Genomic DNA, 131,095 nt, shown 5'->3' on the forward strand with positions numbered 1-131,095 from the left:
TTCTCTGTTATTTCTAATGCACTCATTATTTTTCTGCTAGAGCACCTATGAATAAAAACAAATGTATGCACACACAAACATAGTTGCATGCATGCATAACACATGTGCACAAAGACAAATATATTCATTCAGCACTGGTACACAAGTATACCTTCCGCATTCAAAGCCTTTGACACTGTCTCCCACAGCATTCTCCTGCAGAAGCTGGCAGCCAGAGGCTTGGATGGGTACACTCTTGGCTGGGTAAGGAGCTGGCTGGAGGGCCGGGCACAGAGAGTGGTGGTGAATGGAGTCAAATCCAGCTGGCGACCAGTCGTGAGTGGTGTTCCGCAGGGGTCGGTGCTGGGGCCTGTCCTCTTCAATATCTTTATTGATGACCTCGATGAGGGCATCGAGTGCACCCTCAGTAAATTCGCAGATGACACCAAATTGGCTGGAAGTGTGGATCTGCCTGGGGGTAGCGAGGCCCTACAGAGGGATCTGGACAGGCTGGAGAGCTGGGCTGGAGCCAATGGGATGAGTTTCAACAAGGCCAAATGCCGGGTCCTGCACTTCGGCCACAACAACCCCAGGCGACGCTACAGGCTTGGGGCGGTGTGGCTGGAGGACTGTGTAGAGGAAATGGACCTGGGGGTATTGATTGATGCTCGGCTGAACATGAGCCGACAGTGTGCCCAGGTGGCCAAGAAGGCCAATGGCATCCTGGCTTGCATCAGAAACAGTGTTGCAAGCAGGAGAAGAGAGGTGATTGTTCCCCTATATTCAGCACTGGTGAGGCCGCACCTCGAGTACTGTGTCCAGTTTTGGGCCCCTCACTGCAAGAAAGATATTGAGGCCCTGGAACGTGTTCAAAGGAGGGCAACAAAGCTGGTGAGGGGTCTGGAACACAGGCCATATGAGGAGAGGCTGAAGGAGCTGGGAATGTTCAGCCTGGAGAAGAGGAGGCTCAGGGGAGACCTTATTGCTCTCTATAACTTCCTGAAGGGAGGTTGTAGGGAGCTGGGGGTCGGCCTCTTCTCTCGTGTCATTAGTGATAGGACCAGGGGGAATGGTTTCAAGCTACGGCAGGGGAGATTCAGGCTGGACATGAGGAAGTATTACTTTTCAGAAAGGGTGGTCAGGCACTGGAATGGACTGCCCAGGGAGGTGGTGGAATCACCGACCCTGGGAGTGTTCAAGGAAAGACTGGATGTTGTGTTGAGGGACATGGTTTAGTAGGAGCTATTGGGAATAGGTGAACGGTTGGACTGGGTGATCTTTTAGGTCTTTTCCAACCTTAGTGATTCTATGATTCTATGATTCTATGATTAAAACAACTGGGGAGTCTAAGCATTTTAAAGATCATTCAAAAGTGTCATTTGTCAAAGCAAAGTCTCATCATCGCTTTATGCTGAATTGATACAATAGGATGCAGCACTGGGCTTACACACAAGCACTCCACAACTTGGTTTCACAACTGGCTTTGGCTTACTTTCCTCAATCACAGTTTGGTCTTACTCTTGCTCTCAAAATTGAGGAAGTAGCTATTCAGGTTTTCACTGAAGAGCTCATAATTTGCCGCGTTTCAGGACCTGCCTGATCCTTTGAGCCTGTGCTTGCACTCTGAACTGTCTGGATGCAATCAAGGTCTCATCCACACACAGCACAGCTTCATTAGGCAACACTATGCTCTAAGCAAGGCTTACTCAAAGCATGGTGCCTTCAGTTTAAAGCTGGCTGGTATCTTTTGGCTTAAAGAACAGGCAGAATGAGTAAAAATATGTGAAAGAATATATAGACACATTTATAGCCTAACAAGGTAAGTCAGGATGTCAGGCTGCAGGCTTTCACTGATATTTTAAAACTTCCCTTGGGCTCAAGATTAATGCTAAAGCTGTCATGCAGAGTTTTACATGTGCAAATGTAGACTTGCATTGCAGTCAAGTTTCCTAAGAAAAAAAAAAAATAAATTGTATCTGCTTAGTATGAATCCTAGTCAAATACAGCAGTTGTCTCTACAGCAGTGGGTAAGAAGTATTCTAAGGCCAGGCTGATGTCCATATTTGCATTCATCCATCTTCCTTACCCACAGAACCATTCTTGCAGAACATTTCTCAGGAGCCAGCAGAATTTGTGAAATGTGGTACAGATTTATTTAGCACATGGATGGAACTTGTGACTCTTGACTCCACCTTTGATTTATTTTGTCTGCTCTTCCTGTTATATAACATTACTGACATGCTTGTCAGGGAGATAAGCTGGCCCTTCCTACAAGAGCTTCATCTTTACCTGATACAAAACTGAACCATATTCAAGCAGGAAAATTATGGGAAAATGGAGTATCATTGTATCATAGTACTCCTGAAACCATCAGCTGAGGCATAACGTAAATGTATCTAAGTTATTCTGAGGAATTTTCTGTGCTGGCTTCAAGTTGAGGCTAAAAGATTAGAAAATAAATGGGATTAGGCATGCAGACATGAAATGTTATACAGTCCTGAAAAGTTATACATGAAGCCACACATTTATACTTAAACATCCATTAAATACAAAATTCCACGTTAAAGTTCAGCAAGTAAAGGTATATATTTTAAAGAGGATTAAAAAGCGTGGATGGGAAGTAAAGGAAGGCTTTTTTTGAGGCATTTTTTTTCCCCTTGGACTATTTTCATGTCTCACTGAAGTCCCCAGTGTAAGTAAGCCAATGGACTAAGTAGTCAATTTACTGATCTGGTCAAGTATGTTAACTTCCGTGCTCTACCATGTAAATCCTGTATTCATATCAGATATTTATATTACAGCATGATACATCTTGGCTGAAAGAAGAAAGAGCAACTGCAGGCTTTCTTATATTTTGCTATACATTAATTTCTATTATGGAATTTTTTGTGGAACTTCTTTGTAGATACAAACATCTGCATTGGAAACAATCTGCTGCCATATTAATGGAATAGTTACGCACAACATACGCATAAATTTGTGATATGGGTCAAAGTTTTAGTGGATCTTTTTAATATCTATTTGTAGATATCAAAAGCAACTGTATTTTACTAGAAAGAAGACAGAAAAAACAATTTTACCACAACTTTTAGGTCTTTGTAATCATAAAATTCCTCACTGTTGTATTGAATCACATTATTTTAAAATATATCAGAACCTCACTGATGAAATATACGAAGTTACTGCATATCTAAGGGTGTAAATACTGCTTTTGATCATTTTCTCCCTTTTTTCACTTATTTTTTAATAACTGGTTTGGCTGGATTGAATATGAAGATGGTTATGTAAATGACACCCATAAATCATCTTAAAGCCTTAAAAATCTTTGAAGCTTTCTTTCTTTTTCTTGGTATATCAGAACACATCATGACCTGAATGACTGACTTTTAGTCTGATTACTTCTATGGGCTTCCAACACTAATGTCACTAAAACTTTAGGCCTTACCATGCCAAAGTGTAATCTCTTTACGCATTGCACTCTGATCTAGACACAAGAAAAAAAAGCCTTCAAAGAATAAGAAGTCCCATCACTTACAGTCATGTCAAACAGTCATGTTTTTAAATCTTTTCCTTTTCTCATCAGGCCATGACAAGTATTGTGTCTTTGCTAAAAGAGAATAAAGACACAGACAGAAGACAGAACTGCCTTTGGACACATGATGCTTTCAAGTGAACCTGCCATGACTTCTAATTGTGTCTTAATGAAATCAACCTCAGCCTTTCCTGCTTATGAAGCTCTCCACTTAGCTAACAAAATATTTAAACATGCTCAGCATGTTACAGGTTTTTTTAGCCATTTGTCTTTTCACTCAAAACACACAACTTGTTATTGCAGTAAAGTTTCTTCTGAAATCAACCACAGTTCTACAAAGAAAGTTCTTTCATCTTAGTATCTCTACTTCTAAAACAACCTTAACTCAACTTTCGGAATTTACCCATATATGTGGCCTGGAATAAGGCAATAAAGTCAGCAGATTATTCAAGAGGAACTTCATGCTACTGTAATTTTCACTGATTGGAATTCATAAATAAATAACAGATACTATGTTACATCAAAATTCTCAATCTATCTGTTATGTATTTGGCTAGTTTAAAAAGTTCATCTAAGATTTAATAATATTCATTATTCAACTAATAATCATTGCATAACTCATTATTACAAAAGGTGAAACAATTATAACATGAAGTGATTGCATCAAGATGTTCTTGCTTTTTCCAGCTTTTTAACCTAAGTGTATTGCAGTGTGAGATACACTGGCCACATTCTGAAGAGACAACAAGGTTAGAGATCGTGCCCGTATATGTAAATAAATTATAAATACAGCTATTAATCTGTTCTTTAGGGGTCAGTTTCTCTGTTGTGATACTGTGTGTTTTTACCAGTGCAGTAATGTTGTTAGCACTAGATTAAAAATGATATGTGTCTCACACTTCTAATTATTTTAATTGCAACTGACTAAATAAATGTGAAGTTAAATATTACTGTTTGTATAAAGGTATCTGTATGAAATTTAAACTTCTGATAAGGAGCTCATAATTTGCACATGTAATTCTTTCTCCCTTGGTTCTGTATGTGCATGAATATCACATATTACATGTCCTATCTCATGTTTGCAGTTTTTTGTAACTCACATCATCCAATAAAAGTAGATTGTATCTTGAAATAATTGTTTGAGATAATGGCATATTAGTCTGTTTGATATTTTTGTCAAGAGCACAGAAACAGAATCTGAGCAGTCCTGAAATTTCTCAGAATGATTCATGGCAATGTCAAAGTAATTATATTCTCCTCATTTATAGAAATGGGGGTAGGGTAGTGATATTTACATGTCTGTTATTGTTTATGAAGAGTTTTGGAGATGAAAAATGCTGTCTTATGCTGACTCTTTCTGTGATGCCATAGAAGTATTTTACATTTTCTCTCTGTGGCATATCATGTCCCCTACAGATGAGGTTTTGAGTGCCAGTGCTGTTCATGCAGTCAATGTAGCTGTTAATGTTATTATTAGGTTAATAAATGTGCAATGCTTCTATTTCAAATTAGAACACATGCTTTGGCAACAATATTATCCTGAGTGCCACTGCATACGTATTTTTTCTTAGTATTAATATTGTCTTCCTCTGTGATTTAATTCTGCTATTGTGACTTTGTTTAAATTTTTAAGGAGCATCAAAGAAAGGGTACAAAAAATCTGCATCAAGAACATATAATGAATACAATTCTGGCTTTCAGTTCCCAAAACAGAAGTCTTCAAAACCACTTGAAGTGCAAAACTTTCTGTAATTGTATGTAAAAGCTATCTCTTATCCTATCTGTGGAAAAGCCACCAGAAGGCAATACAGCATTTTCAAGTGCATACTCTTAATTGCAAAACATTATACAGCATAAGACACAGTTGCTGTACTGGCAGTAGCTGTGCTGTCTTCTCAGAAATTATGTAGGCTGTCTCTTCATCCCAGCAGATGGTATTTTTATGACCTGCGGTTCCTGCATTCAGGAAGCCTGGAAGACAAAATAGAAACCAAGCAAAATTAGGAGTACAATACTTGAACTAAAGTTTCCAAAAGACTGCAACAATAGTTTTATTTTAATATTAGATTTAACATCAGGAATTATTAGGAACTAAGTGTCCTGGTTTTCAGAGATACTCAGTTATGGTAGTTGTCCTCCCTCAAGGTCCAACTCTACCTAGTAATCCTGCCAGTCATGTAGATGCTTTAGTGAGTATTAGAGAACTCAGGCAAAGCAGTGTGAAGTTAGTGTTACTCCACAAGAGCTTGTATACGAGCCTGAAAAAGCACATTGCTTTCTGCTGCTCACTTACGATATGGCTGGGTTCCAGGAAGTGTTTTCGGCGTTACATGTCAACTCCAAATAGGTTTCAGGGCTTTTCAGTGTTTGAAAGCCAGATCATATAGGATTATTTCACCATCGCAAGTATGGATTTAATTGACCAAGAATACCAAAACACGACACCTACCCTCATTGTTTTGCTTGTCTCAACCTATATGCTTAATCACATTTCATTTTTAAGCGATAGTTTGAAAATATGATATACCAAAAAAAAATCTTTTTTTTCCAGTATTCAGAGATGAGAAACCAAACTGTGCTGCGAGCTGAGCTGTGATAAACAGTAAAAGACCTAAAAGTAGTAAGAGCTCCACATCTGTTAGTTCATTCTATGCTGGTTGATAGTATAATCCATATGACAAATGCATTAACATAAATGTACAATTACAGATGCATCCTACCCCTCAGCTCTCTTTGTACTCTCTTTGTACTGCTGTAAATCTACAGCAACTCCTCAGACTGCAATCTCTTCAGATTTGTATCAGTATAACTAAAGGATAAATGTAGCACCCTAAATTAACCTTTGATATAGTCCTCCAAAAATTCATTCAGAAGATTGTGGACAGCCTCTGCCTTTTAATCAGCTTGTGATAAATGGAATTAGGTGAACAAATTATCCCCAAATGCAAGGACTCCTATAGAAGCCATCATTCTGAATAATCCCAAACTACTTTTTGAGTAAACAAGTGTTTATATTTAAAAGTCACAAAGTTATTTCAAAGAATTCTTATCATTGATAGTTAGGGGCAATTAGAACACATTCTCACTCAAATGATGATTAAGAAGTGGCATTATTTTTTCAACATAACATTATTTTGTGCAACATGTAAAGGCAGCATGTAAATCAGTGGCTTTAGAAGCTTAGAATTTCAGAATATAGAATAATTAAAATGGTTAAAAGCAAAGGAGGGGGCGCACAAAGTGCTTATTTAAACAGTAAAAGCTGAGAGCTAGGAGAGTTTGGGACCACAACAGTAAGTAAAATAATTAATTATTGGTCTAATCTAAGTAAAGTTATTGATTTTCTATGAAGATTTGGTCTATCATTCTTGTTAGTTGCCAACGTAAAAAAAATGAAACTTTTTTGACAGGAAAGCATTGAATGTGGAGCGGAGACTGCACAACACAGAGTTGAAAAAGAGAATTTCACTTTAAATTTTTATATCCTTAACTCAATTCTATAGCCAGACACTTTGTATTCATACATTCAGAATTGTTTAGGGGTTGTTATTTCATTCTTTCTTTTTTTTTTTTTTGACTTGAAACCAAGAATATCTATACAAAGTTTAGCTTTCTTGCCCAGCACTGTACCTCCTTTCATGCTGTCAGCACAAAAAATGATGATCTTCTTATGAATTTGAATAGATGTCTTCATGAGCTATTCAACGGATAATGAATAATACCATTCACATAGCTACTTCCATATACTGCAACCAAACAGAGGAAAAAAAAAATGCTCCAAAGATATGTCCAAGGAAAAGATACAATAGAGAAAAATGCAAGTTTTGAATAGAAAAAATGTGAAGACAACTGTACTAAGGTAGAACTTCAAGGATAATGTATTATTTCTAGCTACCTCTAGAAAATAACGGTCCTCTCTGGCCTTGGATTTCACAGTTATAGAAAGTAGAACAATTTCATATCCAAACCTGGAATTTCAGTTTCCAGTATCAAGAGAGTTTAAGAGTACTGAGCTATATCACATAGATTTGAGTTTGGATTTTCTGTATATCTTATTCACCCTTCTGTATATCTTGTTCAGGTTCATGTAGATGTCTGAGAAAGGTGAGAGTAACAACATGTTGCCTCAGAGGGACAATCAGTGTTGTACATCTTTACATTTCTGCTTCAGGGTTTTGGAAAAGTGTATATCCAATTCTTTTCTGTCTTATCTTGTATGCAGTTATCCAAATTTCACCTGTGTGGAACATTATGCAAGTGTCCTTATTTGCAGAGAACAGATGAAATGTAGCATTTGTGCATATATATATAAAACAAGTCAAAGAGCAGGAGGAAGTTGTATAAATTCTCAGATACTGTGTTATAGACCTTTCAAAATCTGTTCATTCATTTTGATTAGATCAAAGTTAATGATTAGGTTCCTGCTGCTACTGCATTAATTTTCAATTTTTTTTTTTTGGGGGGGGGGGGTGGCAGGAAAAGTCCAAACATGCAAGGTGTTGATGAGTGAATGAATGTTGAAAAATATCAGTGATAGCTGGTGGGCTCAGAGTAGTTATTGTAGTGCAGATACTCTTGTCATAAACAAATTCCTACAGCAACTAAATCACAGTGACAATTGAAAACAAAAGAAACTAGTTTTTCTTCTTAACCCCAGAAGCAATCTGTTTTCCGAAGCTAAGGCATGGTGAGAGGCCAGCAGCCAGGATCTTACGTACATCTGTGTTGGGTAAGGCCCACTTGGAATTAAATCTGCTCAGAGAGGTCAAGAACAGCAAAAGGGGCTTCTTTAAAGAGAAAAAATAGGGAGAATGAGAGCCTGCTGCTTAATGAGGTGGGTGCCCTGGTAATAGAGAAAACAGAATTACTGAAAGACTTCTTTGCTTCAGCCTCTACTGCTAAGACCGGCTCTCAGAAATTCCAGACCCTGGAGATAAGAGAGAGAGTATGAGGAGAGAAGACTTCCCTTTGGTAGAGTAGGGTGTGGTTAGAGACCACTTAGGCAAACTTAGTGTACACAAATTTATGGACCCCAATGGGATGCACTACTAGTGCTGAGGGAGCTGGCAGAACTGATTGCTGAACTACTCTCTATTATCACTGAAGGGTCATGGAGATTGAGAGAGGTGTCTGAGGACTGGAGGAAAGCTAATGTCACTTCAGTCTTCAAGAAGGGCAAGGAGGAGCTGGGAAACTACAGGCTAGCTAGCCTCACCTCTGTCTGTTCGAAAGTGATGGAGCAGCATATACTGGGTGATATATCCAAGCAAGTGGAAGAGAAGAATGTTATTAGAAGTATTAAATATGCATTCACCAAGGGGAAGTCATGCTTGATCAGTATAGTAGCTTTCTTTGATGTAATCATTGGCTGAGCAGATGAAGGAAAAGCAGTGGATGTTGTGTACCTTGACTTCAACTAGGCTTTTGATACCACCTCCTACAACCACCTCCTTGCAATGAAGCTTGGAAAGTATGTGTTAGATGCGGAATGTTCATATTCAGTAAATTCATGTTCAATTCATAAACTGTGGATAGTGAGGTGAACTTAGAACTGGCTGACTGGCAGAGCTTAGGGACTTGTGATCAGTGGCATAGAGTCTTATTGGAGGCCTGTAGCTAGTGATGTTCCACACAGGTCTGTGCTGGGTCCAGTCTTGTTTAACATTGCCACTGATGACCTGGATGAAGGGATAGAATTAACCCTCAGCAAGTTTACTGATGATACAAAGCTGGGAGGAGTAGTTGACACACCAGAAGGCTGTGCTCCCATTCAACAAGACCTGGACAGGCTGAAGAGTTGGGCAAAAAGGAAGCTGATCAGATTCAACAAGGACAAGTTCGGAGTCGTACACCTGGGAAGGAATAACAGCATGCATCAGTACAGGTTAGAGGATGACCTTCTGGGAGGAGCTCTGTGGAGAAGGACCTGGGTATCCATCCTATTAGGTAACAGGTTGGTCATGAGCCAGCACTGTGCCTTTGTGGCCAAGAAGTCCAATGGCATCCCGGGGTTCATTAAAAAGAATGTGGCCAGTAGGTCGAGAGAGGTCATCCTATACTTCTACTCCTCCCTGGTGTCATGGTTTTATGATTTTTGGTTATCGCTATTCCACATCATAACATCATGTAGTGCACTGGGAGTTTAACTGTTAATGCTCAGGTCCTGGGTACGTGTCTGGAAGAGAAGTACATTCCCCAAGGGGCTTTGCAGTCAGAGAGGAGATAGAACTCCTGGCAAGGTCACCTGCTGTGCTCTTCTTCATCAGCTCTTCTTCATCTGCTCTCCTCCTGTCTCCCTGCTACTCAACCAGATTGCACATCTCACCTCAGTGTTATGGTGAGGCCTATCCACCTTTCGGACACACTCTCTCATTGTATTTGATTTATTAGCTTCAATTCTAATTATATTGTATTATGGCGTGTTATCTTGCATTCTGATACCATACTTAGTAAATTAGTTTGCTTTCTCCTCAGATCGTTGCCACTGTTTTTTTAAATTATTTCGGGGTCCCCTGTTTCCCTTTTCTAGAAGCGTGGATTTTGCGAAATCCCTCCACCCCGCTAATCACGGAACCAGACTGAACCAGCCCGTAAACCACTGATACCTGGTGAGGCCACATCTGGAGTAATTTGTTCAGATCTGGGCTCCTCAATTCAGGACAGATCAGGAACTACATGGGAGAGTTCAGCATAGGACTGCAAAGATGATGATGTCCTGGAACATCTCCTTTATAAGGGAAGGCCTGGAGAAGTCTGAAAAGGGATCTTATCAATGCTCCTAAATATCTAAATGGCAAGTGTTGAGTGGATGGGGCCAGGTTCTTTTAGATGGTGCTCAGTGATAGAACAAGGAGCAACAGGAACAAAATGGAACACAGGGTTCTCTTCCTACAACCAGACACCCAGAAATACTGACAATCCACAGAACTGGTGCATTAACTTTTTAATTTCCAGTGTACTACATGATGCTATAATGCCAATAACAAAAACTCATAAAAACATGACAACTGCCTAGACATTATCCCGTACAACCTAGGGAACCTGCTTTAGCAGGGTTGTTGGACTAGGCAGTCTTTAGAAGTTCCCTCCAACCCCCACAGTTCTGTGATTCTGTGCCCTGGGCTGCTGAGAATGCTGGGTTGAATGTGGCTCACCACTCACAATAACTGCTGCAGTACCCTAAAAAATTCACTTGTTTTCCTGCTGCCATGTATGGAATATGAAAGCCAGTTCTTGGTGCACTGATCTCTTGTAAAAGCTTTGAGTCCTGTGCTCTATCTTTTCCATCCTTCTTGTCACAACTAGAATGGCAAGCCAGTTACACCAAGACTTCTTCCTTAGCTCTTTCCCTCTTTGTCTCTTGTTTTCTGCTCCCATTGTTCCTTCACCAGGAGTTGCCTTGGGCCAGCGAAAACATGAACCTCCTTTTTAGTGCAGCATATTCATTTTTGCCAACAGTGATGAAAATTTCTGTTCTACCTCTGAGAAAATGTAAGCAAATGGCCATGAATTACCTCTGTGTAACAGAGTGGTGAATTGTGCCCTGACCGTAAGGCATTTTCTAAACCTCCTGTCTTCCAGCAGATGAGCTGGGTTTGAGTATATATTTAATTGCTCTCTTTGATTGAGCTAGATCAAACCTCTATCTCTGTCAAAAAAGAATTTTTTTAACAAGAATATGAAAAAAAAGAATCATAAAGAGAGACAGACTGTGAAATTCTGTCTTGTGTATATAGAAAGTGAACTAGGTCATTCAGCATTCAGTGGCTTTTTTCTTACACGTTTTACCACACACAGAGATTACTACTCTAGATTTAGATCACAGTCACAGGAGGTTTAGTAATTTAATATTTTAAAATTAAAGTGGCAATTCAAATTAAAAAGGCACAAATACTATTTAAATACAGTAAATACTGATTGTATAATTACATGGTAATTAATTTCCGTGTGGTATCCATGTGATTATGAGATGAATATATGACTTTTCTTTCTTCAAAGCAGATCTGCAGCTTACTAGTTAATTACTTCTAGATCTCCTTATTTTAATTACACTATAATCCACAAAAGTCTTTACATATTCTGCCATTACTTCATGTTTACTTCCAAACGGCCTTCAGTCAGATCTAGTCCATTCCTTGTTAGCATCCTGACATCTTAGTGTACATACATTTATTTTACAGAGGAAAAGGAATGCAGGAGTTTATGAGGATTTCTTGTGGCTCTACATCTTATCTGCAATGTACAGTATACTCTATTTCTACTGGGATTTCTTGCTCTGCAATGTAATGAGATCTCCAAGCTCATTGTCATAATTTGAATTTTCTAATTTTGTATATAGAACAAAAAGAGGGGCTGAAAGATTTTGCATTCATCCAAAAATATTTTTTGTCTGACTTGCTTATGTTTAAATAGAACAATATTTAATATCCTTTGTGCTTCCTCTAGGCTTCACACATCACCAGCTCATGCAAGTATTCCAGTGACTCAGACAAAGCAGTTGAAAAAAAAAAATGTTCCAAATCTCACCAAGCAACATCTTTGTATCCAACAGAAAGGTCCTCCCACCTGCAGCTGAAAAAGCAGTGAGAGAAGGGCAAGAATGTACATTTTGTTGTTCTCTGATCCTGCTGGCGTTCAAAATTAGCAGGCTGGTGTTTCAGTGTGAGGGATGACAATGATATGCATTATCCCACATACAATATAAAAGGAGAAAAGACATTACATATCCATAGTATGTAACACTTGTGCCCTGTGGTTTCAACAGTTGCTTAGGGCTCAGTCAGTGTGCATTGTTCTAATTGCATAAATGCAGTATTTTCCAAGGTGGAGAAAATGCTGCAAGACACTGCAAGACATTTACATTTCTAGTTGTTTATCAGATATTCTACTACACAGACAAGTTCAGATGTGCAACATAAGGTCCTCCCAGTTAGCTACAACTTATCTAGACTGTATGACAATATTTTCAAAATATTGCTTAAACATGGTATGAGAAATACGGGCTAAAAGAATGCATAGATGCTGGTATGTACATATATATATATATATATGTATATATATATATAAATTAAATCAATTAAAGAGAATTTAGGAGGTTTTAGGTAAAAATTTTGGGGCCATTGAGAAACCTTTCCGAGGAAAGCAAATGCCAAGGAGTCTGGCTTCCAGCAAGCTGTGTGAGAGAAATATTTTCTTCAAGTCATGATTCATAAATCATCTTCAAGGCAAATCGTGACTTGTCTGTGATGGCAGCTTCAGTATCATAAGCCATACATCATTTTAAAACAAATGGCATCTTGCTAAGTCCTTGTTAATGGCACATTAATGCTATATTTTTCCTCAGATAATGAATTTTCAACATATCCAAATTTACCGTATCCGATTTCTGTGAATCCTTGTTATTATGTTTCACTTGTTAAAGTCAACAGTGTTTTTAAAAAGTCTTTAAAAATGTTAATTTATGCACTGGAAGTAAGACATGATTCACCATCTGTCACAGAAGGTCATTGGCTATATTTGGATACATTAATAAATTCATAGGTTGCGAACAAGTAGAGTTGAGCCACCCCCTGCAGAAGAAACTGGCCCAAATCTTTTTTCTTATCACTGGACCAAACTAATAAAATTCATTTTGACTCAGATAAACTAGATTTGGAAATAGATTGGGTTTGGAAAAGAGAAGCTAGTTACTGCCTGCAATACAACCCGCTAGTATGGACTGTTGTTTGATGCCAGGTCTGGAAGAGACATGCCAAGTAAGGATCATTGACACCTGACCTCTGTCTGTGAAGTTTAGCATGAACTTCAGAATATCGACAGAACACAAAACCACCTCAGCACCTTAGAGTACATCTCTTCGCTTTTTAAATTTTAAGCATGTGCTTACAATGTTTGAAGGTAGTAGCAGTTGAATCTATATCAAGGTACAGACAGCACTTATGTCTCTCACTGTCCTTACTGTATTGCAGAGCTGCTATGTAGTTTTGCTTCTTTCTGTGATTACTGACTGCTTTTCTAGCATTGCCGGGCAAGTGCAAGATGCCTCAGAATTTACACTGTTATCTTTTAAGCAACAGTTTTTAAGGTGCTCTCTGTGAACTTTCTGACTTTTAAAAGATAGAAGTAAGCTGGAAGCTACAGAATAGAGCTAACAGAAGGTACAGAATCTGCTAAAAGCCTTATCAGTTCTCCTCCATGAGGAAATTGCCAGAAAGAAAACTAGTTGGGGAAAGATAAGGATGGTCTATGTTAGCATTACAGCGTAGATTAAGAGAATATTTTTGAAGCACCTCTCCAGATTGTCCCCTACTTACCATACTTCGGTTCAAAGAGCACTCAAAATAAAGGAACTAGACTGATGATTCTAAATTGGGACATGAGCTCCATGAGTGTAGGGCATGTGCTCCTGCTTACAGGATGGTTAATCCATTTAAAGCTAGTTTTGTAAAATGCCTTGTTACAAAAATAGCTCAAACACCAGTTTCTGAGCAGCAGCTCTTCAGATCTGGTCCTAATAAGATGAACAGTCCTCCAGAGTAAATACATAGGAAGTGTATGAATGTATGTATCATTGCCAGAAGCAACTCCGTAGCCTCTATCGTAAACAGTGTGATTGAGAAGCTTAAGACTCTCCCCTCACTAGAACAATGCTTAAGAAGCAAAACTAATGAATACATTTTTAGGTCAATAATGCAGTGAAAGAGATTTCATTTTCCTTTCAGAAGAGTCATAATTCTGTACAAGATTTCTAAGAACTCAGGGCCTGCAGTAAGCTAACAGCACACTAAAGGCACAGATGGCCTTTTTGTCTATGATCAGCCTCACTTGACACCTCTCCCCACTCATAGGCCCAGTATCCTCATTTTTGCTCCACCTAGAACCATCACCCTTGGCCATAGCAAAGTCATGCAAGTATCAGACTCCAGGCTTGTGTCTGGCCCTGCACTCTGGATAATCACAGGCCAGATGGTGTAGGTAAATTGCTTCTAGAATGGATCCTTCGGCCATACAGTGTACCTCTGTCACCAGTCCTATCTATTGCCTCATCTCCTGTTCCCATTTGGACTTTCTCAGTGCACCTTGGAGCTTCTTCTTTGCTTGTTATGTTGAGAGCTCTCAATAGACTCTGTTAGCAGCATCCAACCCTGACACACCTTGCTCAAACACAGTAGGACAGTGTTCCATCAGTGAGAGTGACATCCGTGCTGAGTTCATTCTTGGCTCCCTACCCTCTACCATCTCTAACTGTGCCTTGACACCAGCAAGATAAAATGGAAGTTTATGCATTTATTCCTTTTTATGTTAACATGTTTTTTATTTGTTTGTTTGTTTGTTTCTTTTTTTCACTGTATGTCAGTAGGGAAATAAAATAGGGATTTCTAAATTTTTAGAGTTGTAAATAGATAAGCCTTCATCAGACAGAGAAGAACTCAGTATAGTTGAGGAAAAAAAACCAAACAAACAAAAAAACAAAACAAAAAAAAATAAGCACAAATGAAGATTTACGTATATTTCAAATAGCTTTTTTTTTTTTTTTTCTCTTATTGGAAAGAAAGTCATAATTTGTTGCAAAAAAAGTAATAGATAGCTTCAGAGAAATCCATTTTTTCAGAGAAATCCATTTTTTGGAGTAGTCCATTTTCCTTGGACTAGAATCTACCAGTGAATACCTCATTGTGCCATGTAAGTAACTTAGCAACAACTTGCAAATTTCCAGGTGAAAGCCATTTGTCAGGAATGACTCTTTAAACCTATACCACAGTTTCCTCTGAACTTCAGTTGAAAGAATAATTCAAAAAACATTTAGGCTTTACTGTATCAGTGAGTGTTAAAAAAAAAAAAAAAAAAAGAATGAAAAAAGAAAGAAAAAAAGGTTTGTATCTGATTCTTGTGTTCTTGTGTTGAACTAGCTCTTTTTTCTGACTGTTTAGTACAAACTTAAGAAGCCGACATCTCACTAAACCCATAATCCAGCAGTAAAGCATAATTTCTGGGTCAGAAGAGGTAAGAGGAGACTCTGAATTGAACACCAAGGGGGAATGACCTTACTGCCTGACAGAAAAAAGAAAGAAAAAGCAGACAGAAGAGAGAACCACCTAGTATAACTAGAATAACACTTCTGTATGAAGAATAGCATGTGCTAAGATTGTATATAATATTTTAAATGTTTAATTCTAGTTTAAATTGAATCATCACATTGTGAAGCTTAAAAATTTACACTTTTCTGACCCTTGAGTTACAGATATTCATCTGTATAAATGCCTTGAAAGCTGTTTTCAACAAAACATAAACAGAATCCAGATGAAAGCATATAACTTGAGAATTTATTAGGGATAAGGATACATCTCATTGCTCACAATTCTGCTTCCTCTGACCATGAATGGCAAATCAAATTTTGTTCCTTGCTCCTAATTTTACATGATTGAAAATCAGAATTTTTAGATCAAACTTTGCCTGGAAATACAATGAGAGGATCACTAGTGTATGTTCTTAAGCACTTCAATATTAAATGCAGAGCTATTAGGAATGTTAAATTCAACAGAAAGACAAATCATAAATTTTCAAAATGTCAAATATTAGACTAAAAGAGAATAAGACCATATGTTGTTTGCTGCTCTTAATCATAATTTCATACACGGCACAGAAAAACATGCCATGTTTGTACATAAGTCTGTGCACATGCACATTTCAGCATGCATATGCCAATAGCTCTTCCCCCAAATACACACAGTATTCTATATCTGCTTTTAGATGCACATAGACACTAGTAACCTGCGGTGTTTTGATTAGGCTCTAGATAGTATCTTCATTTTCTTTCCAAGAAAGAAAGAGTGGAAGACATCCAACCTCAAAAGTTTTTCTATGTTTTAGCTTTCCATGTAGGTCTGGTGAAGAATGAATTAAATTATACTTTTCTTCACTTCTCATATGCCTTTTTCTTGCTGCATGCTTTGACACCAGGCCTAATCCAGCCTCAAATCTCTCCTCTTTAGGCCGGTACTGTGAGTTCCTGTCATAGTTTTCTGTTAATCATTACGTTGCTATTAGGATTTTTTCACTCCTAACAACCAGACCCTGAGTTGAGGTTCTTCCTTTGCATGAAGATTCAACCAGTCTTCAGTTTCTTCTTCAAAGGAAAAGAGGCTTATGTTATATTGTCTGTTTGTATTAAACTATGTATCTATACATGAAAATATTTGAACTCAGAGGGAAGTTTGCGCCCAACCTCTTGGAGGGTAAAAGCTCAAATACATCACATCTCACATGTTTGGAGGAGGTCCTGGCCAAGTAGAGGAGACACGTCCCATTTGTGACTCCACTGCATTGAACATCACCATTTATTAGATGTCAAAACAAAGAATTACATCCATTACATCCAAGCATGAGTGCTTTCATGAGGGATTCTTCTATTACCAGCAAAGAAAACTAATGTTACTCACTGTGGAGCCATGATTGGGGTAATTTAGCACAAAAGAGATAGAAGAGACTGTATCCTTTCACTGTGCAACAGTAAAAACTTTGTTTATACTTGCCACTCTCTGCAACAGTAATCTTAATGCGTGTATTCTGTACTAACCACGGACTCCACAGTAAAATTCAAGTTCAGCTTGCTTTAGAGTAGGAAGGATTCTGCATTGTGGAGATACAGAAGATGAAAAATAAAGAAGTATCTGGGAAATGCATATATGAGTTCACTGCTTATTCCTTCAGTACTACCCTTCCTGGGTAGTATTAATAAATGCCCACCCCACAACCCCCTTCACCCGCCTCCCCCTTTGTCGTTGTATCCCTCACCCCCCCCCCCCCCAAAAAAAAAAAAAAAGTTACTTATCTCATGAAATAGGAATAAAACTTTGTTTGCATTGCATTACAGTTTATTTCAAAATGCATATAAGCAATGGCTTAGATATCAAGTGCAGTATAGGCTTTGCAAGAGGACTATGGAATACGGTTGGCTGGTAAAGCAGAAAGGCAAGGAAGGGAAAGGCATGAAAAGAAAAGGTCAGAACTGGAGAGAAACAAGACCTACTTCATTCTTATACCAGCAGACAGTGACAGTTTGTAAGAACCACTGTGATTGTCTTTATATCATAAGTCAATCTCCCTGTCTGCTCAGTCTTTTCGGATGTCAAACTCTTATTGTTTCATGACATACAGCTGAACGTGACTTTAAAGGATATGTGAGTGCAATTCCTGCTGATTTCAATCAGCAAGCTGCAGCACCTGTTCTCTTGTCTTGTCTTCCTGGCCCTTACACTGGCATTTATGAAACCAAGGAGCCAGTTCAGTGCACTGATCTTACTTAGACTATGTTTATGTAAGATGTTATCATGGGGAAAGTCAGCTACATAATGTTGTTTTACATGCAGCTTCCAAGAACCAATGGCACCACATGGGAATGAGGGAGCTACACGATTGGATCAAAAAATGGGGCTCTGGCATCCTCTCCATGGCCAGTTTAAATACTGATTTAAACAGTTCCTGAAAGCATGCTCAAGCACAGCTAAATGCAGCAGAGGAAAAGAATATACAACATGCAAAGACATTATTCAGGTACACAAGCAGTTACGCTAAAAAGTGTTCATGTCTACTGACCATGCTTGCAGAATAATTGTTCTCCATCATAGGTTTTTTATTGAAGAGTGTTTTGTTCTTTTTCTGTAATTATCATAGCCTTGTTCCTGGTCATACAACTGAAGTCTTCCCCTAAGAAATCCCTGAAATAGCTATGCTTGTTCCTTTGTGCTTTATCTGCACAGTTAAAAGGTCCACTGAAAAAAGTGGCACACTTTGATTGCCAGTCACATTTACAGTTACAGTGGAAAAGATTTTTCTTACATTTAAATTGAATTTCCTATATTTCAGGTTGTGCCCATTGCCTCTTGCTTTGCCCATGGGCATTATAATAAGAACAGTCTGTCTTTATCTGCTTCCATCAGTGATTTATACACCTTGATCAGATCTCTCCTGAGTCTCCTCCAGGATGAACAGTTTTTCCTCTCTCAGCTTTTCCTCACAGGCGATGTTCTCCAAACTCTTAATCCTCTTTCTGGCCCTTTGCTGGATTCTCTCTTGTTCATTTATACTGGGAAGACAAGACCAGTTGGATCAGCACCTCACAGGTATTTCAGCAGTGCTGAGTAGATGAGAAGGGTCACCTAATTCTACCTTCTGGCAGTGCAGAAGCTGTTGGGTCTCTATGCTTTGTTCAACTTGTTGTTCAGAAGGATCCCTAACATCTTAACAGGGATCTCTTGGAAAGAGTCCAGCGGAGGGCCACAAACATGGTGAAGGGCCTGGAGCATCTCTCCTATGAAGAAAGGCTGAGTGAACTGGGTCTGTTCAGCCTTGAGAAAAGAAGACTGAGGGGGGACCTGATCCAGGTCTATAAATATCTGAGGTGTGGGGGGCAGAATGGTGAGGCCGGACTCTTTTCAGTAGTGAAAAGGACAGGAGACAGGACAAGGGGAAACGGCCGGAAACTGCAGCATAGGAAGTTCCGCACAAATGTGCACAAGAACTTCTTTACAGTGAGGTGACAGAGCACTGGAACAGGCTGCCCAGGGAGGTGGTGGAGTCTCCTTCTCTGGAGATGTTCAAGACCTGCCTGGATGCCTACCTGTGCGACCTGCTGTAGGGAACCTGCTTTGGCAGGGGGGTTGGACTCGATGATCTCTGGAGGTCCCTTCCAACCCCTACAATTCTGTGATCCTGTGATCTTCTCTGGAGAGCAACTTTCCAGCAGGTCAGACCCAGAGTGCCTTGGAGTGTGTAGCTTTTTCACCCTAGATGCAGACCTTGCATTTCCCATCAAAGCATTAACATTAAAAAAAAAAAAAAAAAAAAAAAAAAAAAAGCAAAAAAAAAAAAAAAAAAAAAAACCCCACAAGGCTGCTTTATATAACTTAGACTATTAAATACTTAGGAGTGCATCCACCACCTCACTATGTGCAGAGAATTTTCACACTCTTTTATGTGTGTGGACTTACCTGGCAAGAGGAAAAAAAAAAAAAATGTCTAACTCTGCAAATACCTCCTCTCTTACTGAAAATGCCAAAAAGGACAGGAAATTAGAAAAATGAGCTAAAACATTTACTATCCAGACTATAAAGAAAATCTGAGCTCTATTACTTCTTTAATGTAAACCTGAAGTGGGAAAAAAGTAACAATAACAACAACAACAACAATAATTTGCCAAAAATCTAGGTCAGCTACACAGGTAAAAAATGTGAAAATAAGTGCAATTCTATTTAAAAACAATAACAACATACCACATTTATTGATATTTCAAAGGCTTCCCTTCTAATGGAAGCAAATAAAAAGATTCAATTATGTTCTTGTTGCCCTTTGCCAGGGTAAAAGGCAAAAGCAGAATCAAGGATCTGATTTACTGAGTGCTATTAATCCAAACTAAAATGAGTTTTTTACTAGATGGAGTCCTGGTTGCTTTACATATAATAACAGAGAGGGAAACAGAATATGTCTTGATTTCCATACAGGAAGGCACAAACAGGAGAGTGGAAGAAATTGACATAGAGGATTTTGTGCATTTCTCTCATTCCTTGTGGATAGGATCTGCAGATGGCTGTTTCTTTAGAAAAGGGACTCTAATTTTGATCCTATTCCCATCTGTGGTGCTTGATACAGGAATGATATACCTGTAGCTCACTGTTATAGAGATGTGTTTTCCGTGAAGACAAGAGAATAAAGCACCTCAGAGGGTTTTTCTTTTACATTGATGCTTTTACAATGAGCCTCAGAAATGCTTTAACCCCAAGATCCTGAGACCATAGCAGATAAGCAGCTGCCATCCTCTTGGGCAGCTGGTGTGAAAGGAGAGCCAGTGCCAAGCAGCGATTTACCTCCTTCTTTACAGTAAAATTAACATGAAAATCATTAGCTAGGTGAGGTTAAAAGTTATCGAGTTTAATCAGCCTTTTTGACACTCATGAGAAAACTGTGAGACCTTGCAGTGGAGTGCACTTGCTGTCACAACCTGCTTCCCTCTCTCCTTCCCCAGGTTATGCCCTGCCACTGACAAGACATGCAGCGCAACACTTCCTGCCCCACTCCTTGGCTTTGGAGAACCGTGCAAAGCAAACTAAGATAACTTCATATGACAAGCTTCTAAGTGCTGTCCCAGAAACCAGAGTCCATCTTTACATCTCTTTATAGGACCAGCATGAGGCCTGATCTCAGTATATATGCACACAGTAGTATTTCATGGCTCTGTACCCAGTTCTTAGATAAGACATGTAATGAAAGCGTGAATTTTAAAAAAAAGCTTTATGTGGTTAATTCCTTCCTCATGCATATCCTTTGGTGTCTTTGACAAATATCCTTCATCATCTTTTTTTCAGTGAAGAACTACTTTGGTGCACATTCTGCTTGTTTCTCTGCATGACATTGGTAGTTAATTACTATATTTCAGACTTGAAATTGTTTGTTGAATTTAGTTACAGTTACCTACAGAGGGATGAAAGGGGTGGCCAAGAGAAGCTGGCAAATAACATTTTTTTTGAACAGAATCTGGATAAAAACATTTAAAATTACAGGCATTAAATGACGGAATCAACAGATTTCTAATTATTTACTGGGATTAAAGGTAAATTTTCTCCTACATTCCATACCAAGTTTCTTTTATGTGATACCTAAAACTTTTGAGTGAAACCACAATAGTTATGATTTTAGAGATTTTTTCCTCCTTTCTTAAACCAAAACATAGAAAGCTACACAGAAAGGTCAGAAACCTTAATCCCTTTAAATTAAGATCTGGCCTGACAGCCAAAACTTCAAATTGCAGTCCAGTTGGAAAAACAGAACTATACGCTGTACAAGTGCAAGTGTTGAGCATTTTTATCTCTGCAGAGTAGCACTCTTGTTCATGTTACCATTCATTAAACAGGAGCTATTAGTGTTATTTGCTGACAGCAATAGTTATCATTATTTGACAGTGATTATCCTACAGCAGACCTTTTTGGGCCCTTTCTCTGTGATTATGCTGTTCTAATTTATTTATTTATTTATTTATTTGCAGTAGCTCATTTATCATTTTGATTAGGAGTTACTGCAGAAGTTCAGTATCCCACTAAGAGTTATTGGTTAGCAAGCAAAAGAAAAATAGAAGCTTTTAATTGTTTGGTCCTTCATATCTTTCAAATAGGAAAAAATACATATTCTCCATCCATACTGGTAATTTCCTGTAATAGTGTTTCAAATGTGGCTGTTACTTTCAGAGTATACAGACCAAATTTTTGTTTGTTGAAGGGGTACAGGGAAAGGATAAAGGCATAACTATTGACACTTGCAAAATTCTGCACTTAAATAGTAGCAGGAAGATAAAGAAAAAGAATGCTGAGTTAATGGAGGAGGAAATAAGATGATCTAAAGGATTCTGTGAGCCAGGTTGCCCTTTCACGATTATTTTATAATCCTTGGAGAATCATGTTATACTGCCAGAATACTATAAGCAAAAATTTGAATTTCTAATCCCTTAGAAAAGCATATTTTCATTCCAAATCAATGCCAAAATACTGAGGTTTTGCTCATCAAAAGTTCAGAAAAACTGATTCAGAAATAGCTAACTATTTTGTTACGAGTTAGTTGGACATCAAATTGGATTATTTGCCATCCCACACGGTCTCACAGGAGCTGTATCATAATCTACTTCTTCATAAGCAGTGCTCAGTGTCAGAATTTCAGCTTTCACAATGTACTGATGCCAATGGATCTTCACATGTTTCAGTCAAAAAACTACTACACGACATCATGAGAGTTATAATCCATCTGGTCAACATAGATTACAGCAGAATTCTAAGCAACTAATCTGCAGATGTTATAAAACTCTTCAGTGACAGAAAGAGATTCAGGTTAATACGGAACTGAAGATAACACTTCAAGTTTGGCTAACAGGGGTATTTAAGTATTCCTAAAGGATTTAAGAAAGAAGAAGTATAAAAACATGGTTTTATATAAGATGTTGGTGTCTCTGAATAAAATAAACAAAATAAAAATTGCCTGGCCAGCTGTGAGTCAGGGCACTGCAACGGACTGCCCAGGGAGGTATTTGAGTCACTGTACCTAAAGGTGCTCAAGAAATGTTTAGATATTGTACTAAGGGACATGGTTTAGTGGGGAAATATTAGTGGTAGATTAACAGTTGGACTGGATGATCTTCAAGATGTTTTCTAACCTTGGTGATTCTATGATTCTATGATTCTATAAATAGAAAATAGCTATGAAAAATGAAAGAACTTGTTTCCTTCTGTTCTTAGAGGAAATAATTTTGTAGAGTCTCTGCTTGAGGCACTGCCTCTGAAAGGCAAAGGAAGAAAAAACAGAAGTCATTAGCTGGAAAGTTAAATAAAGTCAGATGGCACAGAGTAGAGCAACAGGGATGGAGTATTCTGATGCTTGATAACCGAAACTGCAATGATCTATTTCAGGCTAGGTTATTGACTGATTTAAAGTAGATAATTTACCTGAGCAGTCAGTTCATTTGAGCCATGCTGAATCACATCAGCAAAGAACTATTATGTATCAAAACATAGTAAAATTGAGTGTATGTCATCAAGGGTCACTGAGGTATTCCTTTATGTTTTTCCCTGGCTAAGAAAAAAAGACAAGAAAGCGGATTGTCTTATCAATGCAATATGAATATTAGAGATTAGAAGGCTTTTTATGCTATTTCATACATCTATTATGTATTTGTATTTTCAACATCAGAGATCCATCTAAAAAATGAGATGATCCCTGGAAAAAGAATATTAGCTATCTCTTAATTATAAAATAGCATATTTTCTTTTTTATGGTTTTTGCTTATTTGTTTTTTGTCTTTTTTTTTTTTTTTTTCCTTTGCTTTCATATTGGAAAACATGCAGGAGAACATAAAAAAAAGTCATGTCTCTCATTACAGTTTCTGTTCGTAGGAACTTTATCCCCCACTGCATCATGATCTGTGTATGACATCATAAAGTAACTCATTTTAATCACCTCTTCTGTTCTTAGGAAAAGGTTGAAACAAGATGCAGCTAAGAAAGTGTAAGCATACAATTGGTGTCACTTGGTGTAGCTAGAAAAATAGGTCAAGATTAAATTTTGGCTGATATTACAAGCTTGGTTGAGAAAGACAACTACAAAGTATAATAGAATAGTTAAGAACTGAGTGCTAAAATTCTGATTTAAAAATTAGCAGTCTGTATTATCAGTGAATTAAGATTCATCCAACTGACTGCCCCCAGAAAGTCTTCATCAGTGGAGATCATCATCAAGTAGAAGAGTAGAAAAAAGCTTTCTCTAAAATAGCCGTCTCTGAAAATAGCAATTTAAAAAGCACAATCATAGAAATTGTTACAAAATGAGAACTTCCCACCAGAGAAATATTCCTCCCTCTTACCCAGTGAATATTTGACTGGATATATAAAGCAAAGAGGGGGTACTGAGACCTGTTTAAGAATGAATATAGTATAGTAAGAAATTTCATTTGGAAGATAAGTAATCTGGGTTCAAATCCAGCTCCTCTTTCATTCAGGTGAGGTAGAATTACTTTTCTTCATAGGGGCTTGCATGGTAGTATGCTTTGGATTTGAATGAAAACTCTTGATAAGATAGCAATGTTTCAATTGTTGAAGAGTAACTCTGCTCTACTTGCACATCAAGGGCTTTCTGTTTCTCAGACAGCCTTGCCAGCAAGGAGCTTGGGGGCACGAGAAATAGGAAAGGGACAAAGCCAAGACAGCTGACTCAGACTGATCAAAAGGATATCCCATAAATTACGGTGTCATGCTCAGCAATAAAAGCTGGGTAAAGAATGGTGAGAGGGGAACAATCAGAGAGATGGCATTTATCTTCCAAAGAAGCAGTTACATGTGATGAACCCTTCTTTACTGGACGTGGCTGAACATCTGCCTGCAATGGGAAGTAGCAAATGAATTTTTTGTTTTGCTTTGCTTGCTAGCAAAGCTTTTGCTTTCTCTAGTATACTGTCTTTATCTCAGCACAAAATTTCCTGCACTTCTACCTTTCCAGTTCTCTCCTGCATCTCACTGTGAGAGGAATGAATGAGAAGTTTCAATATAAGCTGAGGTAGCTGGCACACACATTTCAAAGAATTTTTTGTTTTGAGATATCAGAATTTTCAATTCTGAAGAAATCTGAGTAAAAGGTTTTCCTAAACTCCAGCAGATTTTACTTATTTTTTAATTATAGAATTTCTTATTTGTATCTTTCTTTGCCCATAGAACAGTGCCTTATAAATAGCAACACCACTTCATTACATTTTTCTAAGTATACATCACAACTTATTGTTGTGGCTGAGATGATGCTCCAGCTGGCTGAACAATCCAGCCAGAGTCTAACTGATCACTGGGCTGGCCTTAAATATATCAGTGGAATTGCTGGCAGCAAAGCCTGTATGCTAAGAACCTGAAGATCTGCTAGACATAGATATATTTCTCAGTATTGTAAAGCTCTGCTTTTTCAGTTGGTGTACTGGGGCTACCTGCAAGTGAGGAGTTTACTTGGATTTGTTTACCTCTCCCCCAATGATAGCCAAAAGGCCAGTCCTTCTTCCTGAGGTTTTGCTGCTTTTTCCAACACATTAATATATGAGGGTTATTTTCTCTGTTATTCCTTCTTTGTCTTATTTCTTTTTCTAGCTTGATGCACTTGTTCCACACTGATGGTTATTTTACTTCAGTGCACTCCATGAAATTCAATATGAGACATCTTTATAGAGATAAAGCTTCTCCTCTCATAAATCTCCGCAGTAAGCTGGATTCACACACTGCACAAAATATTTGGCCTTTAATTATAGATTCCTTACTCCAAAGTCATGTGGGAAAGGAAAAATTCTTTTCGAACACCCTTTGATTTAAAATCTTTGTTTTGAGTCACAGAACTCATCAAATTGCTCTTTCCTGTATTCAGCCCAAACTTCTCACAACGGTGTCTTATTTATTTCTTTTCTTTTCTGTTTTTCCTCTCAAGAAATTTTAAAGATACTATCTTGACTTTTTACAAATCTTAGTCATGAGGAATTCTGTATACAAACTCAGTTCTTGCATCCATTGCATTTTTTGTATAAATATTTTGTAGTTCAATCTGAAGCTGTGATTTCTTTCTTAGGACTGTGGTGTTCTGTTGTTAATCACAGTCTTTTCCTCAGCATGGATCTCACAAAACTGGCTATTGCTACCATTTTTCTTATATCACATGTTAAACAACTTTTTTTTTTTTTTTCCTGATGGAATACCATTTATTAAGACTTGGGGAGAGTTGCTATTGTAACTAGCAATCTAGCTACATGCTGACTTCTCAGTTTCCCTTTCAACAGTTTTCTTCTGCAGTTGGATGGTTTCTTTCTGTAAGACTTTACCACATTTCTTAATTCATGTAAAGTTCTCTAATTTTTTTTTCATTGATTAAGAGAAAATGTTTAAGATTTCTTCATTGAGCATCAGTGTTGCCAGTGTTCTATCAGCTTGGTTCTCCTTATGGAGCATTAATTTAATAATTTCATGTATTTTGTATGACTCTGCAGCAGCAGCTGAATAGAGGCTGATAGGGGGAAAATCTCTTTAACTTTCCTGGAAATGCCATGAAATAATTTGGAACAGTGAATCTCTGAGGTGGATTTTGATGGTATGGCTGTAGAGGTTGAACCTTCCTGCCAATATTCCATTACATTTTGTTGCCATGTGACAGATGGTAGCAGAGGGGCAATCTGACACAATGATATCTGATATGGAAGTGTGTATGAAGCAAAGTTGTGGAACTGAATTCCTCCAAGTAGAAAAAAAATGTACCCATTGACATTAATCAACATTTGCTGAATGTTTATGGAGACCAAACAGTAGATACGAGCACAGTGAGTTGGTGGTTGTTGTATTTTAGCAGTGGTGACAACGACGGTGGGTCACCTATGCTGGTGCAGATGTCTATGAGCACAGCATGCAGGCTCTTGTTCATCACTGGTGAAAATGCCAGCATGCAGGCTCTTGTTCATCACTGGTGAAAATGCATAGCTAATGCTGGTGTCTATATTGAAAAACTATGCTTTGCAGCTGAAAATTTGCTCATCAGTGTTACTGTGCTCATTGTAACTGTTGTTTCCATGGAAATAAACAGAAGGCATTACTTTTGGAGCAACCCACACATGTAAGACCCAAGACAATTCATCTCCACTCAGTGTAGCCCAGACCAGCCAAAAGGTTGAACACCAATGATTTAGAAGACTTATAACTTCTCTTGTTGTCTCTGCATTTGAGATACTCATATTATATATTGATTCATAAAACTCTAAATTGCAAAACTAGCAGAAGACATGAAAACGCAATTATTTATGATTAGAGCAAAAACTGTAAGGTTGTTATGTATGAGGTAATTAATTATTATGAGTGTTTGAAACTTGCATGATTGTTTGAAACTGCCAACGATTTGAACTTGTATTATTTGTAATGTTAACTAATAACTGCAGTATACATCAGAGCTCTATAAATAAGTGCACAGCATCTTCACTATTTTCTCAATCTCTATCTCAACCCAACAAAACAAAGTATAACTCAGATACATGAAGAAAATAAACAGTAAGCATCAATGATTAGTATTTTAAAATCACAATAGTACAGCAAGGAAGTGACAAGAATCAAAGTACTGAGTAGCCAAGAATTGCCCAGGAACAGGATTGCTTTTTTTTCCAACAGCATAATCTAATTTGAGATCAGAAAATAATTGTACTCACAGTTAGGAGGAATGTGAAGTTTCCACTGGCAAACTGTTTTTCACTGAATGCGACAAGCAGTCATACATGTAAATCCCTGTTTCAGCCTGTCTGTATCCTTTCTCAAACTGATGCTGCTCATTTGGGAATACATCTGTGAGACAGTAAAATCCATCTTTAAATTGTTCACCACACTTTGAAAACAGTGATGCAGCAAGTCATCTCCTCTGTTGGGATGAGCCACTGATGCCCCTTCTCTGAGGAACTGAGATTCTATTTTCAAGCTAATGGCTCACAGCCCTGGAAACCTGTCGTGTTCAGAAGTTAAAAAATGTTGTGTTTCCTTTCAATACTTATAACTTCAGTCACTTCCTTGTTTGAGGATGTGCAGAGCAGAGGGAATGATAAAGCCTTCCCCATTCTCCTTAGATTTGCTTGACAGTGGTATTGTTTGTTCTGTAAGTGAAGTCACAGTAATAATCTTTGTTCAACAATGACCACCAAATGTACTAGCAGTGATGGCAGAAACAGATTGTGACATATACATTTTAGAAAAAAGATAAATATGTATTTTTTGTTCTGTTCCTCTTCACCTCATTTTTATCATAAAATTGTCACGTCATATGCCATTTCTTAAAAAAACTGCTTTTTGCCTCTGGCAGTCCACAGATCATGTGCACTGCTAATGATATTTCTTTCTTCTTTTCCTTCTTTCAGAAGTAAACTTTCTGTCTGATATCTTCTCCCAGGAGAAATGATCTTTTGACAAGTGCAGTATGTATTTAATCTCATAACTGAGATCATTTTCTCCTATCATTCACCTCTCCCATGTCTGACTTTCCACTTTGTTCACTTGGTTTTTATGTTGTTTAGGAGTTCTGATAGTTTACAGTAGTTATTAGGACTTGCATAAGCATAAATTGCATTCAAACCTTCCTGCCTATCATTTTCTGTTTCTGACAGGTTTTCAGAGACAAACACCTAACAGAAAACTCTGTACTATGAGACAGAAGTGTAATTCAAGTTTTCAGAACCTGCATCTTTATCCTTATAAATTTGCAGTCTCAAGGAGACTCTTTCTTCCATCAGAACTGGGATAGCTTTTGCTGACACATGATAGCCAAGACCCTTCAGATCTAGAGTTAGCTCTAAATGAATTAGCAATCTTAATTGAACTGCAGGCTTTTCCAAGTTTTTCAGGACAGATAAAGAAAAGTAGTAGACATCAGCAACTTTAGTCCTCACTGCCATGTACATCTGTGTGGAGTACACTGAACACTAAGCAGACATTTGGCATGCATTCTTTTAGCAATGGGAAATATAAAAGTAGTGCAAGTGAGGCAGGAGTGAACATTTTTTTTATTAGTCTTGTGCTCCTGATTAGAATTACCCTAAGGCATGCAAAGACATGAATCCAGCCATATCTTTTAGTTATCAAATCATCCCTCATAGCTGAACAAGTCATTTTCCGCAAGGGCTCCCAGCAAAAGAGTTTCTTTTACAGCGTACCAGAACTAAAGAATATGTGAATGGAATTTGCAGCTCAGGAAGCTTCCAGCACAAAATATGTACAAAGAAGGAGCAGTCTCCAATAATTCTGTCCATAAGCTCCTAGATAGTGGAAGCAGGACTCCTGTTTTGTCCTTTGTTTAGCCACCATGTGCATTCCTGTTGTCAGCTGCACTTTTCAGATCCTCAAAATTTTTAATATATGAGCAGTGATACAGGTATTCTGGCATAAAATGATTTAGTCAGGTAACTATTGTATGAACAGCCTGGCCAGGATTCAGGAAAGAAGTGAAACAAGCCTTGATAGAAAAAGTAGGTGTTAGGATATTTACTTTTCTTTCCTTGATTGATGAAACTAAAGAAAGTAAACAGAAGAATTTTGAGTTAAGAGAGTAACTGTGGTAAAATTCATGAAATTATGGGAATCTGCAAGAATTTTTCAACATACAAGAAAGCTCTCTTTTCTTGCAAATATTTAACATTCAAAGGCACACTCAGTATTTTATTCTTTGAAGTGACCTTTTTTAATTTACATATAGATGTAGTAGAAATAGTAATTTTTAATATTTAACAAGCTGTGTTCAAACTGATTGCATTTTTGAATACCAGGAAAGCAGCTTTTCCTCATTATCAGTTTAAAATATCAGAGGAGCAGGAGCCACACACAAGGTCTGGCAGAGGAATTTCAGTGTTTACATTTATCATTTCGAAATAGAAACATACTCTAACTCTTCCCAAGCCCCATCCTCACCAGTACCACTCCAGCTCAATGTCCATGTTGAATAATATAATTAGGAAATAAAGTCCCTGTGTTTTCTCCAGGGAATATAAAGTGTTAGGTACTTAAAACTGCCTATAAAAAATGAAGCACTAAGGAAAAACAACTCATCAGTTGTCGTTACAAGTGAATTAATCTTCTTTATTACCATCTATAAATACTGTTAACGCATTAGTGTTTCACACACTGAGCTCAGAAATGAGAGAATATAAATCACAAAAATAACCAGCACTTTCCAGCTACCTCATAACACAAAAGCTTCATGTATCTGAACAACACCTTATAAAAAATGTAAGCCCTTTCATATCCTACAGGGTTGAGACCTATATTTGGTGCAGGCAGCTGACTGTAGGAGGACTTCTTAGAAAATTTAGTTTAGAAAGGACAGATTCCTTAGTGTTCATAAACCAATTGGCATCAAAACCAGACCTGTTTGCTCCTCTACTCATGGTATGAACCTGAAAAGAATTGTTGGGTTGGTATTATGCAAGTGCAAAGAACACATCTCTTTTATGCAGAGGGACACATCTTAGTCTTTCAGAAATGCCACATTGCTATGTAGTTATACATTCATCCAAGGCTTTGCCCTCCTGCCTACTTCACTTTGAGTTTTGCCCTATTCCCACACATACTTATAGAGAATTCCCCTTTCCCTGGAAACTCTCAGCTGCTCCTTCCTGGTGGCCTGTTGTTGGGTTTGTGCAGCTGATGAATAAGACAGATGGAGCAGTTATGGCTCTCCACTTCTGCTGTAAGCAATATGCCAAAAAAAAAAGCTTGGTAAACTAACAGACTAATTAAAATTGAAATTTACAGGACATATCTTTTATTATTCAAATCTCACCTGATCTTATTCACTTCTTTCTACGTATCCAATTAAATAATATGAGCAATTAATATTAATCAGATAAAAGATTTAAATAATTCAATCAAATATATCTTCCACACTTTTCTTTCTCCTAATAAGTTCATTGTATCAGAAGTGTCCTAGTCGAAGAGCACAAGAATCATTTTGCATTCTACCTTTGTCTCACTTAAATGCCAAGAAAAAATGCCTTTTAATAATAAAGTAAAAAACATTACCATTCACAGATGTGCAAGAAACAGCAATCAGTCATTCATGTTATTATGCAAATCATATTATTTCACCTCTATTTATATTTTAATCATCCAAAAACAACTGTAAGCACGTAGCATACTGGACACTTTCATGTTTCAAAAAAAAGGGAATTTCATAACCACTTGTGGTTATAAAGTAACAACGAAGATAATAAATTCCTGATTTCTAACTTCCACTGTTGGCTTTTATTATTTCATTCATTTTAGTATCATTCCAATACATAATTGTAAAGCAGCTATGGAACCCAGAGCATACATTTAAAAAAAAAACCATACTGGAAGACTGTTCTAGAGGTTTTGACTGTTCTAGAGGAAAATGAGATTTCTCTTCAGAAAAAAGGTGCAACATAATATACCTGGGGAAATCCAATTAAAAACAGATAAAAAAATTCTCATTCTGGTGTATAAGTCTGTGTTAGATAAATGATATGGAAATCTCATGAGTGAAAGTTGACAGTGATGGAGGCAGAGGTTGGCAATGTGATACGGCTGCAAAACAGACACATAGGGTTGCATCCACAGATGTAACAAATTATGGAACAAGACACCATGGGATTTTCTGTCTGCACGTGGTATGCCTCATGGTTGTCTCCCAGGATATCAGTCAAAGAGATGCTAAGAAACTTGAAGGAGTTTGTAAAATGTAAGATTATTTGCAGTTAAAGATTTAAAAAACAGAAAATTGTAAAGATCCTTGGTAGGTTTAAGTTTAAATGGCCATGTGCAGTCTTTCTTTCATATTTAGTGCAGTAACTTAAACCAGTATAGTTATGTGCAGAACCTAACATCACTAGCTGACAATGCTCCTACATGCTTACGCAAGGTCTTGTTTATGATTCTACGGTTAATTTCAGTAACAGAAGTAATTCATAAATTTTTTTTCTGCAAAACTCTGTAAATAGTAAAAAAAAAATTATCATTACACAAATGTATGTATGCTCATATGCATAACAGAAACATGCAGTACATACTTCTTGAGTAGAAGAAAATAGGAATTTACTGCACAGTGTTGAGACAAAAAATCTTCTACACATGTTCTCTGCAAACATAAACCCTGGGGACTCTAATTCTACAAATAAGATCTAGTTAATACTTCAGTGAGAAATTAATATGAGTACATATTCTATATGGACATAGTTCATGCTATAATTGTTTGCATATTATGTTAGAAATGATGCAGTTACATCAATTTTGATTACTAACGCTTTTATATTCACTGAAGTGACAGAATAAAGGTAATCCAAATCTATAAGTGTGTACTGATCTTTTGGAAAAGCTGAAGATCAAAATGGGATCTAGAGTAGGCTGAATTTCATGTTTGCCACTATAACTAAAATTATAATAGTAATCTATGCTAAAAAGCATATCAAAAATAGTCTCCAACAAATTAAAATAAAGAAGCTTTCTTGAGTGCAGCCATTGCTAATCAAAAGCAGCTTAAGTTTTTGTCTCTGGGCACTGCATGGAATTCACACTTTGATACTGAGTAAATGAATGTGCCACAGAGATATGGAATTTTCATTAAAATGTTGAAATGTTTTATAGGATGAGACAATACACAGTTGTAGCTTACTTCTTTGAACAGTGTTTCAGCACTAACAGGTATTCATCATGATATATCTATTTTGTGATGATATCACAACTAATATTTAAAGTATCACAGCAAATGATCTCTTGCTGAAAACTTCTGATTCTCCTAATTGTTTCTCAACTGCTTAGACCATTTAACAGATAAAAGACATTGAGACTCATGGATTCGTATAGGTACTTCTGATCAGGTTATATTTGATTTTCATTTGGGAATCCTTACGCAAGATGATTTGGAAATTTAATGCAGAGGAAAGATATACAGCATTCCTAGTTTCCAATTACAAAAACTCAGGCTTTTTTTTTCTCAACCTGAGATAGATTTCAGGTACATGTTGAAATATTTTACTGTATTTTCCTGGAATTCCTAAAAAGGAAAATCAACTCTGTCATATAGTAGCTGAGAAATTACACGCAATGTGTAGTATCTGCAAAAACCTCTGCAATTCAGAAGACCTACCTGCTTGCTCAAAGTAATAACCTCTGGCAGGAATTTACCACCACCTGGGAGGAATAGAATGCAAGAAAACATGCAGGCATCTGAACAAGTCATACAAGAGATGGGTGAAATGACAATTAATTTATCATTTGAGACTAACCTCACTTGCTGAAATGATGACTTTCTTGAGATTATGGGAGCGGACTACTTCCCTTCCAGGCAGAAAAACTGTATTTTGAAGGAACCTGAAGGTATAAGGAAAAAAGGGGAAGTGAGGAAGGAAAAAAGGAAAATATTCCTTGTTTTAATTTGCCATATTCTTGCAAGAGTTTTGAACAAAACTTCCACTGATGTTACTGAAGATTCAAATACAAACAAATCTATACCCTCCCTTCAGTAAATTGTTTTATCAGAGTTTTATTCCTGACACAGATTTTATCTAATGATTGAAAGAGAAATTTTCTTCAAATATGCTATCCAACAGTGCCAACAACCACAGTCCAACACATTGTTCTCTCATAAACTTAAAAATACTAAACCTATTTAAACAAAATATGACTTTCTAGCTAGCTATGTAGCAAAAGAATAAAAATGAAATGTGATTATTTTTTTCTATTCACAAATGTTTTTGTTCAGAGCGAACTAACTTGCATAATATCATTTCTACACTATTTGGAAGGAAATTTAATGTTTCTGTTATTCTTTACTCCATCAAAACTCATCCCCTCAAGTCAAATTGAAAACGCAGATTCAGATCTAGGAATACTTAATTTGGTTCTGTATCAAAGCCCTACAGGTCCAACCTTTCTTAGAGAATGTAACTACCTGTGAGTTATATGAAAGGAGCTACTAACTAATAATTTATCAGTGGAAAACTACTCATAAGCAAACAGTAAAAGGAAGAAAAAGCAAAGAACAGGTGTCTTATTATGAGAAAAAAATACTTTGCATACTTTTGTACTCATACATCAAGGTAGCATGTAGCACTGCTACTATAGCAGAAGCATGGCTTTCCACAACCCAAACATAGTCTTTACAGCTGAGTGCTGCACCATGCTAGTCTCACAATGGGTCAGTCCAAGAATCTGGCTAGAACTGTTCAGGGCTTTTAGAAAACTTAGACCCCCCCCATGCACAACTTTCTTACCGTCTGAGGCCCATAGTGTGGAAAAGATGCCACCTCAAATAGAAATCTATTTTCTTCTTTAAAATGTTTCTTTACCATTCCATTTTATCAGTGTCACACAATGCTGTCATAATGCAAGAGAAAAAAAAACACAAAAAACACAAAAAACCCCCTCACACATGAAAATGAAAGTATTGTGTTAAAGGAAAGTTCAAAGACCTAACAGACATGCCTGTAGGTCTGTCTGTGATGGTCTGTAGAAAGAAACTGAACACACAATTCACACCTGGAAGAGCTGCATAGTAGGACTCAACACATGCTGCCTAGGTAGTGAGCAAGTTCACAGATGGGTACATAGAGTTTTTCCAGATGACCCATCTCCTACACCACTGTAGTTGTAGTTTTAGGCTCTTTCTCTCAATCATTAGATATCTGTTAAAGGAACTGAGTGGTGTAGTAAGTCTTTCCTCAGGAACTTTTCACTTCATTGCACATTTTTCTCTTAAGTTCATTTTAGGGACTGATTTAGGGATAAAGAGAAGGTCCTGAGTTAAATATGGCTGCATCTGGACAGCAGCTGACAAATACGTAAGAATTGATGCTACAGCTAGAGAATTTCATCTCATTTATTGAAGAAAGAGGGCCTCCTCTCCTATGGCCCAGTCCAGGCTTGGGGTGCATGGTTGAGCTTAGGTCATTTGAGGAAAAGAAGTCCAGAGTTTCAGGGGGATTGGATCTGGAAAAAGACTGCCAAAGAGAACTGGGAGTTGTAGAAGAAAAAGTATCTTTCAGCTACTTTTCAGTATGGATTAAGTCCATTGGACTTTTTGTGACACTCAGTCAGAGTGTAAGATTTGGTGTTAGGACTGTGGTCAGTGTTGTGAGAAAGACAAATCCCAGAATGACACTTTGGAAGCATCTTAAAAATAAAGAATAATGTTAAAATAATCAAGACCCACCTGAAAGCTGACCTGTGTGACCTACTGTAGAGTACCTGCTTTAGCAGGGGGGTTGAACTTGATGATCTCCTGAGGTCCATTCCAACCCCCTCAATTCTGGGACTCTGTACTTCCATGAAATATTTGAAGTGTTGCCCTGCTCCTACAGTTTAAACTAGAGTTATGCATTAGAAATACTTATGATGGCTAAAAGTAATTGAAAGTTATTGGCTTTCAAGGAAACACAAATAAATTCTATAGAATAATAATTAGACATAGTTAATTCATTGCACAATGTCACTCTTTCCTGTTATCACAGTTTCTGTGTTTTTGTGTGCACTATGTGCTACATCAGAGTATCAAACTAACAGCTTCAGGTTTACAAATCTAGCACATACAACACAGCTTATAGTTGAGAGAACATAAATATAATTTTGTGTTGCTTCTGGCTGCATGGATGATCTTTCATAAACAATCTGAGGATGACTGAACAGTAGTAGCCTACGTGTCTGTTTAAGAGATCTTTTGTACAAAAATCTCTTTCCTTAGGAAAGAAGCAGCTATGTCTTAAGCTTTCCTCAAAAGGGCAAAAATTGAATAAAAATCTCTTTCCTTAGGAAAGGAGTAGCTATGTTTTAGGCTTTCCTCAAAAGGGCAAAAATTGAATTTTCATAGCTTGAGGGAATTCATATTTTATTTTTCACTTTAGTTCATTCAGAGCACCAGAGATCCGTATACAAATATTACCAAAGAGGTTAGTGTACCCTTATTAGGACTTGATTGAAACCTATCTCACCTTCTTCTTCAGGTATTATCAGACCAGTACAAGCGAAATAAGGAGCCTCTGTAAGGCTCTGATATAAATAATGATGATTATGGGAATTACACTTAAATAGTATTGCACTGACAGTTTACATTTAATCTGCTTCTTAGGAGTAAGTTCTCTCCATGAAGCTGACCCAGTTTATGCCTATGTTGCTTACAGCTTCCTTGAGCATCCATTTATTAAATCAGAATTCACTCTACAGTTTGCATTGTACTGATCAGGCCTCAGACGAAATCTTCTACTTTGTGCTTTCTAACATTTAGAGCTTAAAGTAATGCTTAAATATGACACATGATCCCATTACTTCCCAAGAAATGACTGTTAACCTCCCCATTTAAACTTTTTTTATTAACATTCAAATATATATATACATATGTGAAATATCTAACACCTTCATATTCAATATTTTATGTATTTAAGTAAAAGTATAATATATAGCAACTGTGCTCCATATAGAAAATAAATTCTAAAAGTTCCACATATTCTATACCAACTGGGCATCTCGCTAATGATAACAATAAAAACACTACAGAACAAGAAAACACAGTTCTGCAGCATTCAGCTAGATTATACCGAAAAATTTCTCAGATTGCTTGCATATTGCCCAGAGTAAAAGACTGAAGTAAATGCAGGTATATGCTGGGTTTTTTTTCTGCATAGGAACACTGAAAACTTGAGTCTGTACATCTGAAGGTACCAAGTCATGGGCTAGTCACTAAAGCAGTATTATCACACTGGAATCTCTAAACAGATGTTAACAGCTGGAAAAAAAAATCAGCACCAATTTTCAAGACTTTGTTGGTATTAATGAGAAGTAGAGGCATCTCCCGAGGCTAATGACATTTTTAAGGAAAAATGTGAATTTTAGCATAGGCTGTATTTCATATTTTATAGATTACAGAGAATAACTTTCTATTTACACAGATTTGGAGATAGGTGAGGAGGAGTGTTAGCTAAGGATAATCAAAGTCTGACAGGCTTTGTTCACATATCAAGCTTACTCCCTTCTCACAGCCCTTTCTGGAACATAAAATGAGTAAATTTAATCTCTATTTTATTTTATGTGGCTATATATGTGTACATACCTGTGTGGATAGAGGTATGAATGGGTGTCTTTTGTACACATTTTTTCCTTTTCTTTCCTAAGTGCCAGCAGCATAATATTACTGCTGTGTAGTATAACACCAGATTGTACCCAGAGATCCAATCCTCCAGACCTAAGGCAATATCACTACAAATGTTCTGAGGAAGCAATTTAATCACTACACTGTATCAGAAGAAACAACAGCCCAAAAGAGACTCAGGTAGGCAGTGAGAGTGGCCATGTTTATACTGCATCAGAGCATAGGCTTGCGCGTGTATTTGCCTGATGGTAACAGGGCTGTAATCAGAGCTGTAGCTGCCAGATTAAAAGGGATGACCCAAACTCATCATGGGAAAAAGGGAACATGCACATAAATGAAGTTAAGACTGTACTGTTATTCCAGTTATAGTTTTAGTACTCTAATTGTATGAATTATCTAATTAATTTCCAGAGCCCTCAATGCACCAGTATGTTTCAATTGCTTTGACCTACTTCTACCCATACATCACCTTCCCAATGGTCATAGAATCATAAAATCACAGAATGGCTTGAGTTGGGTTGTCTATTTCCATTGCCTATGCTGTGGACACAGTTTCTACTCAGTAGATCAGGCTTCCCATGGCCCCATCCCAACCTGTCTTTGAATGCCTTCAGGGATGGAGAATCCACAACTTCTCTGAGCAATCTGTGTGAGTGTCTCAACACTCTCTTAGTAAAGAATTTCCTCCAAAAAGTCTAACCTAAATCAACCCTTTTAGTTTACAGCCATTCCCCCTTATCCTATCACTGGTTGGTCTCCTTCCTGTTTATAAGCTCCACTCAAATACTGGAAGGCCTCAATGAGGTCTCCCCAGAGACATCTCTTTTCCAGGCTGAACAAGCCCAGTCCCCTCAGGTTTTCTTCATAGGAGAGGGGCTCTAGCTATCTGGTTATTCTCATGGCCCCACTCTAGCAGTTTCATGTCTCTCTGCAGGCCCCAGGTCTTGACGCAGTACTCCAAGGGCGGAACAGAGGGGAATAATCCCTCCCTTGCACTACTCATTGCTCCTCTTTTGATCCAATCCAGGATACTGTTTGCCTTCCAGGCTGCCAGCACAGAGTGCCAGCTCATGTCAAGCTTTTCATCCACCAGAACTCTCAAGTCCTTCTCCACAGGGCTGCTCTCAAGTTGTTCATCTGTTTGTGGATACATGTTGAGAAATGAAAAGAAATGAAGACTTTCTTCCCATTACAAAGAAATCTTTGCAGCTGGGGGTAAAGAATAAGCATGGAATGAGATCCCTGTGTTCCCCTTTGCCAAACAGCTTAATACTAAGACTATCCACTAAAACTCTTTCGTAAAGGAGATTCAGGTCTACCTGACTGACTTGACATAAGGATGCGGCTGATGTTATGCAAAAAATAGTCCTCAGTCAATTCTTTCCACTTTGAACACATTTAAGCAGGGCTAGATATCATCTGAAAAGAGCTGTTAACATTGGAAACCTGAATTCTTTCAATATTTATACATTAAGCATATTGCTCAGTCCTGTAGAGTGAAAATAAGGAGTAAGAAGTGGAAAAATAAAGAACTGCTACTAGGGAAGACTACTAGGGAAGACATGACTATCAGTTGAGTAATTTGAAATCAACAGTATATCAGAAACATCTACTATTCATTCACATATGCTGCCACCTAGAGTTCAACATCAGGACATTATGGAAACGTGGATACTAGACTATTAAGAAACAGTATCTTATTTGTGTGCTTATTTTAAGAAGGAAGATGAAAGTGCTAGTACTTAAGGGATTATGTGTCAGGAAAAGGTGAAAGACCAAACAAGCAAGCAATAGTTAAACTTAAAGCCAAATTTTTAAGTGTCTTCCTTAAGAAATCTGTAATGGAAAAAGTCAGATCTTACACTGAAGAATTGAACTTGGCATAGGAAAGAAAGAGTCGCTGTTCTGTACATTTATCAGAATACTTTAAAAATATACTTATTTCCAGTTCAATTTTCAGGTCTGCAAAATAATGGTCAGCAAACTAAGAGATGTTCTACTTGAGCAGCCTTGCCTTCAGTTTTGATGAAAAAGCCTGCCATTTCTCAAGAAAGTTTTAAGGAAAGTATATTTAAGCTTCTCTACACCAACTGAATATTGCAGAAACAAAATATCCCCATGAGGTAATCTAACTGGAAATCCAAGGCAGCCTGGAAAATGAGCTATCCTGCTATGCTTTAGAAATTGCAAACAGCAGCAGCACAGTTTCTCGGCTAACCTGAAGGGGCTTGGCAGCATTTGCTACAAGATAGCAAATTCAGTGCCTGGACTCTCACACTGTGTGTAATTTGCTTATAAATGAGCTATGAACTTGGATCTCAATTTACACAACAGGATATGGTTTGATTAAATGTGTCTGGATGCATTTGTAATGGGATTATAGATTTCAATTAGGAATAAGAAACTCTCATTACAAGGTAATACTTTTTCGACATGTTTTAGCAAGCTGAACTGGGACAACGGACAGGAGTACTGTTGAAAAGTCTTGTTTCTTTCTCCCCTTCACTACCACATTTCTGCTTCTCCACACTGTTTTCAATAAGGGTATTTAAGCTTCACTTATATCTATTCTGTCCAGAGTGCATCTAAAGGAGTCATTTTACAGAACCATGCATATGCAGAAAATCTTTTTTCTACGAAGATTCACAGCTTGAATTGCTTTGACCCCTTTGTGTAAAATTGAGGGTTTACTGCATGGACTGTGGTCAATTCTCTTCTAATATGTGGATTCAAACCTCTGTTGCCTATACTAGAGACAGAAAACTGCCCTAGAGGCATTTGCCTCAGCACAACTTGCAACTGTGCAGCTAAATTTTCTTTCCAACAGGATGTACTAATTCAAAATGCTTAAGGAAAACAATACTTTGCCTTTACTGCTCTCCAGACCATGACCAGGAAGTCTTAGAATCTGGCACCTGACAAAACGATGCTAGAAAGTGTATTAGCAGTACTGCTTTGCTTGGATTTGTGCCCTGGTCTTGAGTAGTTTTGTGTCCTCAGTAAGCACTAACTTAAGACGGGGTGAAAGTAGGAATAGAACTCTTTCTGAATATAATGCTGGTCCTATGGGTAAGAAATACCGTTTGTTAAATGTAATTTAATGCCCTGATATCTCCCACAAAACAATGTGAATGTCGAATGGAGATGGTGAGAACAAGTCAAAGCAGACTATTCTGTCTGTTTCCTACTAGAAGCTTTGTAAATAATTGTAACTTAAACCAATAATGAAGTTGCGATGGGCGAGAGAGTAAGATTCTAACATCCATACTGTCATGAAACCCACTCAATCCCATTCAATATCTTTGAAGGGCAGTAGAATGGGAGACAAGGAGAGTAACTGTTTATGTTAGCAAGCTATTAGCAATATATCTGGTACATTCCTTGTGGGAATCAGATGAAGACGTGATGTCACAGCCATTCCTTTATCATTATTCCTCCCACTCTCTTGAAAAATGAGACTCCTAAGGATTACTGAATATAATAAATCATACTGGCTGATATACGTAAGTATATATATACTCATGTTCCTGAAAAAAGGGTATGGCCACTGTTATTTCAGGCAGTCACATCTCACTTTGTGCAAGAGAAGTATCTACGCAGCAATATCACTTACCTGAATCTCTCTTCTCATCGCTACCTGATGGTGAGCAGCTAACTGTATGATTTTCTTCCTTACCAAGTGTATAAATGCACACTAGGAACTTTACAGAACATGGCAACGAGTTATATTGTAGCAGTTTTGCACATTATAAATGGTATCAGAGAATGGAGAGAAGATAAAGTGACTAGAAATAAATTTAAGTTTGCAGCGGTTAAAGAATATACTTTCTTTTCTCATGTATTATTGCGGTGCTTGGAGATGCTAATTAGTATATAAACATCTAGCCTAGTCATGGTTTAATCAATCAATGGATTGCATATTTACCAACTCCATTCCAAGTCACAGAATCAGTATGCATCAGTTTGTACTGCACAGGAAAATTCACTTCGTGAACACTGCTGATGCACTGGTGCAAACAGTATGAAAATGATTCACAGGCAATGTACTGAAATTTTGCCAAATGGGGCAGTGGATTAACAATTTTTTTTTTTTTTTTTTTTTTTTTTTTTTTTTTTTTTTGCATCTGCCATAATATTCAGGCCAGCTTTTTCTTCTGCAAAGGAAAGCAGTCTTCTAGATCAAATGAATTTTAAAGGAAATATGATAAATACTGCCCATCTCTTCCAATCACATGTTTCTGTTCACTTGCTACAGTATATGCATCACTATTTTATTTACATCCTGTAGAGCAAGGGAATATCTGGTGCATCTTTTTATCAGTTCTCTGTATAGTTATTATGAACCCATGGAACTGAGAAGAATACTGAGATCAAACTCCTTTTCTACAAGAGCAGTATCAAAATATGCAGTCACAAAGCATGGGCTGACCATATAGCTTCTTACACATCCTTTGTTTGATATAGTCCTAGTTCAAGTGGACATTTCACTCTCTGAAATATCCCAAAAGGTGTGGGGAAAAAAAAACACACTAGTAACACTTCCCAAGCCTCCTGGCAGAATCAGGTGAGGAATTATTAACTGAGATAGGAAGGAGTTACCAATATCCTAGGGACACCTCTAACTACTTCAGCAAATGGGTGAATGCGAAGACAAAAGGCTCATGAATTGTACAGACAAAAGGAATTGATGAGATTAATTTATCCTGAAAGCAATCTATAGGGAAAACCAATTTTAGGAGATACATGTGTTTCTGAAAAGCATCCACATATATCCTATTTTCCAGGATCACAAAGCATGTAATTTTAGAAGGACTGTAGAAATAATTGTCAGAGGACATAAGCAAAATCATTTTATTTAAATAGAAAGGCTGTTAGATCAGATGATACCACAGAAAGTACTTCCTTCAGAAGTTATTTCCCTTACATCTGAAACCTAAAGACCATTCATTCTGCCCATCTTCATAACTCTCTCTCTAGCTCTCTCAGCATCCCGTTGGCTACACAGAAACTCTCCAGACGGATGTCAAAGACTCATAGACCAGCAGCAAGCTTGAGTGTCCGATATGTAGTGTGGTCACTAAGTTCAGAGTAGCACACCTTAAATGGCCTGTGTAATTCATCCATGTAATTTACACTAAGCTGTTTGATTTAGCACTGACACAAAATCAGGGAAACATGAAAGGCAATGGAGCTAATGGAACAGTTTTGAAAGTGACACTCTAAACTCCTTCTCCTGTTCTTCCTCTTACCAGTCCCCTAGACTGATATTTCCTATTTAGCATTTTCCCAAGATTTCCATTTATGTTACAATACTGCTTGTAACAGATGCTCGAGTGTTGTTTAAAACAGATGCTCTGTATTCAATCCTCTACTCCAAACTTAAAACTAAAACCAGGGAAATACAAATATGATGAGATTTATCCAGTGATAGGATTTACACATAAAATCCAAAAGGTTGCTGCCACTGAGAATCAAATGTCAGCTGTCATAAGCAGTGGTAAATCCTTTTCACAACATGCAGACCATATTTTTATGTTTTTAATTGGAATGCATTCAAGTTTTACAAGTTTTTTAGCTTAGAGAAAACAGAAGAAACTTTTAAGATCATTTACTAAAAGACTGTACATTCATTTTCTTTCAGAACCAGAGAAGAGAGTATTGGATCCATATTCCCACTAACCCCATATTCCCTTGCCTTCTTCTAGCAATTTCAACACCACTGTATTTCACATGACAATACAGTGTTGTTCTTCAGAAAATCAGATTCCCTGTATTAATGAAATGCATTATTTCCTGGGCTAATGGTTTAAATGTATAATTCCCTGAATGAATAAAAGCACTTGCTGTTCTTGTATTTTACAGCAGCAGGTGAAACCAGATAAACCAACAGCTACTCAGGTGTGCTTGTCTGGGTGCACGGCCAGGCATTTTCAGCCTGGCCTTTGGAACTTACCATTGATTCAATGAGGTTGGAAGACATCTCGTCCTCATTTAGTAGGGTGAGGCAGAGAACATTTTTCATGGGACTAGAAAGCAATTTTAGTGGAATTGCAGACATACAAGAGAAAGCATTGACGTATTCCCTTTGGAAAGATAATTAACACATTGTGTGAGTGAAGAACCCTGAGCATCCCAAGGAAAGGCATATATGGCTAGAAAAGCAGAGGCAAATTCTAGTCTGAGTTTACAAATCCCCAGGGACCTAAATACAAAAAGTGTGCTTAATGTGGGTATGCATGTGCAAATTTAAATTGTCTACAAAAAGAGTTTTTTCTAAGCATGGCTTTAATAAATCATTTGAAAACTCTTTGAGTCAGACACCAGCTACATCCAAAGGGCACAATATTTTAGCACACTTATTCTTTCTTTGTATACACCTTTATTTTGGTTCCTTTCTCAGCAGAGAATTGAATAACAGCAGAACACTGTCTATGCCTTTTGGGTTTGCTGTAAGGGAAACTGAGATGATCAGGATAATATTTCTGATGAGCACGCTGTCAAGAACTGAAATATATAAAAAAGGATGACCAACTTTCTGCTGTAGGCCAGCTGTGCCTGTTCAACACACACAGCTTTACTCCTGCTGCAGCAGGAGACAGATGACACAGTGCAGCAATAACAGGGACACAGTGTGTTTACATGAAGAGCATCTCTCATGCATCTGGGTAACTGCAGAGACTGCACAGTGCAAATCAATTCACACATACTGGGAAGCAGGGGCAAAATACACCATTGCAGGAATTAGGAATTCTCATTTCTGAGGCAAAGGAACTTGGTTTACTATCTGACAGGTCTCAAGTATTAAAGATTTAAGAAAATACATGTTCTCTGCAGATGTAAATCTTTCCATTATCTTAATGTCTGACATTGCCCATTTGTCTCAGATTTCCTTTCTGATTCCTCTTATACAATGACAGAGCAGAGGTATCCACCTCTGAAGTCACTCAGCTAAGGCAGCTGATTGGTCCTGGAAAGCATAAGACAAATGAAGTAAAGAAAAGAGAGGAAGAGGAAGGAGGGGAGGGGAGGGGAGAAAGAGAAAAGGAAGGGAATATATTCCTTTCCTCGGGGATCTTCCATTCTAAATAAATAAGCAATGTAATTTAGATTCAAGATGTTACCTCATCCGAAAAAGTGAACACATGTTTATGTTTTAGTCTTTTAATTTCAAAATTAACTGCAAATGCAACTTATAAATTTACAAATGATGGCACTTTTCCTCTCAGACTTCTATGCTGTGAGTTTATTTTGTACATTACATAACACATTTATATATACATCTATATGAGTTTCTCAAAGGTTTGTAAAAGAAAAGCTCTATTATCAGCACTGAGCTGCACCTAGCAAATTTCCTTGACATTTAAGTTAAAGCTTTCTTCTTTGCAAGATCTAGGGGTAAAATAGTGGGACTCTGCCATTGGCTAGATGGTTATAAACCATGCCTTTCATTTCTGTGCATTATGATCTCCAGTCTATTAAAAAGCGATTGTTTCAGCTGCCTTGAAGCTGCCTGCACATATACATAACCTGCACATCTCACAGCCCATTGCAGAATAATCAGAGTTTTATGAGAGCATATTTAATGCATTCATGCACTTACACTTAGGGCATTTCATACTTCATGCCATGAGGCATTTCAACTATATGAAGCCAGAGTGCTGGTCATCTTAAAAAACACCTGGGTCTCCATATTCATTAAATAAACTGTCATATAATGAAAAGAAAACAGATTTAAAGAAGTCACAGCTGAGATCTAGGTGATGGGACAGAATGCACCCTCAGCAAGCTTGCAGATGACACAAAACTGCAAGGACTGATACCCTCTGGATGGCAACCTCAACGGGCTAGAAAATGGAACTGGTAGATTCATGAAGCTCAGAAAGTGAAAACGCAGTGTCCTGCTTCTGGTGAGGAGTAATCCCAGCAGCTCTGCCAGAGAAGGGTTTCAAAGTCCTGGTAAACAATGGATTGACCAGAATCCTGCAACACTCCTTCGCAGCAAAAAAAAAAAAAAAAACACCATCAAGACAATCATGGGCTGCACTGAGGAAGAATTACTGGAAGCAGGGGAATGAAGGTTCTTTCTTCTCAGCCCTGGTCAGGCCATGCTTGGAATGCTGTGTCCAGTTTTAAGCTCCCCAGTAAAAGAGAGGCATAGACATGCTGGATCAACTGACATACCACAGAGGTGTAGAACAGTCTGAAGTGTCTGCAGAGGTGGGAGAGCCTGGAGAATAAAAAGATTCAGGAAGGATCTAATCAATGTTTATAAATACCTGAAGGGAAAGAATGAAGAAAAGGGAGCCAGATTCTTCTCAGTGACATAAAATAAAATGTGATGGCATGTCATGGCTTTGTGGTTTTTGTTATCATGAGATTTTAACTTTTCTTACTGCTGGTCTCTGCAGTGTGTGCTCCCCAGCCCTGTCACCTTCAGCTTTAGAGTAAAGGCTTCAGTTTTGGACACACTCTCATTTTATTTGATTAATTAGCTTCAATTCCAATTATATTGTATTATATTGTGTTATCTTGCATTCCGCTATCATATTCAGTAAATGAGTTTTTGCCCTCAGCTCGCTGATGTTTTGTTTTTAGGTCCATCTCTACCTTTTCCCTTTTCCCCCCTTCCCCTGGGCTCATGGGTCCCTCTGTCCCATTACTCACAAAACTGGGCCAAAGCAGTCCAAAACCATTGACATGGTCACGAGTTCAAATACAAGGAATCCTATTTAAACTTCTGCTCTAGGAAAAACATCAACCTGCAATGATGAAAAAAAAATTACATTTCGTAAGAAAACATAAGGAGTGAACCAGTGAGACTGTAAACTTAGAAGGCAAATGAAGATCTCCAAAAATATTCTTTTAAGTAAAAGGAGGAAAACACAGCCACTAAGTTAAAACTCTTAATTTCAGAGCATAATCTCAGATTTGGCTGAACATTTATGGACACTACCACCTGCCTACTTGTCAAGGAAGTTAACTGAAACTCCTTTTGCAGCACCTGTACACAGCTCTCCAGGTTGCTGCCCTCCTGTGGTGCCAGTGAAACAGCAAACAGAAACCAGGCAAAAACATCCCATACTGTTATCTAAGACTTCCCCTGTAAAAAAAATAAAAAATCTCTCACATCTCTCACTGGCTCTAGCTCTCTTAATGGGAAACCATTACCACCATATACTCTTTCTGTCCATGCTAACCTCACAGCAACCTCAATTAAAATTATAGGGAATTTCAAAAGAACAGAGATACAAGTCACAAATTAAACCAACATTTCTCAATTTTAACTGATAAGATAATCTTGGTGAGCACCTGATAATATTCCAACATAAAACAATTTTTTATTTTTTATTTTTTTTTCCAGAAGACATTGTAGGTGTTCTAAGCAGCCTTGAAGTAGAATTTCACAGCTGAGGAATGTTGAAACTTGAATCATCTCCTGTGATATTGCTTTGGAGACAATACCAAAAGATCAGCAGAAACATCCACCCTTGATAAGTTAAACCTAAGCATTCAGTGTTAGTGCAGCTTTGATGGAAAGCCTGAGAGCTTGTTAGCACGTTCTCAGCTGTGAACTTTCCAATTATGAAAGGGAAGATTAATATTGTCAACATCAGCCACCTGGAAGTTGACTACTTCAAAATGAGTAACCTTAAGCTCTATATATATCAAAGGAATGAATGAAGCATCTCTAGAGAGTAATTCATCTCATCCAAAAACTACTGTTTTAGACAAAATGAATCCTTCTCTGCAGATGTTTGATTCATTTCACTGACTACAAAACTCAGCATTTAAACTTAGACAACTTCCAAGATTATTCGTCAGATAGGATAACAGTTTATAAAATGTCTATCGGAAAGCTGTTATATCAGACGTCTGTATAGGCATTTTATTTGGAAATATATGTCCAGAAATGCCTGGAAAAACAAATTCCATAATGACACATATGTTCCGGGTGAAAATCTTACAGAAAGCAGCATAGTTATCACATAGCTAGTAGTTACTGATATCTGAAGACATTATAGACTGCTATATAATACATATGAGCCTTCTGTAAAAAAAGCACAACATTGAAGAATTATACTAATGGTCTTTTCAAATATTTTGTTTGAATTTACTTTTACTATCTTTCATATTCTGTTTCTAACAGAAGGATGTATTGATATTCATAAAGATATATCTGAAAAACAGTGGAGTTTTTTTTATCCAAGCACATCTGTATTGTTTTCAGTGTGAACAGCATGAAGTCACCCTTTAGAAAAACGATACAGAATTAAATGGATTCATATGTCAAGCCAATATAGAATAAAATTACTCCGTTTGAGCATGCCTAAACTTCAGAGGCTGTAGGCTGTCATAGCACTGAGTTGAAGCAAAAATACTCATACAAAATTCACATTAACTCCTTAAGTTCTTTTCCCACAAATTCTTTTACTTCTTTCTGTCCATTTAACAATTTTTCTAGAAAGCTGTTAAAATGAAATTTTAAAAATAATTCTATTATTCTGTTTATAATATTCTAATATTCTGTTTATAAATACAAGCAATCCTATCTTATTTAACTTACTAATGTAAAAGAAATTTTGCTAATAGCAGTGAGAAAATGGATTAGTAAATAGCATGGAAAAATGCAGCCAGAATTATTTGGGCTAATGCAACTTTTCAAATTACCACACATTAGTTGCAATGTGATAACTGATCACTGCAAGCTCCTAGCCAGTTCCACTGGCAACACAAGATACAGTTGTTCCAGCTCTGAGTTTACATTCTTTCACAGCTGGAAATTTTTGAAACACATTCATTCATGGGTATTAGCACGCTTTTTGATTGTGTCTCCATGCACAGAATTTAATTTAAATATAAAAAGCTATGCAACCTATTTATATCATCAGAATGATTTACTATGGAAAATAGAGTTACCAAATGTCTCAAATAATCATAGAATCATTGAATGGCTCAGGTTGGAAGGGACCTTAAAGATAATCCACTTCCAAACCCCTGCTGTAGGCAGTGTTGACAGACACTTGATCAAGCTGCCCAGAACCCCACTCAACCTGTCCTTGAGTGCCTCCAAAGATTGGACATCCTCTTGAGTAAAAAATTTCTTCCTAACATCTAATCTTATTTCCCCTTTTAGTTTACATCCATTCCCCCTTGTCCTATCACTATTAGACTGCGCTAAAAGTTGCTCTCCTTCTTGCTTGTAGGCTCCCCTCAAGTCCCAGAAGACCATACTAAGGTCTCCCCAGAGACTTCTCCAAGCGAAAAAATCACAGAACCACAGAACCATAGAATCGCGGGGGTTGGAAGGGACCTCTAGAGACCACTGCATCTAAATCCTGCTACAGCAGGCTCCCTACACTAGGTCACACAACCATGTGGCCAGATGGGTCTTGAACATCTCCAAAGGAGGCTTCACAGACTCTTTGGGCAGCCTGCTCCAGTGCTCTGTCATCTTCACTGTAAAGTTCTTTGGCATATTTGAGTGGATCTTCTTATAATCCGGATTTTCAGCATTGCTTCTTGTTCCATCACTACACACCACTGAAGAGTATGGCTTCATCCAATTGCCTCCCAACCCTTTAGATATTTATAAATACTGATCAGATCCCCTCTCAATCTTCTCCAGGCTTAACACTCCCAAACTTTCAGACTTTCCTCATAAAGGAGATGCCCCAAGTGCTTTATGACCTTCACCTTTCTCTGCTGGACTCTTTCTAGGAGATCCCTATCTTTTTTGAACTGTGGAGCCCAGAAATGGATACAGTTTTCCATATGTGACCTCACCAGGGCAGAGTAGAACACTAAAACATATGTAATTTATTTTTGCTAGGGGAAAAACAAACAAACAAATAAAAAAAAACCCAAAACACACAAACAACAAAAAAAAAAAACCACAACAAAACAACACTTAACTGTAAATAAGTGATTTTTTAATCTCCTACAAGTGATCCAGACACTGAATACAAGCAAATACCAAATTCTCTCCTTCAGTTAAAAAAACATCCTCAGTTATTTTCCTCATAAAATACATCTTGAGGTAGTTCTGGAACATCACTGTTATTGGGTTTCATGCCAATTTTGTATATAATTTAATTAAAGGTTTTCCATATGCATCAATTGTGTATTCTTCTATTAAAGGACCAACCATATTTCAGCTCTTTTTAAAATGAAGAAGATAGACCCTTCTTATAAAACAGACCTCCTACTCCCCTGCCTTCATAAGCTGTCCCTACAAATCTTCCAATTTCTTTGTTTTTAATCTGATCACACAGAATTGACTGTAAGTGATTCTGATAAAATCTAACCAGTGCCTTTCTGTGTGTCATTAACACTTCCATCATTGCCAGAGATATCTTTCCCTATGCACCCTTATATCACATTGATCATTTTCACAAATACTACGCATTTTTATTCCACACTGATTCTCCTATTGATTAATAAACCTGTTTATGTATGGTAAAATAATTCAGCCAAAGTGCTATGGTGACATAGACGCTAATGTTTTTGAATTAATTCAGTATGGGAATTAGAAAATTTCTTATCATCTACATAGACTGAATCTAAAACAAATTTCCAGAGGGAAGAGAACATGTAGTAACAGCCCAATGACTATTTTAACTTCGAACTGAAAAATGTAATATGGTCATCTCTGATATGAGAGAAAGAAAACCAATGATCCAAAGTCCTCTTTTTCATTCAGGGATGAAAAGCAACCACAAGAGGTTGGGAAAGAAAATGTGAGTCAAGAGCCTGTTCCCTTGTAAAGTGATGGAAACCACATGGGTCAAAGGGGTAATTTTGAAAGTGAAGAAGTGACAGAAAGGCAGGCAGGCTTGAAACCTGTCTCTTTTCCTCCCATTAAAATTCTCTCACATGTGAAAAAGAGAGTACTCTGTGGTATAATACACTCTTCCATTTAATGGTGACTTCAGGCACCTTTAATACCTAAACCTACAATATGCCCTGAGCTTGCACCTCTGCTAATAATTCAGTGCCTATTAAAAATTATCCAAACCTCAGTTCATGGCTGCTTTCACATAGGATCTATGACATCTCAGCTGTAACTTAAGCTTCAAACAGAAGAAGCATCATGAAATACTGTAAAAATATCTAGCTGTGGAAGAAGATTCTTTGTTGCCTTTGACAGCATGAATACTTGTATATTTATGCAACAACATGTATTTTATGTTGTTTGCAATATTTTACAAGTGCTTTACTATGAATAAAAATTTTATATACTACTTCAGTGCTCTGTTCTATGACAGCTCAGTATATCAGAGTAAGATATACTTGAGTTTGCAGTAGTTCACTGTATGTAGTAGTTCACTATATATGCTATAAATGACAGATTGCTCTTCTATTTCGCATTAATCAAAATACTTAGTTGAGTGGTAGAATACAGGTATTTACAGCAGCATTGATTCAAATACAACAGTACATTTGCAACAGTACATTTGATTTCTAATTGGACATGTTGCTGAAAACCTGTGAACATCTCTTCCCCTAAGTATTCCCAAATATCAGTTGAAACAAATGGTTACTCTGAATTCTGTGTGTTATGTTTAACCATTCCTCAAAAAAACACCAGAGGCTTTTGTCTAACACTGTAATGGAATTTGGTCACTCAAACACTTCAGTATATTTAGTTTCTAAACCAAATATAGAAAACAACCTTGACAAACAGCAATATAAACTTTATAATTTGAAGTACAGATAATTTCATTAGCTCTATACATAGAGCAGCAACACAAAAAAGTTATTTAAAACAATAAAAATGGTATGTATGTGACTCTGATTTTCTGAGTACGTCCAAACCACTTAAATAAAGTGTATGAATAAGACAGCCACTTGTGAATTTAATATTCCTTTTCAGTAGTGAAATGATCCACATGTATGCGCTGTTTCATGCTCTGTACATTTATAAATATTTTACTCAAAGATGGCTTTGTTATTGTTACGAACACTCAGTGCAAAGAAAGAATCAAGGGAATACCAAATTTATTCTATTTATAATTAGGAAGATGATCGCACTAATTAACTGAGTTGGAGTTTGGAGTATGGAGTTTCACAACTAAAGTAATTATATAGGAAAAGCTGCCTGAGGTTGGACTAAGCACTCTCCAATTAGTGTACAGCACAACCACTGTACCAGACAAAAGAGCACAGTGAAAAACAAAACAATGTTCCTTAAAACTCTTCATTAAAGGGGGACTGTGAGCATGAAGCTGTTTTCCACAGTCTGTTGGACAAGTAGCTATTAATTTCCACTTGCATCATTTCAACTTTTTTTTTTTTCTTTTAATCACTGTAGTGGTTACATTATCTCTCACCCTTGCAGGTTACCTCAGCAAAATACTCCATACAAAAAAACTTACTCTGCACGCAGACTAGCCAACCAAATAATCACAACTTTATGCTATATTTCTCTGTTAAGATCGGATCAATTGCATTCCCAGATTAACAAATTGTTATGCTACTCTTTCTGAGTGAAAAGAAAATATACCATTCACATTGCAGTTCCCCTGATTCATTTTTATACTAAGTAAAAAGGTTTCTAATGAACCACCCTTCTTAGGAACTTTGTTCTTTTCTACTTTGCACTACTCATTCTTTCTACATATTTCCTTTATAGTGATAAAAATTCATTTTGGAGCAAAAAGCACCTTGCTATATTATCAGTATTTTTTGCAAATGGCATCATAATCCATGCACAGTAATTTAACATTATAGCGTTGTCCTCCTGTCCTGCGGATTTTCCTTTATCAATAGATTAATTTGCTAATTTATCTTCAGCAGCCACATCAAATGACATACAAGTCATTTATTCCTATTATTCTATAGCTATTATTCCTAGCTATCCAGATTCCAATGGCTTTAATAACAATACTTTTTCATGACAGCCTTACTATGGCAGGCCTAACTACATTGACTACATTTTTACACTCTCCTTTCCTGAAAAATTACTAAAAATTCCAGAAAACTTTGGCCTTGTAGACTGAAATTGGTGGGCCAACAAGTAAGACTGTATGATTTAGCTGTTGTGTATCACTGCTTCCAATTCCTTCATAGAAGATATATTCTGCAAAGCACAAGAAACACATTTGTGGTCGCTTATCCAAATTTCAGAATCTTTAATATTTGAAGAGTCTGCTCTTCAACAAAGGAGATTACACCAAGGGCATTTTTAGAGATCACTAATTACTCCAAATAAGCCTTACATTAACGCTTTCTTTCAAATATTTTGTATTAATTAATGTATATTCCAGTACAACGCTACAAATCAGTAGATGAACAATAAAGTACACGTGAACACAGAGATCTGAATGGGAAGTTACAAACAGATTTTTCACATTTCCTGCCTTTGTAAAGGAAAGCTTCTAGTGTTGAAAGTTGATTAAAAAAAAAAAAAATTAAAAAAAAATTAAAGGATACTCCCATTTGATCTTAGGAGCCAAGGTTTGGAGTATGGAAAAACATGTATCTGGACTTTTCAGAAGCAATTCCAAAGCAGCAGAACTAGGCAAGTCTAGAACTAGGCAAAGACAGGATTTTGTGCATTTGAGCGCTATGTTTGTCTTCTGCTCTAAATGTTGTAATGAATGCACAAATCTTTTCCGGTCTTTTAGCTAGGAGATGATATCTCCAGCTGATTAGAACGAAAAACTGTTATAACTTTCTGTAACACTTGGCAGCCTGGAGTGACCCCATCCAGTTCTTAACATTTTGGTCTTTTGAAGGGTAACGTGTTGCATTGCCAAGCAGGAAAAAACTCAGAACTGAAAATCTCATTCTTTAATTCACGCTCCTTCGGTGGACTGGTAGTAATTTCAAGCTCCCTGGAAAGAAAGTTCTGAACAGTGCATATGAACATGTGTGTGTATGTCAGAAAATCCATTCTTGTAATGCATTTTATGTAAGATGTACAGCATTGACTCATTTTAACACCATTAACAACACTGTTTTCTTTTATTGCCCACATTTGAGACAGAGTGAATCAATGCAATATTGCACATGGCCATCATAAGACATTATTTGCTTTGCTTTTTATCAATGAAATGTGGCAAACAGTTATACTACGATAGTTATGTAAAGTTTTATTTAATCCTTTATTAACATTAAAGCTATAAAAATCTTCAGATTTCATTTATATACCTTAAGCAATGAAACAAAAACATTTCTGTTACCATCACATCTCTGGAATCAGTCAAATTTAGAACACAGTACTAAAATTAATTGCACCAACTTTATTTTCAATGGACTTACCTATCGCGTGAATTTCAGGTCTCTGGTATAAGTAGCATTAGAGTTTAGTTAGCTGCAAGAGGTTTGTGGATACGTAACAAATTTAACCATTTACTCTGTTTTTAACATCAGAAAATTTAATATACAAGCTGACTAAATAAAACACTGATTTATGAGGTAAAGAACAATCTGTATGTTACGAGTAATAGTTGAGCACAGAAAAACTTAAGGCACACGCTGTGCAAATGTACACACATCTGGAAAGAAAAGGGTTGTTTATGAAATCTCTTTGAGGACTCAGAACCTGCAATTTAGAATTACTGATACATTTGTAACTGCTCTGTGTTTACAATCCACATGCCCCTTCTTTGCTCACTGCTAAAATAATATGGCTCTTGAAAATAACTACAACAAATCTACACACACTCACAGTCTCTATTTACAGATGATTTTTTCCCCCAGGTTTTGCAGCTGTTGCTTGAATTCAAGTTGCACCAGGCACAACATGAATGCTTAATCTATTATACCTGACCTGGGGTTTTATCTGCAAAGTTCAATGCGGCCAGCTCAAAGAAAGTGTCAGACTGTGGAGGGGGAAAGGGGGGGGGAGGATTCTCCAAAGGCTGTGGACTATCCTTAAAATCAAAGCACTCTGCATACATCTGTGGTTAGGAAGAAGGAACCCAGCTAAGTTCCCTGTTCCTTTTCCCGACAGGAACAGCTGCGAGGATTCTATTTCCTTGCTCCTTCAACAGCGAGTTGAAAGGGACCCGCGAGAATCATCGTCTCGTGGCTCCACGCAGGACTTTTCAGCTTACTCAGGCTTGTAGTTTGGACGGGGTTTCTACGAGCAGCCCGCCAACCTCGGATCCGCTCCTCGAAAGCAGCTGGGCTGACCCGCGGGCCGGAGACAGCCGGGCCGGCAGGGGGCGCTGTGTGCGACGGGCGCGCGGCGGAGGTGTGTTCGCTCTGGCTACCCGTAGCCGCCCGGCGGGGCTGACGTGGAACGGGAGGGCGGCCATGGCGGCCGACTGGGAGGAAATCAGGCGTCTGGCGGCCGATTTCCAGCGTGCTCAGTTTGCCGAGGCGGCCCACAGGTGAGCAGGGTGCGCCGGAATCGCGTCGGGCTTTGGAGCCCACGGTTGCGCCGGCAGCCGTCCCTGCCCGCCTCTTGAGTGGAGCCGAGCACAGAGCGATGCGTGTGTGGTGTGTGGGGGTGTTCGGCAGGCCCTGCCCCCGAGATGCTGTGCTAGCGCCTGTGAGCCCAGAACGGCACCTCTGGGGTCACACGCGGGTCTGTGTTCAGGACATAGCGCAGGTGCCTTATGGCTTACGTCTGAGCTGGCAGACAGCCTCGCAGCTCTTCTTCCTCTGCACTGTTGAGTATTCAGGGTTGCTGCAAGAGCCTGTGCGCGTTATGAAATAAAATATATTAAAAAATAAGGCGTTGAGGTAGCTTGTTAAGTGTCTGACCCGAATTCTGTAAGCACAGCCGAGCCTCCCTGCACAGGAAGGCACATCCTTACTGCGGGAGGAGCTGGCAGCTGATCGGGACGGGAATGGAAATCACATCTCAGCGGTGACTCTCCTGAGAAAAGCTGAGTGCCTCGTTTGTGGGGGATGAGAAAAGTATGCTCGTGACATAATTTTTCTGATCAGAAATGTATGTAATACACAGAAACGCAAAACAGTCATTTTCTTCCCTGTGCGTAGAATTGTCAAAACGTGAGTTGAAGTTAGCAGGTGCTTAGAATTAACTGGTTGTTCTTTGTGTTGTTCTCAGATTGTCGGAGCGGAACTGTATAGAAATTGTCACTAAACTAATTGCAGAAAAGCAGCTGGAAGTGGTGCATACGTTGGATGGGAAAGAATATGTCACTCCAGCACAGATCAGTAAGGAGATCTGGGATGAGCTCAGCGTTTGTGGTGGTAAGTGTCATGTGTGCTTTCTTCCTCTGAACCTGAAGATTAATTCTGAAGATCAGAGATAGATCTGAAAGTTTTGTTCAGTACCCATCGTGTTCCCAAAAAGGTGGGCACGCTCCTTGATGCTTCATCTATCCAGGAATTTGATTGTTTATTTTTTCATTTCAAGTCTGTATTAGGCTTTTACTTAATTATTCTCTTAAGCCGTTGTGGAATTTCTGAGGTGGAAGTGGTCTAATTTTAAATCCATTTTAAGTGTATTTAAATACTCAGCTGGGTGTTTGGCATGGACTCAGAATTTCAAAACCATTCTCTCTTCACATTGTTATTAATGACATTTTAAAATTATCATTGGTAGGTCTTATTTTACCTGTATGTGAAGCCATCTGCTTTGTCTGACCTGACGTGCATGTGCAGGGAGTTCAGTAGTGCTTCAAACTTCTTTTTGTCACTGATTGTAATGAGGAGACTGTATTGTACTTCAGTTATGTATGTGGGTGAATTTCACAATATTGTATGTTTTAAAAGATAAAGTTTGCAATGTTCTTATAGAATATCCGTTGTTTTGTTGCTATTACAAGTAAGTTTCAGTTTGTGACACCACTGTGTATCATATCTTTATGATAGTTTGATTTTAAAGTTCCTGAGGGAGTGGTTTTTTTTGTTTTTGGAGTTTCTCTACCAGTTTACTAGCAAAGCTATAGTGTAGAATAAGATCATGGAATCATAGACCCATGGAATCATGGTTTGGGTTGGAAAGGACCTTTAAGAACATCTAGTTCCAACCTCCTCCTATAGGCAGGAACACCTTCCTCTAGAACAGGCTGCTTACAGCCCCATACAACCTGGCCTTCAGTGCCTCTAGGGAGGGGGCATCCACAGCTTCTCTGGGCAGCCTGCTCCAGTGTCTCACCACCATCCCAGTGAAGAATTTCTTCCTAATATCTAGTCTAAATTAACCCTTATTCAGTTAAAAGCCATTTCCCCTCATTCTGTCACTACATTCCCTTATAAAATGCCCCTCCCCAGCTTTTCTGTATAACCTCTCCAGGCACTGGAAGGCCACTATAAGGTTTTCTCAGAGCCTTCTCTCTCCAGGCTGAAGAGCCTCAGCTCTCTTAGCCTGTCCTCTAAGGGGGAGGTGCTCCAGCCCTCTTCCTCCTCTGGATCTGCTCCAACAGCTTAGAACATCAAAGCACTGACCATTTCTTAGAACATCAAAGTTATCCATGGACTCTTCTGATAGCCTTGAAGATAAAAACCTCCCTTGCCCAGGGAGGTTGTGGATGCCCCGTCCTTGGACGTGTTTAAGGCCAGGTTGGACGGGGTCCTGGGCAACCTGATCTGAATGTGTATGTTTGGTGGCCCTGCTAGGCAGGGGGGTTGGAACTACATGATCCTTGGGGTCCCTTCCAACCCGGGTGATTCTGTGATTCTGTGATTCTGTGATCTGTAACAGCTTCATGTCCTTGTGTTGGAGGCCCCAGAACTGGACAGAGTACTCCAGGAGGAGTCCCATGAGAGCAGAGTAGAGTGGCAGAAGCACCTCTCCCCACTTGTGATTTCTTTCATTTGTCCATAATTAAAGCTGAAATTGGTCGAGTTGGTCTATGTAGAAGTAGTGAAGTATTTTGTATATAATGAATTACACTGTGTTCTAATCCTTTTCAAGCATGGTTTATGCACTAAAAGTGTGTTTGTACTTTTCTTTTTTTGAAGGTCGAATAAACATTGTTGACTTACAACAGGTAACTTTTTAATAATAAAAAGTATATTCTTCCTCCTTTTCATTACCGTATATATTATAAATGTGGATTTTGTCCATTATTTTATGCAGATTATTTTATGCTTCCGTTTGCTGCATTATTTAGAGTTCCTATGTGCTTAATGATATTCCATGATCTATGAAATCAGCCCTAAACATGCAGATTTCCTTGATGGACTCTTCCTTTTTAAACTGAGGGCACAAACAGAGAAGATATGTTTCCTATTTAAATCTAAAGCAGCAGGAGCATGCATAATTAACTTTGCACGCCTCTTTGGATCTTCCCTCTTCCTTCATTAATCTCTTGTCTCCACTAACCTTTATCCTCCAAGAGTCTTCCTCTGTGACTAATTTTCCCTTCTGGCTAGAGCAGAATTACTTAGAATCAGAAGACCTTTCTGAAACACAGCTTAGTATTATCTATCCATAGTTTTGTGCCCTTTTATTTACTATGCAGCTTTCTTTTAACATTGTCACAGTTGCAAAGTTTATTATTTTTTTCTCACTTTTGTTCCAAATTACAAATTTACTGTAGATGTGTGCATTATTAGGGAAAAAAAAAATCTTTTTTTCATTTAGTAGCTCGATGTTTGAGAATTAATTTCAGTTTTTACTTTTTATTTTTAGATAATAAATGTGGACCTTCTGCACATTGAAAATAGAGCTAATGATATCGTTAAATCAGACAAAGCTGTTCAGCTTGTGTTAGGACAGCTTATAAATGAGTGAGTACTTTCAGGAGCAACGTGCATAACTCACTTCTCTTCTGTTTTTGAAAATGCAAGCTAACAGTGATGATCAGTCTTTGGTGCTTTTGAGGTGAAATGCATTTTTCTTGATTGCTACTACAGCTGCTTGGTGACCACTGCTTCTTTTCCAAGTGGCTAGTGAGGCATGTCTGAAATCATCACTGAAGCCATGAATCAAAGGCATTTTGAATGTCTCTGTCTTGAGGGCTTTACTTCTTAGTTCCTCATGTCTTTATGTACAGGAGCCAGATTGCATTTTCTCTGTGGCTTCGCTGTTTGCCTCAGCTGTTGACAAACCCCCTCATTTTCACCTACTTCTTTGTTTACCTCAGAAGTCTAAGATGTGTGAGCAAGTTATTTCATGGCTTTCAGCACACCAGCAAATACTGCAGTAATGCTGTTTCGGGGATGTCTCTTTTATTGATTGTACTGCAGGATTTATTCGTGGCAAGGAATGCATAACTCCTGGCTCCCTTGAAGTACTGACACCTACTTTGCTCACTGAAGTCCTTTTCTAAGACTCCTTTTAATAAGATATTTTCCTGTTCCTGCTTTCCTGATGGATTCATACAAGCAGATAAATAACAAATACTAGCTGCAAGGTTACCAGGTTTTTAAAACACACTTTCACTGGCATTGTTCTCCTTTGTTCAATTACAATAACTTAGTTTATTTTGGAAAATTTATAACAGAAAGAGTTACATATAGTGTCAGGTCAATTCATAATTCAGTAGAGAATGTCTGTAACATGTTGTCTTTTGTTTTCTTCCCCTTGTTTTCAAATAAGGAATTACCTAGATCAATTAGCAGAAGAAATAAATGATAAACTACAGGAAACTGGCCAGGTGACAATATCAGAACTATGCAAGGCATATGACCTTCCAGGAGACTTCCTGACACAGGTGATGTAACCTGCCAACCTGGTTAGTGTAGAATCAGTTGTGTTCACCTTCTTTTGTCATCTTTGCAATAGCCATGGCTTTAATTGTAATGGGCTGGTTGTAATTCCAGGCAGAAAACAATTAATATATAAAGGTTGCAGTGTGACAGTTGTTGACAGATTTCTGTTTGATTTATTTGAGAGAAGATAGAAAGGTAACTTCATCAGTTTCATTAACTGTCTGAGAAGCAGAAATACAACAATAGAAACTTTTAAGGTTATTCAAGAACGGTAAATAAATGTTTTTTAAAGCTGAAGTCAAGATTCATGATAGAAATACAGAACTAACTTCTGTTAGTGACTGTTTGAGTGCTTAAAAGTATTGGGGTGAATTGTCTTAAAATTCATGACTTTCAATTGAGATGGGATTTTTTTTTTTTTGGAAGATATTTTTTCCAAGGGTAATTCTGAGACGTGATGGGTGAGCAGTCTTATGAGGTAAAATCATGTTGACTCTCTTAATTTATAAACAGAATCTTTGTTCCATTATCAGCTTCTACAGAAATATTTCTAAAGTATGGGAATTAATATATTGCTTTTCCTTATCTCTTGGAACATTCATTCACTTTTCACATATATGACCATCTCTTTCTTTTGCATTTGTTGTTGCTAATTTAATTCTTAACTATCAGAGAAAATGGATAATGAATTGGTTTGTTCAGGTTTGTACAAAAAAAAAATAATAAGAATACCCAATTTTAGTAGTCTTCCCCACTTCTGATTACAGGCTTTATCCAAGCGTTTGGGTAGAATTATTCATGGAAGGCTGGACCAGGAAAACCGTGGGGTGATTTTTACAGAGGCCTTTGTTTCCCGGCATCGGGCACGAATTCGTGGTCTCTTCAGTGCGATTACTCGGTAAATGGCAGCACCTGCAACCATGTATTAAAATATCTTGTTCCTGGTTCTTTACGGACCACGTTCACTTGTGGTGTAAAAAGAAAAGAGAGATGGGTGGCTACATTTATTTTAAATGCAGTTCGGTTCCCCGACTGACACGTTCAGTTATGTTAGATTTTGTTTTTTCTTTAAATGGAGGCCAGGAGAGCAAGGAAGGTGTGACTGAAACGTTTTTACGTTTTGGCTGAAGTTGTTGATGAGTAGCTTTTTAATAATGTGTTCAGAGAATATCTATCCTTGCTGTCATTGTGCTCCTCCCCAGTCAATTACGTACTGACATATATCCAGTACAAATGCTTTAAAAGTGGGTTTTTTTCTTATTATATTAATAATCTTCAACTTGCACAAACAAAAAACGCTTCCATATAATTCTCATAGCTCTGTTATATTTTATAATTCCATCATAATTTAAAATAGAAGCCTTTTAAGGAAGGCTTACACTGTTAAATTCCAGTGTAGTGGATTGATACTGTATAGTTTTGGCCATTTGGAATAGCATCTTGCTTCTAGATTCTCCAGGTCTGTTTCAGTAAATGCATTGTTTTCTTTTTGTCTTTTTACAAGGCCTACACCTGTAAGTAACTTGATCACACGGTATGGATTTCAAGAACATTTACTTTACTGTGAGTTTTCATTCAGACTTTTTTGTGTTTCTGTTCATTCATAGATTCTTTATTAATAGAAATACACTTTCAAGGGAACATTTTAGTATATGCTACCAATTCCAGAATAAAGCAATATGTTTCTCTGTAGTATAAAAAGTGTTAAACGTTTTGTGCTATCCATAACTAAAGGGATGTTCTCTGTATCTAAGGCAATGAGAGCATATAGTATTGAAATGCCCTTGGGTTTAGGGTGATGCAAGAAGTGCATTTTGTCATCTGTTATGTTATTTGCCTTTAGGTACTGGCAGTTTTATCAGTGAAGCACACAAAAGGGGACAGATTTTTATGTAGCCAAACAGCATTAACTGCTCTGGATTTTATTTATTGACTTTGCTATGTGATATTAGAGGCAGAGCTTTTGTTATGGTCACAGTTCAATGTCTTTGTATGCTGAGAGATAAAGCATACTGTTAAACTGTTTACTTTTGTTTTCTGCAACTCTTTAAATGGAAATTCGTGAAGATTTCCTATCCAACTGCTAATATTTCAACTTTTTCTAACATCGCTTCTGATATTTCAGCTTTTCTTTGACTACCAGGATTTCCTTCTCATCTGTTCAAAATTCTACTTAAAGCATCATTAGTCTTGTGTGCTGGCTGACCACATATTGCTGCTGTTGAGTATCTTTTAATGGTTTTTCTTCTCCTCTCATGGAAGTTAATATCTCTCTTCTGTTTGATTGGGTCCCTTTTCCTTCAGGCCACTGCATACTCAAGCTCCATTAATCTCTCTGCTTACTTTCTTGTTTTGTGACAAGCATATTCATTATAAATGAAAATCTTAGCATTTGAATCAAATTGTATAAATACTCTGCTTTCATATAATCAGTTTAAGGTTTTCCTAGGAAAAACTAGTACTTTGTTATCCAACTCTTTGTAGGTTAAGAGGAAAGTTACTAAAAACATAGATTTCTAGGTTTATTCATAATAATGCTGCAAAATAACAAATTTCATTATGCAATTAGTCTTTTTTAAACCGGTCCTGCCTGCAATTACATGATATTACATATATTACATGAATTACATATACTCCTCATGTATAATGTTAATATGAAGTTCTAGTGCTTTCTGATCACCAACAGTCAGCACAATGGCTAAGTGCATTTCTAGCACTGCTTTTTCTTATTTTTGTTGCTGCTGCTAATAAGTTAGTTCAACATTATCTTTAGTTCTTCTTACTGTATTTCATTCCATCTGCTGTTTCATAAGTTTTAAAAACCATATTACTGCCAGAACTCATTTGATGCATTTTTCAGTGATGCTATTTCAATTCCATAAATATTGAAGATATCTTTTTAATGATGTTACTTATACTTTTGTGCCTCTTCACAAAAGTAAAAAAAAAAAAAAAGGAAAAAAAATGCTGCAGAGCTTGACAGTTGAGGTATATTTTTCAGTATACCTAGTGACTTAACGAAAAAGCAAAAGCAGAGCGTAAGAGGCAAATCAGACATTCGTACCTACCTTTAATGAACTGAAAATACCTTAGCTAGAATCAAGAGAGGCTTAGGTCTTTGGTTCTAACAGTTACCAGTGCATTTGTTGTCGGCAGTGTTTGTGCTTTTTAAGTAGTTTTGTTCCTGGCAACAGTGTGAGCATTGCAAACTCTGAAGATGGCGACCAGTAGGCAAGGTGCTAACATTTGTGCAGGTTAGGTAACAGTTTCTTCTATCATTTTAGTGTGTTCAGACCTCTCTTTATTTCCTTCTTGGGTTACATGCAAATGGTGAATGCAAAAAGAACACTTTTAATAAAATATATTGTATTGTCTGCTCAGAGCAATCGCCTTTTATGACTGCATTTTCTAGATTAAAAACTGAAACTGTCCAGATATGTGTTGTATAAAAAGGGTTTTGATCCTTCCATAGTGGCTCGCTCTTTGAGAGCTTTGTATGATTTCCTGAGCTTTTGTCAAGAACGTTCTCAGAAGCATTAAAAATAATTGATACAATTCAGAAATGTTTCAGCAGAACAAGCGCTTGTAGCTTAATCTTTGGTTTCTTTCAAGTAATGCTAAAAAGAAAAACAACTAATGAAGGGGAAAATAGAATGGGAAAAATAATTGCTATTTTCTAATAAATGGGTACATCAAGATGAGAAATACTGTTTCGTTTTTTCCTTCTTTCAGCTGTGCTAGAAGAACTGGTTAACACCGGCCGTCTAAAAGGCACTGTGGTTGGTGGGAGGCAAGATAAAGCTGTGTTTGTTCCTGACATCTATGCCAGAACACAGAGCAACTGGGTGGATTCCTTTTTCAAACAAAATGGTTACTTAGGTAATTAATATTTTTTCTCTTAGATTACATGTCTTTCTTAAAAGCTAGTTTAGGTCATTAATCTTATGCTAGACAGAACCTGTAATAGAGTAAAGCCTCGCAAGAATAAGTAGAAATAAATAAAGTAGTTGATTCTCCTCTTTAGAGACTGTCTTACCATTGTTACTTCAGCACAACCATATTTCAGCATACAAAACCATGTTGTGAAACAGTAACAGTATTTCTTACAAAGCATGTTAAAAATGCTGCTTTTATTACTGTTCTGAAAACTTTTCCTAGACTGCTCATTTTGGACTTTCCACATGGTTGTATTTGACCCACACAGTTGGGAATTTTGGGTCAGATGTCCAGTCTGCAACCAAGCTTTGACTGTTAACTGTTTACATAGCCAAGAGTGTAGTGCACAAAAAGGAAGAACCTTTTCCACAAGATTTGCAAAACGAGAGTGGATAGCAATTAGTGTCCTAATTAGAGTCCTAATATGTATACCTAAGTTGAAGCTGAGTGATGACTAATGATGATTTAAAACAGGAGATGTGGGAAAATGTGGAGCTAAATAAACAGAGAATGTACCCTTATGGTCCCAAAAGGCAAGTCCCTAAATAGCAGTTAGTCTTGCATTTTGAAGAGTCTTGTCAAAGTTTACTGTAGTACTGTGAGGCATTTCTGTAATACTGCTTGACTAATACAGTGCTTGAATGTTTTCAGAATATCTTAAGTTTAAACTACCGAATGCTTTGAATGCCTTGCTTGAGAGGCATTGAATGATTCTACAACTGTATTGGAGAAAACAAAAAATTGCCATTTTATGTATTGTAAATATTCTGTTTATGTTAGAGTACTTTGGGAAGATGTCATTGCAAAGAGAGATTTTATAATGTAGGAATCTGAATTAAGCATTTTTTCCAAAACTTCACGTGGTAACGTTCATGACTTAATCTTCATATATATATATTGATTGTATTTACCTGTAACTTGTGCTGAAGTAAGTTTTAGGTGAGCATTGGCTTGAAGTTGCACCTAGGAGTTTCTGTGTAGGAACGTAATTCTTCTTCTCCAGCTTTTCAAGCAGATTACTTCTTAGGATCCAATGAGTATGTAACAGTACTTAACTTTAATGGGCTTCTAACTGTTTTTTAGAATTTGATGCATTGTACAGACTTGGCATCCCTGACCCAGCAGGCTACATCAAAAAAAGATACAAGTCCACAAAACTCTTATTTCTGCGAGCAGCTTGTGTTGGTCAAGAGATTGTGGACCGAGTTGAAGCTTCTGTAGATGAAGTTATCAGCTCTGGAAGTTGGATAGACGTAGCAGTAAGTGATTCTTTCTGTTGTTGGATTTATTTATTTTGGCAGATGTGCGTGTCAGATGTTATATTATTGAAACTGTACATGTGTGATGTACATCTCATGTTACAGGAGAAGAATATGCAGACTAAGATATAACAAGTGAAGTAACTTTTTTGGCCTTTAAGTTGATCTGAACAATAACAACGATAGACATGTCAGTATTCAGTTAGAGAGCAATATGTTTTCTTAGTATGTAAGTAACAGAAAGTGCTTACTTTCTGTAACAGAAAGTTACTTTCTGTAAGTAGAGAGTTATTAGCCATTTTCTTTAGTAAATTCTTAGGCCTTAGAGCATTACTGCGTCTCTCATGAGGAGGTCAGGTGTTGTTTTGGATCTGATGTTGTTCAGTATCTGCTGAGACACGTTTTGAAGTTGTGCTGTTTCCCAGATGTAGCACTGATGCTCTTGTGCAGTGTTCACTAGGGAAGAAGATCTAAAACAGTGTTTACTCTTAAATTACTACTTTTATTGTATAAGTGCAATATATTCTAAGTAGTTAACAGCTATGAAATGGGGTATCTGTGGATCCTATTTATCCACATGCAAATATGTCCATTCTATAATACATTATTGTCTATAAACTTCTTTACCTTAGACTCTTCTGCCAAGTTCATTGTCAGTAGAAGATGTTGGGATTTTGCTTCAGCAAGTGATGAGATCTTTGAACAAAAATTCTTCAAGTTTAGTCTTCAGTGACACCATCGTGGTCAGTGAGAAATTTCTAAGCAGCTGTACTGATCTGTTCTCTGATATGATGAAACAGAAAGCCGAAAAGGTATGGTTATTCAAGTGGTCAAGATGGTACATTGAGTTTCAGATTGTAGTTTATTTGGCTTTCGAGTTGCTGTTACCATCTCTTTGCTTCTTGCCTCAAATGCAGTTTATGAAAACAAGCAAAAATGAGGAAAGAGATTGTATTAGTGTAATGCAGTGTATATTCAGTTTTGCACGCTAACAATGTGATCTGATCCTGAACTTTTAAAAGAAGAATAAGTGCATCCTTGTGTGTTACTCACGGAAAACGTTGTCTTAGATTAGTATACTTCGAAGTGGCTAAATGGCTTAAATGTTCTTCTATCCATCTTCGTCCTTCTCTTTACCTTTTTTCTATTAATTGCATGTTCTTTGTTATAGGAAATGAAAAACAGCCCTGTTCATTTAATTACTGAAGAAGATTTAAAGCAGTCTTACGTTTTAGAAAATTCGTATGCTAATAAAAAAGACAAAAAAGATGAAAGAAGAAAGAAAGCAACAGGTAAGGCATAAAAAAAAATCTTAGCTTCAGAAATATTTAAAATTATTCTATTTTGTAGTCCAGTAATTTCCTATAGTCCACTGCTGAAGATACTTAGGAAACGATCCAGCTACTTCTTATGATTATACTATAGGTGTAGAGCTATGTACGTGAGAATGTATTTGAGATTTCAAAGTACAGTTGAAGTCCCATAAAGATATCCTGAGTTCGTCCAGCACAAGGCATCTGACTGTAGAAACAAGGAATCCATGTAGATTTTAATTTGAGACAGATTAGAAATAGTCATTTTAAGCCTTTGAAATCTTTCTATGTTTAAAACATTTTTAGAACACACTATTTTCAGTTCCAAAAACTATGTTGCTACAGCACGGCTCAGCAGTCTGTGTTGAACGCACATGCACAGTTTTATGTGCTACTGAAGGTAACAGTATTAGAGCACTGATGCATCTCTTTTAATTATATATATATCATCTGAAAATTAAAACATAAGATTCGGCTCTTAAAAAGGCCATGACTGAGTTGGCATGGAAACTAAACTTATTTTTGCCACAAGAGACAGCAGATTTTTCTAGGCCAGTAGCTGAAGCAGAAAAGCTTGAACTTTATTTGAACTGTGGTAAGCAGAATGTCTTCAGTTTCCAGTCTTCTAAGGATTAAAGACTCTACTCAGCATGTACACTGGATCTGTAGGTGCATTCACGTGTACAGATTGAACATATGCTGCACTGTCAGGAAGCACTAAGTAAAAAGTGGGGTTTTTTTTGTAGTGACTTAGCTATTTTACAATCAAAATCATGGTTTAAGTTCATTTAAGTTTTATTTCATAATGGCAAAACGTGACAAATGCCACATTGCCTATCTGGAAGCCTGTGTGTGACCTGCCAACTGCATAAGGGTAACCTGACCTGGCATATTGTTAATTCCATTTACACAATGCAGATCCTGCCATGTATTGTAGTAATGAAAATGTGGGGGTTGCAAAATAAATTGTCAGTTGTCTTTTATAACAGTCTTTTACAAACAAGAGACTGCAGAAATGATCCTTCCCGTGGACTGAAGTCATACACCATACCTTTTCTAGCTGAAGTCTTGCTTGTTTGCTTTCTGGATAAGATCTTGACTGCAGATTGTTGCTTTTTCTGTAGTGCTATTAAAGTGAAATACAAGATGAAAGGAGCTTTTTTGGCAAAGTAGCTAATATATTGCATACTTGACAGTTTGTATCTGCTCACAGTGTAGTCACATTTCAAATAGACTTGTGGAAAATATCCATTCTTTTTTATGTTTTGAGAGATCAAAACTCAGAAGATTTCACCGCGTTTTGTTATCTGCAGCTGAACAAGTTTGTTGTTCCAGCAAAATAATTGTGTCCACACGGGTTTCTAAGCAGTATCATCTTGCCTTTGTTTTTCCTTTTCTTAAATGATAGTACTGTTGGGACCTTATATGTATATGCAAAAATAATTAGTCTCTCAAGACTTAGGGACTGTATAGAACTGATTTTTAGTCTCTCAAGACTTAGGGAATGTATAGAACTGATTTTTCTGGAGTTTAGATTTCTTCTAACTTAAAAAAAAAAAAAAAAAAGGAGAGCAAACAGATAAACAGCTTACATTATGCAGAAGGACTGTATTGCACACTGAGATGCTGTCTGCAGTGCGAATACATGGATTGTGGTACCTATGAGCTAAGTAGTTTGTTATATTTGTCAGGACAGAATCATCTCATTGCTTTACTGTCATTGAGGAATAGCTGAACAAGAGTTAGCTCTCTAGTTAATTGAATGCCCACTTGCAATAATATTTTGGATAAATGTTTACCGTGGAGGATTATTTCTCTGACAGTTAACAAAGTCACATTATCTGGAATGTTTTAGAGTAGCTTTGTTATTTGGCATCACTGAACAAAATGCTAAATGCTTACTAAAATACTATCTTCAGCCAAAAGAAAATCTCCTATTCCATAATGGAAATTATTATTGCATTTGCTTTCATTTGCAAAAAGATATTACAGCTTTGGTTATTTTAATGATAATTTTAATTTGACATGGCTGGCATTTGTGATTGTTTATGACTGTAGTTTAAATGAGGATTTCACTTGGTATGCTTTTTTTTTTAATCTTAAGAATGGAACTGTTATGACACTAGTGTACTGGTTGATATATATTTTTTAATTAACAAGTACTGCAGATAAATTACCATAATATTGCTAACTTTTAAGTGCTGTAACTTCATTATGAAATAAGCAAGTAATTCTCCACCAGAGGGCAGTGGAAGCACGAGAGGAGGAGGAGGTGGTAATGCTAGAGAAATCAAGATTAAGAAAACAAAGAAGAAAGGAAGGAAGGATGCTGACAGTGATGAAGAGTCACAAACCACCAGCACAGGTATGTTTGGGTACTTTCTATTCATGGCTACATGTTCATTATCATCAATTGCTTTTCAACACCTCTGATTTCTCTATTGTATTGGTAAGTTCCAGTTAAAAAGGAATATGAGAGTACTGTCCCATTAGAATTGTACCAATGGATGTAATACTGTTATTTAAATGAAATGCTCGTATCATAATCGTGGAATTATATAAAGTAGCCTTTAAGAAAGTAGCCTAAGTCAAAGAATTTAGAGCAGATACTTTAAAACTCTGGTTTTATGTAAGAAACACACTGGATTTTAGGATAAATCAATGTATGCAAGTATATGAAAGGAGGGTGCAATGGGTTTGGAGCTAGGCTTTTCTCAGTGGCACTTGGTGCCAGACAAGAGGCAAAGAGCACAAACTAGAACACAAGATGTACCCTCTGAATATCAGGAATTGCTTCTTTCTGTGGGGGTGATGAAGCATTGGCACAAATTTGCTAATGGTGAGAGATGAGAAGAGAGATGGTGAAGCCTTTGTCCTTGGAGATGCTTAGAAGCTGCTTGGACAAGTTACTAGGAAAGCAGCTCTAGGTGCCCTTGCTTGAGCAGGGAGGTTGAACTAGATGACCCTCTAGAAGTCCCTTCCAACCTCAACTGATGTGGTTATTTTAGTTGGTTTCTTAACTTTCGTTGAACAGTGTATGATAAATAGAGTAGTTTGTATCCAGCTCCATTAGTATTTTAAAATAAGATCCATCTTGCTTTTTACTGAGATCTTTGTGTTTGAGCTAGTCACCTTTGTAACTTCACATTTTAGTGTGAGAAAGAAGGTACTTTGAAGGTCTATCTGTCTGACTGGTTTTAGATGTGTTTTATTGGATGAGTCTGCATCACTCTCTATTCTTGACCATTTCTTCCAACTGACTTAGGAAGAGCATGGATGGCTTCCTCAGAAGTTGATGCATATGCTATTAGACTTATATTTAACAGTGGCTGAAAATGAAACAGTGATAATTTTTATTACATCTTTAATTCAAATACAGGACCGTGTGTTTCCATTTTATATGTAGTGTTTAGACATTGAATACTGACTGCAAGATATTTCTAAACAGAATGTTTGAAGCTTTGATATAGAGCGCCTTAATTTTGGGTCATACTTCTCTCACAGTTTTCTGTGATTTACACACAGATGAAGTTATTTTTCAGGATTGCTCAGGTACTGAGTAAACTGTGTTAAATTGCCCCTTTCTGGTGTAACTTCTCATGTTTAACAATTGTTTCTACTAGTTTTGCAGAATTATAGTAAACAGATTGTGTTTGGTGGACTTCACTTTTGCATCAGTTCTTTGATGGGAAAAAAATACTCAGTTGTCATATTCAAACTAAAATCCAGGATAAGTACAGATGTAACCATTCAAATATAAGTAACATCCTTCAAATCCTGATTTAAGTTCCCTTTCCACCTCTTTCACTAAGTATTGTATGATGATAATTACTGCTGCAGCATGACTGAGAAAGTTATGATTTCCATTCATTCAGTTTCCTTAGGTACAAAATAACCCTTCTTTATGCTGCAGCTGGTACATGGAATGCCTGTCTCTTTCTGGTTCGCTGTCACTGTCCTGATCTCATTTTCAGATGTAAAAACTAACTTCTGCTGCTTGCTGATGATCTTAATATTTTGCCAAAACCAAAGTACGGATGTAGTATTTAATGTGCGTTTGCAAGCAGCTTATAAGGTGATCTTACTACTTGTCTGGTTTAATTTTCTTACTTTAATATGTCTAAAGTTTTATGTACTGTAATCTCTAGCTGAGGGTCCTGTTACTGATCATTTATGTTACTGAATGGGGTTAAGGAAAAAATAAACAACCTTGTGAAATTTCTCAAATAATAATGTTCTATTTAATTTTGATATTTGGCATTGATATTGTCATCCTTCCAAACAAATACGGACCAGACAGTTTTGAAATCTTTCACCAAAAGTCCATTTCAGTATATTTCTTCAGTTGTTTGTAACAGAAAATAATTTTTAGGGAATCAAGAGAGAAATTTCACCAGTTTTTTTGTACATGCAGACTGTAACTGTTGTCTGTAGTCATGCTTTCTTTTGGTAATGACTCTGCAGATGTTTGAATTTGGAAGCTGTGTAATCAATCAATATATAGATGTTATAATTAAGAAATATACAGGAAAGTTAAGCTAAACAGGTTATTATAATAAAGAAGAATGGATGGAAAGCTTACCCTAGTCCTGGACTTGCTGAGAAGACTCCAAGAGGAGCAATCTCCAAAAGAGATCTTGCCTATTGGTAGTCAGCACTTAAATGGGGTCTAGGAGAGGTGGAGCCAGGCTCCACGCCTTCAGGTAGCCCAGGAGAATTGTCTTCACCTGTGCTCCCAGGGCTGAATCATTGCTCGCCTCAGGTGGTCAATCAGAGGTTCATGCTGTGATTCATCAGTTCCCATACAGAAGCATTTCCATGTCTCGTGTCACACGGTAGCTACAGCAATGTTAAGTATAAACTTTGGTCAGTGAGTGTTGTTTATGGCCACTGCAGGTAGGAATAAGCAGCTGGAGTTCCATTTCATGTCGCAAGAGGAAATGCAGGATGTTTTAAAGACCCATTTGCAGGACTGCCCTGAAGAGCTCATTACAGAACTTGCTGAACATCTAATGAGGTAATTTCCATCATTCAAATAGCGTTAGAAAGTCTGTGGTTCATTTCAGAAGAATCTCTCAATTCTGTTTTCTTGTTTAGGGAAAAATAATTTTACTGATGGAAGTGAATTACAATATCTTCTTTCTATACAGCTCCATCTTACATAATTCCTTCTTTATTAGAAAGCTGTACTGATACAGTAATGGGAAATAATGCCTCTGCCTAGCTGTAGTTGTCAGCAAGTGATTTTAGATTCAGAAGTATATTTCTCCACCCTTACATTGATCTGTGTTGAGATTTCATCATTCCTGTCTTCTGTACATTATTGCTATATTCATGTTCCGTGTTCCTTGTGTTACCACTGGCACCTGTGGTATATAGTTAGCTACTCAGGTCAGCAAACTGATGTAGTAAGAGATGAATAATTTCTTTTAAAAAGATACACCATGCAAGAGAGAGATATGAATATATGTGTTCTAGGCAAAAAGAACATGAGAGGACCATAACAGCTTTACCTTGGTTAAACTTGGAGTGCAGCAGTAACTGTGCCTTAAGAAGGGTAGATGCTGTGTTAATGCATCTTAAGCTTGCAATCTTATGGCTCTCATGGTTCTAAAATCTGCATACTGACTCTTTAAAGAATTTGAGAATAGCATTGCTGCAGTAAATCTTCTCCTGTCTTACATCTCTTCCCCATTTAAGAGCTGTTATGACAATAAAGCTTTGTTAAGCACTTACATACCATGCATACTGTAACTGGTAGTACTTCTGCAATTACAGAAATATATTTGAATTTCCTAATGCTTTTTTTTCTCTCTCTTTTCAGTTACTTGCTTTTTATTTATTTTGTAACTCTTTGGCTTTCACGTCCCACTCATTTACTGGTTTAGGAGATAGATTTCTCTGCTGGTATGTTTGGAAAACCTTCAACGTTTTTATGCTTAATTTTTTTTCTCTCCTGTTCTAAGACCTCTAACAAAAAGTTACCAGGAAGTTGTGCGTTCCGTTTTCACATCTTCAGCATCTTCCTCCGGAGCAAGCAGAAGACAGACTATGAAGGACTTGCAGGAGGAGTTCTCAAATATGTACAACAACATTCGATTATTTGAAAAGGGAACCAAGTATTTCACAGGTATAATAAACACATACTTTATAAATACTTACTGAAGAGTCCGGAATTTATTTCAGAATCTACATGCAGAGTCAGAGGAGAACAACAGTTTCAAGAAGATGAGAAAACTTTAGGATGTATTTACAGTGTTTAAAACTGACCTCGCACTGATGTGCACTTTGTACACTTTCTGAAATACATTCTCTTCATATCCACAGTCTTCATTCTGTCCAAATTATTGTGTGTTCTTGTCCTTCTTGTCTCTTCTTCTGAAATGTTTCTTTTGAAATGTCACTTCCTTCACAGTTCTTATTATTTCTTTAAGATGTATAGTAAACTTAGTTCATTCTGTCACCCGTGTAATTAATGAAAGCATGGAATACTTGCTGATTCTGAAAACCCCCACACTTCTCTTGGTTTGGTATTGAAAGAAACTGCTCCTTGAAGATGGTTTTTCAAAAAGGTGTAGATTGATTTTTCAGTAGGTTACTTTGTAATCTCATTTTTAGCTACCTGTATTTTGTTACAGGAAAGTAATATTGGGAAAATACTATAGACATTTCCAAGATTCTGTGCTTTATTCAGTTTTCTTTGAGAACTTTATCTGTAGCAAGTTTACAGCAAAAAGAAATACCAACACACAAAATCTAGATACATTCCTGTGGTTTGAAATAAATGGAATTATTTCCCATTAACTTCTGTTCTTGTACGCTGGTTCTTCTTTGAAAAATTCTATTTCAGTCTTACCTCCTGTGCCTGCTTAGTTTAACTGCTTGTCCCATTGCCTTTATGTACTTCTTACCAGTTGATGGGTAGAATCAATGCTGTATTAGTAGTTCAGGAGGATTGCACAGGGACTTATATACCTTTGAAGCACAGTGCGTTAAAATGCACTTACAGATTTGAAAGCTCACATTTATGCTGAATAATATTCCATAAGAAACTGCAAATGAGAGCTGTTTGCTTCATGCATTCAAATGAATTTCTAGTGCTAATGTTTGTAGTTGGTAGAGTCCATGTTTTGGAAAGTGTTGTGATAACTGTTCATATGAAGCAAATAGCTGTAGTAAGGTATTTTCCTGTCTTTTTATTTTTATTCTATTTTTTTCTAACAGATGAGACTCAGACTAACCTTGCTAAGCACCTGTTGAAGACTGTCTGTACCGACATTACAAATCTGATTTTCAACTTCCTAGCATCTGATTCAATGATGACAACGGAAAATTATTCTTCCATTACAAGTGAGGTACAGAGCTATCAGTTCCTTTTCAGCAGTTTCAAGTAGTTGAGTGATTTATTTAATTATCTTCTCTCTTGATACGTCCACAGCTAAAATAGTAATCAGTATTACTAATTATTTCCATTCCTCTCTCATACAGGTGAGGACCAAGATTTTAGGTAAATTGCCAGAAGATACCAAAGGTCCTTTAACTAAACTGCATGCTTCTCTGAATGGCAAGGTAAAGCGTTCCAGAATCTTTGAGTTCAGGTTCTGGTGATGTGCTAATAAACAGCTGTAATGCATGGTATGGTATTGCCCTGCATGTTGCAGGGGGTTGGAGATTCATGATCCTTGAGGTCCCTTCCAACCCTGGCCATTCTGTGATTCTGTACAGTACATAACTACTGCTGCAGTGAGAACTGGAGACATCTTTTGAATTTGTCTAAGCCAAAGTACTTCTTTATATGAATTTTAACAGGTGATATTTGATCTAACATTAGAACTGGTAGTTAGCTAGCTGTTTGCTTCCAGATGGAATCTAGTGCATCTTTTATTTGTAAATGAGAAAAACAGAATCTGAGAGATAATCTGCGGTATAGTGGTTGTTGCTTCTTGTAATTGAAAGATTGTTTTCTCCTGTATTCTTCAACCAAGTATTCTTTAGTATTTAAAAAAAAATATATATATATATATACAACAGATAATGGCAGTGAAGTATAAATGAATGTGATTTATTACTTCTTATATGCAAGATGCCTTACTGTGTGTTTCTTCAGAAGAAAAATCTGTAAGGAGTTGCAAAATTTGTTTCTTTTTAGTATTTCACTTTCAGACCTGATGTCTTATACTATAGTTTGCATGTTTAAATATATGAACTGTTGGAAGATGAAAAAAACGTTCGTTAAAATTGTTGGTTTTTTTTCTGTAGTTCACTCCAGTTGTATTTGGGATGATTAGCTGTGAACAGTAATTACCTCATTTTGTAGCCTGTTAACACAGATTCTTACATCTGTTATTTTTTAATAGAGTTTAGAAGATTTCCTCTCATACCTTGATACTGCAGCAGATATTTGTGATATTATGGTGAAAAAAGGAGACAAAAAGAAGGAAAGGTACCTTAATTGTGTTTATTCTGTGTACACTATGTGAAAATTAGCTCTGTTGCTGCACAAATGTCAGTTGATTCATTTGCTAGCAGTCACATTGATTGTGCAAGTACGAGTCAGTTGTTCTTTCCAAACTGTTTATCTGAAAAATACAAAGGTGGGCAGTCCCAATTTTGTGGGAGAAGGCAGACAGAAGGGTTTGTATTTAGCTAATTTGGCTGACTGATTACATTTAAGTTTGCTAGGGTGGTTTGCAGTATCTGAGTTCCACCAGTGCTTCCATTTTTGGTTTTTGTATTTTTTTTGTTTTCCCTTTTAATAAGGAATATCACAAATATCACATCAAGAATCGGTCAGTCAGAGAAGAAAATAGCATTCTTAATGTCAGATATGTTTTAGAGTCTATTATGAATTATGACAGAATGGGAAACAGATTTTACTGTAATCTATTCTTGTTCCTTAGGCAAGTCCTGTTTCAACATAGACAAGCTCTGATTGAACAGCTAAAAGTAACAGAAGATCCAGCTCTTGTTCTGCACCTGACATCAGTACTGTTATTTCAGTTTTCAACCCACTGTATGCTTCATGCACCGGGAAGATCTGTACCACAGATCATTAATTTCTTAAGCAGCAAGATCCCAGAGGTATTCCTTTCTGGCCTTATTGCATGAAAGAGCTATTTTTCCTATGACCAAATGGAATTATAGTAATGCTGCTATATAAGACGGGCATCCTGGTGTTTCATGTCTGATCACTGCCGTATGTGCAGAATGTCGTTTGCCTGATCTATAATGTATTTTAAGTCTATTTTCAATATTTTTAATGAAGTCCATCTGTCATTAGTACATCAGTACTGAAGCTTTTGCCTTTACCTGCAGCTAGCTGCATACTGTGGGGTGTTAAAAATCACTGACAATTCTTGCAACTCTCTCTTTTCTCCGAGCTAGAGTGTGATTGCTTTGAACTTTTCTAATTCAGCTTGAGAAAAGAGGTACCTCTCCAAAAATTGAAATATTCAAATTCTGTATCCAATCTGCCAAAACTGATTATTTTTACTGACTACATTGCTTTATTGTTTCAGTTAATTGTCCTGTTCCTGCTGCATGGGTGGGTGCACTTTTCATTTTTCCCCCTCTCTGACTGTTTCTCAGAATTTAGGTTGCAAAACACTTCGATGGAAATATATTTGCCTATTACTTTCCTCTTCAGACAAGAATGGGAAGATGTTTTCTTTTTTAACATTTACTCTTCAGTCAATTAAAGGTCTGTGTTATCTTTTCCATTACATTGACTTTTTGTTCTGTTTTGTTTTTTCCTCTCAGGATCAGCATTCTCTGTTAATCAAATACCAGGGATTAGTAGTGAAACAGTTGATCAGTCAGTCTAAGAAGGCAGAACAGGAGGATGACAATAAAACAGAGGAAGAAGGAGCAGATACCATTCGGAAGGAGCTCCAGGAAATCACTACCTCTGTCAAAGATCTTGTTCTCAGACCTAGAAAATCTTCTGTAACAGAGGAATGAGTACTGAGTGTGTCCATCATACAGCTTGAAAATGCTTGAAAAACTTTAATATTTGGCTTCTATTAAATGACAGCCAAGGAGCACATCATCATGTAATGGTGACAAATGGACTTTTGTTTATCTACTACTCCATCATACACGTAAGATGTATATGCATATAAGATATTAATACATTGGATGAGGAGGATGCTTTGGGTATAAAATTGGTGGTTTTGTTTTAATTTGCAACTTCACTTGCAGACTCAAGAAATGCTTTCTCTTGTGATAACACTGTATTCTGTTACATGCACTTGTTTATAGATTTGCTCTTCTGATTTGGATTTGTCATGGTGTAAGGGTTGCATTTAAGTGTGCATAAGAATGTATCTTAATTTTGAAGACTAGGTTTGAAATAATAATTCTTATAAATAGTATACAAACGGAAGCCCATTTTTACATTTTGATAGAATTAGTGGATGTTTTCTACTAAAGAGTGAAACCATCAGGTACAGGGTCATATTCCTAAACTTGAAAGAAGTGATCCAATATTTATGTGAGTCTCTAAATATACTGAAATCTTTTGAAAATCAGCACACCCATGCTATTTATGTGTATTCTATTAATGGCAGTAATGGCAGCTCATTTAAAACTAATTTAATTGGGACAGAGGAGGTGTAATCCTTTTGCATGGGTAATTTGAGGATGGGTAAATAGTATTTCACTTGCCATAATTAACATTCTGTGTGTTCATTCAGCAGTCTTGTTGAATGCTCTGTCCAGTTCCCTTAGCTGTACCAAGCACCAGCTTGCATTCTGTCAGCTGCTTTGAGGGAACTTCTGATGTTCTGTTTACCCCAAGTTTTTGGAAAAGAATTTAAATATTAACATTTAAGATCTTTCTACATAAATTCTATAGACTGTTTTTCTAATCTGAAATAGCTAAATGTTGAATGTTTCCCTCAAGTTTTTTACTTGCCTTGTTTCCACAAGGACTTTGGCTTGAGGAAGGTAAAAAATATGTAAAATAAAATCTTTTGAGTTCTGCCACTGTTATTGACATAATTATTGTATGTCAAATGCACTTCTGATTTGTATTTAAGAGAAGGTAGTTTTCAAACCAGAAATGTTTTAGTTGTATCAGGTCCTTCTTGACCTTGCATTACTTCAGTAATGCCCATTGATTTCATGCAAGACAAGAAATCTGAAAATGCCATTCACCCATTTTTGCCAAAATTCTTTGATGCTGAAAGGAAGCAAATAGGTTCTATGCAAGTTCTGCTTTGTTTAAATATATTTTTTATTGTTATTATTTTTTAAAATATTTGTTTCCCAGCATTTAGTCTGTTCTATGTGGTTGATCAAAAGTATCTGCTAGCTTGGAAATAAAAGAAAAAAAAAAAAGTTGGTGAGGCCCAGTATGAAAACTCAGTAATGGATTAACTGTGATGGATTTTAACCATACATAGAAGTACCTAATGTTTAACAATATTCCCTTCATAATTCTGGTCTTTTACACATTGTAAGGCAAAAACTGTGCCAGAAAGAATAGAGCTAAGGCAGAATCAAAGATAGTTTTTCTCTTTGACTGGAGGATACCTTTGCGAACACTGAAGAGTAAGATGAAAAATACTGTATTTACCTTTGTTTAAGAAAGAATTTGCATATGGAGAATAGGCTTGGTTTGCTGTTATTTGGCCAGAATAATCACTGTGCTCTACAGTGAACATAAACAATTTTGTAAGACATGAATCTATTTTGTAAATAATATGCTATGTGATATTCTGTATGCAAATGTGAAATTATTTTAATAAAATTAAATGATGAGGTATTTAAAATGCAATATTGACTTAAGCAGTGATTGTTAGTCTTGCAGTGTACAGCTTCCAAAAGGTTATATGCACTTTTTGATTTAACATGTTGTTTTGAGCATTCCTATATTTTTGATTGATACTGTTACATATTATAAGAGTAACTTACACAATCTACTATATCATGCATCACAGTTGCTATATGGTAGCCATTATTATAAGAATGATAAAAATATATGTATCATTCTAATTAGATAAGAAAGATACACTAGAATTCAGAAATATCTTCTGGCTACTAAGAATTCTAGTAGATAAAGGTAGGAAAACCTTCATAGATTTTTTTTTAATCTCAAATGTGAAAAATCAGTCTTCAGTTCATCAGATGGGAGTATCTTGAGAGAGAAAGAAAAAGAATATTCACAATTTTCTGATTATTACCCATGAGAAATGTTTTGGAGAGTAAGAGTACTCTCGTCTTAGAAATCAGAGGTTCCATTTACAAAACAGAATCAATTATTGGCATAACTAGGAAAATGAAAGGTAACATGCAGTATGCAAATCAGTGCTGTTAATTTAGCTTTAAGTAGTAAGCGTGATCTTGTGTCCTACACCTACAGTCTTTAAGCAGCACCATTATAAAGCTTCTAAAAGCTGATGTGAATATATATAAACAGGCTTCTCAATCTCATCTACCTCTACAGTCAGCAAATTAGAATTGATTTTTTTAACTGTAAGCAGTAAAAAATTTCAGCATCCTTTTTTTTTTCCCCCGGTTTTAAGTGGCAAAATCTGACTTTTGTAGCTGTTTGTTTCCAGGCCTGCTGGAAATAAGTAAACTGTTGCTCTACTGGATCTTACAGCCTTCTTTCCAATTCTGTTCTGCAACTTCTTAAATAACAAAAACAGACAAACAGAAGTCCTCAAGTTTTCAAGTGATAGCACTGGGATTTGATGTCTGAAAGAATCTTTCTTAACAGCTTGCTTAGATGAAGCTACGGGCTCTGTAGGTTCTTGAGTAGGCTCCTTAAGAAATGGTTGCTCCTTGATTTTATTTTCTGGGGGGGGGGGGGGGGGGGGGAATGGGAAGTTTAGTACTCGTACAGAAAACACAAAAGGCAGATTGAATGTGTACCCCAGGATCACTTCTCCAGCAGTGGCCAAAAGTGAGTGCCTAGGGAGGAACAAAAGAATGAGGCACTTCTTGATTTTTCCCGAGTGCTTTTGGAGCCCCCAGATACGTGCTACTCAAACGTTCTGAATCATGGCTTTACTTAACAAATAGCAGATAGTAATGGTCTGAAGCTTTTGGGTAAACAGGATACTGGTGCACAGGATTCTTTCTCTGCTGACCCAGGTAACAACATGTTCAGTAAATGGCAAAGATGTTTTCTGAGGAAAGCAACAAATTGGTCGTGTTTTTAATAGGAATGTTAATAAATATTTGTTTATAAATAAATAAATAGAAAATTTTTTAAAAAAAAGTGAAGTGAGATGGGAAGAGAATTTGAGAAGTTTAAAGAGAAACACCATTTGTTTTGTGAACTTCCAAATCAGTGTGAAAAGGAAGCTAGGTCAAGACAGGTCACATCTGGGCTCAGACTAAGAAAGCTGCTTTCTATTTCTGGAAGTTCAGGAGGAGCTGAGAGACATAATCTAATTATGAAATGAAGCAGCAGAATTTGTGTTGTATTCAGTGTGCATCTTTTGGCAAAAATACTTTAAAACACTTCTCCTGGCACGTGTTCTATTAACATACTGTTTTCTGCAGCTAGAAAAGTATGGAAAGAATCATCTTTGAAGTTAAAGGCAGGTAATGGCTAAAGGATGTTCCTGTGCTTTTCATCCTTTTTGGAAAGAACATACTGTGTTGGAGCTATTTCTGTGTCATTAATTTTTTTTTGACAGATCAGTTTGGATAATATTTGCTTGCTCTGACTGTGGGCTTCACAAGGTATTTGATCAAGAATTGTGCTTTCAGCTTTTTTTTTCTTTCTGGAAGTAAAGGCAAAACGATGATTCACTTTCTGGACTCATGTTTGGACCAACTTGTCTTCTCCTTTCCCAATCCATGAAAATAGCAAGCTTGAAAAATCAGCATTAAAAGCATTTGGCATAAACAAAGCTTATAGTTTGTACAGAGATATGAGAAAAGAGTTCAATCTAGTTTGGGTAGAAAACAAAGTGTGTGCAGAGGCTTAATAAACCAGTCAGCTGCTGGAATAGAGATGATGAATTCTTGGCAATAGCAATCAAATGATCAGTCTTAATTGCAAGATACTGCCCAGACACAGGTAACCACCAGAACACATTGTCCAGATTTGCCAAAATCTTCGTATGTTTGAAATGTTTCCTGTCTTCTGCCTGTGGTACAAAGCAGTTCCCACCCACTTGACGTTGTAGGCTAAATGATTTACATGCATTGGCTGTTGGTGGTGGAACAATCAGCCTGGATGTTAAAGCAGTTCATAGGATGAGAGGCCATCCTTGTTTGTTTGTTTTTTTTTCACTGCTTAATTTCAGCCTACTCCTTTAAATGGGTGCAATATTCTTTCTCTTAGCTAAAATTGGTTGGAGAGTCTTTTGCAAAATATATGCTCTGTGTACTTCATGTATGTGGTGGAATGCCTGCAAAAGCTATCTGGTCCCTCTGTCTGAACAGCAAGAGATGACTCTGATTTGAAGTAGGCCAGAACTGAGCGATGTTGAGGCAGAACGTGGATGGGGCTGTTAACGCTACAGATGGTAATGCCTTACAAGCCACTTCCTGTGTAGTGGAAGGGAGGCAAGTTGTTCCAGCCCAGAAATTGCTTTAGTAGTGTCAGAGGAATTCAGCTCAGTCCCCAGAAATCTTTCCTTTAATTGGAGAAGTCTTACTCCTGCCCACCCACCCCCATTTCCTGTGCGCAACAGTCATAGGTTAGTAATCACGACTTTTTCCCTTCTCTGAATTACAAGCCCAAGTGAAGTCCTTTGGATGCCTTCTTTGTGGGCCACAGTGTAGCTGGGGACGAATGGTGATCCGTTGTTTTATTTTTTCTGTCTACAGAACGGTTTAAGGGTTTTGATTCTTGAGTTTTTAGCAGACATACCTTTTTCTTCTTGACAACTGGCTGAAGTACGTTCCTTTAAGATCCTCCTACACGGTATGTGTTTGCGATTTGTGAATGCACTATGTCAAAAAATGATTCAGTGGTGAGGCAGCGAGCTATTTGCATGTCATGAGGTCTCAGGGAAACAAACTGACCCTCAGCCTTCCTCTATCCAGCCAAATTCTGATGGGACCCTCAAATAGCTCTGGCAAAGTATTCTGTTTCTTTTGGATTTGATGAATGCTTGTTTCTGTGAAGCTGTGTAATTATTTCTTCCTCTATTTCGCTGCAGAAGTTACCAGGAGAAGCAGAATAAAACCAAATGTGAGTATTGAAGCTTAATTTCCTTACTCCCTTTATGTGATAGAACTGCAAATTTGAATGGCTACTGCTTCTTTAAATTATATGCAGAGCTATGCACATATAAGAAATGTTTGACTTTATGACTCAGAAGAGAAAGCACGCTTTTTCAGATGAAATAGTTTTTGTTTTATGAACTGGCTCGCTCATTAATGTGGGAGATGTTGTTTGTTGTTTCCTTTGTCGTGAGATGGGAGTTAATTCTGTTTACTCCAAAGAACAAGCCAAGAAAATTGAATATACTGTTTCCTGTGGCATTTGAATCATTTTTATCTTTTAGCAAACGTTCATAGCTATTTGCTATCATTAGAGAAGTTGCAAAGTAGTACCTTTTAAAATCAAATTGCAAATGTTTAAAGTAGTGCCTGGTAAGTCACAAATAACATCACTGCCTAACATGGAGCGTTCTTCGTATTTCTTTGAAGTAAAACCAGTTTCCAAGCTGGTGTTTCTATCAATATTTTATCTTGTTGTGGAAATCATGTAGCATCTCAAAATTCTGTAAATTCTGTATCAGTAAGACATTTTCTTTTTTGTGTCACATTTTTATGATATAATCTTGGTTTGGAATTTAAAGAGGAAGAGAATTGAAAGGCTATATTGCTGCCTACTGAAATTTTGCTGGAAATGTGTGCATGTTTCACAGAATTAAAAAAGGAATATGGGTAATGAGGATTATTTAAAGACTACATGTATTAATTGTACGGATACTTGATTTCACAATAGCAATCTTTTTAATAAAGATTAAATTTGGAGGAAACTATCAGATATTATTTCCATTTTGGTAGTGGAATGTTGAAAATATTTTTGTCAGAAGATCTGTTTTTACACTTAGAGCTGGACACAAACTCTCTCATATTTAGAAAATAAGTTTCAGATGCTTTTGTTGTGTTTAATATTTTTCTTCCATAAACAGCTGACATTTCTAAAGTGTTTTAACAGAACAGGACAGATTTGATGTACTGATGTTACAACAGATTGTTGATGGACTTGCTATGCATTTGATTGCAGTATCACAAAAGTCACTTTGATTCACACTTGTGTACTTGGTAGAAACTTGAGGTGACATACTAACCTTCTTGCAACATTAGAGCCGAATGAAAGCAAAAGCTGCTTGAAAAAGATTCTGATCTATTGTGACCAGTGGTATCTCCAGGTTATTTGCAGGCAATCACATTTTGCTAAGCGTGTTTTGTTGACTTGGAAAGAAGTAAGTTCTGCCATAAACCAATAAGCCCAGCTTTCTACATATCATTTTTACCATGCCTGAGTTTTACTTCTCAAAAATGTTTAAAACTTTCCATACTGCCTTACCATGAACAGACGGAAGCGTGAAAATCTTCACCAGCACGCTTCCTAATGTCTGGGCTAGAATCAGAAGGTAAAACCCTGACCCTGCTCAGATGAGCAGTACTTCTCTCAGCTAAACAATCTCTGGACTCTGTCAGACTTTTATATTGCCTAAGGAGTAAAACTGACCTAAGTTTTTCTTCACGTTTTCCTGCCAGCTAAGAGTAAGATGATGCCTTATGTCTAATTCTAGGATGTTTATGATGTTTATGATTTTCAGCTCAGCTCTTCTATTAAAATCTCTAGAGACAAAGTTGGGGAATTGGAATAAGGAAATGCTGCTGGTATTCCATTTGTGGTCCTGCATTGGGGATCTTCTGGGAATCTCCTAGTTTTAGTTAAGAGGCTGTGATGAGCTTCTCATTTTATACATTTATATTTTCCAGTAAAGTGTAAGAGGAATGAAGTAAGGATAGATTTGTAGAAATACGTAGACATTACTCCGAAAACAATGAACTGATATCTAAAAATAATTTCATAAAATCCCATGACATAAAAAATCCCATGACATAAAATTCTGTAACAGAGATGCAGTGAGGAACAAATTACCACAAAGACTAACTTACCTCCCTTGGTTGCCTCCATGATAATGACTAAATTAAGTTTCTACTCGGAATCACCCTGGAGAGGAATTTTTCTCACTCCCTTAACTATAAAAAGTGACTTGTGAGTTAGCCTCTATGGACTTAGGTTAGGTTTTGTAATATCCCTGTTCTCCTGATACTGAACCATGTATATATCAGCTGTTATCCCCTCCAGGTTCCCTTTCTCATATTAAGAGTGTTTATTTTTTTTATTTTACTTCACTTCTTCCACAACATCAGGTTACTTTCCCTCTCAGCCATGTTTGCCTTCAAGTTTGAATTTGTTCTAAGTCCGTATATTAGGACTGGTAAATCCTTGCAACATATTCCAGATAAGGCAGCCTTTTCAGATCCCTTAAGTCATAGCTGGCATGGGAGGCTGACCACCTGGCAACTTTCATATAGTGTTTTCAGCATCCCAGGCCAGTGCCATGACTACACCCTGACAACCAGATTTGCCTCGTGGCAAAGCCATGAAGACTGGCTGCACACCTTCCCATACCTGCAGGTCTGCTCTCTGACCTTGAGCAAGTCTCACAGCTGTGTTTTAGGGCTACTTTTTTATCATTAGAAAAGCATTCTGAAGTCTTTGAAAAGATTGAAAAATGTCAGAGAATTAAGTTATTGTTCTATTGGTCAGAAGCCCACAGCAGTGTGAGGTTATACATGCATATATGAGGAGATGAATCTTTCACAAGTGACCTCTGCAATTTCTATTTCAGCCACACCATAATTCAGTTATGTGTTATAACACATGAAATTGTTGCACAATTAGAGCTGTGTAAATGTCTGGATTGAGGATGCCATTTGCATGCAGAAAAAGGGAGAAGATTAGAGGAAAACTGTCTTTGTTTAATTTTGTGTTTGGAAATGAAGAGCATTAAGAAACATTTCAAATTAAAAGCTAAAGCTGTTCTTTTTAAATGCAGCAACAGAATTTTTTGATGCATCTATTCACTGGCTTTCACTTTTTACTGAAAACATTTACTAAGTTTACTGTAAGTTAAAGAAAAGCAATTGAATTTATATTTGTTCCTTAAAGATTTCTGCTGCTTTTCACCACCCTGCTCTCTTAGAGCTGTCTTATTCCCCATCGCTGGTTGGTTACAGATTCTGAGCATCATACCCTATTGAAACTGGTGATTTCTGTTCCTACTTTGCTAGGATAGTTGCTTTGCTACTGCTGAGTATCAGGCTTCATGTTGTCACATAAATATCTTCTGTGGACTCATTGTTCCACAGCATCCTTGAGTTAAATTGCATGTTCTTAAAATGTTCTGAAATGTTAGAGAGGAATTTCTTCATTTTTAACAAATTTCCTCCAGCATTCAGCGAATTAAGTGAGCTTTTATTCCTAATGATTTGAGTCAAATGCTGACTGTCTGAGGTGTTCTGATAATTTTTAGCTTTAATTTTCCTTCAGTCAATATAGGGCAATCCCTTAGTGGATTCAGAATTTGGATAGAATGTATTTATAACCATAGAAAAAAAATATGAAAGTCATAGTGCCAAATAAATGAAATAAAAAATCTTTTCACATGCCAGAACATTACAAAAATCCCAGCAGAGCAGTAACTGAAAGGTCAATAACCTCACTTCATAATAAAGAAAGACAGAATACCAAGATCTATTCATTTCAGGGTCTAATTTTAAATCATTGCCACTTTTAGGAAGATAGACTACGTTAAAATAGAAAGAAATATGTCTAATGTCTGGCACAGAGATCGGAGGCCTTAAGAGAAATGTTAGGATACCCAGTCACATAACTGCTCTGAAGACCTTATCTACTAAGAAAACAGAGCAGGTAAAGAAAGAGGCACAAATATTCCAAGTACCTGGGAAAGAGCTCATGGTAGGTCATGGGCAGGGTGTGAACAAAACCCAGAGCTGAGAGAGGTCTGTTGCTGCTCCAGGGTATGAGAGCTGAAGTTAAGACAGAGTCATGGCACCAACTCTATCTTGTTTGGCACAATGTTATCTACTCAACAGCTCAAATCTTCAGAAAGTCTTCAATTAACATTTTTATTCTGGTTAATGTCTAATGCTCAACAACACCTATTTAAAACAACAGTAACAACAACAAAAGATAATCTCTGCTCAGTCCTAGTAACACTCCTTTATTTTTCCTCTCTGTAAAGGAAGAACAAGAAACCAGAGATGCATGCTTCCTTGAAAGGCCATAGTGAGCTGTTTTCTGGAACTGAGCTTTTACCCACAGAGTCGTTTACCCTTTTGCTGTGTTGAAATTAAGTGTGCTGTCTTACTATCAACAGAGAATACGTCAAAGAAGCAAATATTTTATTTTTTGTTTCTCGAGTCCAAATAGCTGCAGCCTGCACTTGATGCCCGTGGTAGATATAAACTGGTAAGGTTTTCCAGTTCTACAGTATGTTTAAAACAAATACTGGGCAGGGCAAAAATTAATCATAAGAAAAGGAGCAAAGTACTGTGCCATAATCCCACATTGTTAGTGAAATGCACACACAGCCACAACGTAGTACTTTGTCTTGGCCACCTTGATGCAAATGTTGAAACCTTGTAAGTGAATTGTGCCTAGCACTCACCAGTACATGTGAGAACACCAACCCTAGCATACAGAGTTAAAAATTTAATCTAGAAAAATATTAAACCAAATTGACATCTACGAATTGAGTGGAATTGTTCCGCTATGGTAATTTATATACATATACAGCTGTTCCTAGGGTCCTGTTTCAAGACAAAGCCCACTTCCATTTAACAACTTGGAGAAAGAGACTTAAGAACATCCACAGTGTTTTTCTGGCACTCTTTCTCACCCTCTGTTACATTCTATAACCAATTCATTGCTATAAAAGCAACAGAAGTGTACACACCTTCAGATGCTCCCCAGCAGAACAGACCTTTTATCACCTATCCACCTAGCAGGCAAAGTAATGTATGCATATGTATTTTAATCAGACTGCATTGTTATAACATTCTTTCATTCCAAAGAAATAGAAATGTAGAGAATTATTGCTGCTGGTGCTCATAGCAATGCTTCTGTGTTAGTAGTGAAGAGCGCACAGGCACCCTTTGCTGTGAGATGAGGCTGTTGGTGGCTGCACTCAGCACACTCCTCTGCCTGATCCTGCCCCTTGGGACTGCACAGCTTTCCCCTGGGAAGGTCTGTGGAGGCACGCCATAGAGCTCTTCTCTGCAGAGAAGAGACTGCCTTAACAGTGGTCACTCTTAGCGCCACCTATGTAACATGAATGGAAGTTGCACATGCTATGCTTGCTGTTGTCACCATTTCTTAGGCTGTGTACAACGGTGGCCTCACAAACTGACCTATGGTCAGCAGCCCCGAGCTTATCTGTAGAATCATGTCATCTGTGTCTTCAGGCTGTTCATTGGGCCTGGAAGTGTAAATACCCAGGAATAATGGTAATGGAGGTAGGAATCTTATCTACCAGTGCTCCTTACCTTAGTAGTAGTAGTCTTTGTTCTTCCTAAGCTGTAATGCCACCTAGCTAATGGCCTCTTTTAACACAGCTAAAATCAGAAACCTAGACTTGGTTCATTTTGATATCATAATGTTATTACAAAAGCCAAGAAGATCCATTTATTTTTTTCTTAGAAAACTAGGTCAGGTACAACTGAGACAGAAAAATAGAAGGCTGTGCTGCTCCAGCAGCTGCTGTCTTACCATTTGGGGGTTGTATGTTTGGATTTGGAGGGATGAGGTCCTTTTTTTATTTTTTTTAAAACCAAGTAATGAAAATATTTTCCAATTTTAGGTTGCTTTAAAGCTTATCTTGTGCTCGTCCTTTACTCATTGTATTTCTTAAAGCAGTTCTAAACTAGGTCACAGACTTTTAAGGAACCCAGTTAGTTAAAGTGTTAGTGAGTGGTGGGTTGTTGTTACTTTTTTATGAGGATTTTAATGCTTGTGATGTTTCCGTCCTCATAAATTACTCTCCATCCTCCTTCTGTCCCTGAACTAAACAAGAGGTAGAGGAGCTCCATTCCCTGCAGTTGATGTATCTGCAAAGGAAAGGTGTGACCGATCTGTTTTTCAGATCTTGAAGGTTGCAGGCAGCATCAACGCTGCCTACTGAACCTCTGTTACCTCTTGTTAGTAACCAGGCTGTTTCATTTCATGGTCTGCAAGCACCTCACTGCTGGAGTAGGACAGGCATCGCTGTCTACAGTTATTGCCTTCCCCAGGTAAGTCCCAAAGGAAAGACAACAATGCCTAAACAACAATGTTGTTTAGAGGCTGCTGTTCTCTGGGCAGGCATTTGGCTTTACTGCATTGTATGAAGAGGAACTAACTTAGAGATTCACTGAATATCCCAAGTCGAAGGGACTCACAAGGATCTTTGAGTCCAACCTCAGGTTGCACACAGTACCATTCCAAATTCAAACCCTATGTCTAACGGTGCTGTCCAAACACCCCTTGAACTCCAGCAGGTTTGGGCCATGACACCGCCACGAGCAGCCTGTTCCACGTGCACCGCCTTCTGATGCAGAACCATCATCTAACTCCCCCTGCCCCTCTCCCACATCTCCATGCCGTTCCCTCAGGCCCTGTCCCTGCCACAGGGAGCAGAGCCCAGAGCTGCCCCTCCACTCCCTGTGAGCTGCAGCCACCATCAGGCCTCCCGTCGGCTCCTCTGCTCTTGGCACGCACTTCTAACATTGGCAGTTTTAGCACGGAACAGTAAGAAGCACTGCTCTCATTTGCACACTGCAGATGAACTAAGCGACATAATCTCTGATCAGGACTTGAGCATGGCTCTTCATTTTTAACTTTCCTTTTTACTCAAGTGCTTTTAAAGTCATTTCTGCAATCAGGAGACAGTGGGTGAGAGAAAGGCAGGAAGGGGGGCTGGAGGAAGCCAGGAAGGGTGGGTGGAAGAATTTATATTTGCTGCTAGAGACTGGCTGTGACCTCAGTTCTTCCCCTGACCACTTCACCCAAATTATTAATTCTTTTTCAAAAATACGTAGTATTTTCATTCATTGCTATTTCCATGTAAGTACAATATGTTTTTTTCTATGTTCCCACCTTTTAATTGAATATTACCCAGCACAAAGATCCTTTTTTTGCTACCAAATTTCTTACCTCAAACTGATCACATGTAGCTAGCTAGCTATAACATTTATTATCCCAATGAAACTTTCATTTTCAATCAAAAATAAAACACATGCTTTCGGTGAAAGATTTTCTGCTGAGAATTTGAGGTGTTTTTCACCAATATCTTTTACTCAAATTTCACTTTATTGAGTCCTACTTTTCTAAAACAAACAGATATTTTCCATTATGTTTTGTTTATTCACAAAAATTTGCTGTTAAAATACATCAAAACTTGAAATAAAACTATTAGAGCATTTTCAGCTGAGCTGAATGCAAAAATACTTTTTTCCCCTCAAAAATACCCCAGTGCAATGACTTCTTAATTTATATTAGTTTTGGAAGCTTATAAATGCTCAAGTTTCAGAGCATGAATTTAATCCTCTAAAAGGGATTAGGATACATTCCTGATGAGCAGATTGTTGCCATCTTGCACAGGGTTTCTTGCATCTTTCTTAGGATGATTTTGCCTGCTGAACTGACAAAAGGTATGTGTGTGCTTATAGTGATTTCACATTGCAAAATTATTTTTAGATCTGCTTCCTTTTAGCTTAGAGAAGAGAAGGCTCCAGGGAAACCTCATTGTGGCCTCAAGTATTTGAAGGGAGTGTATAAACATGAGGGGGAATGGCTATTTACAACAAAGGGGAATGGTTTCAAACTAAGACAGGGGAGGTTTAGGTTAGATATTAGGAGGAAGTTTTTCACACAGAGGGTGGTGATGCACTGGAACTGGTTGCCCAAGGAGGCTGTGGATGCCCCATCCCTGGAGGCATTCAAGGCCAGGCTGGATGTGGCTCTGGGCAGCCTGGTCTGGTGGTTGGTGACCCTGCACATAGCAGGGGGGTTGAAACTAGATGATCACTGTGGTCCTTTTCAACCCAGGCCATTCTATGATTCTATGATTCCCCTGCTAAATTCTGCTAAGAAGTAGTGTAGATTTCGGTACTCTAAACAACCCCTATTTTTCATTGTTCCATACGGAACAGGGGCTGAGCAATGCTTCTCTGCCTACATTTCCTTCTGAGCCAAGTTGTTGACACAGTCAGGTTGACTGAAGACATCCAGACCTCTACATCTTTTCTGTAGCCAGGTCTGCATTAACAGCTGCAATTTAAAATAACCAGTGAAGAAAAGGAGTTTTGTCTTGCACCAGCCTGCAACACTCCAATTAACAAAATCTTCATTATTGCAAACAAGATACCACAGACAAGTCAGTAACTCCTTCTCAACAAAAAGGGCTAAGGATTTGGGCCATGCTTAGAGCTAAATATCATGCTTCTTGACAAAGGATGTGACAGTACAAAGTAGTGTCAGTCTTTCCTAATTTCACACATGGCTGGGACTTGAGAATGCTGGAAGTGATATTTTCCAGCAGAAATGCTGAATCTACTAAAAATGCTTACTGTTTTTTTTGTTTGTTTGTTTGGACAGAAATTGTTTAAAATCACTAGTTTCCTTTGCCATTTCCTCTCTAACCAAATGTACGCAATTCCACTGAATGCATTTTAATTGGGATGGATTTAGAGACCCTGTTTATCAGATTTGAAATATTAAGAAACATTAACATTAATGGTAATTAAGAATATAGTTGCTTCTCTACTTTTTAAATCCTACTTGCCTATCTTTGAAATACCTTACAAAATCTGTGCTTCAAAGATATGGGCAGCAAAGCTTTAAACATACATTCAAATTCAAGCATTCCAGCTGAAAGCAATTGCATTTCTCTTGTGTTTAGACTACATGCATGTCTGGCTTATACATGTAATCACAACAAGTCATCTACAGGAGACCTTCATTCCTTTTATGGCAATGACCTTGCTCCTTCCCAAACACTTGGAAGGGAATACTGAAGTTTTGAGGACTGTTTTGCCTGCTGTTTTATCATTTTGCCTGCTGTAGAGAGGCAGCTTCGGCAGAGTGGTGGGACTTGATGATCTCTAGAGGTCTCTTCCAACAATTCTGTGAAATTCTGTGAATTTAGCAATGATAAACCTGTTTTCCATCACAGAATGTTTGAGGTGGGAGGAGATCTGTGGAGTCCATCTTGTTCAGCCCCATCCTTAGAGCAGGGTCCTATAGAGCAGGTGGCCCAGGACCATGTCATGTTTCATGTTGACATTTCCAATGAGGGAGAATCCACAGCCTCCCTGGGCATCCTGTACCAGTGCTCTGTCACCTGCAGAGCTCTGAAGTGCTCCTGGTGTTCAGAGGGAACCTCTTGTGCTGTCACTGGGCATCCTGGAAAGATCCTGACTCTTTGCACCCTCCCTTCAGATATTAATAAGCATTGATAAGATTCCCTCCTGAGCTTCCTCTTCTCCAGTCTGAACAGTCGCAGCTCTCAGCCTGTCCTCATCACAGTAATGTCCCAGTTCTTCAGTTATCTTCTTGGCCTTTCACTGGACTCTTTCCAGTATGTCCATGTCTCTCTTGGTGTCCAGAACTGGAAGCTGTTTTCCAGATTTGGTCTTACCACTGCTGAGTAGACATTAAAGATCCCTTCCCGTGGCCCGTTGGCAATACTATTCTTAATGTTGCACAAGAAACTGCTGTTGTTCTTACCTGCAAGGGCACATTGCCTGCTCAGGTTCAACCTGTTGTCAGCCAGGACCCCCAGATCTTTTTCTGCAGAGCAGTTTCCGAGCTGGGTGCCCCAGCACATCCTAGTGCATGGAGTTATACCTCCCCAGATGCAGGGGAGATATATGTTGAATTTCATGAGTTTCTTGTCACCCCATTTCTCCACCTTTGTCCAGGTTCCTCTCTAAGGCAGCAGAACCATTTAGTTTATCAGCTACTCCTCCCAGTTTCCTGTCATCTGTAAATTTGCTGCAGGTACACTCTGTCCCATCGTCTAGGTTGTTAATATAGATGTTAAGCAGCATTTGTATCAGTGGCAGCCCCTGGTGTATCCCACTTTATTTTAAACTTGCTCCTTTAATATTCTACCTAAGATTCACTAGTGATTTTTCATCTACATCTTAGGTTCATGACTGCTCTTGGAAGCTGTGAAACTCAAGTCAATTAATTCAAAACAGTATAAATGTCTATTAAGCATATCATTCACAAGCTAATTTGGGTATAATTCTTTTCAAATGCCCTTTTGTGCCATACGCAGTCCTCAGACCTGTTTTGGTGGCTAAATATGTACAGTGTGCCTGAGAATTCTGCCAGGATTTTACACAAAAAGGCACACCAATACATGACTGAAATATTTTGTGGTTTCATTTGGTTCTGCAAATCTGACAGTAGCCATAAAGGGCCGAGATTCACAGTGAACATAGGAGAACATTCTGGCTGTACCAGACTCTAAATACCTGTAAAAAAGTATATGTTAGAATTATTTCAGAAAAATAAAAGCAGTTATCTAAGCCTTAGCATTAACCTTACTTCCTTACTTGAATATCTGCTGTTGATATTGACAGTGCCCAGGAATCTGGATTTACGTTCCTTAGTAACAGCCAGAGACTGGAATCAGTACTGAGCACTCCACAGATGGCTTGTCTCTCCTTAAACACAGAGCAGCATTACTGAACAGCAATAGTGAAAATCAGCTGAGCTTGCTGTGTTCAGAACAGTGCCTGTTCTGTCCAGTTCTGACTGGAATGACTGCATCTAATGTTGGTATTATTGCACTTTCAGACTCTCATGTGCTGATTCGTTAGATGTTAGGAATAAACTATTTACTCAAAGGGTGGTGAGGCCCTGGCATAGCTGCCCAGAGAAGCTGTGGTACCCCATCCCTGGAGGTGTTCAAGGCCAGGTTGAATGGGGCCCTGGGCAGCTGGTGGGGGACAGCCCAGCCCATGTCCTGGGGCTGGGTGATCTTTAAGTCCTTTCCAACCTAAGCCATTCTATGATTAGGTAAAATAATAATAATAGCAATCCAGCAAATCATCTAGGTTTAATTCTGTGGCCAGCTGGCTATTTTTTTGTCTCCTTCATTGGACAAGTTGAGTGCTGTTGTTGAAAGTTCTGTGGCTGAATTTGAGCAAAAATACCTTCCTTGTGGAAGCGCAGGGGCAAGGCCATTTCATAGCCAGCAAGGAGAGCCTGAGAGACATAAGCTAGTCATGTGTCTTCTGCAACAAAATTTCTGTATGTCTGTGCAACGGCACACCCATAGTTCAAGCATTTCCACTGCTCTAGTCTGCTTGTTTGAAGTTTGAGAAAGTTGTAAATTGTGTTACAGTGGGATAAAGGACAAATTTATATAACTAACACCAGTGTTTGAGTTTGTGTGGTGTAAACAAAGCCAACAGTGATACCAATTAAGGAGAAAATTGGAGGATACTTGTGATGCTCAGTCCCTCTCTAAAGGCAGAACTTTTGCCCTTATCACTCGTGGTCATAAGGCGCATAAACACAGTATAATGCAGTGTGGTGTTGCTACTAGATAGGCTCTCAATAGGCTGATTGGTTGAGATATTCCACCAAATCGGTGTCACTAGTGGCCCATGAAGCACTGTACTCACACAGCACAGCCCTGGTCAGCATACCTGTCTTGGCCACTGGCAGCAGAACTTCATCAGTGATTGCTCTGCATTCACTTCAGTACTTCCAGGACCTGAGTTTGTGTTACTGTGCTGTGCCACAGGGACAAAACAGCATGCATAGCTAATGCCTGTGCCTCTGCTTTCTTGCACCTACATGTTTTGACATGATTTATGCTGTATGCCCCTGGTTTCTATTGCTTCTATACCCATTTTTAGAAGAGCAAATATTCTGGCATGCTAAACACTCCAGCATAACTTCTGGGACAAACTGTGAAAATTACAGATACTCTTGAGGAGAGAAAGATAGGGTATTGCTGAAGCTTTGGACATACAGCATCCATTTATTTGTCCTTTAGAGAGTGTAGGTTGGTTATGGATTTTGGGGTATTTTTTCTTTACTTTATTGTTTTTTGAGGGATCGAGACTTTTAATAGGTCTGGGAGAACACTGTTAGAAACTCTCATTTATAAAATAATGGTCTTGTTAGAAACTTTTCCTTATAATGATGTTGTTGGCTTTATAATGTAGTTGTAGCCTTGAGTCACTAATATGTTTTGCAAATGTATGTGATGAATTATACAGCAGCTTTCAAAAAAAAAAAAAAAAAAGAGGAAAATGAAATCAGAAAATACATGCTAATAAGCAAAAACATGTTTCAAGATGAAAATATGTACTTAGCTGAAAATAAAACAGTGCCTGAGTTGACTTGCAACTCAGGGTGTAACCCTCATAAGGGATTGATTTGTTTTTCTTATCCTTCAGTGTTGTGACAGTGATTTATTTTGCCATCATTTTTCCTTCTTTATGACTGTCTCATAGCCCTTGTATTCTCTTAAGGAAAAAATTATGCAGCTGAACAGCAGGCTTATTTAGATCAGGAAATAGGATTTCCTCAAAAAATATCTTCATATGTATGAATAGATGTACAAAAGTGTATGATCAACATTTCTGTTCTTTTTGTTTGTTTGCTTCAATAATCTAAAGTGTATTAATATGTATTTATGGAGAATATTAAGATAAATTATTAAGAGATATATTAGCATTATGGCTGTGGTTTTTAGCTTCAACGAGAAAACCATTATTCCTTTCATAATGATCCTACATTTAACTGGTTTTCATGGACTTGGAAACAATTTTAATATGGTTTTCTTTGCTAGAAGACTTACAGTATCCCTTATCTTATAGAAAACAATCTGAGTCTACAGAAAGTTCCTCTCCTAATTTTCTGTAGCTAAATTCTGTCTTCATCTGTTGTAACAGTGGGCAGACAAGCCAGCTCTGTTGTTTTATTTTCATCTGCTCTATAATTTATACCATCAGACTGCTGCATTCTCAGATCTGACCCCAGGGACATCAGCTGCAAGATCTTTACATCACTGGCAACATCCTCTATGTCTCTAGGACTACCCTAATGCTACAAATCACAGAATCACAGAACAGTAGGGGTTGGAAGGGGCCTCTGGACACCATCTAGTCCAACTCCCCTGCTACAGCAGGTTCCCAACAGTATGTTGCACTGATATCACATATCTGTGCCAACTGTCTATATAAGAATCAGCTGTACTTTAGCTTTGCTCCAATCTAGATAACAAAATCATCTTTTCCCAAGGAATGAAGAAATCACAGTCCTTCTCTGTGCCTGGGACACGAGAGGGCTGCTGGAATGCTGGAGTCAGCTTTTCATTCCATGAGAGTGAATAGCACCAGACCTCCAGAGATTTCTTAGCTGACCTTCAAAACAAGAAGTCTAGCTTCCAGCAAACTTAAAGTAAACATATTTCTCTAGAGATTAGGATCAAAGCACAAGAAAAACATTCTACTTAACTACGTGGTGCTTGTAACATTATTTATTTATTGGAGCAAGGATAAGAGAAGCTGGGGGAGATGAGATTTTTTTTTTTTTCATTGTCCAAGGGTAAAAGTAGCGAGCAGAGATTACCCAGAACTTTGCCAAAGGATTTGCAAAAATAATCACTCTTTCTCATACCATCTCTGCTTCATATCCAAACATGGTCCTATTTCATCATGGTCAAACTCTGAAGAATTTTTCTGAAGAAATCTTTTCTGGACTTGAGTGCTTTACCAGAGGAGCAGCCTGATCATACCTCAGTTCTTGGTTATGGTCTTGGGGATACTCTTTTAATGTTCTTCAGTAACCACTATGATACATAAAGCAACATTATTAGGACTTTGTTCCCATATCCGTATAGGCTTTATGGAGGATAGCTACATTACAGATTCAGAAACGCTTAGGTATTAGAAAACCATATCTTGTACAAGCACATAATCTACGCTTCCTGGAATAGATTGGCCTGGGGAAAAAAAATCAAGAGAACAACTTTTTGAACAAAATTGTTCGGCTTGCATACTTTTTAATAATGTGAAATCCTATTGCCATTCATCAGAATGAAAAAACAGAGATGTATCTGTAAATACATGAAATTACTTGTTGATAAGCTTTGTGGAGAAAAAAAACAGAAGACTGTAAGCAACAGATACGTTCTTCATACATGCTCTGTTAGGATTTTGCTGTTATCACTTCTAGACTGAGATGGAACTCTGTTAGGAAGCTGAGGTACTGATTCGGCAGAGAGGAAGGTGGAAAGGTAGCATAGTGAGGGTAATCCTCAGGGGCAGATCACAACATTAATTCCCATAAGAAAAAGGAGTTAAAGTTATTCTGAAATCCACTTTCAAGCCTGTCCTTCAACTTTCAACAGAGAGCCCAGCTAGCCACAGGCATTTCTTCTCTACTGCCTCTGTAAACACCAATTTAGAAGAATTCTCCAATATAGAAATGAGCAAAACATAACCATGATTCTAGTGACAGCTAAGTGATCATGCACTGAATTACTATATAGTGCCTGGTTTTTATAGTTGAGCTGATGCATGTTGTTTTCTCTTATAAGTTGGTTAATTCTTTGCACACTCAAAGCTCTGTTTGATCTTAAGGAAATGAGACTCCATATCCACGTTCTCTTATACTGTCATCCCAAGGATATCACAGAAAATATATCTGTAATATTTTTAAGCAAGCACATATCTAAGCAAGCACTGATTTGAGTTGCAGATAATTTGACTTCCTTGCCGTACCATGTCTAGGTTAGCTCTAAGATTTAGGGCAGCCAAAAAAACAATAAATCAATTCAGCTCCAAAGATTTTCAGCTTACAGGAACAACAAGTTTTTCATAGCTTGTGCCAAATGAACAAGTCATTACTTTTGCATTATAGCTTTCCTCCCTGATACTTTTTCATAGTTTTACTGCAGCCCCTCCAGAAATAGGTTAATAAATTCCTTGACTTGTGCATTAGTACCAGTAGAGACCTCCAGTAACTGAACACCTCATGGTTCAAATTATCATTTTGGAAAACAGCTAAGCAGAAATGTAGAAGTTAAATGCTTTTTCAAAGCTGAACCATGGGTATAAAACATCCAGTGAATGTATAAAACCAATGAGCAACTTACCCTAAATGGACTAGATATAAACTCTGTGGTGCTAAGTGCTCCTGGTTTTAGTTAATATGCTTCTCTTCCTTTGCAGCTGGTTAAGATAAACTTGCACCATTATTCAGTGTGCAAAGACTTCCGCCGCCCGAAGTCACTGATGTGTTAGGAAACCTTCCCCAATTGTTCTTAGTTCCTTGAAAATTTATGATTGCTGGCTGATTGCTCTGATTGCAGTGACACTTGCTGATGACTTTAATGAAAATTGTAATCCAGTGAGTCTGGCAGATGTTTCTGGGTTTGCTTCACTGAGAACTTTGTGGTTTCTTCTTCCTTCATTCCCAGGAATCTAGACCCAATTTTAGCAAAGTGCTGATGATCCAACCAGTAACAAAATAACTGAAATAAGTAAGTCTTCATCTCTACAATCCTCAAAACAGTCAACACTGCAGATCTATAAGCTGCTGAAGTTAGGATGCTTATCCAAGCCTCTTTAGCCTGGAAAAATGAAGGATGAGAAACTCATACAATTGGCTCTCAGTAGATTTGTGATATTTCCTTCACTTATCTGGCACAGAAATATTATCTATCTCACAGTATTTTGGCTCTTCCAACTGTGAACCTGGCAATACATAAACATGTAAGAAAAAGTAATCTTTTCCAATAAAAACAAGAGGAATTTTCTTGAAGTTACAATTTTATTTGGATTTTAGTTTGTTTATTTATATTTTGCTCTTTGTTACCTGGGGGTGTTTACACTGCTCTACATACATTGCCAACAAATGTTAGCAGGACAGCTGGATCACGCAAAAAAAAAAAAAGGCTGTAAAGCTTGGAGTTCACTGTCTTCCTTCTGCTTGTAGAGATGTGGCTGTTTTCAAAATAAAGGGATGAACAGAACAAAAAGAAAGGCAAAAAAGGAGCCCAGAAAACACCACAACGAGCTTGCCTCTTCTATATGGCCTTTTAGCCCCAGAGTTGGATTAATTTTTGAACTTACTTAAAAATTATTTATCTTATTTATCCTTCCATTCCCTAATTTCTGGATACACTGTACTTCACAATCCAGTACTTAGTGCTTATAAAGGCAGTAGTTGCATATACAGAACAACTGTGAAGACACGTTCTTTTTCAGGTACCTGTCCTGTCAACGTAAATAACATTCAAGTAAGCCAAAGCAACTTTCTTGCTCTGCATTATTTGAGTGACACAATACATCATTACAAATCATTAAAGACCACTGTTTTATTATGGAACAACTCAGCACTAGAAATCCAGAGCAAAGGACTAAAAAACACCCATCCTAACTTTCATAGGTAATGCACAATTTATTATTATCTGGGATAGAAAACTGTTATCCGTTCAATTACATGATTTTTCCATCTTTCCAAACCACCTGGAGAACACCAGAATGACCAGCAATCACTCAGAGTGCCATTACTGCCTGCAGTCTCTCCGTGGAAGGAAATACGCATTAAGGGAAGAAAATGCTTATTGTGTTAGATGCTACGACAGCCTATTTGCCAACCTCTGTGAGGAGTGCAAGCAACCTATTGAATGCGATTCCAAGGTAAGGATTTAACTTTCTTGTTCTTTGTTAAGTTATCCCCATTTCTTTAATGATTGATTCTATATCAGACTTCTGTGTAGTCCTGAGCTGGTGAAGGAACCTGAGCATAGTGGTTGTGCATCTGTGTACAGCAGAGCTATTTTTCCAGAACTGGGAAATCCAGATGAGAAAATCTGCTTGTACATGCACCTCAAGTATCTTCTATGTGGTATATGCATGGACCATATCTGGATTCCATCCTCCACCTTCGCTAGTTCATCAGCAGCAGAAGCTGACCAGTGCTTGAGGGAATTTGGGGTGCTGATATAGTTCAGTGTATTTGGATGAGGGAACATTTGGAATTTCTGAGAGATTGCCATTGGAAAAATTGTCTTCAGCTATTCTGCAAATTACTTCGACTGCAAATGCTGACATACAGACATCAAGATGATTTATAATTCAAATTTTTTTGTACTACTTTTGGAAATCAGGTATATTTTCATTTTAACTTTCATGCTCACCTTGTTTGTCTCTCAGATGAAATGTGACCAGCAGTGTTTCTGGGCTTGGCTATCCATTTTCTTCTACTCTTTTTAAGAATAAGTAATAATAACATGAATTCCTCTGTGATCTTTGACAGGTTTTCCAGCACCCTTTAGCTCAATTTACAGCCCTTTACACTTACAATTTTAAAAGAAGATGAAAGCTGTCAAAAACCTCTTGTTTTTCTGAGTTCAGTTTGTACTGATCACCTTCTCCCATGCTCATTTTGCTTATGTTCTTTTGAAATAAAAGAACCTACTGAACCCCACCAGTAGACCATGTCCCTTGGTGCCACAGTGAGTGCTAGATCATAAAGTTATTAAAGTAAATCTCTAAGGAGATCTCTCTCCAGCCAATATAATTTTGGTTTTCAAAGTATATTGTATGAGCACAGCTCAGTTCCATGAAGGAGTAGTCAAAGAAAAACACTGATATGGATGCTAACTGTTCTCAGATGCTCACCAGTGTTTTTCAGTTGCAAACTTGTATGCTCCAGTCACTATCACCTGGAGAACACGTACTCTGAGCTCACTAACCCCACTTTTACGATTTAAACTTTCTAAGTGGCAGGACTAACAATATGAAAGGTCCCTAAAAAAATCTTATCTTCAGACGGAGTGGAAGGAAAAATAGAGACAAAAAAAGCAGGGATAATAAGACGGGAGTGTCACAGCTAAAGAAGTGACCCACAGAGGTCTACAGCAGGTTGTCCAACCTCTGTGAAGCTGCTAGAGCTTGGCTCTCTTCCTCTCCTTCTTATCCATTTCTTGGCTTTTGTGTGAGAGACAATTTTCCAAAAGGTTCAGAGTGCTAACTAAAGGAAATGAAAGTTCTCAACACTCAGCAATGCCCAAATGAACCCTGGTATGTATTTCATTTCTCGTGTTAGCATTTTAAGTTGTTGGGAACTGACAAAGTAGAAAAATGAGATTGGCTTTGTGCCTTTTGGTGCTTCTTACCTATAAAGAAGATCTGGAAAGGCCTGGTTAATTTTTTAAGGATTATTATTTTTCTGGTGATACATTTTTCCCTTGTATTTTCTAACCTTGGGGAAAAAAAAAATTGATGCTTTCTTTTTTTTATTGTTGTTTAATTATTAGTGGAGGCCTCATACGTATACTGCTAGCTGTTTCATCTCTTAAGCCTGCTGAGTCTTAAACAAATATATTTCTGCCAGTTCTTTTAGAGGGAGTTATATTAGGTATAAACAAAAGCAATGATTTTTTAATACACGTCCCAAGAACCATTTTGTTCTCAATTAATGAGATTTTAATTGCTTGTTCTCTTCAATAATATGATCTTTCTTTAGTGCTATGTAGAGTCAGCTGGAAGGAAAAGTAGTAATATTAAAAAATACATGAAGTTCTACTTAAAAGTCTGTAGAGAATATGCTTCTTGTCAGGAGGCCTCTGCACATTTAAAATGTTAATTACCTGCTTCTCCTTGAAGGCCAACAGTAAAAATAGATGCTGGGTCTTCCAATATAAACATCTCTCTGATGTTGCATGCCGAGGGACAATTGCCTCAATTGCCTGTGCCAAAGCAACTCCTAATGGCCTAGCAAGAGTTGCAAAATACCCTGACACACTGCCTTTGAGCACTAATACTGCCTTTGAGCACACCTGCTGGATGCAACTCTTCAAGTTGCCATTGCAGTGCTCTGCATTTTTCTCTTCAGTTCTGGGAGGAGATGAGGGAAAAGAACACTGTAAAGAAATGCCTTTATTAACATGCACTTACTTTCTCCAAGGATCTGGCTTACAAAGGCCGCCACTGGCATGAGAGGTGCTTCAAGTGCACGAAATGCAGCCGCTCTCTGGTAGAGAAACCATTTGCTGCCAAGGATGAGCTCTTGCTCTGTACTGAATGCTACTCCAATGAGTATTCATCAAAGTGTTTCCACTGCCAGAAGACCATTATGCCTGGTAAGACAACAGGGATCCTCCTGTGGAATATGGAACTGCATTTTCAATTAAAATCACATCCTCAAATAGCCTAGCTACAACTGTGCAGCTTGCAGGACTGCCACTCCCTCCTGCAGTACCCTGCCGGCAGCAAAGATAGGCAAGGCAGGCCCTCTGGTCTAGCACTGGCAGGACTTATGAATCCTTATAAAGGATATTAGAGTTCCAAACAGAATAAAATGTACTCATGCTGTGCCCTTGATTCTGCCTGCAGCCCGTAGGAAGTGCATCCCACTGTGAGTATAGGTGGACAAACAGCTATCATCAGCAGGTGTGCTGAGCTAGACAAAAGATCTGCGTTTTGTCTGTCACGTTGGCAGGGCCTTGAGAACCAGAACTATCTCACACTCTTCATAAACCACTTCTTTTACACAGAAACACTTTTTACTTCAGTTGTCAAAACATTAAGTTCTGTGTTCAAATAATTAGCAGTATTTTTACTACAGAACACATACAGATTTGTTTACAGCAGGTTTGGCATTGTAAGTGCCAAAATGCAGTAGCTTGCCAAGGAGAGTGGGTCCCAAACTATTGGAGCAGCGGACTACCCTAAATCCTTAAGCCTTTTTACAGATAATTCACTTAGCTCCAAATACAAGCAGCAAACTGTATGCTGTGGTCCTACGATTACTAGTTTGGGCCATGAAGAATTATTGTCTTTATATAAATACCAGGTTACTGATATCCTGGTTCAGCCTGTAGCATTGATACAACTATGTACTTTTACACTTGTATTACTTTTTCTTCTTCATCACAGGTAAAACTTATATTAGTGGAAATAAATGTTGTAGTAATATAGTTGTGTTCAGTGTAGGGGTGATGTACTGCTTAAATGTGGTATATTTTTAGAAGAATGTTGTCTGATAGCGACACACCTTGTTAGATGTGACCGGAATAACATCAGAGTATAGAGGGTTTTTGTTTGGTTTGTTGTGTTTTTTTTTACATTATTGTCCTCTGGTGTATATCCTCCTTGCAGGTTTTGTTCCAGAGTCTAGGAGACTAAATCCTCTCACCAAGTGTTCAGTACAAGAATCAAAGGGCAAACAAAGAGCTGAAGAGATGCTAACCAGTTTCTTCTTCCTTAGCCACTGACTCTTTGGCTTGCTAGGTCTGTGTTGAAAATACTCTGTAGGCAAAGACAGTACATTTAGCCTTCAGTTTGCTAGGAGGCAGCTGCAAACTCTTTATGCTGGAATTCAAAGAGTAGGTTCTCTTTCCTTTAAACCTACATCTAGGAAACAAGTTATCCAGGAATAATCATTTATAGCAGTAATTCTTTTCTTCCTGTGGAAAGGATGGTAAAAGCACCTGGCATCCCCCTGCTCAGGCTGATGCCACTGGCAGGGGTGGAAGCCGCAGTGGAGAATCAGTCTCACACATATATGTTTATCTTAGGCTTAACAAATATGTGTTAAGGAATACAGTGCACCTGCACACAATTTAACAGCTTCTCTAGTAGACATTTAATGGAGAGACTTTCTTTTAGGATTGCATCTGTCCTTGCACTGAATCAAAGCAACTGGCTGAATATGATTTTTAAAAAAAGAGCCACTGAACTAGGATGAAAATGATGAGTTTTAAGAAGAGACATGGTAGTTTATCATAGAGATACTTTAAAAATTCCAGCTCAGGCTGGATAAGATAAATAGTGCAATTATAAGTGAAAGAAACTTAGTTTAAAGAAGATAAAATACATTAATATTTATACTAAAGATCCAAGCAAATTCACATTTAATTTACAGAAGTGCTGTGTACCTAAACATCATATCATCACTGAGTGGTCTGAGAGAAGCTCTGATCAACTGGAGTGTATTACCGAGGAGTAACTCTAAAAGAGTCAAATAAATAGAGAATAAAAATCACATTTTAGGCCAGTTAGCATGTCCTTTGCCTCGTGATCATAGAGTACTGAATGTGTTCTTGAGATTAGCTACGTACTTGAAAACATGGGGGATAACAAAATACTATGACAGAAAATGAAAAATGAGACATTTGAAACCTTTGTGGCAAGACTGTATCTGGGAGCATAATTTATGTTGATTTTTGCAGGTTCCCGTAAAATGGAATTTAAGGGCAGTTCCTGGCATGAATCCTGTTTTGTTTGTCAGTATTGCCAGCAACCACTGGGAACAAAACCACTGATCACCAAAGACAATGAGAATTACTGCGTACCCTGTTTTGAGAAACAATTTGCTCATCATTGCTACTCTTGCAAAAAGGTAACTGCAGTAGAAAAATGAAAGCATTGCAGTATGCTACCATGTTAGTTTTGGTCAAGACCAGATTGTCCAACAGCAGAAGTACACCAACAAAGACTCTTTCCGCAATCTATAATGTGCAGGTTTAAAACAACCTCTGCAAATTCATAGTTTCATTCTCATCTGGAGGTCTGAAATCTAGACCAGCATCACACAGTGGGTAAAAAAGAAAATACCATCAGAACATGTAAATTCTTACATTAGCTCTTTTCAAATATTCTGTAAAAGGGCTGAAGATAAGAAAAAAAAAGGGGGCGGGGAGTTATCTGTGGGAGTTCTTGAAGACAAGTTGCACAGCTAACTGAAAGTTCAGACTGCATGCTTAACAAGCTTTAACAGAGTAAGAACATAGCTTTCTACCCGTTTACTTACCGTTTTGTCAACATTGTATATTTTTAGTGCTTTACACTCAGCCAAACAGAAAAAGCAGGGAAAATGATCTTGACATCAACAGAGCCTCTTATCAACTACAACTGCTTGTAATTGCTTTTAGCTCCTTTTCAGGAGCACCTGGGGGCTGTATTGTCTGTCTAGTGGGTATTCATACCACTTGTTTTAAAGTATTTAACGTTGATGCTCCAATTAGAAGCCTGTAGTCTTTTTCATCAATAGAGCTCTCAAGGCATTTAGGAGAGAATCTAGGAGAATATCATGAACTGAAGCTCCCCTGTCTGATTCCTGAGTTGTATGGATGAAGTATGAAAGCTTTAATAATTCCTTTTCTGTTTCAGTTCTTTAACAATAGAATGGAAATACCAGTTAGCTTTCCTTATTCATGGAAATGTTGGGTGTTTTTATGGGGATAAATACATTACAAATTGTGGTGTGTCTGCGTAGCTCTGTAAGACAAGTCCTTGCAATAGTTTAGGTAATCAACAGAAAAGAGATGTGCATTAGTAGCGAAAATGACGTATCTGTAGTTAGTGACTTTTTGGTTCTGTGCTACTGTATTTCTAGGCAATGGCTGCTTCTTTAGAAGCCATTAACTCTTTTCCTGAGAGCAAACATATATCAAGATACATAAATATTGGTATATTAACACTGGAGAAACAGAATACGACAAGGGTGTCACACCATCTAACTTCAGATCTCAAAGAAAGATACCTATGCTCCTTAGTGAAGCAATATTGCTCATGGGGGACAGAGCAGCATCATGCAAAATGTTTGGTGAGCTGACAGGACAAGTCGAGTCCTCCTTCTGGCATTGATATTGGATGCTGAAAGCTGGCTGCGACAGTGTTTGCTGTCCCCTTGTGCATAATTGATAATAATAAACAGGTTGATATAAACTTGTTTAGATTTGCAATAAATTTATTCACCAAAACAAATACATTGGGATTATTTTGTTATTTTGTTAATGATTGTGATTTTTAACAAAGGTTGATGTTTTACAGAAAGTTGTATAACAATTTTCTTACCCAATAATGTCTGATCTTGCCTTAATGAACATGCCTCTCTTTATATTCGTCAGATATATTTGCATGCATAATGAGCCACCTAAGCTGAGAAAAGCATTCAGTCCTACCTCTTTGTCTCTTGAAATGTATCAAGCAATAATCAGTTTAAGTACTATTTAGTTATGGTAACACAAGTCAAGTTTCCCAATATTTTAGAACGCAAAGTTTCTCTTTCTTCTTCCAAATATATCAATTCATCTCTCCTTCAATTTCTTGCGTTTTAAAATTGTCTCAAGTTGATGAAAACACCCACTAATCTGATTCTATTCTCTAGGGAATTGATTTAAGCTGCTTATTATGACAGAATTTTGTTTATCCTTTAGTGTCCATGGTTGGAAAAAAAGAAGAAAAAAAAAAAGATTTATTTCTCTTATCAAATTACTTATTTCCAAATTTTTATAATGTTAAGCTGTAAACATCTTCTTCTAACAAAAGTTTTTAATTTAAGCAAACTTGCTTAAATTTTTAACTTGCTGCCTCTTGTTTGTTTATTGTTTGCTTTTTGTTGTTTGTTTGTTGTTTTTTTCCCTTTGTTAGTTAAACTTTAGAAAGTGTGTCTAAATATTCCTATGCTACTGCATTTAGGCATTAATTTGCATTAAATGATCACATGACAAATATAGTAATTCTTATCCAAGCTTATTAGAGAAATTGAGGTTAGCAATATTTGCATGAAAGAAATCAGGATTTGCTTCTTAAAAAATCTAGGAATGCAAACAGACTACATGCATGCTAGCTAAAATAACTTTACTGTATGAAATTGCATCTGTCCCATAAACAAGAACTGAGATCAAAGAGATTGAATTGCCAAACTGAAATCCTGAATTTTGTGCCAGAAAAAGATGATTTGAGATTTTGAGATTTTTACAGAAAGGCAAATATGAGTTAGAAGTAGCCCAATACTAGAACACTAATATTAGTAACCACTTACATTTTTTATTGCCTGACATCACCCAGTATTATTCTTTGTTTTCTTGAAATTGTGCTTTTCCAGAGAGATTTTGTGATGCCTTTATTTTTATTTCATTTTTTACAACTCTTTCTCCTCCTGTTCCAACTACACTCATTCATTCACTCTCATACATGTGTCTTAGCAGTAGAAATACCACCTTACATCTCATTTTATTTCTAGAAAAATTCCTTTATACAATCTCTGACAACTTCAGTGAAACCTACCCTTGATCACACTTATAAAAGCCAGAGAGCAGCTGAAAATTTCCCCCTTCAGATATAACCAATAGAGAGTTTTGAGCGAGTTGCAAGGAATTATAAACTTGATGACACTGACAAATGCTAGTCTTTTTTCTTCTGACAGTGTAGACCTCCTTTTAGTCTCATTTCTGCTTCTTTACTGCCTCTTTCCTCCTGCATAAAATACTCTCTGAGTTTCAAGACAGGAAAATGTCAATTCCAGTTGGAGATTAACCCTTGTCTCAATATTAGTTCTATCAGCTACTCTCCATCACTGAGAATTGTATGAGTAGGAAGAGTACGCCTGATGCTCAGACTTTACCCAGAGTTTCATCACTAGACAACCTGTTATATTATAAACTATAAGGTGTGTACACTGGTATGTTCAGATCAGCTGCAGTGAGTCAAATTGAGATGACTGCACTGTCTCTCTTATGCATATTATTAGAAAAAAACAAGTGGAAGGATTTATGAAATACTTGATAATCCTTCATGATCCTTTCTTTCATTACTTCGTTAGGTAATAACTTCTGGGGGAGTGGCCTACCACGACCAGCCTTGGCATAAAGAGTGTTTTGTGTGTGCTGGGTGTAAAATTCAGCTGTCTGGGCAAAGGTTTGTTTCCAGAGATGAGTATCCATACTGTGTAGACTGTTTCAGCAAGTTTTATGCCAAGAAGTGTGCTGCTTGCAAGAAACCTATTACAGGTGAGTGCTATCTTTTAGATACTGTGGAGTCATAGTTTCCTCTGAAATCAGATGTTTAGTTTAAAGAACAGCATTAAAAAATAGTGCGTCATAATTAAAGACTGAGGGAGTTAGGTACTACAGAGGCCTCACCCCATGCAATGTAATGTCTTACTCAGAGATACTGATCATGTGTTCTCTGACTACTGAGTTCTTTCGTATGCCAAACATTCTTCAATTTACCCTTTTCTGCACTCAAAATCATCCCCAATAATGCATTCTTTTGATTTCAAAAAAGATTCCTCCTGAGACAATGCATACACACAATTCCCTTATGGCTGTAATTGGTTTAGCTTTGTTTTTAAATATAAATGTAATAAAATTGAACGTGAATTAACTGCCAGCTGATAAGGCACAGCTGTTATGTTTGAGAGCTTGCCAAGCAATAAAGATTTATTGCATGCATCCCTGTGTCCCTAAATGATTTGTAATTAGACATACGGGTCAGTAGTCCATGGTAGCTGAAATTATCTGAGACCATTGGCTGCTGTTCTGCATTATGATTCCATTATGTGGGAAGTCAAATCTTGAAAAGTACTGCCTGACTGATACAAGTGCATGTTGCATATGCAAATGCATAAAGAAAATCATGAATGTCCAACCAAATGGAGATGATTTTGCTCTCCTCCCTCTGGGGAAAAAAAAAAAAAAAAAGAAAAAAAAAAGCACAGTTGTTTTATTTCATTTCAAATACTCGTCGTAGGAATTTAGTGATCTGATAATTTCTTAAAGATATTAAGATACTTAGTGGCAAAGGCTAAATTTCAGTGTCATATAGGAATGTGTATATCTTTGCATTGCAGATAATTTTCATGACAGTTTTTGGGAAGGTTTGTAAACTGAAGGGACATTCTGGTAAACCCATTCTGTTCAGAATGCATAACAGGGTATGAAACCAAGCAAGTAACATGTAGCTTTACATAAATTAATTGTCATTATCTTTTATGTTTCGTATCACTACCTTACAGTGTTTTAGTTGGTTCTTTTTTTTTTTTCCAGTTCAGCTAACAAACAGCACTTCAGACTATGGTTCATTTATATGAACAACAACATGATCACATTTCAGGAAACAATTAGTTACGTTTCTGAACTACGTCCAGAAATGCTGAATTTACTTCCTCTCATAATCTCTTTCAGCTCTTGGAGGTGCCAAATTTGTCTCATTTGAAGAGCGTCAGTGGCATGAAGAATGCTTTAAGTGTGCAAGATGCTCAGCCTCACTGGTGGGCCAAGGATTCCTCACCAAGCAGGATGTGGTCCTTTGCCATGAGTGTGGTTCTTTGTAGTTCTGTGGAGAGCTATGAAGATGCATTATTCTCACTGTATAACCATGTATTTTGTTACTCTGCAGTAAGAAAATCATCTAAAAGGTGTATCGCTTATTTAGTAATTCAAGTGACTTTCCAACAGCAGTTTAATTCCATCACAGTTCTGAACTGCTTGTTATAAAAACAAATAAATAATCAGCCACACACTGCCTCAGAAAACAGTGCAGAAAAGATTAGTATATATTTTAAATGGAACTGCAGTATGTTTCTCTTTGTAACACACTGCACTCTGCTGTTAGAAACTTTACCTTTCATTTCCCATGAACCAAGGAGATGTATAGAAAGTCTATGTAACATATGTCTACTTATGAGGCATTAGCATTGCAAGTGAGGAGAAGGTATGTGTACACAAAGAAACACCAAGTCAGGGAAATCCATTCCAGGGCCAGAGAAAGGGATAAAAGGTCTTTTTCCTCTCTTTATTGATATTGTTGAGAGTTCTCATCAGAAAAATAGAATTTCCAATAACTTTATCCATTCAAAAAACTAAACGATAGGTCCTTTCCCCCAATTGCACTTTATTTTTCAGGCATAAATGTTTTAGAACACAAACCAACCCTTTTTTTTTTTTTTTTTTAACCTACTGTAAGAGGTACCAATTGCCTGAGGTTGGATAGTGGTAATGTATAGTTTCCAGTATCACAAATGATTTAAAACTGTCTCCATTACCTTCTCTAGGTCTTCAAGTGCACTCTTAAAATATAGTTTCTCTTATTTGAGGCAAGAGCCAACATACTGTTGTACCTTTAAACTTACATTTTTCCTCCCTTCAACAGTCATTTCCAGCAATTAAAATACTGATGATGGCTTTACCATTTCTGCACTGCAGTTTTTTATTCACAGTCTACTCCTTTTCTTGTAAATGTCTGCTGTCTGTAGCAGGCTATCAGCTGTTCAGAGCCAATACCCATTCATTCTGCCATGTGCCAACATGCATTTGCCAATATTATGTCAAGAATTTGTAACATTGCCATCTCAAGGTAGGCAGTGCTCACATGTAGTACAAAGCATTAGTTTCTCTTTCCTCAGCTCAAGCTATATGCACACTGTATGTTACAATGGCCTGACTCATGCTGCAGTACCTCTCCCAGGCCGTGGTGTATGGTACCATGGTTCTGAGCCTATTAGAAGTGCTTTATTCCTCATCTCATTATTCTCTGTCTGAAAATCATTCTCTTGACTCTGATGTTGAATGCTTACAGTTATTTGGCTGACTTGAGAGTGCTTTATTCATACTGAATTATGTAGATGCTGCTTCAGGTAGAAAAAGTAGAAAAAAGTACTTGTAAGCATAGGTAGGGCAGAGTTGTATAGCAGTGGCATAAAATAAACAGGTCCATAGCAATCTGTTTCCCAATCAATAAAGTATTAATCTTCTGCTATATGTGGTATTCATTATTATTTTTTTTTTCAGTTTCATCTTTCCTGACTGCTTTTATTGGAGTGTGGAATTGGTTTAGTTTCTGTCTTTTCACTTAAACGTAGCTGCTTCCTTCTGTGTTTCTACACTGCACATGGCTGATACAGGTTCTTGGTAATATTTGGATTCCCATAAATAGAAATAGGTTTCACTGCCTTAAATTAATATAAAGGAGGAGTGGAGAGGGACAGAGAGAGAACCACATGCGCGCACATATTTATGGAGGTCCACAGTTATTTACAGTGCTCTAAAAATGTGCACTGAATTAATAGAAATTAGCCCATTAATAAATGTTAATGGCCTTAAATTTTTAAATGAAAATGATTAATCACCAAATGTAGTGTGTGGGGCTTATCTATTACTTTTGTTGTGTGAAATAACATTCAACAAACTGCAAGAATGTGGTTCAGGCCCTTTATTCAGTCTTGTCAAGTACATTCTAGCTTAATCACAAAATGACACAAGAATTATCAGGCAGAGCCTTAAGGCACAGTGTAGGCACAGATCAGACAAAGTGATCGCGATAATCCCCATCTTCTATCCCTAACATTTAGGAAAATCAAATTCTGCTCTGACTCACCAACTAATGATATTTTTAGAAATACCAGATGAATTATTTATTTCTCCTGCAATAAATATACCACAGTCAATCCTGAAACTGAGCATTTTCACTTCGGAGCAGTAATAAGAAATTAATGTGATTACTATAAATAGTTGGAATAAAAGTTACATTAGATTGATATTTCCTAGTCATTCTGTCACCAGTTACTGTGATCTGAACATAAATGCAATAATATTCTGCACAATCTGGGTAACCTATGCTCATGATAAATGAAATCCAATTGGAATAAAGGCCAGAAAAGGCTACAAGAATAAACTTCATGTATCTGTGCAGATAATGCAGGAGATAAGAAAGCGGCTCAAAGACAAGAGACTACACTGATTCATGAAAACAGAATAAAGCACATATTTCATGACCAGAAAGTGGGAGTTACAAGGCTGATGCTTTGTAATGGCGACTCTTCCAGGACATCCAGGTACCAAAGTGGGGAAAAGCTATGCTTTTATCAGTATTTTAAAGAGCATGCATGATTGCCTGGGATACCAAAGCACTGGCAAATTGAACCAGATGGTCAGCATGATTAATTGTAACTAACATTTGATTTATTGCAGCAAGAATGCAATAAGTGGAAGATAATCTACAGATAATAGGAGGAGTGCAGGTCACCTGGGAGGAATATAAGACTGTTGTCAGAGGACGAAGGGAGGCCACTAGGAAAGCTAAGGCCTCCTTAGAGTTTAACCTGGCAAGAGCGGGCAAGGACAACAGAAAGGGCTTCTTCAAGTACACTGCAGACAAAACTAACAGCAGGGGCAGGGTAGGCCCACTGATGAATGAGGTGGGTGCCCTGGTAACAGAAGATACAGAGAAGGCGGAGTTACTAAATGCCTTCACTGTCTCTTTCTGTAGTGCTGGAGGCTGTCCTGAGGAGCCCAGATCTGCATTGCTCAGACAAAAGCAATTACACCAGTGCCTGGAATGCTACCTTATGAGAATCCTGAAGTTGTGGGGGCACTGACCTTGACTGCCATGCCCCCGCCCCCCAACTGCTCTCTTGCTTACGCTGCTCACAGTGGTGGGGTGAACGATATGATGGAACAACTCAGATAAGGAGGGGGAGGTCACACACCAGGTACAACTCTGCACAAAGCAGTTTCAGTTTGAAGAGGATTCATTTAATTACCCATTAAAAAAGAACTGGGATGGTGAGAACTAAAAGCCATCTCAAACCGCTTTCCCATTCTAACTTGAGCCTAACTCAGGTGTTTGAAACAAGGATGGCAGCAGCGCATCTCAAGGATGCTCCCCAAACTGGGACACGTGTTCACTTGTTGTCAAAGCTCCAATTTTATGTATTTTTTATTATACTCAAGTTATGTCCATAACTCCCCCCATCCCCATGCTGGGGGCTACTGCCAGCCTACTTCCGTGTGGGCTGTGACCTCACAGAGTTATCCCCACCCGCTGGATTATGATCTCATGGCTCTGCCCATGTGATCCAGCGGCCAGCACTTTGCTTCTGCCAGTGCGGTCGTGACCAGCTTTGAGCGATGGTTGTCGACAGCGTTCTCCTTATCCCCAGCCTCCTGCTCCTGGTGGCTGGGGTGTCTCTGCTCACCGTTTCCTGGTGCCGACAGGTAGGGAAATTTGAGGATGGGAGTCACTTGAGGCTAGGTGACTGAGGGCTTTGGGGTGGGGGTGAGGGCTGCCCCGCAAGTCCTTTCACTGTGCCACGTTCATGTGCCCGTAGGGTTCTGACCGGCGCCAGCAATGGTGGACATGGTGTCTGCAAGTGGTGGCATCGAAGTCAGGTGAGTCCCCTGAGGGTCAGCCTGGCACGTTCCCAGGCAGGGCCAGCCCCCCGGGAGAAGCCAAGCCTCGTACCAGCCTCTGTCACGTGGCAGCCAGGCCGGCTGGGCCTGGAAGATCCCTGGTGCCCCCCTGCCCTACTGTGGCTCATGCCCGCTCCCTGTTTTACAGGTGCTGAGAGGCAGGCAGGCAGGCACAGGAGCCCCCTGTGCAGGCCACGTTGCTCCCAGCAGCAAGCATCGCCACGGCAGGGCAGTCCCATCCTGCCCCATCTCATCCAGCCAGGAAAGATCCGGCCTTTCTTGCTGCGCAGTCGGTGCCCCTCTCTGCACACGGACTCTGCCACTGGTACCACGAGCTCTGCGGGGAAACCCGGCAGGCTTCCCAGACAGGACCAGCGCCCGCAGATTCTGGTGGCACGTGGGACCCCCAGGACGCTCCGTCAGCGTCCTAGGCTAGGCGGTGGAGTTGAAGACCTGCCACCTGAGATCTCCAACTTCACAAAGCCACCAGTGAAAGGGAAGGTCTTCCAGGTGGGCCTCGTTCAAACAGAGGAGAGAAAATGCTGGTGGGACTACGAGACCAAGAGGCGTTTTTGGCGTATGCTCTCCCCAGCACTTCCCAAAGTGCACAAGAAAGCAGGAGCAGCAGCAAGACAATCCCGGGGACCAGCTCTGAGCCCAGAGAGAACAGCAGATGGCAAAACTGAAACCCACCAGCCCTTCAACTCTGGCTTCAGCGACAAGAGGAGCACAGAGAAATCGGACTTGCTCGCTACGGAAAGGCTGTAACGGCAGCTCCTGGTGTCCCTAAAACGATCCAAGACTAACAACGATTGCTACAAGTCAGGCAGCGGAACTGAAGAGCAACCACCTGACAGCTCTTCCTGCACGCTGCCACCAGTGAAAGGGACAAACAAGCATGAGGACATCCTTCAAACAGAGGAGGGGAAATGCTGGTGGAAGAGCAAGACCAAGTGGTCTTCTGAGTATTGTATTGCCTCCCCAGCACTTCCCAGAGTCTAGATGGAAGCTGGAGAAGCTGCAGGACCAACACCTGGACCAGCTTCAAGCCTGCAGAAAAGGAGACAGCAGTACTGGAACCTGCCAGCACCTAAACACTGCTGTCACTGTTATGGGTTTATTGTTAACATACCAAGAGAGAACTGAATCTCAGCCCTAAGATCATTGTTTGCATCATACCATTTCAGTTTGAGGGCTTTCAGATTTTTAAAAACATAATTTAATAAAAGTCTCAATACCCTTCAGAGAATTGTTATCCTTATTTCTTCTAGCAATCAGAGCAAGCTCTTTCTGCAATGAACAGCTTCAGAGCATGTAAGACTGCGCTGGGGAAGGGATCTGAAGAAAAAAGGGCCGATGAAATGCTTCTCTGGGGGCTTCTTGAAGCCAGCCAGCAAAAGTGCTTTGCCTGTGTCAGGGGGCTGCCAGCTTGTGGTCAGGCTGCCAAGCTCGCAAGGGCGCAGCTGGCACTGCTCACTGTGGAGCAGGCTACCTGGCCATAAGTAGCCTTTGGGAGGGCAGCAGCTAGCTGCCACCCACAGAGCGCACAGGGTGAGCAAACGGTGTTGGTGTGCACGCCTTGCTGGCTGCAGCCTGTACAGCAGGTTGTTGAGCCTCTGTCAATACACATGGTGAGTCTGATCTCTGGATGTGGTTTAAGTCAAGGGCACTCATCCTAACTCACCCTACCAGACATATGATTTGTACAGTGTCAGTAGCTTGTAGAGATCCTGCCATGGTTGTTACCTGTACAAAGACTGTTAGAAAAATTTTGTGTTCCCCGGGAGGGGCTTTGCACAAACATGCAGGTGTCCAGTTCACTAGTTGCAGAGTGACAGAGCCTTGCAACATGGGGAAGTGGCGGCAACACCTTGCAGAGCTGGTATGGGGTCCTTCGGGAGGAACTGGTTGTCAAAGAGAATGATAGGCAAATCTTCTCCAGAGGTCTTACCTTAATCGGATAGGCCTTCCAGCAATATGACATCTCTTCCCTCTAATCCAGTTACCAGTTACACGAGCAAAAAGGCCGACTGCCAGCTCACCACAAGCCCTTCAGGTGGTTGTAGAGAGTGATAAGGTCTTTCCTGAGCCTCCTCTTCTGCAGACTAAACAATCTCAGCTCCCTCAGCCACTCCTCTTAAGTCCTGTGCTCCAGACCCCTCACCAGCTTTGTTGCCCTTCTCTGGACATGGTTCAGGGCCTCAATGTCTTTCTTGCAGTAAGAGGCCCAAAACTGAACACAGTAACTGAGGTGCAGCCTCAGCAGTGCTGAGTACAGAGGGTCGATTTCCTCCTTGCTCCTGCTAGCAATGCTATTTCTGATACAAGCCAGGATGAATGCAGTAAATATGTGACTATGCACATACTGCAGTGAATAGTTTGACTCAAAGGTTCCAGGAACTCAAAATGCCCACCAGCCTCTGCCCATCTGTGTCCCAGGTCCATTTTCCTCTTTGCTTTGTTCAATTATTTTGTTAACACATTGTCTCCTACACTGTTTTGTGAATAGATGTTTTTCTTGCCCAGGTCACGTAAGTTTTTTCACCCAGGAATGCTTCTCTGCAGAATAACCTCTAGATGCTCTTAACCAACTTAGACGATGTCATGGAATTATCTCTAGATCTGTCTGTGTCTGTGACAGGAAGACAGCAGTCCCACAGGCCCACCATCCCAAAGAAAGGAAAAGGGGAGTGAGGGCAGGGTTGGGGGAGGGGGTATGGAAAGGGAACAAAGGGAACAAAGAGGGAAAGGAATAACAATAATAAAACAGTGGCAGTGGCAATAATCTGAGGAGGAAAGTTAATTTACTAGTTATAATAGCAGTAATACAGTTAATTTTGATTGAAGCTAATGAACCAAATAAATGAGAGAGTGTTCAAAACTGATGGCCTTACTCTAATGCTGAAGGCAAGACAGCTAGGGAATACACACCACAGAGATGAGCAGTAAAAGAAAAAGGGGCAATCTCGTGACTTACAAGAAGTTTTATCTTTCCCTCTGAAAATAAAATGGAAACAGAAGAGTGAAAGTCTTCCAGGAGATGTAGTTCTTCTCTTCTGAGAACTGAGTGTCTGAAAATATCAACAGTCCACGGAATTGGAGCATCAATTCTTTAACTCCTAGTGAACTACACGATGATATGGTGTGGAACACTGATTAAAAAAAAGCATCCTGTGACAAGAATCTAGTCAAAGGTTTTGTGAATGACACTTGATTTAACAGAATGAATCTTCAGCAGCATATTGTATTTTAGAAAGACAAGTAAAGGTAATAGTACATTTACACAATGACAGATATTAATAGCCGAAGGATAGTGATGATATCTGTCTGCCTAAGTGGAATCTGGGAGATCATTTCTGTAAACAAAAGTTTTGGACAGTATTCAAAACCATACCCAGAATAAACTTGTTTACAAATTAAGTAGGAATGCTGCAATAAATTCTCTACATTCTTGTTAATGATACATCATAGATATAATTTCTGTGTTTGCCTGCATGCTTTTTCACCCCAAATTGCCAAAACTCAGAAAGACAGAGTAATGGGAAACCTGACAAATTAGCCACAGTACAGAGCTCTTATCAAGGTTACAGTCTAGTATTTCTAAACAGAAACTTCAGTTCGTTATATTTAGATGTACCAAATACAAGTACTTAGAGGTACAAGAGGACCTTTGCAGGACAGATCTGGGTGCAGTTATTGTACCACAGGAATGTTATCCAATTGGTAGCACATGGCTACAGTGGAAGATCTAAGGATATTGGCTTTGCCTGAACTAGCAAGCTTTTTTTTTTTTTTTTTTTTTGTTAGAGAGAACATTTGTCCTGTATTTTCCATTTCAGTATCTCTATAGATTTACATTTCTGCTCCTTTGGACCTACTGACAAATGTAACTGGCCTTCATTACCCCTAATATTCAGTAGAGAAGGGGGTATCAGCCAACAAAGTTCTCGATTAAAGGGAATTTCTATTTGCAAGAGTCATACAAGACAAAAAAACCCACAAAACTAAGTAAACAAACAAACAAAGAACGTCTTAATGAACTGCTGGAACATCTGGAATACCCTTGGTTCAGGGTAAGTCCCACTCCATGTTACATGTTCCTTCGCACAGACTGCATTTTTCACCTGAGTGCTTATTGAAGCTTCTTGACAACAAGGCCAGCCAGGAAAATTTCTATGGCACTGCCATACAAATACCCACAATGACAAGAAAATATGTCACATAAGATGACAGATTTGCTCAGTACAGCCCAATCCAGTGTCTGGATAACCACTGTAAGGGATTGCATCCAAGCTAATAAACCCTTCCTCTGTCCTGGATAACATGTACTCATTTTATCATCTTGTGCCTCTGCTGCAAGTCTTTTACTGTCCTCTCTAGTAAGATATTCAAGACTGTAGGTGCTCAACTTATTCACTGCAGATTTTTTTAGCACTACCTGTACTACTTTTTGCATGAGAGAGGCTGCATTATCATCACATTCCTGAAATAAGGGCAACGTGAAACCCTTTCATGCCATAGTCTATGTGAGGTTTTGAGGACCCATTGCACTGGAACAATAAAGAAACACTCAGTCCCTGCCTATAAACTATGCCCAGGTAGAGAGAGCTTGCTATTAAAGTAAGATCACTTGCCCTGCAAGCAAAGGAGTACAGTCTCAGATATTTAAGGAAGTGACTCAAGCATAAAGCTGCCTGGTAAAACCAAGAATCTGAGCAAGTTTTTTGAGGTTCAACCATGTCACTCAAGAACTTTGACTCCTGCTCAAGTCACTTGTTAATGCTCACTCAACCTTTCACATCCTGAGATTCCTCAGGTGCATTCCCATAATTTCTATGGATGACTTTTTAGATTTTTTTAGAACAAGCTCTTTATTTCTTTAAAAAACAAAAACAAACAAACAAAAAATCCATGGCTATAAAACAGTGCTTGATGAAATACACCTGCAAGTGTTTTAGGATGGGTACACATTTCAGTTCCTCAGCTGTAAAAAGGAAATAACTACCAATCTGACAAGGCCAGCTATAGATGAAGGCCCCCTTGTTCTGTCTCTGGAAAGGCTTTCAGCATAGAGCTACTGAGCAGGCAGTGTCGAGAAGCCCAAACACAGGACAGGGCTCAGTGCACAATCCACTCCACACAGGTGATGAGGTACAGCTTCCCTAGGAAAACTCCTCAGCTGCCATTTCATATAAAGGCTACATGTGTGCCAGCATACGCTGGATAGTGGCAGAAACAGATCTAGCTCTGGTATTTCCTCACTGGGATCAGAGATGAGCTATTAAAAACCCAAATGAAATTACTCAGGATTAGTCTCTTTTATTCTCGTTATACATATATATATATATATATAACAACCTAAGCCCCCAAGGTTTATCTAAACAGGGATTTAGTAGGATTTCTGTCCAGCAGGGACAGGAGACCACGTGCCCCTCCAGCCAGCCCCCACTAGATGGCACTGCTCCTGTCCTGCAGTCATTCGTCTATTATCCGGCCACAGCAGCCGGCCTCGCTCACCCAACGCTGTCCAGCGCCTAAACGAGATTCCTTCATTCTTGAGGCCGGGTAGATGCAGGCTGCGAGCTGGCTGCGCTTTAAAACGCCTCACCCTGCAAGTGCAGCGTTAACTGCTTTGCAGATTTGTTACGAGCTGCGGTCGGAGACAAACTCGGGAGGTGCATGGCACCCAGCAGACTCACTCACTCTAAGTGACCCCCACCTCTTTCCTCAGAGCTGGTTTAGGAACAATTCTTTCCACTAGAATGCAAACTGCAGAGCTGCTTGCTGCTGAGAAGGTATCCTAGCAGAATTAAACTTTATGATTTTGATTTTTTACATGCATCTTATTGATTTTCATTACTTAACCTAAAGTTGCCTGGGATGGCAGAAGCTGTCAAGGACAGAAATTCAGCTGCAACACAGCCTACAACAGCAACATAACACTGCCAGAACTGTTAGAGAGAAATTGAGGCTAAACATGATTCCTGTTTCTCTTTCCTTTTGCTCAGATGCTGAAACATCCAGTTGCATTTCTGGTCCAGAAGCAGTTGCATTTCCTTGTGGCAGGGACAAGGAACAGTGAGCACAAATTGGAACACAGTTCCATCTGAACACGAAAAAGAACATATTTTGAGAGTAAGAGCACTGGAACAGGCTGCCCAGAGAGTTGTGGATTCTCTTTCTCTGGAGTTATTCAAGACCCGCCTGTATGCTTTCCTACTGTAAAGAACTTGCTTTAGCAGGGGGTTGGGCTCTATGATCTCCAAAGGTCCCTTCCAAACCCCACAGTTCTGTGATTCTGTCACACTGGTAATTGTCTCCAGCCACCCAATCTAGGTTTATAAAGAAGCAGCCAAAATGATAAAGGGCCTCACTGTATGAGATATCAGGATATTGGAAGGCACGGAGAGGTTGCAGATCATGATTCAGAGAAGCCATTGGGCTGAGTAGGGAAGTGTGTAAATTATCCAAAAGAGAATATTGCTGAGAAAGGTTATAGGCTAAGTTACACCATTCACTTCCAGATAGTTGGAGGACAGGAAAGCCAGAGATGTCTCCCACTGAGATCCAAAGCTGTGAAAGCTCTTTCAAGTTACTGAAGCACTTACAGAGTATGTAAAGTCTACGCAGTCTGGAGAGAAGGAAGTTTATGCATCACCACTCTTCTAGATGAGAGCTCAGCAGTGAGCACGCTCACCAGGAATATCTAGAAGTAGCACCTGCTCTATCCAGGTTTGGTTATCAATTTAAATTTTCTCAAGTGAGTCTTCTGAGTGTTAGTAATTTGTACAGATCTGTCACTGATTTGTCAAGACACAGCATTTCCAAAGGGAATGCTTGTCGTGGTTTTGTTGTCCAATGCTGCTTCTGTATTCATTGTTAGGACAGGAGCGTTGCTGGCCTCTCCTTGCTCAAGACTGCACTACAGACATCCTGTAACTTTACAACCACTTCCAACATGGTTGCACAAAGGCAGAGCTGTTAATCTATGTGTTGGCTGCAGTACCCTGAGCAATTTGTTTTCACAGAAAAGTAAGAACAGAAAGCAAGACATTTAGTTTATGCACTGATTTCATCAATAACACTATGATTTCTAAGGCTGTCCTTGATGGAAATCAGATCTCTCCTGAGGAGCAGCAGAGAAGTGAGTCTGCAGAGACGCTGCTGGACCCCCAGAGATCCAGGGGCTATGGAACTCCAAGGGGCAGTAGGTTCCTTAGTGGGAGTGGAATTGTCAAGGTCTACTTCTGGTCAAAATAACTAAGAGCGCTTTTTGTGCCTTGGGCACTCTGGAGGTGGTGATTCATACATGTAATCAGGTGACCGGAAAACCTTCATGCTTCTTGTTCTGTGTGGCCAGAGGGGAATTTTAAAATTATATACAACAGAAACAGTCGCAAATAACTCTATCTTCCTATTTCAGGAGGAGCTGCTGGAATGAAAAGCATTACTTTTACTCTACTGTAAGATAGGATAAAATAGAAATAGAGCATCCTCAACAACATTCCTAGAGGGTACTAATGTGAATATAACCAATAACAGCTGATGAAAACTTCTGAAAGGCAAGGATATGGTATAAGCAACTAAAGAAAGGCATAGTAATAGAAAAATAAATCCACTAAGAACTAACACAATGAGACAGGAAAAAAAAAAGGTCTGTTGTAGCTGGCTCCAGCTTTATTGATCAGAATAATCTTTATAAGTACTAAATCAAAAGTATATGTATAATTCCTCTGAATATTGAATATTAAACATGCGCACAGCATTCTAAGTGTGACAAGCATAGTAAGAGAAAAGTGAAAGAGAGAAAATGAAATATAGGAAAATAACAGTAATGGATCAATTGGTACTAAAAGCAAAACTTTCTTATATTAAAATTATGTTATATTTTAGTTATGGAAATACATAAAATCTAAGTAATTTTCATGTGTCAGGTATCAAAGGGAGTAATCTCTGGCAAAAAGAATTAGAAAAAAATATCTAGAAAGAAAGTACTTTACCCTTTTAACTACCTTTGCTATTTCTATTTCATTTTATTGTCTGCTCTATTGTATATAGCAACTGAGTGGAAAGTCAATTAAGTGCAGTAACAATTTTCAATTCATTTTTTCCTTAAAAATCACTGATGTATTTTTAGCATGCCTAGCATTTACATCACTTAGACAACTTATAATAGAGTCTATGTAGAAGACTGTTATTATAATCCAGTCTAGCTTAAATTATTTTAATTTGATGTAAACATTTGATAGAAATATATGTGCTACCACATATATTTCCTTATCTTGTTAACTGGAGAGAATAAGTGTGTGTATGCATTTATTTCTTGTCTTATAAGCTCATTCATAAACAAAGGTACTTTCTTTCTTCCCTCTGTGAATCTAAGAAAGGCAAGTCCTTCATTTTTTTTTTTTAAGTCCTGTACACAACAGAAATAGGATAAAATAGCACAAAATCTTAGAGGTGTTGGCTACCTCATCTAATAGCTCACAGTTACAAACACAGTTCTCAGTAACCCTCGTATCATGAAAAGTCAGGAGGGATGGTTAGCACCCATACAGTTTAAGAGAACTGCCTTCTTTGTTCATGTACAGAAGATCTCAGTCAGATCTCACTACATATAAGTAAGGATGAAGGTCACTTGCACAGCTTTTCTGCAATGACATAGTATATACAGAAGCCCAAATGCTAACAAGACAACTAAACAAGGCTACTTCTAATCCATCAGGTTACAGTCACTCTTCTACTGTGTTCAAATGAATCCATGAATAAATACATGCTACAGAAGTCACAGAAGTTATAGAAGAGCCACTCATACAGTGTGCAGCAGCCACCTAGCAGCAATGCACACACCTGTCCTGACATGGTAACACTTAGCTCACAAAGCAGCTCCCAGCTGTCCTATGCATCAGGCTTGTGCCAAACAAGCCTTCAGAAGTTCATTCTCCAGTGAACTCAAAAACCTGTTTTGGCAGATCACGAAAGAGAGGTGGATGCTCTGATGGATTTAACAGAAAGCCAGAGCAAGTGAGTTTTACATTCTTTGCATCAGTCATTGGAAATGACCAGAAACTCACCTTTTAGCATGAAGAAGCAGAAACACAAGTCATTTGCCATCGTCCTTTATAAATTGAAAACTTGCTTAAGAAAGCTGTTGAAAGAATGGTCTATTAGAGTTGGTTTAGTTTTCTCAAACCCCAGGATTCTGTCGTTTACAGGCCACACTGGTTGGCCATGATACTCCCACAAAGGCCTCTTCATAGAGCCTGTTATTTATATCCATCCAACTCTGATTAATTTTAGCATTAAATTAATCATAAACACATGCTACTTCCTTCTAAATTGTAAGTACTCAATATGACACACTTTCGCTATCTCAACATTTCTGGAGCTGAAAGCAAGCTCTTCTTAAACAGAGTTGTTTAGTGTTGCTACGTATTGACAGACAGCTTGACAGAGAAGCATATCACCCCAACATCACTGAATTTCAGGACATTTACAGCTATCTAGGTTTACAACATGACATTGCATAAAGAGTAAGATTAGCATGTTTCTCTTATTTCTCTATCAGATGTCCTGCAAGCCAGTAATTCATCATAGATACCAGTATGAATTAGTAATTAAAATTAGTGATAAGTAATATTTACTATCTCTAATGCCAGAATAGAGTAGAAAACCATCCTGAGCTAGGAGCTCCTGCTTTGGAGGTAAGGCGCTTTTACTTCCTTCCTGAAGGTAAGGTGTTGACAATATGGATGAGAAACCCATCTCCTCTTCAAGATCAAACTCCTATTGACAGTTTCTCAATGCATCTAAGCACTGCTTGTGTGTTCGGCTTGCAAAGGAAAAATTACAGTTTGAGGCTGTCCTCAAAAACTTCAGGTTTGTGGTCATGTCTTGGGGACTAGTGAAGGTCCAGAGAACTTCTGCTCCAGGTGTGTGAGTACTGGGCAACTGGTCTGCATTTGTTTATTTGTTTTCATACACCATTAGGAGTAAATATCACAAAGCAGTTTAACATCTAGAGTGAGAGGGAGAATGCTTTATTAGAACCATCATAAGAGAGATGTTGCAGACTTTACTAACAATGATACACCAAGCTGCATGGTGCAGTTGACAAGTTGCAGGAAAGGGATGCCATCCAAGAGGAGCCTTGACAGGCTGGAGAGATAGGCTCATACAAACCTCATGAAGTTCAACAAAGGCAACTGTAAGATGTTGCACCTTGCTCAGGGCAATCCCAAGCACAGATACAGACTGGGCAGAGAAGAGATAGAGAGCAGCCTTAAGGAGGAGGTTTTTGTTGATGAGAAGCTCAACATACGAGACAGCTTATCTTTGTTAATGATCAAGGCTGTGGGAGACAATATACCCCCAACAGACTGTGGACGATACCAAATCAAAAGTGGAAATTAGTATGGGTTATTGCTGAGTTGCAGTTCAGTCAGATGGTTCTAATAAAGCTGAAGAGTTTGAATCTTCTACTAAAAACTGAAGTGTGAACTTCATGTCTCCAGCATGAAAAAGAAAGGCATAAAATATGGTAGCAGATGAACCCTAACTCAAATAACTGAAAAGGTTCAAATTTCTTTTACCCAATGATAATGCTGTCATATTCTCCTTGATAATATTCATGACACCATTGTAATTAGCACTTATGTGTAAGATCTTGACTCCAGTCGTTTCAACAATTTTCAATTATAGTTATGAAACTTCCCAACTTAAACACAGTTGTTTCACATTATCTTCTAATAAACACATACTTCTTAGCCACCCACTGAGTTGTGTACAAAAAGCTGCACTAGGACAAAGAGAACTCCACTGGAAGGCTTCTCCATTCACCACATGCTTGGAGCGTAAGTTTCTTTTCACAAAGCCTAGCTAAAAAGAATACAAAGGGTTAAATTAGTATATTTAGTATAAAGCTGTTGGCTAGAAGTTATATTATTGCACAAAACTTGTGAGGAATTTGAATTTAGTGGTTTACTCTTGGGTTTTACTCTTCAGTGCAGCACAAATATTTAGCTGATAATTTAGAAGTGTCAGTAGAGTTTGCAATTATATATTGGCTGTGTATCATCCCACAGATAAACCAACAAGCTTCATAAAAAAGATTTATTTTCCTTGGAAATTATGATATTGCTAACACATTCCAACTTGTTGCAAAAGACTTTTTCTAATCCTCCTCCTCAGAGGAATGTTTCCTAGTATATCTCAAAAGCTTTTGGAGAAAAAAAAATAGTATTCATCTTTTCTAAACAGAGTTTGTAAGCAGGATTTTAGGGGCGGATTTTCACGATTGGCTTATCACACTGAATGCACTTAACACATCTGAAATAAACAACTAAGTGAATCAGATGCATGCTGCAATTTGTCAGCTATGGATGAAGTCAGTAGCATACAGAGACAGCACTTGGTGCCACTGACTCGCACTTGCTGTGGCACTGAGTAGACCTTTGCACACTGAGAAGCACCAGTTGTGTGGTGGAACAAAAGATTTCTGCCAATTCAGAGGGCTGAACCTTGCTATGCTTGGCTGAGAGTAGAAAGGAAGCCCAAGATCTGGAAAGGGCTGCATCGTGCAGGAGCATAGTCATTGGAAAGGAGAATGCTGGAAACAGCTCCCTCCCCCCACATCAGGAGAAATATGGCATAATGGAATAAATAGGCTAAGGGAGAAAGGATGGATGAAATAGGAAGGAGACAGAGACTTGCAAACCAAGCTCAAGAAGTGAACTGGAAAAAATCATTAACACCATGAAACCATAATTTCATCTAAATTACACATTCTTTTATTAAAATATAAATATATGAAACTTATCCCTACTTTCTATCAAAACTCCCACAAATCCATCTCAAAGCAGAAAATACATTGAGAAAAAAGAGAGGAAGAAGGAAAGGGGAAGAAACCACACACAGCAGAAGCAGTGACCCTCAGCTACAGCTACATCCTCAAGTCTTCCCATGAAATGCCACTCAGCAGGTGCCTCAACTCAGGTTTGCTTTTTCTTTCTCCTTTTTGAAAAGTGGCAATAGCCACCTAAGTAGCATAGCAGTTCAAGTATGAAATGACATTACAACAGGAGTGTCCAACTCAGCAGAAGATATGTCCAGAGTACTTGTACAGTGCAATGAAATTCTGTAATTTTCAATATCTCAAAAAGCTCACAAAAAGTATAAAATAATTTGCAATCTGTTCTTAGTTTGTTTTCAAAAATCTCTGCTGTGCACTTTGAGAACTCACAAAGAATTGCAACCATTTCCATCAAACCAGACATCAGTGCATCAGTTTCACAAAAACAAGGTCATATATCCCACTAATTTTATGCTATTGTTGCCCTCTTTTTAAAAAATGTTTTAATGAAAATATATTAGAAAAACAAAACAACTTTTGTTATTTGTATACATTCACTGTATATTAAGGCCCAAGGTAATTCCTCCTCACTCACCATGAAGCAGGCAAGGCAGAAAGTTGGACAACCATGATCTACATGCCAGGTCTTAGATGGCTTCTTCAAGAGTTTATATAATTTTAATAGCTACTGAAATTTGGGGAAAAAAGAAGCTGTTAGGCTAGATGCCCATTTAAGCTCTTCTTTTCTACCCCATTTGTTGATTCAGGATTTACCAGAATAGTAGGTGAAAGGGAATGGAAGACTTTCTTATTTTGGCCAGCCAGACCAAACCAAACACCGTCACTGCACCGGTGGCACCAGTGTACCATTCTAACTCTTTAGTAATGTTAGAACTTGTTAGTAAATCTTTACTCTAAAGAATAAACAGTGGCTACTGTACATATTCCTAAAAAGAAAGCACAAGAACTAGGATTGTTTTCCTTTAAGAGCTCTCCCCCAGATTTCAACAAGAATTAAACAAATTAATTCTAATATCCTGGTAATATTTATTTTCACTTCAAAGTACAGGGGTATGTTTAATTTGCTTCCTGTGTATCCAGTTTTTGTCTGGAAGTTAAGTGAGAGCTTTGATGGACAAGGTTTGTAGTTCGAAGACCCTATTAGCACTCTCTTTGAACATCCACCTTTCTGCCTGTGGTTACTGCAGCTAAGCTGCAGGCAGCACAGAGAGATTTATTCTTAGAGACAGCATTGTGGTCTGGGAGCACTGGTGATTTTGCTGGAGGAAATACCAGTGCTGATCATAGCCATCTTCCTCTCAAACAGCAGTATTCTCCAGAACCTGTGTCCCAAGCACAGGTTTAGACAGGAAAGCACTGACAAATCAAATCAGTCGATGTTTTACAACAGCCTGCTAAGGGGCAGGATTAATCATTTCCTCCTGTAGCTTGTTCTAAATACATCTCAGAGGTAGCAGTTTCCCACCATAGATATTAAGTAAGGTCAGTTTGAGGCTGATTCTCTCACAGGTAGCATTTAGAAAGGAGTACGTGACCCTCAACAATATAAGCACAAAACACAGTTTCTGGGCAATAGCATCCTTGAGGTCAGCCCAACTGCCCTCTGCTCTCTGCCAGACAGCCTGACTCTGACCTGGATTAATCATCAGGCGTATGCTTTTGGTCATATACAGCAAGTGTGATCATGCTAGCAGCTGTCTCATAATTTTATTTGTTTATTTTTTAATAATTGGCATTAGACATTGCATGCTGATGCAGTACTTCCAATTTTATTTAACCTTTTTTTCCAGTATATACGTGCAAAGCTTGTAAGGTACCATTCAGTTCAGATGTATGTTTGTGCAGCAGTTTTAACCCCATTGTGCAGATCCCTAATTTCTAAATCAAGCCATAAAAACTGCTTCTGTGCTGAACTCCTCTCCAAAATGCTTACATGCATACATAGATGCAGATGTATAATGTACAGAAACTGCATTTCCAAGAGCTGCTGCAGCAAAGCTAACTTGGCCAACATCACTTAAAATGTTACTAATAAAAAATGGCTTAACATCAATAAAGCAGAAGCTATGCCAAGTGTTGTCAGATAATATTGACACTTCTTTCTTCCATGCTGAAACTTCTGTAGTTTGTTTCTGCCTACCTACAAGGGTTAGCTTCTCTTTCATTTTCAAGTAACCCTGAACGGTACCTCGAGTGTGTTCAGTTGTTTGTATTCCAACATATTTAGTGTACCCTTTCTGACAATGATTCAGCAAGGCAATGTAACCTTCCAGATTTATTTGATCTGTATCTTTCAAGCAAATAGTTAAGCTGCCTGTCTCTGAAGGAAAATAAAGCACTTGAACTCTTGCCTTGGTCCTAATTTAGAGTTATGTTTGCATGTTTGTTTTAGCATCTTCTGGGAACATTCTGTCTCCTCAAGAGCTATTCTATCAACAACACAATTTGACTGAAATTTTTTTTCATAGGCTTTGTCAACTTTATTTTCTCTTAAATATGCAAAATGCAAGGATATAAATTATGTTTGGCATGGTAAATACATATGGCCAGAAATAGAACATCTCAGCAACTGCTTTGCTGCCATTACATGCAAGTACAACATTTGGCCACTAAATTAAATAACAGATTGAGGTTTTAAGAAAAACTGAAAGAACTCTGCTTTGCACCTTCTTAATAATTTTCTCCAAACCACCTAATACCTGTGAGACATGATAACTAAGTGCAAGCTCACATTCTTATGAACTTATCGCTTTTATATTTTTGAGTGTTAATCATGCTTCATTGCAGTCAGTGTTATTTAACCTCCTTAAATTACTGCTACAGGAAGACAAAGGAGGCAGTTATTTGGGTTTTGAAGGCTGATCAATGGGCAGAGACTCAACTCCAAGTTCTTCATTTGCTTTGTAGTCATACTGGACTACTTTGTGGCATACAAGAACGTTTTCCTTATTGATATTACGGACTCAGCAAATGTCTACTGGCCCAGGGAAGCATTGTTCTGCACACCCTAATACGTTTTTCACACTGAAGTATCACATAAAACCTCACTGTAGGGCAATTCGTTGTACAAACGTGGAAGAAAATAAGTATTTACCAGGTTCAAACAAGTAGCTGCTTGTGACAAGCAAGCTGGGATAGAAGTGCGAGGGTGTTAACAGAAGGATGGGAAAAGTTACAGAATACATCTATTTTGGAACACAGTGGCATGCTCTTGGATGTCATCCTCAGGGTAATGTCAGCAATAGTCTGTCAATATCAGGTGCTTGCTTTGCTATGCCACCCTCAGAGACTGATTCATAACAGCCCAGCACACAGGTAGTGTATTTACACTACTGCACAAACACTACCATCATTTTAATCACTTTTTTTCTCACTGCTGAACAACAGATACTGCTCTCATCAATTTAATTCTGCAGTAATAAAAAATAAATAAATATAAAGAAGTTAAGCACCTCTACTGTGCTGTAAGAATCAGCTTAAGCAAGCTCAGCACACAGTGTCTTCCATTCAGCAACTGAATAAAGAATATTCATGTACGAGAGAATGGTAAATTGAGATACAACAGGAAGCTGGAGTATTTCCCAAGCAACACATTTCCTTTGTGACAGAGCCCAGCTGGCTGTCACCCAGTGATACTTTGGCTTATGACAAGTTCCAAAACATCACAAAACTGATAGAGTATCTCATATCAAGCACCAGGTGACAGCGGAGAGCAGCAACAATGCTTACCCATAGGAGAAAAACGGCTAAAGAAGCAGCAGCTGCTATTGAGGACAGGAAAAGAAGTTCTGCAACATACAAAGCTCTTTCAAAGATACCAAGACAAAAAATGCAGTAGAAACATGTAAAGTAGAAGGATTGAGGATCGACCACCCCCAGAATACAACATACTTTATGACTGTATGAACAACAACAATGGCACAAAACAATTTTGTAAGTATATTTGTATTAAGAAGATTTTTGAAAGCATAGATGTCCTTAACATAAGAGAAATTCTGCAGTCAGAAGTTTGTTGACATATTGAAATTGCAAGTGATTTTGACCCAGCACATGTGTTTAAGGTTGATTTACTACAGAACAAGCTTATCTTCCCTTACTAGACAAAATAACCTGAGTGAAAGATCCACACTTGCTCACATATTTGTTCTCTTGGTGGAAATAAGCTAGTCACACTTCTCTTATCTTTGTAGGTTTGCAAGCTGTAACAGCAGACAGAACCAGCTGTTCTCTATTCCTCTCTTCTCATAGGTTTTTCCTGGCAGAGCACCTAATTAAGGTTTGCTTGGATGCAGTTTATGTGGTATTGAGTGAACAACTCCATGCATTTACTAAAGTGAACGAAAAATCCCCTTGTTTGGTTGGATCATAGTGCTCAAATCGCAGCTTGGAGCCTTCACTGCATCCCATATAAAATTGCACAGAAATAAACACCCAAGGCCTGATGGATGATACACTAACAAGTGTATAAACTTAGCCAAGATAAAGGAATTTATTGGAAATATGGGTTTTCTGAGCATTTGCTAAAGAAAAGGCTGGACTACCCCATCAACAAAAAACTTTTAAAATCTCTTGAGATTACCGGGACAGTAAGACAGTGTCTCTCTCATTGAGCCAGCAGCCCAGATGTCTGGGAATAAAAGAAGAAAAGCTTCAAAGCAGACAATGGAAGATGTTTTTTACTGGAATCTACCTGTTTCTTGCTAATGTAGAGAAAAAACTCGGTTTAGAACCAATGGAACCAACTCATTTAGAGATCTAGCATTCTCCTCAGGAAGAAGAAAAATTAAGTGGAGAAAAAACAAAACATTCTGGAAATGCAGTGGTGTGTTTATCATAAAACCTGTGGTCTCCCTCCCATTCGAAGTCTGATATAACACAGGCTATTCTGGAATGCAGTGAAACAACATAAAGCAAAATAAAAAAGCAGGTAATGGTAACACTAGGAAAATAGCAACAGTTGAAAATGGTGCCTGAAAATTTTTAAAAAGCTTAAAATACCCAATGAGAAAACGTGCAAGACTGGTATGACCGAGTTTAAGAGCTACAGAGCCAACTGATGTTTATTTTATATTTGAACTAATGAAAACCATTTTGTAGCCACTTACTGAGGGAGCTGTACCTTTTAACCTACAATTACATTTCTCCTAATTTAAGCACAGAAGTTTTATAAAAAGGATTCTAAATAAAGAAGCAACAAAGTGCAATAGAAAAAAATGTATTTTAAACACAACTGAACTAAAATGAAAAATAATTCTTCATGTCTGTTTGCGTATGAGAACATTTGTTCCTGCCAGTAAGTGTTTTCCTGGTTTCTTAACTGGACTGAAACTGTAAAGTTGGATAATATAATTTCTGTACTTTTGTTTCCAAACTATCCACATGCTTTTATCTTGGGCAATGAAATGAGGCTTTTGCTGTCACAGCATTCCTACAAAAAAGCCTCAGTAGAATATAAAATCTCATTTCTGTCAAACAACTCATTTTGTAACTAATTTGGCTCCGCTGAACAAATGAACACTCTTTCAGATCTTATCAGCTTCCTCAAAAGTTCAGATAAATCAAAGGATAGTTCGGTTCAGTTATACCAAATGCAGTAGACTAGACTAAATGCATTCAGCTAAATATGTTCAACCTCAATCCAGGACAACAGATCTTCCACAACAGATCTTTATCCCTGCCCCTACATCTTTTCTCACTCTCTACTTAATTGCTACCAGTTGTTCATAAGCTTCCTGTAACCTCCCACAATTGACCATCTCTCATTTCTCCTGCAGCTTTTTGCAGTGCTCTCAAAGCTATACACCATCCAATTTCTAAGCAAGTGTTAACAAACTTGAGAGCTAGCATATTTCAACTCACGTGAAACATTCAGTCCTTCACCAAACTGAATGTGCAGCCAGCAGAAATCTTATCCATATGATAGCTTGCAAAAGCTGTTTTCTGGTCCCTTGGTTTGAGAGTTCAATGCTGTGACTGGATGTTTAGCAGCTCAGTCTAATTTTGGAATTCCACCTCCCCACTATTTGGCTTTTTCTTTCCTTGGGAAGTGAAGACAAGTGATAAGTGCATGACCTCTGCCAGGTGTGTTTTTCTGTTGTCGTATTATTTACAAGTTACTGTTTTGCGGAAGATAGGATTCAAACATCTAATTCTATCATGATTTCCAGTTACCTTTCCACTGGTACACAGATGGATCATAGCAAAGACTTGGAATGTCACTTCAAATCACTCTAACCACAGAGCTCTTCTGTAGCAGATCTTTCACTTCTTGAGAGTATACCAAGCATTCTTCTTTTTTCCTCCTTTTCAGATTAAGAGATCTACCTATAGCTAAAGATGTCAAACAAGTTGTGAATATTAAAATAAGTAGTTTATGTTACAGATCAGTTGCTACATACAGAGAGCATCAGAGCCTATGTTTAAAGAGCATGACAGATACGCTGAGCAGTTTATGTCAACTTTCTCCTTCCTGCTTGGGCCTTTTGTTCTTACTGCCTCCCTACTGCTGGCTCTGCAGTGAGCCACATCCTGATTGAGTTTTCAGAAAGGCTTATTTACAGCCAGATCATCAAAATAACTTGCCTCCATCTATCATATAGCAGCACGAGGGAAGCAGTCAAGTAGGAAATCTGTTTTAATAAAATTAAAAAAAAAAAAAAATTAATAAAATTGTTTCTAAAGCAGTGCGTTTTATTTACTGTCTTAGCATGTATGGCATATTTTCTGGAGACTAATTCAACAGGCAAGTGTTCTATCTTGGGTTACATCTCACTCTGCTGACTGCTGGGATGAGAGCAGGTTTGGGTAACAGGCAATGTGGACTGCAGGTGTGCAGGTAATTCACAATTGTTTTTAAAAAAAGAAAGTTCTTATGAAAGAAAGAAGTTACCTGTGTTATTTCAAAGAGCAAATCACAAAGAAAAGCTTCAAAAAATGGTCAGATTAAAGATAAAATGAAGCTCAAGATTGTAAGTAGTGCCAGTTTTAAACAGTTGCTTGTTCAGGTGAAACCATGAAAAGCAGATATCTTTCTGTCTGTCCAGGGGAGGGAACAAGTGCAGGTAGGGAATATACAACATTTTACATGTTTGTAATTAACTGAAAACCCCACAAATGTGTCTCAGCTTTAGATACTGCATGTTTATCTCAGCCCTACACCAGCTATATCACAGAACATAACAACCTGAAATCACTGCAAGAAAAAGAAATAAAATAAAAAGACCATTTACAGTAAATTTCATTACCTCTCACTTGCATTAGTCCTTTGAGGAAAAAAAGCTAGCACAACATAAAACAGATCCAGGACAGAAAGATCCAAGTGGACAGATCGATGTTAGAGTTACTTCTGTATTCCTATTATCCTAGGTGTTGCCATGGTTCCTGACAAAGTTTATAATCAGCTCGTTTTTAACTTACATTCTTAAAAATAGTTCCCTCTGCACAGAGCTACTGTTGATTGCACATGGGAAGGAAGGTAAGGAAATATCTCTGATCTCAGTTGATTGCTCCCTAAACCTTTGGTTAGGCCCTTCATGGAGAAAACCAAAGCAATCCAAGTTTTACCAAACTTGTTACTTTCCTACTCTCAAGAACAAAAAATATCTACTTATTTGCAACATATTATTTGTGAACTCACAAATTTGCATGTGCAGTGTTAAAGAGTAATTATTACAAGTGCAGAATGCCCAGGAGATTCATTGGACTTCGAGCAGGTCTGTCTACATCCACAAAAAATACCAAAAGAGAATGAAATTTCTGGAGGGAAAAGGCAAACTGCAGTTGACTCTGACAGGGGAGTTTCAATATCCCTTTTCTGATCCTCTTTTCTAAGGTATTTTAAATATATGTATATATATATTTAGGAAGTACAGCCAATGCCAAAGAGTCCAAAATTGTTAACACCTGTCATAAGATTAAAACAATAACGTCAAGAAAAATGCCTTAGCATCCTTTTGTTGCTACTGTAGCTCTTGTTAGTACTCATCTTTCAAAGTTTCCTGATATTTGGTTTAGGCTGGAGGATGCTATTCTACAACAGAGAAAAAACTGGGAAATGCCTTATCTTATACGTAAATAAATTTCCACTGAGCCATCCAAAGAACTTGTTATTAAGAAAATATAGGCTTCACAAGCCAGGCAGAAAAATGAAGAGTAGTGGTAGTTTAGCAAAAGGCAGCATTTGGTACTTACATATTTTTTTGTGGTTCTCTGAGTATCAGAACAACTCCTCTAAAACTGCACAAGTCTTTGAACTGGTTTAGTCTATGCTTAAAGATGAACAGCACTTATTAGGATGGCACTTTCTGTAGGGTCAGCCAGTTTTGTAGTGCTGAAGAGCAGCTCAATTCCCAGGTTGAGTGGCCTCACTGAACGTATTCTGGGAGCCCCCTGCTCAAAAGGCTCTGTACCCTTGTAGTGCGGTTACCCACGTGTGTGCTAGGCATTGCATCTAATCCTCACAGCTAAAGAGGTCTGTCTCCAGATCCAGGCAGGCTTATTGTTCTCAGTCTTCCTGAACTGACAAATCTCCCAGGGACATAGTAGGAGAGCTTGCTGGAATACCTAACAAAGGTGCCAAACATTACTATAGCAACTGGGGAAAAGGAGAAGAACACGACATATCCAAGCTATATTTTCTGTTTCTTTTATCGTTTGTACTCAATCTTTGTGCAACTATACTGCAGTCCTGTGGCATTATAAGCCTTTATATTTATTACAAATAAAGTAAAACAATATTACTCAACATAATTGCATTTCCTTCCCTGGAGATTCCCACTGCACATTCACTGACAGGCTAGCTCCCTTTCTGTGTCAACACAGAAAATTAAAGCTTTCTGGCCTAAAATGAACTGAAGAAGAGTAGGAAGCAGCATGACAGAATGTATAATGAAAACATTCTTTGAATGAAAATCATGGCACTTCTTCCTTTTTTCATGAAGTGTTTCTTTTTTTTTTTTTTTTTAACTGTAACTTTCACTGCATTGTAAGGGGCATAAGGGAGACATAAGCTCTGAATTTTCTTGTTTTCCAGCTTAGACACCTATTTCCTTGGAAGATGTTTCAAAGAGCATAGGATACAGACTACTGCTTCAAGTGGTTAAAATGGTTTTAAATTGGAAGACAGAAGATTTAGACTGGATATTAGGAAGAAAGTTTTTACTGTAAGGATGGTGAGACACTGGAACGGGTTGCCCAGTGAGGCTGTGGATGCCTCCTCCCTAGAAGCATTCAAGGCCAGGCTGGATGGGACTTTGAGCATCCTGGTCTAGAGGGAGATGTCCTTGCCTATAGCAGGGAGTTGGAACTAGGTGATCTTAAAGGTCCTTTCCAACCCAAACCATTCTATGATTCTGTGATTCTAAGTGCATAACAGTTTCCATATAATAAATTCCCAATGATATTTTTCTTTCTCTTTTTTTTTTTTTTTTTTTTTT

The 131,095-nt window shown here is 38.1% G+C and overlaps 2 protein-coding genes across 14 annotated transcripts; both read left to right on the forward strand.

Moving 5' to 3' along the window:
* The first annotated feature begins 53,918 nt into the window (after positions 1 to 53,918).
* Positions 53,919 to 76,545, forward strand: UFL1 (UFM1 specific ligase 1). Of its 2 annotated transcripts, XM_042891909.1 has the most exons (19): positions 53,919 to 54,015; positions 54,702 to 54,847; positions 56,564 to 56,592; positions 57,237 to 57,334; positions 58,146 to 58,260; positions 59,026 to 59,156; positions 59,763 to 59,821; positions 61,991 to 62,137; positions 63,278 to 63,453; positions 64,086 to 64,265; positions 64,625 to 64,745; positions 67,009 to 67,131; positions 69,663 to 69,783; positions 70,733 to 70,896; positions 71,991 to 72,121; positions 72,255 to 72,335; positions 73,124 to 73,209; positions 73,667 to 73,847; positions 74,526 to 76,545. In XM_042891909.1, exons 1-19 carry the CDS (start codon positions 53,939 to 53,941, stop codon positions 74,724 to 74,726), a joined length of 2,367 nt encoding a protein of 788 aa, XP_042747843.1. In that variant the 5' UTR covers positions 53,919 to 53,938; the 3' UTR covers positions 74,727 to 76,545. The 2 variants fall into 2 exon arrangements, with proteins under 2 accessions (XP_042747843.1, XP_042747849.1); XM_042891915.1 differs by lacking the exon at positions 72,255 to 72,335.
* Positions 76,546 to 79,238: 2,693 nt separating this feature from the next.
* FHL5 (four and a half LIM domains 5) lies at positions 79,239 to 107,357 on the forward strand. 12 transcript variants are annotated; one of them, XM_042887680.1, is made up of 8 exons: positions 79,239 to 79,429; positions 79,560 to 79,656; positions 79,895 to 79,926; positions 96,339 to 96,506; positions 98,779 to 98,953; positions 101,045 to 101,214; positions 104,422 to 104,608; positions 105,785 to 107,357. In XM_042887680.1, exons 4-8 carry the CDS (start codon positions 96,348 to 96,350, stop codon positions 105,931 to 105,933), a joined length of 840 nt encoding a protein of 279 aa, XP_042743614.1. In that variant the 5' UTR covers positions 79,239 to 79,429; positions 79,560 to 79,656; positions 79,895 to 79,926; positions 96,339 to 96,347; the 3' UTR covers positions 105,934 to 107,357. The 12 variants fall into 12 exon arrangements, with proteins under 12 accessions (XP_042743614.1, XP_042743624.1, XP_042743661.1 ...); XM_042887690.1 differs by lacking the exon at positions 79,239 to 79,429 and adding an exon at positions 96,072 to 96,252 and having other exon boundaries at positions 79,443 to 79,656; XM_042887727.1 differs by lacking the exon at positions 79,239 to 79,429 and adding an exon at positions 96,072 to 96,252 and having other exon boundaries at positions 79,443 to 79,656; positions 96,347 to 96,506.
* Positions 107,358 to 131,095: the final 23,738 nt, after the last annotated feature.

This window comes from Lagopus leucura, unplaced genomic scaffold, assembly GCF_019238085.1.
Source record: "Lagopus leucura isolate 7727_CA_CO unplaced genomic scaffold, USGS_WTPT01 Super-Scaffold_73, whole genome shotgun sequence".
NCBI classification, from domain to species: domain Eukaryota; kingdom Metazoa; phylum Chordata; class Aves; order Galliformes; family Phasianidae; genus Lagopus; species Lagopus leucura.

Bases quoted from the DNA above. Each gene is read 5' to 3' on its own strand.
- UFL1 (XM_042891909.1), top strand. From the start codon at position 53,939: ATGGCGGCCGACTGGGAGGAAATCAGGCGTCTGGCGGCCGATTTCCAG. The intron at 56,593-57,236 runs GTAACTTTTTAA...TTTTATTTTTAG, and splicing joins ACATTGTTGACTTACAACAG to ATAATAAATGTGGACCTTCT. The intron at 70,897-71,990 runs GTATAATAAACA...TTTTTCTAACAG, and splicing joins GGGAACCAAGTATTTCACAG to ATGAGACTCAGACTAACCTT.
- FHL5 (XM_042887662.1), top strand. From the start codon at position 79,843: ATGCTTGTTTCTGTGAAGCTGTGTAATTATTTCTTCCTCTATTTCGCT. The intron at 98,954-101,044 runs GTAAGACAACAG...TGATTTTTGCAG, and splicing joins CCAGAAGACCATTATGCCTG to GTTCCCGTAAAATGGAATTT. The intron at 104,609-105,784 runs GTGAGTGCTATC...AATCTCTTTCAG, and splicing joins TTGCAAGAAACCTATTACAG to CTCTTGGAGGTGCCAAATTT.